General features: G+C 39.8%; 1 protein-coding gene across 1 annotated transcript; it reads right to left on the bottom strand.

Moving 5' to 3' along the window:
* Window positions 1-42,317: 42,317 nt before the first annotated feature.
* SLC44A1 (solute carrier family 44 member 1) lies at window positions 42,318-113,414 on the bottom strand. The gene is made up of 16 exons (XM_066569056.1): window positions 113,303-113,414; window positions 95,889-95,978; window positions 93,637-93,779; window positions 81,027-81,163; window positions 66,859-66,952; window positions 61,870-62,039; window positions 59,985-60,074; window positions 57,728-57,855; window positions 56,509-56,695; window positions 54,418-54,583; window positions 49,985-50,141; window positions 49,415-49,498; window positions 48,213-48,350; window positions 46,298-46,534; window positions 44,624-44,704; window positions 42,318-42,421 (listed from the first exon to the last, which is right to left on the bottom strand). The coding sequence occupies exons 1-16, from the start codon at window positions 113,327-113,329 to the stop codon at window positions 42,398-42,400; spliced, it is 1,953 nt and encodes a 650-aa protein (XP_066425153.1). The 5' UTR covers window positions 113,330-113,414; the 3' UTR covers window positions 42,318-42,397.
* Window positions 113,415-139,225: the final 25,811 nt, after the last annotated feature.

Below are 139,225 nucleotides of genomic sequence, written 5' to 3'. Positions count from 1 at the left end.
GGGGAGCGGGCACCTTAAGAGTTGAGTTGTGTTCCCAACTCTCTCTCCGTTTTTTTCTCTTTTACCACTAAGATCGAGGTCTGATTAGATTAAGAATGTACAGACACAGGTCTGTTATATGAACTCTGACTAGACATGCATTGAAAACAAATTCAAGCAAATTAAATAGTGCAAAACTAGATTATGAGTAGATTTCACGCCTCTTTAAAGGCGATACTGTCAGCAGCCTGAGAGGTTTTTACTGATACAGTAGTGCTCCTTACTTGCAAAGTGCAGTGGATGTGTATGTTCTGTCCCAGCTAGGTGTAAATTGACAGGAAGAAAGAAATATTTAGGTTTTCAGCTGATTTCAGAATCACTTCTTCCAGAAGGACATTCTGTGAGAGTACAGAGTTCCAGCTTACTTTTCTTAAGTGGAGATAACTTAAAGGGCCAGTATTTAAAATTCCTTCAAAGTAACTAATAGGCAGATTAAATGCTGCATTAACTTGTGCTTAACATTCAAAAACTTACAGTAGTTATTTGACTGACTGGAGTTGGGCTGTTGTTAACTGCTACAGAAATGTGCACAAATAATGAATAAAGGAAAAGGCCGTGACTCATAAGGAAGATGCCTAGTTACGTATTGATTTGAAGGAAGATGGAGGTTGATAGATAATCTTGTTTGCAAAGATTGCTTTGAAGAAGGCAGAAAGAAAGCAGGAGGCACAGCAGTTCAGGTCAATGAAAAGCTCTTGGCATATGGATGAGAATGAGAGGAAAAGCAATAGGTAATTGATCGAGCACAAAAGTAAAATAAATACAGAATGGGCTGTGGAAAGAGAGATGTGTTTTAAATATACTGTGCTGTGAGCTAAAAATCAGCCAGGCAACATTTACTAAAGCGACTAATGATTAGTATCTCACCACATGTCACATGAACAGAGAGGAAGAATTTTTTATCTTAGATGATATCAGTGCTGCTAATCCCCTAGAACTGAAACTATGAGCAAGACCTTAACATAAAGACTCTGGTATTCTGAAATACGCAGTTTCAAAGCAAAATTGTAGGTTTGTGTTCTCTGAATTGTCCCTTTTTCTGTTAATTCTACACAGAAATTATATCAATCCTCTTTACTCAGTATGCAAGTTTCTTGTAAATATGAGCAATAACTTCCTTCTTATACCCTCCTGAAGGGAGACAGGAAAATTCTCAAATGCATAAATTTTCCATTAATTTTCTGGTCTGTTATAAAAATGGGTAAGACATGCCAAGAAATATCAATTGGCAATGGAAAAGTCACATAACTCAGGTGAAGCCATGCTGGAATTGGACTCAAACCCTGCCTGTGCCCAGAATTCCTTTGGGATATTGGATTAATCTCTTACAATGTCCCCAAACCGGGTTATTTAGTCAAGCCATATGCCTAAACTTACACCTTAAGGCCCTCTTAGTCCCTCGATTTGATGGTTACACAAGCAACTACAGATTAAGACACAAGGATCTGCAGTTTCTATTCCATGCTAAGTGAAATGGTAGCTGGTCCAGCACCAGGTGGGTTAGGAATTAGTTATAATTCACCTTCAATACTTTTGTTCTCTATAGTTTTGGTTCTTAATCCAATGGAAATACATGCACATTTGTTTGGTGGTTTGGTGTTTTTTTTTTTTTAAGTAAACAGCATAGAATTTTAGTGGGTCAATTTTTTTTTTCTTGTTAACTACTTCAAATCAGCAGTGAAGTAGTTTTTTTTATCTGCATGCAATTATCTGCGTGCATGGGTTGTTGAATGTAACATATGAACAGTTAAGAGAACATGAGTTGCCATATGCATTGAATAAGTTATTGGAAAAAATAGTTGTCTGGGGAAAAAAGCATCTTATTATGAGAATAAAATTACTAACATAGCATGTACTTGCAAGTGGTACATCCATATTGTGAAGAAATATTAAAACTATTCCAAAGGTTAACTCAAAAAAACCCTAGAAAATTCTCATATTTTAAGTGTAGTTATTTTTTTTTCTTAAGTAAATAAAACCCCAAAAGATACAGCAATAAATTACCTGTTCATCAGGTTCTTGTTAAATGTCATGAGCTGGACTCTAATTTACTTTTGACATTATGTAGGACACATAAACTTGTACCTGAGACAAACCACTGAGCCCTGAATTATTTAGTACACTGTAATTATTCTGCTCAATTTCGCTTCAACAGACAACATTTTGATGCCTGAGACTATGCTATGACCCAATAGTGAAATATAAAGGAGTTGAATTTTCTACTGGTGGAATTCATATGTGGAAGTACTTTTTTAATGTGGTTAGATAAAGCATTTCCCTGTACCAAAATCTCAGTGCTGCAAGAAAATACAGATTACAGGTTTTTTATGCTTCTGTAGCATAAAAAACCTGTAGTTTTGATGTTACCATTTTGACACATTGTGCCTTTTAATATCCAGATAACACAATATGGTGCTGTACATACATTTTATTAACTCTGAACGCAGCTAATACCCCATGGGAATTTTAGTGACATAAGTATCAATTTAGAGGGCAGGGGAGAAGCTATTTTAAATAGGATTTTTTTTTTTTTTTAATGTATGAAGTTCTTGGGTCCCCTCGGGGGAAATAATAGCATAAATTCTGAAGTGTCAGCTATTTTCTAGTTTCTTACTAAATTTTAAAGTAGTGAATTTTTTTCATCTGAAATAGAAGATTTGAAATCTACAATAGAAAGAGATTAAATAGAAATTCCTTCAAGATAAAAAGTCTATGACCTAAAGACAGATTCCTGGCTTTTCAGATTGTCAGAATGCTGTAATATGGAAGAGGAAGAAAATAGCATAATATTCTGAATATTGTCTTGCAGATTGTCCACCGCTATTGAATACTTCCTTTTTTATATTTCAAAATATATATTGTATTTTAAATATATATTCAATTTTAAAACATAATCCAGAATATTAAATAAAAAAATAAAAATACCTTGAAAATGCAATTTTCAGATTTTCATATCTCACTCTTCAATTGCACCACCATTAAAGTATCCAAGTAATTGTGTCTATTAATTTCCACAGGTTAGCTGTGAAACATATGTCTAGTAAAGTCTAAAATCTTAAATCTAAAATTAAACAAGTAATAAGCAAACCAGAATTTGATGTCTGAGTGGCCAATAAGCAAGTCATAATGCTGAAACAGCCACACAAAAATAGCTCTTGATTAATAGTGTCCCATGGAATCTGGGGAATGAATGGTGTAATCATACTACAGTTATTACAGAGACCTGAGGAGGTAAAGTCTAAAGTTGTTGTCATGGCACACACCAGACATTATGGATGTTTTTCATTATAGGAAAGCATTTAGGATTCAAATCCATAGGAAATTAAAATTAATTTTTATAATATTTTGGAATGCTTGTTTATTCTGTAGTTGTGTGAGGACATTCATGTGAAATACTTACTTACATAACATAAAGTGCCTTGTCTCAAGTCATTCACTACAGCATGTCAACACCACAGACTTGTGGCAACCTTTCAAAGATGTAGAGAAATATCTTCTCTGGTAGATGAAATTTTATTAACAGATAGCTTTACTATTAATTTAATAGATAATTTTAAAACCACATTTAATTTTTAATTTTATTTAGCTTTGAATAGGTTCTGCAGGTAAATTTGTAGTTTTGCCTGAATTAATGAAAATGTGTTTTTACTAGGAGCTATATACACTAGCACCCCAGTAAAACTTAGCCGCAAGCTTCCAAAGAAGCATACTGAAATATTCACATTTTCTTGCTCCTAGAACAACCTCATGGACTGCTGATGGAATGAGTTCACAACAGTGAGTCTTTTGGTCCTGAAAAGACAGAGTTAGGGTTCAGTCCCACTGTCATCCAGAAGTGATGTCAATTGAGCAAGCTATGAGCTTACACACTTTATACGAAATAATTACATAGAAGGATTTCACATTCTAGTCTGGTAGTCTCAAACCTGTGGTTTTGATTTTACTCATTCCACAGCTCCTTCCCATCAAGTATAAAACATGGCACTGACCTGTCAAAGGGATGCATACTTTACATGGCTCTAAAGAACAGGTCACACAGGTTCATGCAGAAAGATGAAATAAGAGCCAGATGAAAAGTAGAATCTGAGTATAAATCCTTTATAAAGGATATTCTGGTGTCATCTCAGGTGTAAGGTAAACAAGATTTGAAAACATGGGGAAACACCAAACAGGACATGAAATGAAATAGAGAAGGAAACAGGCTTCTCCTCAGTATGAAGTGCTATCATTTTCACATTCTTTAAATAGATATTTTTTGACCACTAGTTTAACTTGATTCATGTTATGGGTGATTTGAAAATACCTTAACATTTTTTGAAAGTTCTACACCTTAATTTTTTTGTTATTCTTAAAATTTTTCTGGACTACCACTGCAGAGCATAGTATCCCAATTCCTTTTTCTTTTCGTGTCAAATGACAAAAGCATTCTTTTATACAATCTTAGCTGGCTTGGAATAGGATGACATAAGAGTCTAGAAGAAATCTTTCAGTGATTTTCAGGGAAATTTTCTGGCATGTTGGCCTGTGCCAAAACAGAATGGAGCAGATGAGGCATGCAAATCATGAGCAAAACTTCAAAAATATGAAACTGTCTCTAAGAAATCATGTATGAGCTAGATGCTTACCATATCCATTGTTTGCTTCTGGTTTGTGGGTATGTCTAGGGAGACAAATTTTAATTTAAAAGAATTTCTTTTTTAAAAAAGCATCTTTCAGATCAGGGTGTTTTCATAAAGTACCAGTTGGAAGTATTCAGTGTTTTCATTATCATGCTGAATTTCTAGGTGAAAGGGTTGCTGTACTCATCTTTCAAAGGATTAGAACAGGGTGTCTGCTTTCTGTGCCTCCAGGCACACATAAGATAGTTTTCAACTTGCCTCTGCTTTCTGAGCTTTCATGTTTTCAACACAGTTAAACAGTATGCCAGAGAACATCTGCCCCTTATTTGTGCTTTCATTGTTTTGTGCTCTGATTGCATTTGAAATTTTATCTGATTACCACGACCATAATATTATCAATGTTAGCTGGTATAATAGTTCATTCCTGTGACCTCTTCTTGCTAGAAGCACTTACCTGTACTTGTACTACCATGTCTGATATTGTCTCTATGTTCTAAGAGCTTAGGTCTTCTATATGGAACAACATTTTCAGAAATACTTTGCCATCTGGTATAACTAGGCTATATGCTAAAATACTGACTTTTTTAAATTCAGTAGCAAAAATTTCCACTCATTTTCTTTCTTCTCACATGTTCGTTTTCTGTGGTGTGGAAATGAAGAGGGAAAATAACTCTCTTGAAAGCTCAAGAAGCAATTTACAACAGAAGAGGGAGAAAAGAATTTAAAGTACTTAAGAGTTGCAGGTACTTGTACTTCTCTGCACGTTTCACCATTACTGAATGCTGAAACCACAGTCATTTTGTGGTGCAGGAGACTCATTCCTCAAGCATCTTCTACGAAGATCCTGTTCAATGTGATTTTAAATCAAAATGATCTTGTATTAATTTTGCTGGATTGTGTTGGTGCATTGTTGTGCTAATAACACAGCTAATAACTCTTTCTGGCACATATGAATTTTCCTTGTTGGAAGGAATGTTTGACATGCTTTTATGCTTCACTTTTTTCCTTCACTAGGCGGTTTACTTTGAGAGATGATGGAGAGAAAACCCCCTTTTCCTATTCCTATGGCTCCATTATGCATAATCAGAGTCACCAAGCAGCAACAGCAGAGCTACTCAACAGCCTGAGGAGCAAAACAGGTGCTGAAGATGCCCCTAACACAGAGAAAAGCATTCTCCCTGACCAGAGGGCAGTCTGGCTGCACCAGGGGCTGGGATGCTTCCATATAGGAGCTGCCAGCAGTCCCAGACATGGTAATGGATCAGGTCCAGGATAGGAGATGAGGCCAGTGGTAGGACTAGAGACAAGAATGTGACAATGTCCATCCACAGGGCAGGACAGCTCAGTTCAGGTAAGTGTGGCTGCCAACCCTGAACTTAGACCCTTTGGAGCTTTTTGGGTGGAGGGGAGAGCAGTCCAAGTGATTGCTGCTCAGGGCCATTAGGGCAAATTTGTGTCACTACTTGTTACTTGATTCTTGCAGGTTCTAAGAAGCTGGTGGAGCCTCATTTCTTCAGCAGTTTCCTGAGAAGCGTTTCTGAAAAAAAAAAAAACAAAAAAAAAATCTTTTATATTCATTCATGTAACTTGTCATATGAACTGCAGATGAAATCTGTCATATTCAATCACCTTGACTGATAGACCTCACGAGGCTAATGGGGAACAAATGTAGGAAGAAAGTTAATGAGGAACAAATAAAGTGACTCAATCACATACTTTACTATCATTAACTTTACTTTTTATTTCTGTGATACAGTCTCTACTACATGCAAAAAAATATCTTTTTTATGCATAATTTTATGGCGTTTGTAATATTTAAGCCATGAACATTTCAGACAAATTGGCCATTTTCTTAGTGTCCAACTGCCTGGAGTGTGTCTGTGTTATTAAGTGGTTATCTTAAAAATGAGGAGGTAAGTATGTAGGTATCTTCAAATACTAGTCTGGTAATAAAAGAAAAAAGAACATGGTAACCACAAGGCAAGTATAGGCACTTTTAAAGTCAGCATTATCTGAGTAAATAGCTATGCTTTTATTTCTGGAAGGGACTTTCTTGCCAAAAACTTCGTTTGGATGGAGTTGAGTAACTTCTTACATCTATATGAATGATCTTGTTGCAAAATGATTTCATGCCAAGAAAAAGAAATTATGTTGAAAAAGACATTTTTAAGGATGTGTCTGTGTTCAGGGGCCATTTTTCATAAATGACTTGCTGAAATCTACATTAGTAGCCTGTGTTGTACACCAGTCCCTTAACCGCCTAATAACAATTGGCCTATTGGCTATATGCACCCTCATAGTCTTGTCTCAATGGTGTTATAACAGACCACTTGCTCCATGAGTGTTAGTGGTCAGTGAGATACTAGTAAATGTCAAGATAATCCCATTTTGTCTTGGCTCCACTAGAATACTGTTTGCCTAGGTACCACTGTGCTAACAGCTTTGAAAATGGCTTTAACATAAGGCAGTGAGCTCCACTTTCCACTGAAAGCAAAAGAAATTCTGCAAGATTTCTCAAGGTCAGCTGATTGTGGAATGATGTTCAAAAATGACCAGCCAAAATGGTCTCACTGCAATAATTTGTTGTTGATATGTTTTCCTACATTTCCATTGCCTGCAAACCATGATAACTGCAAACAGCCTGGGGAAATCACCTTACAAGTTGCTTTTGCAATTGCAACATTGTGCCAAGGCAGGAAAGTTTTTGCCTGACTAGCTTGTATGATAATCAAAGCAGACAATTGCCTGGCTGGAGCAAGAAAAAAACATAAACTGCAGAAGGGTTTCACTTTTGTGATGGCAGTGACTACAGCATTCTGCTAGATGGCACAGGCTCAGGAGTGGCAATAAGTCTTTTATGTCATGCTTTCTTTTCTGTAAGTAGCTCAGTGAAGACCTCTTACCTGATCAAAGAGCAAGAGCTGGAGGGGGAAGTTAACCTTTTTTCCTTTTTTCCTTTTTTCTTTTTTTTTTTCTTTTTCATCTTCCCTTTTTTTTCTTTTTTCTTTTTTCTTTTTTTTTTTCATCTTTTTTCTTTTTTCTTTTTTTCTTTTCTTCTTTTTTGTTCTTTTTCAGACATCTTCCAGCAATAGGGGCAAGAAAGAACAAAGATAAACGAGGGGAAAGGTGCAGTAGGAAGGCCAGAGAGGCCAGTGATGTGCTGCACATCCTGTCCCCTTTCCTGTGCCCTGTCCTTCAGCATTACATTGCTTTCCAGGCATTTGGTATAGGCTCTTTGCATTGTGAGAACTCAAGGAAGGGCAGTGGTGGTAAGGAAAGAAGCAAGATGCCATAGTTACACCATAAGGCTTGAGAATTATTCCAACTTTCATACTGACTATTTGTTTGCCTGAAATTAAAGTTCAGAAGTCTTTACTATACCAATATACTTCAGGAAAAAAATATTTCTTTGCATCAGTTTTTCTGAAAGGTTTCAGTGCCTTGTTATTACTTTTGGGCTCTTGCCTTGCAATGAGAAAAAGGAAGTTGCTAAAAATCATTTTCTAAAGGTGTTTTGAGTATGCTCACAATTTGGTTACTCCATCTTTGTTTGTGTTTATTTACTAACAAAATTATTTCATTTGTGTGCTTTGCAATACCATATTCATAAACTACTGGTTGGTGAAGTATTTTGAAGAAGCTTTCCATAGTAATTTTTAGTAAAAATTCCAGAATCATCTCCTTGAGGCTCCAAAACCAGAAAAATTATGTGTGAGTTATGTCTAAATATAATCTAGGTAAAGGATCAGCCATTTATTATGCTTCTTTTTTAAGGGTTCCACAATGAACTGTTCCGTTATTTTTAAACAATCTTTCTACAAGGAGCATATTTTTTAAGGCATTGTCAGTTGAAATTGCTAAATACTGCTGAAGGTGTAGAAGAGCCATTTGACAGGTCTGGTAGAAGATTATACAGACCTATTGCTAAATAAAATTATTTTCCTTTCCTCCTCCCAACAGGCAGATTCCTAATGTTAATTTACTGTCTCTAAATCTCAGAAGCAGAATAAGCCACTTATCATCATCCCTACCATGTTTCTCATCCCTTCCACAGAAAGGCTGCATAAGTATCTCTGTCTCTGAAAGCCTTTAGCCTCTTTGCCATACTGTTGTTCCTCTTCTTTCTGAAAAATACCTCAGGCTTCAAGTCAAACTATAAAGTGATTACGGGGTTTTGTAATAGAAGTGGTACTTTTCTTAAGATTATCTAACACTGTTCATTTTTATTGTATTCTTGTCAATACCACATATTTAAATTTTTTGGCTCAATGTGGCAAGACTCTTGGGTTATAAATATTGATATTTTTCTCATTATTATTTTCTTGTTTTCCTGATTTTCTTATTCAGGTAAGTAGATCCATGCTAGGGTTTTGGCTTTCTCTTTCTTTATGTCCAGAAGTACAAGCACTGAAGTTTTTTGATCAGGATTCCCTTTAGTGTAATCAACATAAAATGCATATGTATTGTTCATATCCATGTGGCAATGCAGCTGTCCAACTAACAGGAAGTAAAAGGTATATACCAAATAAGCTTCTGTACAGAGCAAGAATTTTATATAATCTGTTTTGTACAAGTAAATAATAGTAGTTTTCGTCAATGTGGGAAGCTTTGTACTGCTAATCCTTGCAATTCTGTTTATAAGTTAGTCAGGACTGTAGGATATTATGTGCCTTAAAGGAAGAAGCAGCCTATGCTGGAGACTGTTTTAGAACATCATCTACATTTCTTCATTTCTTCAGCACTTTTATTTCAAGAGCTACAACTGTCACCCTATGCAGAAATGTGTGAGCTCTAAGATGCAGACAATATTGAAGACAAATCAGTATCTGTTATGAAATGGGCCCAAAACTTCATATGGCAATTGTTATTTTTATAATGGCCAAGAAAAAAATGAAAAAAATCAGTTATTTTAGAAGATTTTCTAAACTTGATGACAGTGTTGCTATCAGAAAGTGTTTTGTGGAAATTTTCTAATTCCTACATGGAGGATAAATTAATCTGGCAATATACCTGTGTAGTAAAAACATAATAGACGCCATGTTGCTATCAGATTTTTGGTATTTAGAAGGCTATGAATGACTTTATAAACACTTTGCTTTACTCATTTCTCCACATTCCAGGGTGATGTAACTTAAAAATAGCTGTATCTGTTGTTATGTAGTTATTTACAATACAGAATGGCAATGTGGTTTAATTTAAATATATTTTTCAAGCCTTTTGAAAAAATTCTTTAGTGAATTATATATTAAATTTGATAAAATTCAAATAAATACTCCAAAAAGTAAAAATGAAACTCAAGGAAAACAACAAAAAAGTTGTTGAAACAAACACTGAAGTAAGCATTATCCATCATTAAACACATTTCGGTATTTAAAATATCCCCATATTTTTTAAATTTTTGAAGTGTTAAGTCTGCATACTAAGAAACATGAATCAGTTTAAAACTCACATTAACCTTTCTCTTTGACTTGAGGAGTTTCAAAACTTTTATGTATCTGTAGGGCTTGTAAGGATAGTATAAATATGATCCTTGAATAGAGGCTTCAGTAAAGTAAAGAAATATCAAACACCTTAAAAATTTTTTCTTTATGTCTGTTTGGGATTAGACTATCCCAAACTAAGGGAAAATCCCTCATCTTAAAACTTTTAAATCTTTTACTTGTACTATTTCAGTATATTTAAGTGCCAACAGGTCAGAATACTTGGACTGAAATCTGTGCACTCCTATTCCTCTCTGCTGTGTGAAGGACATGAATATATTCCCAGTAGCTTCCTTTGACTGACAAAGTTTAATCATCATGATGCACATGGCAAAATGAGCCTTATTGGTACTCTTCAAAACAGCATTTTTTTTTTTTTAACAAGATACAAAGGAACCTTTTAGGTTTTTTCTTCTCAATACAAATATATTTTGCTGCTTCTAAGATACAATTTTTCTTTAAAGCTTTTAAAACTACCTGTATTTGTGTTTAATTTAAAATAGCACATTCTGTGAAATATGCCAACAGTAACAGAATTCTCATTTGATATCTATAACTGTTCTTTTAATTAAAACCTTACTTGCAGAAAGCTTTGGAAGAAGTCAAACTTTTTTAACATGTGTAAAAATTTTATAGTTAATCTAGTCTAAGCAAAGAAAACAGAATAACAATTCTTTTTAGGCCTGAGGGAACAATGGCAATGCCAGATAATCTTAGCAGTGCCACATAAAATCATTAGAATGTTTTGAAATCAGCTGGTAGAATGGGGATTAGAATGCCATATAACCCTCCAGTTGCCCTGGAACAAAAACAGCCTGAAACAGGCTTTTTTAACATTAGCCTGTTTGCTGGCAGCTTGTTTACCTGCTTGAGGCTTGGAGCTTCTGCAACGCCTAATATCTCCACAGGTTAAAACCATGTCAGGTTTCTGGATGTGCGAGGTTTTCAGGTGCCTGGGCTGCTTAGCTGTCAATATTCCAGATATTTGTGGCTGGATATTAAGAAACTTCTACTTCAGTATCTTCTAGAGGAATAAGTGGGAGGGCCAGTTTTCCTTTTAATGCCTTCCCTCCCTCATGTAATATTCTTTCTTTGAGTTTATCTCCCAGAGAACACTTTGAATATTTAACTTGCTTTTCAACTCAAAAAAGAACAGATTTATTCATAGCCAGTGATGGTTCATGTGCAAATTAAATCACGTACAGGGAAAGTAGAATAATTAATTTGTGGTGCTGCACATCAGCCCAAACACTGAGGATAGGAAATGTATTCAGCTGCTGAGCAGCTCAGACCACAGAACCTGACCTGCACTGAAGTGTCACAGAGGTAGGTAAAAGTGGCAAGAACAAGCTCTAAACCTTAGAAGTTTAAATCTTAGAAGTTTCTTGAGAAAAATGGCAAAATGTGTCTTTGCCAAATAGTTTGCTTACATTCAAATTGTGGCTATCTCTTTGTGTCCTTCTGGTGCATAAGCTTAACACAAGGCAGCATCAAGCTGATAGACTGAATCACTTGTGGTATGTATAGACATTTTTGTAAGTACTGCCTGTAGTTCATATATTCAGATATTAACAAAATTCCTTCCAAACTTCTTTCCAGAGGTGATTTTTTTTGTGCTTCTGGCATGGTGAAAGCATGTAAGTATGACCCTCCTTCTTCAGATCTCAAAAAAAGACTCAGCATTATTAGCAGAATAAAGTCCGTGTATCTAAAAGGTGTCCAGGCTTTGAATAGAGAAATTAGTGCCCTCCCTATTTATTGTTGAAATTGATAATGTGCAAAGGATTTTTTTGCCTTTTATAGGATTATTTTTTTCCTATTGCTAGAAATATTGTGGTCTGCATATGAAATATTCAGTCCCTCAATTTCTTCAAGGTCTTCTCGTTTGATAGGTTACTGTTGTTTCACATCCATCTATGAGAAAGGGTACTAAATTATATATTTAAAAGCTTTTCAGTACTAAAAATTCTTACTATAGTATTTGGCAGAAATTTCTATAATGGTGATTTGACTCCAGTTTAAACACTAAGTTTCAACTATTGTAATTTGTTTAAGGCTTTTGTACAGTCCATGACAGAATTCCTTTATGAAAATAAGTTTAAGTAATATGATTTTCAAAATTGAATGCATGTCTTGCTCCAAAACAAAAGCAAAGTCATCAAATTTGAAATAACAAATGAAGAGATGTTACTGATACTCTTTTGAGCTGGTACAAGAAAGAAATAATGCAAAAAAACCAGACAAGATGCCGAAGTCAGATACCATTATGGAAAGTACTGAAGGAGAAAAAAAACATGAAAGAAAGATCAACACTGCGAGGTGACTGAAGGCTTTGAACTGTGAAGCAAATGAAAGTGTAGGGAAAAATACCCAACTCTGCAATCTGTTTCTATTCTTATCACAATAACCTTACATATCTTGTGTTTTGGCAGGTCATCTAGACCTTATTGATGCATACAGAGGAGATTACTTTTAGTCCTGAGACAAAATTCCTCCTGTTTTTGAACAAAAATACAAAACAGGCCAAAAGAAGTCATGTGGAATGTCTTCACTTTAAAAGAAATTCAACAGTAAATAAAGTATATACCTGATACTTATTTCACCAGCACATACAGCTTGTGAGAACAACATAGGCAACTGATCCCTGTGCTGTGTGAAATGTCGTTTCCTGTGAATTCTGACCATGGCTGGATGACTGCTTCCTTTGAAGCACAGTAAAATGTTCTCAAGTAACTGCATACAAACTATACAGCTTAGGGCACATCTGAGATAAATTGTTTTGAAACAACTTTGAACAACATTTATTTCACAGTCTCCTCAGCAGTCTAAGAGTTCCTATTAGTGTGTGAAAATGTTTCACAATGCCCAGCTCTCCTGACCTTGAAAGTATAGTTTGTTTCACTGTTTGGGCATTGGGAGCTCTTTACCTAGAGATATTTCTATGCTGAAGCAGGCTCTGTTTCTCACAAAAGTTCATTCTCTGCCTTTGCAAGCCCAGGGGACAGTGAAGTGAGACCCACATGCAAATGAAGTCCTTTTTGGGGACTCTTACTTCACTGTTGTCTGTACATCTGGTAAAGATGCAACTCAAAGCATTCAGGTTTGAATGCTTTATCATTAGTAGGAAGAGATTGGCACTTCCAGAGCCAGCTGCCATACTTAATTATGTGGGTGGTATGCACTATTGCTGCTAGAGGTAATTAAAATTACCTGTCAGCATTTTTGGTTGTACCTTCATGGAGAGATGCAAATATAGCTGAATTCCTCTCTGTGCTCTACACTATTCTAGAAGCTCTTAGACTTGCAAAGGGACCAGGTTTTGTACAAGGTCAAATCATCTTGGCCATTGTGCTTCGGATCCAGGGTAACCTCAGTGGGAGCTTGCTTTATGCAGCCTGCTGGAGAATAAACAGCCTTGGTTTGTATGTGCTGACTTTGGAAGTCATTATCACTCTACCCAGTGCAGCTTTCTAGTCACAAAGTTGCTGATTAATTATTTTCCTTTTGTGTAGATACAATTCCTTCCTTATTGCATTTAGTTCCTTACATGTTTTGCATCTTACTGCTTCCCTAGTTTATCAAGACATTCGTACTAGTAGCAAAAAAAGTACTGGTGTCTTAAAAAACATAGTGGGTAGCTCCATCACTGATAGAGAGGAATTTATTAGCATATCTTTTGTTCCTTAAACCAGAAATTAGAATACAATTTTGAACTGAACTGCAAACAAAAGAGATGTAATTTCTTTTCTAAGGCATTTTGAAAACATTAAGGATAAACACTTCCAGGTAGAGAGAAGTGGGAGGTAATTTTTTCTTTGCATATGCAGATGAATAAACCACTGGCTTTTAATTGTGAAGCCAGGAGCAGAATTGTTGTCTTGTGCTCTTCTTTAACGTTTTCTGAAGATTAAATGTTGATAAAGATTTGAATATGGAGGAAAAGGGTGAGAAAGAATGGCTGCAAGTAATGGGCAGACAGGGTACTGTAATATATGTTCATAGTGAGAATAAAGCCAGATCAGTGACCAGACTCTTCTCTGGGCTTCCTGGAGGTCTCTAATATTATCCTTTTTATTAGAAAATAATTGTGTCCTGGGCTGCATTAGGGGAAGTCTTGCCAGCAGGCCAAGGGAGGTTCTCCTTCCCCTTTCCTCTCAGCATTGTTAATGCCACACCTGTAATGCTGTGTTGTGAGCACATGGGGAGTATTTTGGTTACCGAGGAGAATTCAGGCCAGCATGAAGATCTTTATGGATCTTTATGTCCTAAGCAGAAAAGCTGAACAAGCTGGGGCTGTTTAGTCTGGAGAAGCAAAAGCCCAAGGGGAATCACCTCACTGTGTACAAATACCTGAATGCAGTGTGTACAGAAGGTGGAGCTGTGATATTATTAGCAGTGCCCAGTGACAGAACAAGAGGCAATGAGCACATACTGAATCCCAGGAGGTTCCTCTGAACACTAAGATGTTAATATTAACAATAACAACAGCAGGAAAATGTTTGAGTTTTTTATCTGATGGTGACCAAACACTTGTGCAAATTTCTCAGACTGGTGTTGAATCTTCCTCTTTGGAGAGGAGATTCAAAACACATCTGGGTAGGTGGCTCTAGGTATTTCTGCTGGACTTGAGGGACTGGACCAGAAGACATCCAGAGCCTTTCAACCTCAACCCTTCTGTGATTAGAAATCAGGCTACCGGTGTTTTATAGAAATCTGTGTGTGGAAGTACTAGAGAAGGCAGCCAGTATGAGTAATGTTCAGAAATGCTACCACCTTGTGGTGCTGGAATGGCTGAACATACTGACAGAGCTCTGATGCTCATCTCCTTACCTGCAGGGTCCCTGAGTACATGTTGTGTCCACACACCTTCTGAAACAAGATTTCAAAGTGCTTTTGTTGTTCCTGCACACTATCAAAGTAATTTCTTTCAGTAGCTTGGGTTGTTTTAGTTTAACATTATCCTCTTATTCATATGGTTTAGATAGACCTGCAAGGAACAGGGAGTTGGACTCAATTATTCTGAAAATTAGTAAATTGATATGGATTATGTAACAAGCATTGCTCTTTTATAACCTCACTCCAAATTCAGAAACCTCATATCCCGTGGGAGATGTCAATCTACCCTAGGTAAAGGTAGTATTAGTTGTTGTTGTTGTTATTTTGTTATTATTATTATGTAAGACTCATCCTTGGGAAATAGCTAACCAAACACCTCTGCAAAATGGCTCCAAATGGGGCAAGAACTAGGTTATTCAATACCTATTTTATCCATCTGGACAAAAGATCATGCAAATTCAGGGAAATACACAGTAGAATATGCAGCAGACTGTTTTTTCCTCGTGTAAGTGTGGGGTTTTTAATTTTTAAATGCAGATACGTGCAATGAAGGAAAGCACACCCAGCAGGTGTGCTAATGTTATATTCTCTGGTTGGCTTCTTCCTGCAAGATGTCATAGCACCTTTAACAAGGCGTAGGTGTCCAATTCCAGAAAAAGCTGAAACCTACAGTCATTTCAGGCCAGTTTTCATGAAGACTCTATTTCAGCAATATTGCAACCGATAAGTAAAGGAAGAAATTTTGTGCCAGAATTGATGAGTTTTTGCAAACAGTTTTATCTGTGTTAATTCTGGTGTAAGTTGTGGAAAGAATGACTACTAAATGTATTCAGCTGTATTTTGACATTGAATGTTTATTTTCCACAAAAAATCTGATACTGAGCATTACATAAAAGATTGTAATTAAATATTACATCATATACTTAACAAACATTGAACTGTAGTCTATATGCAGTGCTTGTGCAGTATTTTGTTTATGTTTCCGACTGCATGTTTTGTATTTTATTAATGCTTAGGACATTATTAATCTAATAATTTATGCACTTTAAAAGCAGAATCAGTCTTATGAGCTAAAGGAGTAAACTATTCAACTAATTTAAGATACTGGTGGCCTAGACAAAAGTAATTCCTATCAGTGATAAATGTAAAATAATGCTGTGCAAGCAATTGCTGCAAAGCAGTTTTTCAAGTGCCAGTTCATGAGCAAGTTGGTCTGCACTCAATAGTCAGTGTCCCGGAGCAGAAGTGGATATAAAATAATCTCATTTAAAATGTGGCTTACCTTAAGGGAAAAGTTCAAAACAGAATGTTCTCAGGCATTGTTACCACTTTTACAATGTTTTCAACATAGCAAACACTGTATTTTATTCTCAAACTGAAACTAGCCATGGTTTAGCTTCACACTGCTACTCCCATTTCCCCAACTCCCAGATCATTTAGGTTTTGGCTCCCGCGCTCAGTCAGTCTGCTATTAAGTTTGCCAGTTCATACTCTCATTTGGCAACACTTGTGATACAAAGCACACTTGGACGGCCCAGTCATTTCACACAGACACTGAGCAGCTGCCAGGTGGCAATAGCGTTCCACCGCTACCAAGCAAGACTGCTTCCAATTGAACAGCTAGCACCAATTTTTCTTGGTAACTACCTAAAAACGTGCAATAATAATATTAAAAATTTAGTAAAAACCTATCAGTTATTTTAAATGTATTATGAATACAGGCCCCCAAGATTTTCCATTTAAATGATTCCTTGATGTTACTTTAATAAAGTCAGGCTTTTCTATGCAGAAATGCAAGTCTGGGGGAAAACCAAACCAAACCAAAATATCTAAACCAAATACAAGAACACCTCAACATAACAAAATGCAAGTAATGCAAAACTTAAATAGCTCCCTGCATACACTTAGAAAGCTCTTCCTAATATCTTTCTGCAAACAAGAAATTAAGTTAGGCAAAATCAAGTGAAAAATACTGTCTTTGAGCCACAGGGAAGGCCAGTTCTTTGTGTCATTGTTGCTGAGCCTCTGCATTTCTTCTTGAGTCAAGTCAGAGGTTAAGAAAAATGACTTTCAGTGTATCTGTTTTTCACAAACCAAATTAACCACGGCTGGAAGTCATATTAGAGAGAGCCTACATAAGATCTGCTGGAAACCTTAAAGACCAATTTTATCTTATATCCGCTTTTGCATGGGAATTTTTTATGTTTGTTTGTCTCTTTTGATTAGGCTGAATTTTTTCTCAAGACATCTTTCCACCAACCACCCCCCACCCCAAAAAGGAACGGGGTTTTTTTTAAGTTTTAGGGTTTTTTATTTTGAAGTTTTGTTTTGATTTTTAAAATTGATTTTACCTCCTTTAAGAGGAATTTACACACGTGCAAATATTCATTGATTAGTACTAACAGAATGTATGGTAGTAAGCTCCCTTCAGCTATGTCCGGGCGCTGTCTTTGGGGCGCATCGATAAACCCTGGGAGACGGGAATCGCCCGCACTCAGTGCCGCAGGAAGGGGAATCGGTGTGACCGGCGGTTCCCGTGGTGGCATCGCTCCGCCAAGCCCCAGGGAGAGCAGCCGATCCTCCCGCACCGCGGGAATGCGGCCCCTGCGGCATAACGCGGAGGCACCGCACAGAAAACACTGCCCGCTTCCACCTGCGCCTTCCGAGGGGCTTCAACCACATACACAGACACACAGACACAGACTAGTACATACACACACACACACACACACAGAGACACGGACACAGACAGAGCCACAGACACACTAACACATACACACACAGACACACACAGACAGAGCCACACACACACTAACACAGACACACACAGACACACACACACACAGACACACACACAGAGACTGCCCCGCAGCAACGCCACTAAATCTGAACAAATGCTGCCCCAGCGGAGGGGCTTGGATCCACCCTTAGGCCTGATACTGGATCTATTCGGGAAATTTCAACACGCGCGCTTTGGCTCCTCCCTGCTTCGAAGATCCCAGGTGGAGCCGGGGCCTGCGGCAGCTCCGGTGACCCGGAGGGCGTCCCGCTCGGCTCCCTGCACACCTCACACTCCCCCGGTCAGACCAGTTGCTCTCCCCGGCTCGGCCGCGAGTTTTCCACAGCACATTCCCAGACCTCTCGTCTTTTGGAGCGTTTTGAATCATGCTGCAGCGACACGAGGACGGCTCCAGCTGTTGCACAAATTCCAATGCCGGTGTTTAGTCTGGGGCCTCTTTGTGTGGGCACTGGCTCCTGCAGAGTCTCGGGATGATTTCCCCTTCATCCCCACCTCTTCCTTAGACGTAGAGTCCTCCCGCATTCCCAGCTGGATTCCTACTTTCCAGGGCACAGCCTGCGGCTAGCACCTTGCACACCGAGCTACCTGCACGGAGGGTGTTAGTCGAAACCCCCAGCGGGGAAGTTCTGCTTTCATACCAGCACGCACCGAGCAGAAAGGGCATTTGTTAAGCATCATAATGTAACCAGCTGTTTATTACAAACAATAGTAAACAAAGACTTGTAAGGTAACCACAGCCTGTCTAATTCCTGTCCGTGTGGGCAGGCGCCAGGGCTACACTTCTGAAAATATATGAGAAATAAATCACAACAAGCCCCATTTAAATGAAGCAAAGCAGTGTAAATATGAATTAATCAAGTATGAAGGGCCAACAAAGGCTGCCCTGAAATCTCCACTTGTCCTCCTGCAAAGAGCTACCTTCTTCCACCATTACTCTTAAAACTATGTGAATTGCCTTTGCTTGGAGATATATGAGGGATTTTTTTACTGAAAGCAGCTGAAATCAGTCAGAAGGGGAAGAAAACAGCCCTGCGGTCTGCTCAAACAACTGTGGGCACAACCGGCCTCAGCTTGCTGTGTGTCTTTAAAGGATTTCGGTGGTGAGGGGCTCTGTGCCTCCCGGGCGCGGGGATGGGTCAGTCAGCACGGTCGGGCACCGCTTCCCCCAGCGCCGTTTTAGGGAGCCGGGGGTGCCCCGGTCCCAGTGACGGAGCCGGGTGATGCTCGTCAGCCCTCCCGAGGAGCGAGGGCTGTGCGCTCCGCTGTGGGCATCCCTGTCTGGCAGCCCCGCGGCAGCCCAGACATCCTGCAGGGAAAGAGCAGAGGGCAGCCCCGCCGGAGCGCTTCGGGGACAGCAGCCCCGGGCGGGCGGCGACGGCCGGGCCCCAACGCCGGCACTGCGGTGGTGTGCTCAGGTCGGGCACGGGAAGAGGAAGGTAGTGTAGGACTCAACAATCCTGTGTTTTGTTTAGGGACTGCAGTCCTTTGGTAGGTGGGTGGTTAATTTTATTTTTTTTTTTTAATTGGTCCTTACTTTTTCAAGGTTTAGCCTTGTCTTCCTTGGCAGGGTATGCAGAGATGACATGGAGTTTATAGATTCAACTTCTTATGAGTTGTACAGATCAATTGTGCGCATATATTTCTTGGGTTTTTATTGCAAAGATTGACGTTGTTTGCTATGTCTGCTTACACACTTTATCTACTATGTGTATTTATATATAAATATAAACTACATTTATTTATGTAATTCTTTATTATGTGAGCAGTGGATGGTGTTTGTGATGAGCCAGTCATAAGATGACATGTCATTTTACTCTTCCCACGGAATAGATTTTTTTTTATGTTGTGATTTTTTTTTACTGTCTGTTTTGAAGAGATTCAGATTTCAGTCAAAAAGTGAGTTGGGCAAGATACTCCCAAAAGAAAGGTTTAGCATCATGACCACAAACCTAGGCTAAAGCTAAGAAATAACTATGTGAGGCTGCTGGACCAGTTTGTATGTTAACCAGAATCTACACTTACAGATCCACTGCAACAGCTACAGGCCTTGTGCCATCACCACTGCAACAGCTACAGTCCTTGTGCCATCACTGCCAGTCTAACTTGCCTACACAATGCAATGGGAAGTCGGATGTAAAACTCTAAAACCAAAAATAACAAAAATTTTAAAAGGAAAAATCTTGGTGAATCCTTTTGTATGAAAAAAGTATGCACATATTTATATACATCCATTAAAAACACTTAACCTACAGAAGTCTTTGATTTATCTTTTGCATTAATTGAGCATGCAGAGCTGTTGATTGATACCATTCTCTGTCTCCAAAATATACAGTCATACCCTGACTGAGGCTTTTGTTATATTACTCCATCAGAAGGCATGTCTGGCCAGCTGCACTGCCCAGGAGAGATGCCTCTGGACTGCTGGGAAACAAGTAATTGGAAGTGAGAAATAAAGAGCAGCGATGTCATCAATTCTTGGAACATGTGCTGCCCTTGGGTCTTGGAAGGAGACAGGCTTGTTCAGATTTTTTTAAAGGCAGTGAAAAGTCTTGTCACTGATAACCTCCACTGCCAAGTACATCACTTCTGAAGATGCTTTGCAACTACTTTGAATGAGACACATTTCTGATTTTGAAAGTTTCTTTCCCACCTAAAGTCAAAATTTCATATTGTAGAACAGTCCCTCCCTGGTCCCTCAGCTGACCTCTCAGAGAACCAGGGATCTGAATCCATCCTCAATAGAAGTCACATTGGCTAACCAGGCTATTTCTGCAGTTACCAGGTACCTCTCCATCATCTGAACAAAAACCCCACAAACTCAGCGCCAGCAGTAAGCATCACACACATTGACACACACTTCTTCCACAACAAGTCCAGAGGAGTGCCACAAAACTGGTGAGAGGAATGAAATAGCTCTCCTATGAAGAAATAATTAAATAACTGAGATTCTTCAGCATGGAGAAGAGAAGGCTCCAGGGAGACCTTAGAGCAGCTTTTCAGTACCTAAAGGGTACCTTTTCCTACAAGAAAGGTGGAGAGGAATTTTTTACATGGGCCTGTAGGGACAGAACACAGGGAATGGCTTCACACTGACAGAAGGCAAGGTTAGATTAGACATATGGGACTTTTATGATTCTTAAAGTTCTAAAAGAATCCTAGGGTATCCTGAGTTGGAAGGGGACCACAGTGATCCAGTCCAGCTCCTGGCCCTGCACAAGACACCCCAAGAATCACACCCTGTGCCTTGAGAGCATTGCCCAAATGCTTCTTGAGTTCTGTCAGGCTGGTGCTGTGATCACTTCCCTGGGGAGCCTGCTCCAGTGCCCAGCCACCCTCTGGGTGAAGAACCTTTTCCTGGTATGCAACCTAAACCTCCCCTGACTCAACTTCAGGCCATTCCCTTGGGTCCTGTCCCTGGTCATCACAGAGAAGAGCTCAGTCCCTGCTTCCCCTCTTCTCATGAGGAAGTTGCATTCTGCTGTGTCCTCTTCTCTTGGCTCATGCAAGCAAGTAACCTCAGCTGCTCCGAAGTTCTTCCCCTCTAGACCCTTCATCTTCATAGGTCTCCTTTGGACACTCTTCAACAGCTTTATATCTTTTTTCACATTGCGTAACCCAAAACTGCCCGCAGCACTTGAGGCGAGGCTGCCCCAGTGCAGAGCAGAGCAGGACAATCCCCTCTCTTGCCTGGCTGCTGATGCTGTGCCTGATACACCCCAGGACAGAGCTGGCCCTCCTGGCTGCCAGGCACTGCTCACTCATATTCAACTTGCCTTCAACAAGGACTCTCTGGTCCCTTTCCACAGCACTGCTCTCTAGCAGCTCATTTCCCAGTCTATAAACATACCCAGGGTTGCCCCATCCCAGGTGCAAAATCCAGCACTTTCCCTTGTTAAACTTCACACAGTTGGTGATTGCCTAGACCTCTGATTTGTCAAGGTCTCCCTGCAGGACCTCTCTGCCTTCCAGAGGAGCAGGAGCAGTCAATGGCTCCTTCCATTTTAGTATCTCTTCAAAAGTCCAGGTCATTTATGAAGATGTTGAAGAGCACAGGGCTGAGGATGAAGCCCTGTGGAACCCCACTAGTGACAGGTCACACCAGTCTGATGTCACCCCATTCACTGCAGCCCTTTGTGCCTGACCCATGAGCCAGCTGCTCACCCACCACATAATGTGTTTATCCAGCTGTGGGCTGGATATTTTCTCCAGAAGGGTCCTGAGAGAGACAGTATTGAAAGCTTTGCTGTAATCCAAAAAGATCACATCAACTTGCTTCCCTTCATCAACTAGGTGGTTAATGACAACCTTTTCATTACCCTGGGAATCCCAGGATCCATGTCTGTGTAGGATGGGCTGTCCCATCACTGTTCTTGCCTCTGGATTTCAGAACCATTTAGAGACATTATTTCAAATATTTATCTTTTATTTTTGAACTGTATCATTTGTTAGTTTAAAGTCTGACTGCAATATAGTGGCAGGTGCCCTGTAAGCCAGCCACAATGGTCTGCCCTTAAAAATTTTGTGAGGTGAGCCCACATTTACCATTCATAATGCTTCTTGTTTACCTCACTAGTAAAATCCAAATGCATCCAGTCATTTCAGGCCAGTCTCTGCACCAACGTTTTGCCTGTTTGTTTTTAAAACCAGGGGTTTTCCTCTCTACAGCCACACTAGACTGGGGAGATGGACACAAGGACATTTTGCATTTGCAGGGCCCAGTAAAGTGTCCCCTTGGTCCTGTCTAGCAGTAGGAGAACATTAAACTCAGAGGGAGTTCTCTTTGCAGTTTTGCTTTGTCAATGGTTGCTCCATCTGCATGTTTACAAGGATACAGGCCTGCATACCAAGAACACAAAATAACAAGGCATGGTGGTTCAACCATAGTCAGCAGCTGAGCACCACACAGCTGCTCATTCACTCCACCCTCCCACCACCCTGGTGGGAGAGCAAGGAAAATCAGAGAGAAAAAACCCAGTAAATCTCATGGGTTAAGATAAGATACTGATCATGTGCCTGGGGTCCCAAGCACACTGTACCCAGTGGTGGCATTGACAGGGCTAGCATAACATCTCCTTTCTAAGCAGAAGGTTATGGTGTGATACTGGGATCAGGGGCATTTTGGAGGAGATGATTACAAGCACCCCAGACTTTTTCTTTGTGGGGAAATTTTCAGCAATAAATTTGGGGGGGAAAGCCTTGCACTGGTTAGGACATCCAACATGGGTTGTCCTCTCATCACTTGTCCCCTATGGCTGGGTTTTCCATAATTTGCCTACAAAGCCAAGAACCAGACTAACTTTGTGGATGGCATTGATAAGTTCCTGGTTTAAGTCATGGTTGCAAGAGAGTGCAATCCACCAATCTGAATCGAGCCCTGGAAAAAACATCCTTCTTAGATGCCTGCTGTGCTGGAGGGAGGCATGAAGGGGACAGGCAGAGTGGCCGGCAAAATTCACAAGGTCACAGTTTAACACAGTCACCTGCTCAGAGCAGAAGCAAAACAAGCCAGTTGTTATGAATACATTTCTCTATCTTCCTACCATTTTAACAGGAAAAAAAGTAAATGCCAGGAGCCTTCAATAACTATGCTTTTCATGGCAACCTGGGGAAACAAAACAATCCTGGAGCGGATGGGAACGTGTGTGTTTATGGTTTTCCCTACGCTTGCTTCTAAAATCTGAGAACGCTCTTCCCCTTCTCACTCCCCAGCCGCGAGAGCGATTTCCACAGAACCGGGTTCCTCTCCACAGGCCAATAACACACTCCAGAGAGGTATTGGATGTTTATTCCAGAGCTGCGCAAGCCTGGTGGTATTCCAGAGACGGAGCGCGCCCTGCCGGACTTCCCCCTACCTTATTTACACGCACAAGTCAGGGACTTCCCAAGTACAGCCCCGCTACCACGGTTTGCTCGGAAATTTCCATACGCTACATACCACAGATAACTTCTACGCATGCTCAAGAGGAGGGGCCTCACCTGGTCCGGGCTTTTTTGCTCTACACAAAGGCGTGAATTTAAGTACTATAATGCACATAGTTAAGCTATAGGACACATAAACCTTGACCTATATCAATGTATACAGCAAACACATCAACATCCTGATTCACTACATCCTCAAATCTCGTCACGTTCAGTTCCCGGATGTCCTGAACTAGGCGATGCTAGCCGCTCCCAGTTCCACTGATCAGGTCTCCTTCCTTGCTGATTAGCCTTGAAAGTGTCCGAAGATCTTACACCAAAACACATCCTGACTTAAGGCAGTCTGGATAGATTCCACGTTGTGCATGGAGAGGAGGCAGGTCCGCCCCCGGCGCGGCGCGGCGCGGGGATGCAGGCGGGCTCCAGCCCTCCCTCGCCCGCTGGGATGCCCGCTGGGAGCGCGCAGCCGGAGCGGGGCCGGGATGCTGCTCTTGGGCCGCTGGTTGGAGTTCGGGGTGTCCCGCAGCGCGGAGCCTGTGCCCAGGCCCCGGGTGCCACGTGGGATCGCAGCAGCAGCAGCCACATGTGAGGCTCGACTGCCCTGCCGTGGCTTCTTTGAGGTCCCTTCCAACCCCAGGCATTCTGTCTCTAAGTGTTGTGTATACGTGTTTACTTTGCTTAATCACAGAGTTCACTAATCCAAGTTCTAAAAAGAAAGTATGAAAACTTTAAAAAAAAAATTCCAGCACTGCAGTGTTGAAAGGAAACTGTAATTTCACAATGATGGCGTTTGACACAGCCACAGAACAGCCACTGGGCTGGAGTGCAGCTCTATGGTGTTACAGCAGCTTTGAGCACAGTGCTGTTATTAAAATGCATCACCATCTTTGGGACGCTGCCCTGCTGTGAATTTTGTTCCCCTGATACTGTTTCTGTTGGGTAAGTTTCAAATGGACCCAGCTGATCAGAATTTGACCTTTAATTTCACTTAACTATTGTGAATTTAATTCTCTGCCTCACTAATGCAACTCCTGCTCCTTCCCTCTCTCTGACAGAGGGAATTCTTCAGTGCCCAGGATGTATCAGTATAGGTAGGATAAACCCCTATAAACCACTCAAATAAAACAGTCAATGGAGTTCATGAGAGCTGCCGGAAAGAAATTGAAGATCTATTATGTGGGGAAAAAAGTATATTGCTCAGGAATCATCCGCCTATGAAGATGAAGGCTCAGTTCTTCGAACCACATAATTTTGTCATTTTCTGAAGTTGCTCCTTTCATGCCAAAGTGTCTACTGGAATAACCTTTGACCATGTCAAAAAGCAGAGAATAAATACATTTTCTCGGCCACTGCCTATGAAAACTATGTGGCCCAGAGCCACACAGTCCAAAAGTCACTTTGTATTTTAAAACCAGATTTTGAGAAACCCTTCAGCCAGCCAGGACCAGAAAGAAGACAGGCAGAGTGAGGAGATAAACTGAGAGGCAGGAGCAACAGAAAGAGCAGAAAAGGGGAGGTTTTTCACATGGCATAAAAGCAAACACAGCTGTGAAAAGGCTCTGCTGCTGCCTGTATTTTTTTAGTGGGCAGTCGGGGGCAGGAGTTAAGTGGGAAGGAGGAAATATGAGCTCTCACCTCTAGGGAGAGATGTGCTGGCATACTCCACTGGAAAGACCAGTTACAGTGTGGAAGAGAAGGAGCATAATTAATGAGGTTTCCAGGGCTGTATGCACTTTACTGGGTTGTACAGTCAGTTGCAGGCCCCCAGCTGTTAAAGCGTAAGGAATATTGTTCATCCAGCTTGCTGCCTGTGCCTCCCCTTTCATTATAAAAGGTTCCCAAATCAAATTTCAGGCAAAATCTATTGTCCCCATGGCACACTGCTGGTGCCAGGGGCACTGCTACTGCCATGCCTCTGCCTTCACGTAGCAAGTAAGTGCTGGTGGATGGCAAGGTGCAGAATGGAGGACAAAAGGCTCCCTAGAGCTGCTTCTGAGAAGGAATTAGCTGCTGCCCTCTTAATGGACTCAACACCTTCTAATCCTGCTTTTGCACTGCAGACTGGCTTGCTCTCCTCACCTATGACAAGCATACACCCTGCATGCACTGCTGTCTGCCACAAAAAGCTCGTAGTCACCAGAAGGTGTGGTTTTGTGAAACCCCTGTCTTGTGGCAGGGAGGCGACCCGGACTCTGGGCAGGAGGCTGCAAATGCCCAGCTGATGGCACTGTGTCTTCATCAGTCTGCCTGTCTGGGGGGAGAGGTGGGTTACCTGCCTGTGGTCAGTGACTAAAAGGACTGCTGTAGCGCCAAACACAGTCCATGACCTGCCGTTTTACCCTCTAGTTAACAGTGAACAGGGGTTCTGGCATCTGAAAACTTGGCAGAGAAGGATGCTCTTGTGCATGCAGAGAGCCCGGGCACAGCCGAGCTGGAGGCTGTGGCATAGACAGTGTACGGAAAAATTCAAGTCACCAGAGGTTTATGTCCAGAAAGGAAACAGAGGAGTCCTGTAACTTTATTCATGGGGCATTTCCCCATGGGGTCTCTCAAATTGTTGGAGGATGCAGCCTCCTTTTTTTCCTAATTTCTTGGCTGCATCACCCTCTTGCTTTTCCCATTGGCTGAGGTACATGCAAGGTACAGACTTCCAGACTTGCCTACTATATGTCTCCCTTAATGTGCAGGCAACCCCTTTTTGTACATTAAATTATATTCATATTATATTAAGTCTTCTTCTTCTCTGAGTTTAGGAATTTAGCATGACATTGGCTGAAGAGCAGTCCATGTCTATTTGTCAATTTTCTGAAACTGGTAGTTTCTCCCATTAGTTCCTTATCTAAAAATCCCTGGCCCTGTCTACAAGTAGATTCACACAGAATGTGTGTAAAGACACATTCATCTTATTCCTTTCAACAGCAATCCTGGCTCTCCTTTTGGGAGATGTGGGTGGTATGAAAGCCTGAGGAGCAGTCCCATGCTCTCTTCTCTACGACTACAGCAGAACACCATCAGCACATTCTCGGAAAGGAGATGCAGCCATTCCTGATCCACTTCTCCATGGCATTTGCCTGCTTTCTTGGGGGAGAATGAACCGTGTTGCACCTAGCTGGAGATTTCCCATAGCCATGGTGGCCACCCTGATCAGAGAAGAAGCTTCACAGCATGCTCCTCTAAAAAGTGTAGCTGTTGCCAGAGACCTACCATGCAAATCAGACTGTCACAGTGCTCAAGAAAGCATCTAAGCACTGTGTACACCTTCCTTCACAGGAACAGGTGACTGCAGCTACTGTGATTTGGACATGCCTGGCTTGAAAAGCCTGCCCTTTGCTGGCCAGCTGGTCAAATGGGTGGCTTTCTGATCACTGACAAGAATTTATAACAAATAGCATTTTTTACTGAACCCTCCTGTGGGCATGTCTTCTTTTGAAGTAGTTGCAGTTTTGCTCAGGCGAGTAGAGTTTTACTTAAGTCATTGGGGACATTAGAAGTAATTTGTAAAAGATTCAAGGCAGAGTGATGAAGGAGGCAAATTTGCAAGCATTTTTGCTGGCTTTGCTGTGACCTGTGTTGTCTCAGGGCTTCTCCCATATGCCCACAAACACCTTCAGACCTGGGTACCAATGCATTTGCTGCACTTCCTGTCCCCACCATGCCCCAGTGTCCCTCAGTACCTGCCCCTGCAGGCGCCTCTCTGGCCCTGAGCTCCACAGCCCTCACCTACCTGCGGATGCTGAGGGTCCGTGCAGAAGAGGGGACCATGAGATGGTGGCAGGGGCACACCTGCCATTAGAAGAGCCTGCATGTATGCTGGTCTGTGTGACCAGGCTCGTGAGGCTGTACCAGCTGCCTCTTGGAGGACAAATGAGTAACAACACATGGCACTATGCTCTGCTAATGTCACTAACTGAAGGAAATTTTAATTTAAAAATGTCATGTACTGAAAACAGTAGTCATCTTAGGGTGATCTTGGTTTTCCCTTGAACAGTGTAATGAAATCCTGCAGAAACCAGTGTCAGTCTCTCCGTGTTACTGGAGCCAGTGTGGAATGCCTAACTCCTCATGTCTTCTCAAAGTAAGAACGTCAAATAAATCACAGTGTTTCAATTATAAGTGGACCCAAGATAAAGCATATTCTAAAGCAAAGCTTTATTTTTTTTTACATCTGAATCTATCTATTCTATCTCTGTTTGCAATGTAGACAGATTGCATTTATGGGTTTGTTGCTTGTGCTGATGAGGGACCCTGCAACTAGCAATTCCATTTAAATACTTCTTGAAGAATCAACTAAAACACATCATGCATTAAGTCCTTTGGGTCCCTATTCAACTCATTTTAGGGTGACATGATCAAAAATACTTGATTATGCATATCTCCTCTCCACTCTGCTTGTAGTGCAAATAAGAGGGGGTGCAGTTGCACAGTTGAAATTCCACCATAACATTTTGTATTGGAGTCAACCCCCAGCTTTACCAAGCACTACACATACACAGACAGAGGAATGGTAGGATGCAGATGCAAGCAGGTAGCAACACATCTGTGTCTTGTTGTCAGCATTAAGGACAAAGCAAGGGGAACATAGTTTAAAATAGCAGCAGAGCTACGTTGCCATTGATTGATCCTATAAAAGGCAGGACAGAGATTGGAAGCTGCTGTCCACTTGCCTACCTTCACTGAAGTTACTTGGGCAAGCCAGAGCTGCAGAATGCACACAGCTTCTATTTTCCATCCTTGAGGATGTTTAAACTGTGAGACACTCAAATTTGATGTCTACCTTGAAAAAAACACAGAAAGGGGGAAAGATGGGTAACTTTTTCCCAGGCAGAAGCAAGAGTCAGAGCACAAGCCTGACTGTGGCACACCTCAAGTCCCAGGAGAGCTGGAAGAGAAGTATCATGGAGGCAAGGTCTGGGTGGGGGAGAGGTGTAGATTATGCATGGAACTTGAGGCTGGGGACAAGGGCTTGGTTTTGGAAAATCACAGAGAACAGCAGAGAACTGAATGGAAGCATGACTGGGAAATGTTTGGGTGAGTGAAGAGAAGGGGTTTGAGGTAAACAGATAGAAGGAAAGTGGCTGAACATGTGGACAGCAGAAGCACAGGGTGAGTTTTTTGTGTGGCATGAAGATCAACTGTCTTTTCAAAGAATAGAAAAAACTAGGACTGCAGTGATTGAGGTGAGGTAAAAAAGGTGGTTCAAGGATGTAATCCTCAAGGAAAAAAAGAGATTTATAAAAGTTTTGAAAGCCACATTTCTGCACTTCTCTGAAGGTAATGTTGCATATATTTGTGTGACTATTTTAGGGAGCAGTGAGGGATGAAGATCTGACCCTTTAACTTCTCAGATCTTGCGGTGAATTCTGGCTGCACAGCAAAAGAAGGTTCACAGCAGGGAAAAAAAAAAAAAAACCACAAAAAACCCCCCACAGCACTTTTTGGGCTTGATGAGCCATAACCCTCCTTAAGCACAAGAAGCGGAGGAGCATAAAAGGGTGTTCTAATCCTGTCCTACTCTTTTGGTAAGTGAAACTCAGAGGCAGCAGATCACCTTTGCCCCAGACACCTGTTTTCTGCTACCTCCTGGAGAGCAATAACCTCTGGTGCATCACCTAGGGTTGCAGTCTGATAAGCCAGCAGGAGGAGGCAAGGACAAGAGCTGGGGAAAGTCAGGTACTTTCAATGCCAATGCTTTGTGCACCATCTCCTGACTCCAGGCTGGGCCAGTCAGGAGGTGAGCTTCTCATCTGTTCATGCTTCTGGCAGCACTCATAGGCTGGCTGTGTCCAGTACAGAAATCATGTGAGGCATGTGCACCACGGGCTGTGGGGAGGACAAATGCTGACACAAGTCAGCCCTGCCCTGGAAGAGGAGGGAGGAGGGGCACAAAGGGTTGACATCTGTCAGAAGGTTATCAAGCTGGCAATAGTCCTTTAAGGCAGGAGGCTGGCAAAGCTCACAGCAATGCTGGCTCATTGTAAGCCCACCCTCGGGACAGGCTCAGAGGGGCTGAGGGGCCACTGAGAGAACAGGTCACTGGAAACCACACCACCCAGCTGCAGCACTACATCCCATCTCAGAACAAGGCTTTCCAGAACTGGAGCTCGCCCAAGAAGTGCCTTTGAAGACTGGAGACTTCATTGCAATGGGATTATTTTCGTGGTGAAAGATTTCATGTTGTGGGCTCTAAGGAAATGAACTGCCCTTTACTGGTTTGTTAAAACCTTAGACTAGATAGAAAAGAGAACAGTTTGTTCTTATAAGAAAAACTAGAGGAGAAAATTATGCTGCCTTTTCCTTTCAGAGAGCTGCACTCAGTCTCCAGTTGGGACCATGAGAGAGAGCACCATTGCTGGGAAGCTTCCAAACCCAGAGAGTGCTGTGCATCCATCCATGCATGCTGTGGGAAGCAGTTGTACATTGTCAGGGCATTAAAGGGCATTAAATTACATTCCCTAATGAGCTATGAGCTTCTGGTGAGATCCAGCAGCTCAAGCTACCTTAATTTTCTAGGAGCTCACTCAGTCTAGCATGGCTCATTTGGTCTCCTGATCTTCATGGATAGGGGTAAGAACAGGCCCAGTGCCTCACAAGAATAAATATGACTCAATACACACTGAGTTGAGCTGAGCTGAGCTGGGTTATATATGGAGGATATGGCAGAGCCAGTGTTCTGCTGAACAGCCATGGTGTTTCTTCCAGCTGAAGTCTGTGAGGGAAGCTGTGGGCAGCCTAAAACCTTCACAGCTGGCATGTGTAACCATGCCCTTCTGGCTTTGCTTAGGGGAAGGGGACGTGGAAAATTTTCTCATCGGCACGGGCCTGAGCAGAGAAATTGCTCCTGCTGACAGCCTCCAGTGAAAATCTGGCTTTTTTGTAGTGTTATACTGTTACTTAATAAAAGGCACGATGAATTGCAGTAAAGATGTATTTCCTGTGATGCTATTTTGGTGTCAAAATTACTCTATCAGCAGCCTGTTTAAAATGGGGTATGATGGAGCACTGATCTTATTAGCTAATTGTGCTTGCTAGTCTGTGGCTCTGTATTTCACAACCACATTACAATGGCTGGCTGATGGGCTCTGCAGCCAGGATACTTTTAATTCCCCCTGGATTTCATTATTGTGACTGCAAAGGAAGGAATAGAATAGCAGATGAAGCTGTTGCTGTTTAGGCTTTTAATGCTGCCTATGCCTTGTACTGAGCTGTGCCCTTAGGCTGAACAAGTTGGCAGGATTTATCTGGAAGAGTGAAAACAAAGATTTTGTATTTGTCTAGGTTTTGTGATACAAAAAAAATTTAACCCTTTGACTCAGGAGTAGCTGCTCTTTCTCTTCCAAAGAGTAGACTACTTCAGTATGAAGTGCTAATCATCTTTAATAGCTTTCACCTGCACGAGCACATCACAGGCATATCTGGACATATGTGGCATACTCAGTACCCCATGCCTGATGTGTTACTACTATCACACCAAGGTGCTCTGTGTCCTGGCCTGCAGCACTGCATCATTTCTTACCAGACCTTCTTAACGTTTTAAATACCAGAACAGACAGCAAGGACAGTTTCTCCCCCTTGCAAAAAAGTAAGACACTCAAGACATGGTCTCTCCAAAAGCTTCTTCTGCTGCAAATTCAATGGTGCTCAGATGGTAAGGCTCATTTGTCTTCCTAGGACTTTTCAAAACACCCCCATGTAAATGCTTAATTCTAGCCAAAGCAACTTTATTTTTTTAATTTCCAGCCATTGTAATTGGTAAAGGCAAGCACAAATACCCTGCAAAGAAACACTCTACTGTCCCCCACTCCAGTAAACATGGCACAGATAATGCTCTTGGATCCCCTCTAAGCTTTCCAGCGGCCCACCTCTGAGAAGGGTCTCTGAGATCTGGCACCTCATTTACTACTAATTGCTCCTTTCATATTTGCTTTTTCCATTGCCTTTTCCCTACTTATGGCTTTTCTAGTCTCATCCCTTCAGAAAGGTTAGCTGGAAAACATCTGCAGGGCCACAGCGGGGGTGCGTAGAACTACAAAGTGCAAATACAAAGCTGCTCCACAGCAGCCCGGACAACAAGCAAGGTTTTGCCATTGCTGGGACTTACCCCAATTGATGTCATGCCTCTGGCTTGGCAGGTCATAAGTTCATTCCCTCCTTCTTCCCACTTCCTTCACTGTGTCATGGCTGCAACCCTTCTGGAGCCCAACCCCAGCTTGTGGCCACATATATAAATGTTTAGCTTAATACAAACAAGAGTTTTTTCCCCTCATGGCTCAAAATCTTAATGTGTGCTTTTTACTTGCCTTGTTATGTGCTATTCTTAAAGTAAATTCAGAGGGTGATTATGGAAAGGTAGGGGGCCCTGGCCCATGAACACAATGAAGTGAACAGAAATTCAGGCTTGTGTATAATTTTCCTACACTCTTCATTCAAGCTTTGATTCCTTATTATTTTTTTAAGAAGCTTAATAGCTTTTCAAGCTGTTCATCTTCTGGGAAATTCAGACCTGCAAGTGCTTATGCTGGCGTTTTTGGGGAGCAAATTACATTTTTATAAAGCTGTCAAGCTTCACCTTCATCATAAACAGCATAAACCTCACATGCTCTTCTGACAGGCTGGTCTCCTGCTGCAATGAAATACAGACCATTTTAAGGTTTTCTTGTCCTTGTGTTGTCCCATAATGTACAGATACAACACCACAGCTTTCAAAAGCAAGTTGTCCATGCTCCTTGCCTGGAGGCAGTAGGGCTTCTGTGCCCATAAGAAGGAAGCACTCTGAAGACCTCCTACCAAACCTTTCAGAACAGGCAGCAAACTCATGCTTTGAAATCCTTTTACTTCATTCAGCAATGTTCAACATTAGGTACTAAAGTTAGGTTTGTTGTTGTTACTAGGGGCAGTGCAATTTTAAGAGATTTGAAAGACACTCAGCACGCCTTCCAACAAGTGGATTTTTCTTCTGGCAAAAAGCAGGCACAGTGAAGTACCAAGACCCACTAAAAGACTGGAGGGGATTTTCTAATGCAGAATTAAGTTTTCAGATATTTTAACTATCAGAAGAGCAATGAGTCTGAGTCTGAGCAATGAGTCTGTTCATGTCTGCATCATTTCCCTTGCATAGGATGCAAATTCCACCCAATTAATTGCCTCTTTCAGCTGCAGAGGCACTTTTAGATCCCAGTTTCACACACAGCCTTACCTGTTCCTATTTCATTCATCTGTCCTCCTGCAGTATGTGAGTACTGACTGATCTTTAATGTACTCAGCCTGCATTGCATCGTCATCTTTGAGGAAAGGGAGGCACAGAGACAGAAAGTGAGATGTCCCAGGTGACAGAGGAGGAGGTCTTTGGTGGACAAGAAGTGTGTTGGCCACAGGCAGGTGTCCAAATCTTTAAGCCAAACCTCTCCTACCTGAGCAAAGATGGGGGGACATGGAGAAGTGGCCAGACCACCGTGCCTCATCTGGCATTGCCAATGCCTAGCAAATATTTTTTGTCCTAGGTTTGTATTCAGGACTTAATATTTAAAACTAGAATACAAGTAAAAGCTATCAGAAAAGCAATTAAAAACAGGAGACATCATTATTTCTGGGATTGTGGCAGACTTTTTTTTTCCTAGGGCACAGGGTTCAGGTCTGTAATTTCTTCTTCAGAGGACTCCAGTGTGAAATACCTGCTCACCCATTGGTCTCCCACTTGATTACTGTCAGGTGAGGTAGTGAGATACAGCAATTCAATAGCTTCTCTCATAGGCTTTATTTCTAGCTTTGACTGCCTTGGTAAGGGTCTCAGAAAATCTGGTCTGGTGTTGGATTTTCTTTCACTTTATTTTTAGCATATTTAAGGTAAACAAGAATAAGCACTAGATGAAGATGATGGCAGTAGCTATCAGAAAACCAGCCTTTTTAGGTTTTCTCTGTGTGGGAGTGCAAGCTCCATCCATTTCACACATTCATAATTTAATAGTAATTAGAAATTCTAAATAATCGCTCCCTGGGCACTAGCTAATCTTCATTAAACTAACATCTAAATACCAGTGACTAAAACTGGGTCAATGGCCCAGAGTGGAGGGAAGGAGCAATTCCAGACCCCAGCAGCACAGGATCTGAGCTCCCTGGCTTGGAGAATGAGCCCATTTGCTGCACATCCTCTACACATGGCAGGAGAGCTCCTTCAGCAGCCAAGGACATGTGCTGTGTTGCTAGCAAGGAGACTAGTCCTTCATCTCCAGTGGGACAGCAGGGCTTTTCAGGGAGCAGGGATCTGAGAAGGCAGCTGCCTGTGCTGTTCTGCAATTGCCAATGCCAGGGGCTGAGTCCCAGAGGTAAGTGGTCAGAGATACATGCCCACTGCATGAAGAATGTCTTGCCAGTGTGAACTGCTGTGTGGTTGAAGGAAAAATCCTACTTCTGCAGCTCCAGTCCTCTGTCTCCAGGTCCCTGCTAACAGCAGGAGAGCGGGGTTTTCTTCCACAATCCACCACAGTACCCTGAAATTTTCCTTGGAAGTCCCATGTCCCATTCTGTTCTCCCTGCATATGCTTCTCTCACTAGCCTTCTGCAGCCCACCTTTAGGTGCCGGTTTTGTTTTTTTTTTATCCTAGAAGTCATGAAACTCTTGTTTCAGAGCACTGATCTCTGCAAACAGTGCTTCAATCCCTCACTGCTAGAGAGGGTAAATAAAGCTAAAGAGCTCCTGTTCTGCAGCTCTGACATAGGATAAATACAGTGGAAACCAGACAGGGTTTATAAAACCTTTATGTTTCATGCCTCCTGCCCCTAACACCTCTGCTGATGAAGTATATCTCTGGAGCCTCTTTTTCTCCATGCAGCTAAACCCATCTAGCCATGCAGCTTCACTGTTAATAAACCGTGAAATAGACACTCTGAGCCAAGGGCACATACCTTCAGTGGAACTGCAGAACACTGACATGCAGCAGAACACTCTGGGTCCACAGCATGGACCCTGCCTGTGTGCAGAGGTCCTGCTTGATGGACTGTCTGGTCCTTTTCCTCCTGATGGACTGATGATGATGACTGATGAGCACAACAGCATCAATCTCCATTTCAGAAGCAGCAGGAGTTTCCAGATTAAGTAAACTATCTCAGGCAAATACAGTGCTGAAGTGGTTTGCAGTAAAGAACAATAGAAGCAGAAGACATGGTTCAGCTTGGCTACCAGTGCATCAGTGTATTAGTATTAAAAAAAAACCTGTCAGCAAGAAGCAGAAATATGCTGTGCTATGGGACAGAGAGGAGAGGGGAAGAAATCTTTGTGACTGTATGTGCCTCTGTTATTGAGTCTACTCACCATCTATCTTTAGACATCCAAGCTGTTAGAACAGCTGTGCAGAGTGGGGAGTGTGTACAGGTCCTTGAGGAACAAGGTGATGGTGCCACAACAGGTGCTGTGCTGGGTTATGCAGCTTGCAAGGCTCATAATGCATAGCAAGATCTCCTTCATGCTTCCCTACTGTTCACTGCCCCACAGTGGTCCTGGTGAGGCCAGCATGCTCCAGATAGCCTTATGAGCCCTGAGAGTCCTGCTTCCTGGGTATGAGCAAGGACTCTTCTGCATGTGTGACCACAACCTCCCCTTTCACAGTGAAGAACTTTCCAACTGCTTCTGTATGTGACGACTTCAGCACACCCTGTAGCCTATCAGAGAGGCTGACGAATGTGGTGATGGGTGTAACCATTAGCCTAAAGGGGCAGTTTCCAAGACTCTGGAGAGAAGCCGAGGAGCAGAGATGTGAGAGGATTAATGAGAAGAAAGACAGCAATAATATCCTGCCTTTCCTCTACCAAACCCCATTAACACGCTCATCTCAGAAAACATTACCATCAGAATGCTTTTCTTGGCACCAGGACAGTATGTCCAGTATTACTGCAGCTACTCAGCTAAAGAGCAGGCACAGAACAAAGTAAAACTTCAGCAAAAATTTGACTTGCTTCTCAGGAACATGAGATTGTATTGTATTGAGTAAGAGCATGGCTTATACACACCACATGGATGATACAGAAATTTCTTTCTTACTTAAAAGGAAAACTTTATTTTGATACATTAAAAAATCTATACATTTCTTTGACTAAAATACAGTTTTGCATCAGTATCCTGGCACAATGTCAGTTTACACAGAAAATCTAAGATTAGATCAGCACTGTTAATTTATTTTCTCTTCCTGCATTCACAGCTTGCAGTATAAAATAGTTTAAGTTCTCAAGACAACAATGAACAGTGTCACATTTACTTTTCCCATTCTCAAAGGAGGTGGCATTCCACTGGAAAAAGGAGCACTTGTTAGTTGATCTTGATTCAATGTAAATCACTAAGCCAGTCCAGGGGTTTGATTGCCCTGTTAGAACTATGAGTAAAGGAGGATGAAAAATTCGTTTCCAGATGAAGCTTTGATGGACTATAACAATGCAAGTACTGTCAAGCCTTTAAAATCTGTTCAGAAGATTTTCCTTTTTCCTTAGAGTAGTTTCTGTAATCAGCAACACAATTCATTACATTCATACAATTATTTTCTATAGGTATAGTATTCCACTTTCATTTTGCTCTGAAGAGCTCCAGAGTAAAATTAAAGTGGGACACAGGAGATGTTGCTGTGAAATATCTGAATTGGAATGTGAATTTTCTTAACTACTGTGAAGATCCTGTGGAATATTTTTTATCTGCTCTCTATGGCTCCACCTAACTTCTAGCAGCTTTTCTGTCCTACATTAGAAATAAAACCACCTTTCTGTTTTTTCTTCCCTGACTCCCCTGGGAGACATTACAAGATTGTTGGTGGCGCTGTTTTTCAAATGAGAGATACCCTCCTGTTTCAGTCTGAGCAGCAGGGAAGGACCCAACTAATACTAACATGGAGGACACATGGTATTTGAGTTAAAAAACATGTTTATAGCAGGAACTCCAGTCAGTGCACAACTTCTGCTGGGTTTCATAACTAGTCAGTTTCCTAGTTTCACCCTAGTTTTTTGAAACAAACCGCCCCTAATTCCCACTAACCCGGAGAGGAGAGGTGGTACACCTATGGTATCCACCTATGCTGCCAGAATAAAACAGGAATGCTGTTAGGTATCTCCTTATAAATCACATACTTAGAGAGGCCATAGTTGTCTTTAACATAACTGAAATTAGGCTAGTTCTGTTAAAGTCAGCTGGTACTTTTACTCTGAATTCTTGGAACTTTGGTTCTAAGGGGAGTTTCTGTAGAGAAGTACCAAATGCTTATAACACCAATTCTGGTCATCATATTCAAATATGATGACTTGACCTCAGTAAGACAGGGGAGTAGAATCTGATGGGCATTTGCTGGTTTTCTGCTAGTTTCATTTTAACAGATGTCTCTCCAATGAATGCCAGATAGTTTAACCCCCAAATGGGTATTATCAGATCAATTCATGCTACCAGTTCTCCTTAGAAATGTTTTCATAATCCTGGTCTCTGAGGAGCTTCAGCTTGATTGTATCAGATTGCAAGACTCATCACAGCTCCATCCCAGACCAGAAATTTTGCCTTTTTTACATAACCCACATCACAGGAGATGAGTTTCATCTTTTCTCTCATCTCTTTAAATATAAAAGAAAAAAATACCTTGAAAACAGTATTTGCTACAGAACACCAAGAAGTACAGATTTACTAGCCTCCATAATCTTGTTACATGGTGGAAATAACAGCAGAGACTAAATAGTTGGAAGAGCATTTGAAAATGAAATATTTCAAGTAAACTTTCATCATCCCAACAAAGAAGCTGAGGGCAAGAAATGCTTCAAATAAGCCTGTTGGGTTTTGTGTTGGGAAACACAAGGGTTGTTTTGTTGTCTTTTTGGTTTTTTTTTTAAATAGAATTTCTGTGTTGATAATGTGACACAGGCTGTTCAAGAAACAATGGGCTAGTGATAGTTAGATTTAGTAAACGGTATCTGCACAGGCCAAGCCATGATTTAAAAAACAGGAATGCTGTAAGGTATCTACTTAATAAATCTTAAAACTGTTTCTTAAAACGACTGTGCCATATTCAATATAGCATGTAATATGCACTCTGAACTAAATGCTCACTAGATGGTGATGAGTCTGCTATATGTCTGCTACATGCATTTTATTCTGACTCCATAACATACATTCATAGAATACATCATAACCACTCAGAGCAAACCACTAAAGTGCATGCCCTGAGGGCACATTAAGTATATTGTTTCCAACACTGGCTGCTCAATTGCCAGAACACTGATACAGAAAGGGCTCATTTTTGCTTTATATCCCCATTATGTGCTGAAAGAGTAAGAGCTAACATCCCCTGCTCCCTCCATGAAAGGGAGCACTGTGGAGCAGGCTAATTGCCTGCTGCAAAAAAAGCCCTTTCAGAAAGAAGTAACCACCCTGAGAAGATGCTGTACAGAAATGCAGGGAGCAAGTCTTGGATTAATTACTGGGTAGGTGGGCCTGTGTACTGGGTTAGACTGGACGGTCAGCAACCTGCAAGATGCTGTGTTTTAGATCTGCAACAGTGCTGCTAACACAAAACTTTACCTGCTACTGAGCACTGCTTACACAGGGTCAAGGCCTGCTCTATTTTCCACTCTATGACCCTCGCAGTCGTTTGGGGTTAGGCAAAAGGATGAGAGGGCACACAGCCAGGACAGCTGACCTGAACAGACTGAAGAAATATTCCACACCATGTAATGTAACACTCAGCCATCAGACTGGGGTGGGTGTAGTTCACAAGCAGTTGCTGCGTGGAGATTGGCTGGGCATTGGTCTGCTGGTAAATGATTTCCTTTGTTTTTGTTTTGTTTTGTTTTTTTCCTTATTTGCTTATAACTGCACTTAGATCAGTAATTTTGTCCTTTCACTGCTCTCTCCCATCCTGAGCAAGCAACAGAGTAGCAGTGTATGTGACAGCCATGGTGAACCCGCCACAACATTTAACTGCATTTTCCACTGTTAGGTCTCCCTTATAGAAAACACTTTCCAAATGCAAAAAGTCCTTCACTTACTATGCCAATGTAAGGCCACATTTAGAAGCCCATCCTGGTTCTGGCATTGGGAGCTCATGGAAAGCTGAAGATGTAAAACTAAGCTGGCCATTCTATGTGTTAAATCTAGCTCTGGAGCAGCACTGAAACTCTAGAAGTGATTGGTTGCACTTCTAACCACAGTGATGGAGTAATACCAGATGAAAAAAGAAAAGAATTCTACCTCAGAACTTTAGCTTAGCACATACTCTCCCTCTCATTCACTACAGGTAATATCCTGAATCATTGCTTCGGGAAGGTAAAAGGGAATGTCGTAAGATCAAGGGACAAAGGGGAGCTGACACTCTGCCACTTGCCACTCTTTTACTCAGAGAGCAATATAGAAATAAGACCCAAAAGAACAACAATGAAAAACATTCTCTAAGGCTGGAAGAAGCAGTAAAGATGATATGTACTGTTCAACTTCCAAACAGAAAAAATAATGTGGGAAAAAAATTAACAATTTAAGGATTGGTATGTTTTTTCTGTTTGAAACTTAGCTGGTCAGAGGCTATGATGGAGAAACCAAATGCTGGGAAGCAGTAATCCCAATGATTGTTTCTAAACCCAAATTGTCCAGCCTAAATCTCGTCTTTTAGCAATACTCAATTCAATGGACTTTTTGAGGAGATGATTTCTCTGTTTTAGCTGTCTCATCTGCTCCTCCTGCATTGTTATTCTCAGTGCAGCATCACTCTCTACTCAGTCTAGACTGCTTCCCACAAAGCAGACCATACACTGGCTTTAATAACCCACAGTCAAAAGAAGTATTTAATCCCTCACAGCTGGCAGACCCCAGCACCCCTACTGCCAAAATTTATGTATGGGATTTACATGCCAAAATGTCCTCCCACTCCACTATCCCCACTAGGAAAGGAAAGCAGCCTAAATTTGTCATGAAATGTTATCTTTTCAGAATTCTGTCTTCTGCTTATCTCTGTGCACAAGACAGAGCTGGAAGAGGGCAGCTTGTAGTTTGGTTGCAAATGAACTTCAATGGGCATTCAAAAGCTTTAAGGGGCCACTGGAAAGCATGTGTGTGGATGGAATGCCTTTTTGTCAAGACTGAAAAGCTCTGCATGCTGGATATACACTCAAGAATGGTGCACACGTTTTTATTAAGAACTTTGTAATGATATAGGTTTCTCACTTAAACATTACAACTACCGATAGAAAAGTGTTGCCTGTATCTTTTAAACACCATGTAAATAAACAAATTTATTTTTAAGACAGGATAAACTGCTATAAAAATGGTGCACAGTCAAGTCATACAAAAATACAAAATTTGTTACCAATTGCAGTCCTAGTTGCAATTACAGAGTACAGTTCCCACTCAGGACATCCAGTGACTGGAGAACACAAACTTGTGGAACCAGTCATGGCAGAATTTTCTTATCAAAATGAGCAGAATACAGGGCTTCTTTGATTAAGTACTTCCAATAACCTCCAAACAAGATGAAAACTAGATTCTCTGGAAGCAACTGGGTACTTGATAAGTCTTTTAGTCTTGAAAACCAGTTTCTAGAATTCATCTAAGCTAGTTTTTAAATTTGTGTTGCTAAATCCCTCTGATCTACACAAATACTGGTGTTGAGTACCACTGCTATCTTAGACACTGGTACTGCAGGAATGTCTCCTCTCCACAAAAGTAAGGCTGCTCCAGTGCTTCTTCTGGGCAAATCTGACCTCTAATTTGCACAGAGAGGCCTCACCTGTGCTCCAGTTTGGATCCCTAGGCTGAAGCTCTAGTCCAGTCAGCACTTACACAGATGTGTATGTTACTATTTCTATACTTAGAGAGCCCTCCTGATGCTAGTAGTTATAGATATGGTTCACTTAAATGAGTAAGTGCTTCCAGGACTGGATAAGTCTCTTTGCCTCCCCAACAGCTATCCTTTCTGAATGTATCTTTATTTTTGTACCATTCAAATAGTTTGGGTTCTGTGATATGAAAAGTGTAAATTGTTTTAACTGGCTTACAGGAAAAAAAAGTAACAAATTCAAGTTATCAAACAACTTCTGGAAGCAAAAGTGAAACGTTTTACTATTGCCAAAAAGATAAGAGCACTAGTTAGCTAAATGACACTACATAATTATTTAAACCTTCAGCAGCAATTTAGAAGTCTGGTATAGTCTGAAAGGAAGCACAGTTAACTGCTTACTTACTAAACCTTGATTACACGAGTTGTGCATGTCTTTACCTAGGCATACCTCTCCACTTTATCATAAAGCTTCTGTAGAAAGGCTCTTACTCTTTCAAAAGATTTTCTGGAATGGAGTGATCGAACCATTGAGGCATCATTATTTGAAGACAGCTTGTATTTAGTGCAATAAGTTTAAAAATTCTGCTCTGAAATATTAATTTTACATTAACAAAAATAGTTTTCTTAAAAAATGTTAACAAAAGGAATATATAGCATAGACAGATCATAAATTCTTAGCAAATACTATTACGCATTTACCAATTCACTATGCTGAATAATTGAATATTAGCATTCATATCTGGTGAACTTCCAGACTAAAGAGATATTTATGTATATAATAATAATAATAAAAAAGCATGTTCTCTTGTCATTATTTAATAATTTCAGATAACTATCCTGGGAGCTACACTTCCAAAGGAATGTTTCTCTGCCCTTTCTGGCTTTAGCCACCCACTACAGTATGTACAAATATGGATCAAGCAACAGGCAAGGAATGATCCTTTCTACCTCCCAGACTCTCTCATTAGATGAAATGAAGCATACAGTACTTTTTTATGTACAGCAGTATAATTCATTTCTCTTCCCAACCTCAGCATCTTTGTATCTAGTCATGAATTAATCATGAGTATGGCTAAGACTGAGCTTTAACAATCTGTTATTTCACTTGCCTGTATGGAGAATCCATACCCTTCAAAGGAACACTGCTGAAGTGTGAAGGAGGATACTGAACTCAGGGGGAGGATAGAGGGCAATGGGTATGAGGGATAAAAGTAGGGTAAGCAGGAAGTTAATTGCATATAAAAATTATCTGTCCCCATTTTGTAGGTTCTGTTCAATAGGAGATGCAAGGGCTCCCACACACCTGAATACCTGAGGAGTTGGTTATTCTGATATCTGATACTGGTAAACAGAACTGTGCCCTGCCAGGGCTATAAAGTAAAATAACTGCTTACAAACACATTTCAACTGAACAAATTTTTGCTGAAACAACCTCTTGAAAAAATAAATTCGAAATTTTTCTTGATTTTAAGGTTTTCTGTACATGTCACTGTCCTGAATTTAATGAAAATTTTAAAGAAATTAAACAAGTAAAACTCTCAGCAGATTAGCAGTGTCATGGGAAATCTGTCTCTAAACCCAGTCATGATTTCAGATTATCTTTACAACGATACTTCCTCCAGATTTTAAAATATCAAGCAGATAAGAATCAACATTTCCATGACCACAACAAATAACTTAAGAAATGGAACAATGATAAAGCTGCTTGTAAAAGCCACCCGTATGAAAAGAGTACATGTTTCACAAAAATAATTGTTAAAAAAAGTTTTAAATCCCTGTTCCTTTTCTCTGATTTTGGCTGTTTATTTTTATATATATATATATATATATATATATATATATATATATATATATGTATGTATGTATATATGTATATATATACTGTTTTGGAATGTCAATGGGTTCCAATATGGCTGGCTAGTTTCAAGATGAACTTGCTCCAGAGGCCTAGAAAACAAAGTCATACAGTACAGTCTTAGACAGATGCCAAAGGACAAGGAGAAATTAAGTCAAAGGGGTCACTGGAAGCCATAAAGAAAAAAGCGTGAAAAGGTGGGGTTTTTTGTTGTGCCCTGATACAAGAACAGAACTTCCTAAAGAGTTTTCTCATCTCTGCTACTAATATCTATTTTAAATACAACTGCACTTAGGGCATTTCACTTGAAGAAATAATTGTCATATCTAAGAAATATCTGCATTTCAAGGAAACTGAAGCAAAGCAGTAAAGACTCTGTAAAAAAAAAGAAAAAAGTAGTGTTGATCTATTTTTCAGACATGCAATTTTGGGACTATGGGCAGTACTGTTACAGAATAGACTTATGAATGATCCTACTCTAGCTATAACTGAGGCCCTCTACTTTGGGGAAAGGTCTCAGAAATTTAACTGCTGTGTCCCATTGTGATCAGGAAGCGAGATCCTAGTATTTCATAATCAAATCAACTGGAGCTGAATGCCCAAAAATGGAAAACCACAAAGCCCAAACAGTTCCAAACAAGACATTCACATGAGCAGCAGAATTGGGAGTAATTCAGCAGGAGACTTCCACTCTGAGCCTCAAGTGCTCAGCATCTTCTCCAGCTATCCTAAGAGGACTTTCAGCCAGTACCAGGCTAAGAGTCCATTAAAAATTTCCTCTAAGAATAAAACCATCCTTGGTTTGCAAGTACTTGGTTTGCAATTCTACAAGGGGTGTGGCTGAATAAAGTTTTTTAACCTCCAAGTTTCAGGCAGTCAAGTACAAAACTGTAAGTAGCAGTGGGTGTCAGCTCTGACAACAGTGTAAGTGGAAAATCACTTAAGGTAAACCAATTCTCTGAAACAGAGTTTAACATAAAATTTTGAACTGAATTTTTTGTGCATATTACTAGAGAGTTTACACACCCAAATCTCAATAATTTTCATGGCACATTTGCATTTACAGCAATTAGCTCACTCTGAAAATCCCAACATTAGTGTCTGCTTGACCAGCTAGAATTACTCCCAGAAGAAAACAGTAAATGAGCATAGAATTAGTTTTTTATATGTATAAACAGAGCAGCATTTAGGCATAAGCAAATCTAGAAACTGGTATGCCATAATGAAATAGCAAAACACGCAAAGCTACACATCTATCCAGTCTATAGCAGGAACTCATTCCAGCTTAGTCAAAAAATGCTCATGCAACATGGCTTCACATACATTGTTGGAAAAAGAAATTCTTCTGTTAGCATACACTTATTTAGATTCCATTTGGTTAAAAAATGATCCCCATGGAACGGAAATGAAAAAGACCCCAAACACTCTGAGAAAGTGATAATGGAAAAATATTTTGTTTCACAAAGTCATAATGTACGATGACAAATCATACCTTGCCCAGCCTGGCTCTCTGTTATACGCCCTCTGTTCTCCACCTTCCAAACTTATCCTCCTATCTGTTATCTGTACCATGTATAGTGTTCTTATTCCAGGCTACTCAGACATGCAATGCCTTCCTAACAGGCACACCATAAGTAAAACAGGCTGCAGAAGCATAAATGATGCATTGTTCACTGTCTGTGCATCTGACAGTGTGAGATGGAAAGAGCACACAAGAGACAAGCAACATAAGTAGTTGGCAATAAAACAAACAACTGGGAGAAATGTCATTTGAGCAGGTTGAAAGGAATCACTGTATCCAATTCCTTAGCACTGCGTAAGATAATTTGGTGAGGGCTTTGAATACCTGGTCTTACTTTGCAACAATGGATGCACGCAGTAAGTGTTCTTCATTTCAGGCTTTTGCAGTGAAAGTAAGATGAGCAAAAATTGTTCATCTCAGGGCTGAGAAGAGCCCATAGAATCTCAGAACCATCTTATTTTTAGACTGTTCAGCATCTGGGGCTGTCTGCATATACCACATGGCATGCACCACTAATCCTAATGAAATGACACTGCATTTGTTTCATATGAGACAGTTCCTTTCATCTTACTTTTACAGGAGATGGTCTCAGCTGTGACAAAAACTCTGCCATCCAGGTGATAGGCAAGCTCACAAACAGAAAAAGCAGAACATCTTGAGTGATACAGAGAACAAAAACTTCTCCTGAAGAAGTGCAGTCAGTAAAGACAAAGAGGGAGAAGAAGTAAAAGTGAAACTCTTGGAGGATCGCCACCTCCTCATCTGCACCTACCATTGGTTTTAGCTCTCTGCCCTCAGCTCCACCTCCCCGGCCAGCTTCTTTCATAGATTTCTTACTATTCTCCACAAACTCCTGAAAAACAATAATGAAATGACAAGTGCTTTCACAGAGCAGACTACAAACATTAAATCTCAAGACAGAAACTTCAAGATGTAACTACTCAAAATATCTAGCTAATTTGCATCTCCCACTTCTCTTGCTTACACCGGACCACAAGGTACCAAAAAAGCCTTCCAAATAACCACAAAGGTCTCCCTTATTTAATTCTGGAAGCCAGACAGATGTCTGCCTTGTGTGCTCTTACATCTTTCATATTTACCATGCAATGCTCTCCTTTATGGGGAAAGAAGGTAAAAGGCTGATTTTCAAAAAAAAAAAAAGTCAAAACCAAACAAAAAAAAAAAAAAAAAATCCACAACAAATACCCCAAACAAACCAGAATCTCATTTATTGCCTTGTATCCTGTGCCTAATGTTAGAACTACATTAAACAAAAGGACTTAGAGATAATTACTTGCAAGATTTGGCTGATTTCCCTAACTGTCCTCAATTCAACCTCTTACATTTTTCACAAAATCACAATCTCCTTTTCATGCAGATTAGAAAATGTGCTATAAAATGTTAAGTAATATTTTTCTCTTAAAGGCAAGAATTCTGCAGAAAATGTCAGTAAACTAGCTGCTGGGGTTTTGTGATATTGACTGTTGACTAAAGAAACCCACAATGCTTTTACAATCTATCAATGCTTTCTTCTGAGGGAACTTGCTGCATTTTACTCTTACTCTGTTAAAAAGCAAATAAAATATATTTATTTATATAATAAATAAATCAGCAGCTGATTTATTTATTATATACTCTAGATTCCATAGAGGTTTACAAAAAATTTAGCACTAAATTCTTGGCATGATTTTCCCACCAAAAAAAAAAAAAGGTAAGAAGTCATGAGAATCCTCCTCTAGCCTACACAAGGGTACATTTTACAGAGACATATTCTACACCTGCCACTGAAAAACACTGACAAGAAATTTCCTATGCAACAAAAAAAGTGAGAGTCTTGACAAGCAGATTTTTTTATCTTGGTTTCTAGTTATAGTGAACAGAGAATAACATGGACAAAAATGGACAAAATGAATCGGCCTTGCAAAAGGCCTTGACAAAGCACGTAGGCTCCAGGATAGGCCATAAAGCCTGGTATTTCTGTGTGTGACAGAGCCAATTCTGGTCGATGCCTATATCAAAACTCCACTGTGATCACTATCTATGCATGAGGTAGAATACTCTGATATTTTTCCTCTCTCATATCCAAAGAGAAGTCCTTCTTGGGAAAGTAAAAAAAAAAAAACAACAAGCTTTCTTCCTTTGTTTTATTTCCTTCTATTCTGCACTGTGTAATTTACAAGACATGATCCAAAAGTATGAATCTGTAAGATCACTCCTCATCCAATGGCTAGCAAATAGAAGCCAATACCATGGGAAGGAAGCATCATTACTTACTTGATGCTTATCAGATGACACTGATTCTTGATCAAGCCACGAACAAGATGGCAAGGTAAAAAAAACAACCAAAAACCCGCATATTGAACTCAGCTAGTGCATTCATTCCATTGTCAAAATACCTATTTTATGGAACCAGATCCTTAAACTTTGAGAGTAAGGGAAAACTTACCATGAGAACTTTATCCATGTAGAATTCCCTGCCAGGGCTCCCATCATTGTATTTTGTATCGATGGCAAAACATAAGAAAAGGACATCAACAACCATTTCATAAATGGAAAGGAAGCAGTGAGCAACCAGGAATGCAAATAGGCAGACAATGATGAGTGGCAGCACCCAGATGGTGTAATCTCGTTGGTAATTCAGCAACATAATGCCAGCCAAACCTGTGCTGCAGACAATCAGGACCTGAAGAAGAAAATGGTAGACAACTCTAATGGCAGAAGCCCTTTGAAATTTTTTGTTTGGTTTGTTTGTGCCAAGGCAGTATGCTTCTTGGTCTGCCAGGGTTAGAACTAGAGGTAACAGATGGTAACAAGAGCTTTACCTCCTGGATTCCCCATTTCCCTGAGGGTAAAAGACATTTAATTCATTTTTCAGCAGGTTCAAGTCAATTGTTACACATTCTTCATCACAAAGAGTATTTTTCGGAGAAAATTACGTTTATATTCTGCTCTCATCATTCTAGTGTTATACAATACTTCTGTAAAAAAGAACTTTGTCCTGTCAATTATATAAACCCCACAACCAGATGCCATGCATCAACTAACATGCAGTTGGTTTTTTTACTTGGGATAGAGGCAGAAGTTAGGTATTAGGAGAATGGTATAATTTTCATTTTGCTAGTGGAAACAATTTCCAAGCTTGTTTAATATCTATTTCTTCTCCATACAGGAGAAAGTAGATCAGAGTTCACATGAGGCACTTCATGTAACAGTCTCTACAGAACTACACTATGTGTGAGCCCGTAACAGATATTCCACTGGGTATCAGTCTGGTTTTGACAAAACCAAAAAGACTAAATTGGTGGTGCCAATTAACTTTTTGAATATTTCTGAGTGTATTTTTATGAATAGCAACTAAACATAATCATAAAATAGGTCAGCTTTTACAAAAACATCACATTGAACTTCTAGAGGAGATGCTGATAGTGTAGTATTATTTAAGCTGATACTGATTTTTATGTGCACTGTTCATTTGAACATGTCTGTCACCTGAACATTTTTCTAATAATCTGAGATGTCTTTTCAGGGGGTGTTTCCTAACACTTTTCAGATTCCTCAGTAAAAATTTGTGATGTAATTTCAGGTTCTCCAAAGCACCTGGATCTCCCCTATGCATTTATTTCTTCTCACAGCTTACTCATTTAATTACTGGATACAAGGTCCAGCCTGCTGAACTTCTGATTTAACAGAAGTAGAGGAATGCAATAAAGAATACAGATCCGTCCAACTAGTGTCCAGATAAGTAATCTGGTATTAATTGTTTCAGTAAATTATGGCACTTCAAAGGATAGAAATAATTCACTGGATTAAAGTATATCTCCCTTAGCTGGAAATCCAAAAGGCTGACTGATCACAGAAATTATTCTGGTCTCCTTTTAATTCTCAGAGTAGAACTAACTTAGTTGCTTAAACTGGCAGTTCCTCATTGCAGGCTTCTGTACTCTTCCAGTCTAATTTTGTCATAAAAGGTGATCACTACTGTGACAAATTTTCAACATAAACCTAGAGACTCCATACTACACAGAATTTAAAAGAACAACTTCCTTTCCTAAAAATTCTTTGTCTTAACTACAAAATCAAAACCTTAGACTTTCTAATAACTTTTCTCTTGATTCCCTAAAAAATGCAAAAAGTGTCATAAACTTCAGCTATTCCTCTCTAGTCACTTTTACTAAATTTAAGTGAATCATCTGTTTATGCTCCCTATAGTGGATGGTACCCTCCTAACATGATGCAGCTAGATGTGATAAAATGCACACCAAGAAACAGGTTTTTAAAGTATTTTGAATTAGGGTTCAAGCCATTGCTAAAGAGAGATTGCTCTTACATAGATCTGTAACAGCTGTATGCAGCAGACATACCTTTCCTAGAAACAGCATAAAATCCCCAACTGTATTTATGGCAGCCACTCGCAAAGCATTTTCCACTAGGATAACAAAGGCATCCTTTGCTGAGGTGCAGAAATTGGTGCTGTTGATAGCTGTGGCTGTATATGCATTCTGAAAAAAGGAGATTGAAGATTTATGCATAGAATGATCAGGCATTTCAGATGGAGAATGGGGAAGGTGAGGGGGAAGATACAGCTTTGAGTAAGACACATTCATCACATGATTTTAATGAACAAAAATTCCCTTGAGAGTTGTTGAATCAAGCAATATGAACCAGCTGACAGAAGATTATATGAGGTAAGGAATTACTATTCTTCTCCTCTCTTGCTCATAATTTATGCATTAACAAGTTTGTTCGAAAAAACTCATTAAACAGAATTTGCAATTCCTCTGCAGGAGGAGGTGAACAGTAGCATAGCTACAGAAATTAAATAGTTCCAAAAAAAACAATCTGGAAATATAAAAGAGTCTGAGTGTCATACAAGTCAACCAAGATTATTTCTAAACACTTAACTAGACTGCATTCAAGGTTAGCGAGGGACAGTTTTCAAGGATTACATTGGGATGTTTAAAATGCTTTCTTACAATTTTATTCTCTACATTTCCACCAGTTAAAAAAATTAACAACAGTGAAAGAGATATTAGGCACAAGATATTTATGGCCCATAAACCCACTTTTACAATGGGTCTTTTACAAGGACCAGCCAGTGTGTTACAATTTGCTACTCTTTTTGTCCTTTGTAGATGATGATGACAATTTGATGTTTTGTACCATTTTTACACTGTGAGAATCTTAAATATTATGCATAGAAAAGCTTAATTCTCTTTTCATAGCAAAAATATTTTGAAACTCAGATGTAGTTTGACTGAGTAGACCTAAGGGGGAATGCCTCCACTAAACCACTAAACAAATTGTTATAAAGTTGAGAAACCATGTTCACAAAGATTAATATGGGCTATTTTTTAGTTCTTATTTATATTCCAAAGATCAGTGGAATATATTCCAAACATCAGTGATTTGCAGTGTAATTTCAGTAATGGAGACAAGACTGAAGTTCTGTCATTCAAATTCAGTTCCAAAGTACAATACACTACGTGTTGGCATCAGATTGCACTCTGGGAATATATATACTAATATCGGCCCTTACATAAAATGTAAATATGGAAAATCTTACCTGATTTAAATATGTCAGGCACTTTTCTAGACACCAAAGGCAGCAAATGCAGGCTTTAAGCATACAGCGAGCACAAGCATTTTCCTAGAAAAGCACAGAATGTGGGAAAACATAGATAAAGAGTTTTTTATGGAAACTAATATTCCCTTGTGCTTCAGTAACTCATATTCAGCCTGCTAACTTAAGCAATCAGTATCAGTCCCATGGTCCTGTAAAGTCTAAATATTCAGAGAACAATAGGATGGCTTGGGTTGGAAGATACTCCCAACACCACAGGCAAGGACACCTTCCACTAGACCAAGCTGCTCAAAACCTCATCCAGCATTATCCAGAACACTTCCAGGGATGGGATATCCACAACTTCTCTGGGTAACCTGTTCTAGGTTATTGTACCCTTTCCCACAGGGCTGACCTACGCTGTCTTCCTATTCCATTTCCTCACAGTGAAGAATTTCTTGTTACCCTGATCTCTTCCAAAACAAGACTTCCACCCTCCCACACTGACTAAATAAACAGGTAAACATATCAGGCCTTGAGTTTTTATAAGAAAATGGAACCTATTTCTCTTACCTTTCCTTTGAGTTGTGTATGAATATACATAAGAATCATTCGTGGTATCTTCACTAGTGTGATAATGAAAGACCCCTTTGCTACTGTTCCTAGGTGGTAACAAACAAGGCGATTAACAGATGCCAGAATAGGAGTAAATGGTAGATTTCTTTTCTCCCTGTTGAAAAGAGAAAAAAAAAAAAAAAAAGTAGAATGACCAGTATTTAAGAAGTGCTACAAATTCTCAATAAAATAATGTACAAAAGGAATATATTATCCTCATACTAGCTTTCAGGATATATTGCTCACTCCACCCTGACAATCTGTGTAACTTTACAAATTTGTCTCTAATGCAGGACAAGGATTAGGAATTGGTATGTCATACTGTTGGGGACTGCAATGTTATTGTTTATGGCTTAAGCATTTTTATGAAGAACTTCTGCCTATTATAGCAAAATTTTATAACAAAAGCTGCATGGAAGACCATCACACGCTGAATGAGTCTCCTGACAGAAGCTCTGGACTGCAAGTTGATGGAGATGAGAGAAAGTGACTCAATTCTGGGCTGGGAAAAAAAAAGAAAAACACTCACAGGACAGTTAAGCCTCACACCTTTGGGGTGGAGACCACAGCCCCAGGGCTATCAGCTGCCAGACTTGCACAGGCCCTCACACTAAAGGGTGGGGGTGGGAAGGACAGGTTTTGGGTGTGTGGTGAAAAAGCCACTGGTAAGAGGCAGTGAATGCCAATACTCTGTAGGGCAGACCTGCCCAGGTGCAGTCACCTCTTCACCTGGGAAAGCCACATCTACAGGACATCCACGCGAACGACAGCAGACGGATTGTCATGGCCCATCAAAAGTTGTGGGGACAAGGGGCCCCCAGATGTTGCACTGGAGCACTGCAACATGATGTAAGAGATCCACAGTGTTGCAAGGGACAGTGTCAAACTTGCCCTCTAAGCATTCCTACCTGGCCCAAATATATATGAATCCATTGGATTCTGTACTTTTTGGGGTGCGGGAGACCCTTGGAAGGATGGTATTGTTTTACCTAACCCCTGTCCCTCTCCCTGTTCCCCTCCCTGCTCTTTTTCTACATATTCCTTTCTTTTCTCTTTCTTTCCCTTTGTCTCTTTTACTATTAAATAAAATATATAAACTTTTTTTGGTTTTTTTGGCACCAACATCTAACCTCCTTTGGTTTTAATCAAGTTTTGGAGTATATTTTGAACCTTTCTGTGTTCAATCCATTTTATTCACAAAGACTTAGTTTTCTTTGTTGTTCTCTGTTTAAATTGATTTGTAACACATATGAGTAGTGTGGTGATGAATCCCCTTTTTCCCTTCCCATCTTGGGCTGCATTACAATCTCAGAAATGCTTGTTAGGCCCCTGTCTTGACAAACAGCACCTGGGCTCAGCTCCACAAACTTATCAGAAACACAGTCTGCTCCCAGGAACTTGTCCTGTCTATCAAGCTCCTGTTTTTAAATGAACAGCCTTGTAAACTTATTTTTTGTGCCCAAATATCAACCTAGGTAGAACAACCATTTCTGTTACTGACCTTTCAAAGAAAGTTACAGACCTGAATTGTGGACAGGATGGAAAATTACTATGACTAAAGCCAATTCTCTTGCAACCCCGTCAACTCCTGGACCACAGTGGGCTATGACCAGCACCTCCTTCTGAGTGGGACCTCTCTGAGCCACTGAACACTTAAATTTGTGATATTCAGAGGACCAATATCAAATGTTGCTGACAAGAGCCTGGGCTGACATCCCACTTCTCAAGCCTCAACCCTTCACCTTTTGAGAAGGTGTAGAGGCATCTGACCTGAGTGCTTCACTGAACTTGAGAGGAATTTTTACGGGTCTATACCTTGTACCTACACATGTGAGTGTGAATGTGCTACAGCAAATGTACTGTGAATGTTACACGGGTAAGTAAATCAGGTCTAAGTAACTGAGTCACTGTTGTGCTCATAGTAAATTCTATACACTCTTTCACTAAATTCATTAAATTACACTACTGATTAAGTGATACTAAGTTTAGGTGCTGTTTAACTGTTTAGGCCTAAACTGTTGGTGAAGTCTGGGGCTAAGAGTGGCAAGATGGCCTACTCTTAACTTTGTGATTCAATAAGAGGGTCTCCCTCATTTCTTTTTATCCTTATCCTTTCTCATCCTTAGCTTTTATCATCCCCAGCTTCCATATAATTTCAGGTTTAGTCTTAGATTAACTGATTTTAGTCCTACTTTTCCCTTTTAAAGTGTGCTTTAATCATCTACTAAGTAGTAGAGTGAATCTTGTCAATGAACTCTGTCACACTTTAACTTCTATATTAACCAGATTTTGCCAATACCTTGGCCAGTGATTCTCCAAGCAACTGGAAACACTCATTGTTTTCAGGCAGTCTTACTAGCAGTTGGCTGCATTACCACTATTAAGAACTGGGAATTCCCTTAAAGTTGCATCAGATGGTGTGCAATTCAAAACCTTCCAAAACAGTAGGAAACTGTGCTAGTACTTCTTTAGTCAGACTACTGATAAACTTGCCTTCTCCTCTCTTGTTCTTTTGGAGATCTTTGTATAGACTTTGGAGTGGATATTACTAATTGATCAGGTAAATTCTTTGCTCAGATTTATTTTAATTTCTGATTTAGCTGTTATATCCTCAAGGTACCAAGGGTTGAGCCTTAAAACAAGTTATTTTATGCACTGTAGTTATAATATTTTTAATTTATCAGAAAAATACTCACGTTCACAGTTTCAAGCCATTATTCTTTTCTACCAAGAAACTCATTTATACATCTCTCTCAAAGGATAGCACTAATTAAACATTTAAAGACCGTCTCTTTTTCTTTATTTGAAATAAAAGCATGATAATAAGCAGATTAAGAAACATGTGATAACATTCAAAAAATAAAGGATCTCCCCAGCTTGGAAGAGATCAGAATTTCACTCAGAAAAGAAAACAAAAGTAGATTCTTCATTCCACAAAACTAATATCTGCATAATGTAATCCTCAGATGTTAATGATTAAAGTAGGTTTACCCTGTATTTTATTCCAATCAGCTTTTAGGGGAAGACAAATTTTACTCCCTGTTAGGCACAATCACATGAATTGCTTGAGTCTTATGCCCAGGCAAACCAAACACTTCCTCATTTTCAGGGCAAAGTCTGTAATGCAAAACACTTTGAGGCCTGTTATTGCCTGAGTTGAAAGGAATCCATCCGGGTAAAGTGAATGAGCAGTGAACACATATAAAACATTTCTCCATGGATAACCTCATCTCATTTGATTTGGAAAGCTGTTCATATGCAAAATAATGGGTAAGTGCAAATTAATGCCTTTTCTGTTTTTACAAGTCACTTTTCAAATTACAGTTGTACCTTAAAATGCAAAAAGAAGATAACAGAGAGAAATGAGTATTTACTAACTTAAAATAAAATTGCTGTTATGGAATTATAGGGTATGAATGAAATAAAAATCATTCACCCTCAGGTCACAGGAAATACATAAACTTACAGATGAAGCATACACATTGCTAAGCAATCTATTTCAGTGCAGAGTTATTTTCCTTCCTCTGTATTTTCCTCATTCCGTACTCAATCTAGTTTAATTATTCACAAGATTACAGCCCTGTAACATCTTGTAATAACCTCATAGATGTATTTGATTGGTATAGTGGAGAACTAAATCATTAATAAAATAACAAAACTTTTGACAGCACAATAAATTGATTCCTTGCTTTTGATATTATTTTAGAGAGTAGGGCAGAAAAGGAGTCAAATGTAGTTCAGATAACAGCCTCAATGAAAAAGACAGAGCAATTAAACATTTGTGATCTGAATCATGCACTTGAAAAATACCTGCATACATTATTCAAAAAACTGATACACAATTTAGCTCACAAGTACAGCAATAAAATATGGAGCTTTAAAATTTTACAGTAATTTCTATATGATCTTATCAGAATCTATATATAAATGATTTTAATCTAATAAGATCTTAAGTAATCCTGTGAAGGAAAGATTAATGAAGATTTGTGAAGCACTGTAAATAATTTTAAGGGCACTGTTTTGCAATTAAAATAATAATCAATTGCTTTCATTATTTTTTAACCTCTACTATAGATCTTACCCAGCATTAATTATTTAGCAAAACAGATGACCTTCCAGACTCATCCTACTTTGTAAACAACCACCCATACCTGTAGAATGTGCACAGGTTATAAGGCAAATAATACTTCAAGTCTTATATGTCAAGAATACCATCTATAAATGGCAAAACAGATAGTTCGGGACTTTATTTAAAAAGGGTCAAGGCAATTTAACTGTTCCCCCGCTTTCTCAAAGGACACAAATATTCTCCCCAGAAACCCTGCTGCTCATTATTTCTGCTAAGTCAATGTGTAGGCTACTCATGATAGAGCTATCTAGGTTAACCTTACCTTGTAAAATAGTATGTTACAACAGCCCCTGCTACTGTCATCTGTTGACAGGCCAGGATAAACTCACTGATCCAGATGAGTCCCACTACGTGGTACCACCACATGTATTTCAAAGGACCTGCCATCCGAAATTCAACAAATCCTTCCTCATTTGGGACAGGACTACCTAGAAATGAATGAGGGTAAAAAGCAAAATGATGCTTACATAAACTCATAATGAAGGAAGCATATGGTATTAGCAGCTCATAACCAGTTTCAGCAGAAACCTCTCTAGTTTCTACTCATAGTTTTAAATTTACAATTACCACATTTACAATAAGTATAATGGTATTTGAAAAAAATACACTAAAAAAATTCCACAACTAACCACCATCTCATAGCAAAAAATCACACAGTTAAACATAATGGAAGTCTACTTCAGTCATTTCTATTTGAGTTTGCTGCCTTATCAATATTTTTCATACAGCAGGAATCAGTATCAGCTCCTTACATCTAGATGTCAACATTAACAATCACTTTTGTTTTCCCTATGGTAAGCTCTTGTAGCTTTAAAGCTAGTAGCAGACATATGGAGCAGCCTTGGAAATTCTAAATAAGTCATTTCATACATTCAAAAATGCATCAACTCTTTGTCTAATATAAATATCAATATAATGTACAGAGACTGACAGCATGTCAGAGCTAAGATAAGCTTTATTTCAATGTGTTAATGCACAGTGAGATGTTTCACCTTACACAACATCTACATGAACAGCTGATGAGATTCAGAAAAACGCTGCAAGGAAGTGTGTATAAAGTGCTTACCTTGAAAAGCATTGTTATGACTTAGCACTGACAGCACCTTACCCACATTCTTAGTTATGTTTTTATACTTACATATAAAATGAATGTTTTCTTGTCAATAAGTTAACTATGGAAATAATTCTGATTTTGGTGAACAAGGATTTGGCCTTATTTGCAGAAACAGTTTATTTAACTGATAATAGTGATAATACTGAGTACATATAAGCAAAAAAGATAAAATAGTTTTTGCAAAATCAAGGCAGTTTGAAGGGTTCTGTCAGTTAACTATAATATCAGACTACATTCTCCTACAAATTAAGTGCCTGTGCAGTGGTCTGCCTCAGAAAAGGAAGCACAGGGCTGAGACTTTCAGTGGTGACCATTTTCTGCACATAGCACAACATGCAATGAAAACTAAAAATTCCATCAGTAATGAGAACAGGAACATATGAATTCTATTGCCTCACACCTTTGTTAAGAACTCATGATATGAAAAATATTTATCTTGTATTACTATGAAATAGCCTTGTGACTTGAAACACTGCTACTTTTGGGTCAGTAGCAAAGAACATGTTTCAAAATTTTAAGACATTTAATAATGAATGACAGTCTCTGTTGCCTACAATGTACTGCAAAATAACAGACTGTTTAAAAAGCATCTGCTGTGGTGTTTTTTTTGCTGAAGTAACTAAGATTTGGACCTATGGGGTTGATTAATTCTAGAAGCTCTTGTCAGACCCTGAATACAAACAAAGATTTCACCTTCTACGTACTGAAGAGCAGGCAGGAATTAGCAGTACATTGGCTGCTCTCAGAATACAATGCACAAGCAGCAGAAAAATCTCCCTATTGATTCTGGAATAATACTGGACACCTAAGTTACAAACAACTGAAAACTAAAATCACAATATTTACATTGTGGGAGACAGTATTGTGTGCAATGGCCCTTCCCTTACTGTGTACTCATCTGTGTGAGTACAATACTTAGTCACTCCAAGTTTATGCTGTCTTTAACTTAGAAAATTAGAGGGAATTATTTGAAAAATTGCTACAGCAGTTTTATTATTAGTGTCTCATGGTTTGCAGCAAGCCAACTTGCATCAAATCAAAAAGCCAGCCTAACACACAAAGTACCATGCTGGGAATTAAGACTCAAATGCACAATAACCTGAAGGCAGTGAAGCAGACAGGAATAGAAGCACAACAAGTGGGCTTTTTTCTTTGAGATTCCCACAGGCTTTTTCGCCAACTCTGCTACAAATCATACAACAATGAAATGAAAATTATTTAAAGTAAGTGACTGCTTACCTGTAGTACCAAGAAAAAGCAAGACAGTGATCCAGTATGTCCAGAAGAGGATAAGCACAAAGAATGTCCAAAATGGCTGGAAGACTAACAGTGGCAGGTGAATGAAGACCTTGCCAGCCACGTGGAACAAGGCAATGGTGAGAGCTACTCTTTTGCGCATAATTAACATGATCAAGAACAAGATAACCTGGAAGGGGAAGTTTCCAAATCACATTTTAGAGTACTGAAACAGAATCAAGATACTCTTTCACACAGCTAGGATATTCAAACACACTAAATTAACACATACTCTATCTATAAAATCACAAGATCAAAATGTAAAACCTCTATCAGCTTCTTCTGGTAATAAATTATTTTCCAAATTATACTTTTGGTGAATTCCATTCTCATAAGTATGTATTTGGAATCATCATAGCTTTAAGCTGATGAGACAAGACCAGGTTCTATCCTCAATTATGTGTTACAAAGCAGTGAAATCAGCCAGTTTTAACCTTTAATTACCTTTAAGAAAGGTAATTCAAAATTTATATCTGACCATGGCGTGGTGGTCTTATAGGATTAACGTATATATGTGTATAATATAGGAGTGAGAATCTAGGAGAGGGAACAGAGAGGAACTTTTGGATTAGGATGTGAAGAAACAAGAACAGAAGAGGGAGTCTACAATTCCTGTGAAGTTAGTCAAACATTGTCAGTTTCTGATAGTAAATTCAGCGACTGAAATTAACAGCAAGGCCCAAAGAAGATAAATTGGTTAAAATGGTGTTAGTATTTCAATTCAAAATTATATAAGAACAACTTCTTTCAGAAGTAGGCTAAGGACTTTTAAATACACTGAAATGACTAAGTACCTCTGAACTGAGAACCTAAGAAAAATCTCTTTGGATTGGCAGTCCAGTATCATACCTATTCTTGGAAGTCCCTGTGGATATTTTACAGTAGATGAAAGTAGCTGCAGGCTTAGAAAGTCTCTCCTGACTTAAAATCAGATAATAGAGAACAGCTCCTAGAAAGTCTCCCCTGACTCATAATCAGGTGTTAGAGAACAATTCCTAAAAGTTAAAAAAATAACACAATGAAAGAAAATCACTTCAACAGAAATTGTGGCAGAAATAAACTGTTCCAAAATGTGTGCAATACAATGCTTTCACCTGAATAAAAAATAGAGATTAACAGGAAGACAAGAGCAGAAAATAATACCATCATTAGCAAAGCATACCGTGAAGACTGTAGCTGCAATGGCATAGATCAAGAGAGCCTGAAGATTGTCTTTGGCTATTTGGGTCTCAAGAGCACCAGCAGACATTCGTTGTTTAGCATAGAGCCACCACAAGACTCCAGTACCACCTATGTTTTAGTGAGAAAACAAGAAGGATAAATAAATTAATCCTCTGTGTGATACATACCACCTAGTTCCAGAGAAATAAAGCAGTTCTTTCCTTTTAAGTCTAGTCTGGTACTGAATACTCAAAAGCACTGATGCTCAACCCAACAGGAACTTGAGAGGAGGGTGAAGTACCTAGTTCTCCTCTGTTGCCTTCTTCTCAAGTGAATATATTCTTTTCACAGTCTCACCATACTATGACCACCTAAGAGACTTGCAGAACCTTGACGCTGTGTTTTAGGGTAAACTGCATTGAAGAACTACTTCATGGAAAGCCCTAACAGTGAACAGCACAGCTCCCACTAGACAGGTAATAAAAGAACAAAAGGAAGAATAAATAGTTCTGTGGTAGGCTGTATGTATGAATGTATGGGTGTGTGCAATAATGCAGGGAGTAAGAATTTAGGAGGAAAAACAGAGACAGACCTTTCGATAAGGATGTGAAATAACAACAAAACAAGGAGTCTACTGTTCCTGGGAAGACTATAAACAACAAGCATCAGCCTGATGCTGGAAACAGCACCTGAATGATATGTAGCTAAACATGCCTCAGACAATGTCTTGGACACTAGAAAAAACATTAGTAAAAGGCACAGGAGGCAAATACAATGTGAGGTATTATCTTCTCACCCCTGTTATGTTAATCCTCGCCTTATGGCCAGAAAAAAATTCTCCTGTTCTAGCTGCTTTTCCAAGGTAGAACTTCGCTTGAACACAGATCTCCAGGCCCTCAGGGAGATAACCTCTCCTCTCTGGTACATTTCTTTTCTCTTATAATTGTCCTTCTCTGTTCTGCTGGTATTTCTGAATCAAATGCATAAAGCTGAGTAGGGAGGTTGGACCAGATGAGCCTCTGTGGTCCCTTCCAACTTCACCCATTCTGTGATTCTGTGATTGCCATGCTTTTGCTGAACATACTTTGTTTAGGTCTAAAATGAAGAATGCTATTTTGACACCTCCTAAACAAAAAGTCAAGACAGAAGAAGCAGTATGTGTCATAAAAGATGGGGTTTTATTCAATCCATTATTATAATGGATGAAACTTTTTAGAACCTAGTAAGAGATGGCAGTAAGATAAGTTATTCAACTGTTTCACTCAACATGGTTGCTCAGCTACTAAAGAAAATATAAATGAAAAAAACCTCCATATTTTTCCTTTTCCCTGGTCATAGATTGTGAGGCCATTAATCAGAAAACCAAAGTGATCCTGAAAAATATAGATGGTCTGCTGATTTTTTCCATCCATTGCAGTCTTGAATTACGAGAATTAAATCATTAGTGCTTCCTAATGTGATTATTCTATTTTTTTCTTTCTGTGCAGTCATCTGCCCAGACATTTTGGCTTAGCTACTCAGTAATAAGTGTAGAAAACTTTTGTTTTATGAGTTTAAAAGCTAGTGTGACAAAATAAGGCTATTTTCACACAAGCTACATCATTTTGGAAGAGACAACCTTTGGTCATTTCCAAGATAGCTTGCCTGGTGGCATTTCACATATGATCTGGGTCATGCAGGTGTTCCTGAGTCATACAGAAATACAATAATTTAATTAGAATTGCTGGAGAAGCACCTTTACTTCCTCTCTTCAAGAACAGGTCTTAAAGAGCTACTCAAAGAACTGAAGGGCTGATGAGCATGTCAGACTTGTAAATATATTCAGCTGCATGAGCAAGAGTTGCCCTTTGATTTCTTCATGCACCAGCTGAGGCATGGGAGTACCACCAGACACACCCAGGCTTAGCTGCCTTGCTGACCTGTTTGGAAGGCAGGTAAAGAAGTAGGCAACATTTAGGGTTGCGTTACAAGTGCTGTGAGGAATCTCCTGCACTGTCACCTGTGGGCTCTAGTGAGCTAGGCTGACATGAAGACTGACTGCCAAGCAGGGTGTGCAAATATCCAAGGAGCAATGTACTCTCTTAGAGAGATCTGCAATTACTAAGGTGGCATTTTGGATGTGCATCTGGAAAGGGACTCAAAAAAAAGGCTGAAGGGAAATGCACGATCCAAGATGTGTGTGGATTGTAGCTGGGCTGAGGAAATGGAGCACAAGGATTAGAATTGGGCCGTCAAAGTGGGAAACAAACAAGACTTACCAAGCGATCCCAGAATGACAAGAATTGTTAAAATCCAGACAAGTACTCTTGAAATGTACCTTATTATAACCATCAAAATCATGGACAACACTGCAAAAGAAGACAAATAAAATAAGCAGACTAATTACTTCGAGTATATATAGCCTTCCTAATTTTCCCACTGTACTAAGAAAACTGTCTTCCAATAGAATTTTTACAGCAGATTTCTTTTTTGAGGCTTACAAACTCACCGAATAGATAGTTAAGAAAATTAGGCACCTCTACAACTTCTGCTTTGATAATGTTGATTAAAACAAAGAGAGCATAAATACATTTACACGGTACATCAAACACAAGACATAATGCATGCATACAGACAGAGATGTACTTGGACAATGACCAAACAGATAGCAAGGCATGACAGTACTTTGAGTCTGGTAACATGAGCACACCTCCTGAGGACCAGGGCAGAGTCTGTACTCAAATACACATGTCAAACCAGTGCAGTTAATATGATATCTGTGTATTCTGAAATGTCATGCCAGTCATAAGTAAAAAACTATACAGCAGCTAAGGCTAAGTGAGTGGTGTGTACAAGTACATATTTGTATTTTAACATACACATGTTTGTGTTCAGCAGTTACATGCAAGCCACTGGAATCTGGCTTTTTGAATCACAGTCTAACCCACTGTTTTAAAACAAAAAATTTCTGTTTAACTACGAAATTAAAAAAAATATTTTTAAATTAACTATATGTAAATTCTGTACTAACTTCTGACTCTAACTGAACAGTAGGACTGTGAATCAGCCACTAGCTTTTAGATTTCGAACAGTTTTCTACCATCATTACCAAATACTGAAGTTGTCAAGATGTAAAAATAAACAGCTTTCAAGCTACAGTTGAAAAAAATACACAGTGGTCTTTTGTGTGTATGTAGAGGGAGTTAATCGTATCTAGCATCCTCTTCTTTTTCCTTTCCTTTTCCCTTCCTTCTCCCCCACCCTTTTTTTAACCACAAAAGGAAACAGAAAACAAAGGATCCCTATACCTGATACAGCTTTGCAGTGTTTCTTTCTAAGTAATACACCCTCATATGCATAGCTAATATCATGATACTCCCATTTTAGGATTTCAGATTTTATACTTTGTATGAGTAAAATAGACTCACTAGGAAAGCAATTTATTTGGTGGGCAACATTCCACCTCAAACAAGATGACTTTGTTAAAGCAGCTCTTCAGTGCAGCGCAAAGTGTCACTTGATAGGCTAGAGGCATCTCGCAGCTATAGAAAAAATTCAGCACCTCTGTACTGTTGGGAATTTCCAGCTCTTCAGAAAAGGCTGAGATTTTCAAAGACCTGAAGCTTTTAATTTTGAAGGAAGGGGAAGAAGGAGGTAACATACAGTGCAACAAATGGGCACCTGATTTTCTTGTTTTCACTCTTAAAGTTCTCATATCTTTGTGCAAGTATGTTAAATGAAACAAATTAAATCCCCTACATCCAACCAGAGTGTACTACTTTGCATTTCTCAACCTGTCCTTTTGATTTGGAAAGGGTTTATTTGGACTTGAGTTGGTAGAAGATGACTACTACAAATGGGAAACGGGAATACTATAAAAAAATTAAGAAAAGACAGATGTTCTCTTAACTATATCGAAATTAATGTTGGCTAATTAACGGCCACGCATCCTCTATCTCATAGAAACAAGAGAAACAAAACCAGTATATTACTTATGAATAAGTTACCCAGCTCCCAAATAAAATTTTTAAAAAGCATTCTGAATAATTTTCTAAGTGATTGTTGCTATTATACAGGGTTTTTGCTCATAATGTGGTTAGAGTGTGTTAGCAACCTCCTAATGGAGTACACTAAGAAATAGCTAGTAATGAGAAAAACAATTACCTAGTGATAACAAGCAAAGTCCCATTATAATCTCTTTGCTGGTCATAACTCCACTAATCAGCCTGTGTAAGACACTACTGTCACTGACAAAGGTGATCAGGGCCTCTGCAAACTTGGCATAGCAGGAAATGTTCACAGGAGCACAGCGATGGAAGAATGGAATAGGTGCACTGGTGACACAAGAAAAAAAAATCAGAAAAAAAAATTACTCCTACTTAATATAAATGCCACATCAACACACAAATGAAAGGTGAATAGATGCAATCATTCTACCCTTATAACATCATAACCAGAAACCATGTGTTGAATGCACAAGTGCTGCTGAAATGAGGATGATCATAATGAAAAGTGATGCAGTTCTTACAAACAACCCTATGAGGCTGGAATGTACATTCCAATAGGATATTATTACCCTCCCACCCTTAAATGACAAGGCGCAGAAAGTATATGTTCCTATTTCCACTTAAATGTCTTTCTTTCAAGTGTCAGGTGGTGAACCAGCAGCTGAAACAATGCCTTTCACTCATTTTAAAATGGAATACTGGTCCATACTTGCAGCAAAAGAAATTGCAGAATAACAATACTCTTCTTGAGAGTATATATTTTGTAGTAAAGGACATCAGCATTCACAACTGCTGCCAAGCAAAATGAATGCATTTATTCCTAGTCTTTCCCCATACCAAGCTAGTTCTTGTATTGAATATTACAATCACAGTGTTTATATTCATTAACTTTGTTAGAACTATGCAAAACATGCCAGGATGCCTCTATTGTTTTGAACTGTTTTGGAAGGCCCTCACAAAAAACTATTGAGACTATGCACTAAACTTTGCAGAATGCTATGAAAAACCTGCTATCAAGAGAAAGACACAAGAGAGCAAAAACTTTCCTTTAAAAGTGGGTAATTTTGTTTTCTAAATGTCTCCCATTTAGTAGCCATCTGCCTTGGTCATAAACTATATCAGATCTCAAAGTAGCCTATTACATCATTTGATCAATTCCCAATTACATTTCAGACATGAATTACATGTTCCTTCCTGTAATTAGATCCAATGAAAAAAAAAAATCTTTTCTATTGTTTTACCTGCCCAATCTTCCTTACTTGAAAAATTTTGGGACTATACCAGCAATGAATATAATCTTTTGCAGTTTCCCCATTTCTGCAATGACCTTTAAATCAACCATTTTCTGTCCTCAAGAACTATTTTTAAAGCTATGTCTTTCCAAAATTCTAGCCGCCATTTTAAACACGTAGGGAATAAATCAGCTGCCTTAGGCACATATTTCCCATCTATTGTTTTTCTGGGGAAAAAGGATGACACACTGAAAATCATTAAAGTGTAAGTATTCTGTAAGGAAATTGGGAGAAATTATGATCACCTGCCATTTCTAGGTAATTAATTAGTTAATCCTAGGTTTTTGTTTAAAGTCACTGATGATTGCAAATTTTATAGGATTACTGTGCTGAGTAGGTAAACGCATTTGGAGATGCTCATATTGATGGTCTTCTTTTGGGTAGGAATGAACACAGCAGTTAAGCACAGCAAAGTAATTGTGCATTAGTCACAGTTATTAAAAAACAAACCCATAATGATGGCTGCCCTACTTAAAAGGCAGCCCATGTATCCTCTTAGCTTCTTAAAACATAACCTATTTTGGAATATGGCTGTTTATTATATGCCATAGCAGTGAAAAAGACTGACACTTGAGAGGTTTATTTAATTGTTAACTGCTACAACTTTCCAGAAAACTTAGAGCATTTGTAAGTTGTCGCTACCAGCAACAAAGCCCAAATTTTGAGGTGGGAGTAGGCAAAATAATGTTATTTGTGCATCCAAATACAAAAATATTCACTTTGAAAAGGGAACTAATGGGATTAAAGTATTCTTCCAAAATATATCCCAATGAAAGAAAACATGCTTTTTGCATCAGAGTTTATATTAGTCATCTAATATCTCTTAACCTAAAGCAATTTCACTATTTTAAGTTAACTATTTTCATGTGCAGTAATTAATTGCTAAGTTTGTTTTAATTAATAAAAAAAGATAGGTTAGTAGTTCCTACAAGCTTTCTTGAGTAAATGGGACTCCTGAGAATCCACTTTTGAGTTCTGCTTCTGCTCCAGTGGTTCTGACTGAATGAGTAGGTGAGGTAAAATGTCCCAATAAAAAACACAATAATAGATCTATTCTCTATGACCTGTGCTATTTTATATGAACTCTTGATTATATCTTGCTATATTACCTACTGAAAAGGAAATATTTCTAAGAATAACAACATGATGCTTAATCATAAACAAGAACGAATAGAGTTGAAGCCAGTAGATGATGGTCTCAGCAGCTGTACTTTTAAAGCATTATTCAAATGAAGTCAGGAGATTAGATTGCAAGTATTAGATTGCAAAGAATTTTTTCCTCTTGCTATTACCCCTGTGTATGTACAGGGGTAGTACAGCAACCTGTGCGAGAGGAGGGGGATTACAATTGGAATAACACTGCTAGCTGCTCTTTATAACCTCTACAGGGCAGTCTCTTGGCACAGCTCAGCACAGCTGATTTATAGATAAATGCTGCAGGGAACTGGACAGGTTTTCCTCCAGGGTCCTCATTCTGCAGTCATGCCTACAGAAGCTGATCTAGGCTGGGTGTGGAAGAAATACATATTGCTGACTGCACTGCTAGACTGTACTATTCTGTCGAAGTTGGACATAATACCTTGAAGATGGATGGTAAGAGTCCATTGACAGCCTCAGCTGAAGGCTGTGAAGAAGCCTGGTCATCAAACAGAAAACATCAAGGGACAATCTTCACACCATATGCTATCTCCATCCCATGGAACTAATGGGAATCAGAGGGTTCATAAGCCTTGACAGATTGCACTGGTTTCACCTGGGGTAGGGTTAATTTCCTTCACAGTGGCTGGTATGGAGCTTGTTTTGGATTTGTGTTGAACACAGGGTTGATAATGGAGAGATATTTTTGTTATTGCTGAGCAGGGCTTACACACAGCCAAGGCCTTTTGTGCTTTTTCACTGCGATGCTAGCAGGGACATCGTGAGTGTATGGGAGGCTGGGAGGAGACACAGCCAGGACAGGTGACCCAAACTGACCAAAGGGATATTCCAAACATCCAAACATGGCATCATCTGCAGGATATAAACAGGGGGAAAGAAGAGGAATTTTTGAAGTGATGGTTTGTCTTCCCAACTAACCGTTGCATGTGATGGGGCCCTGCTCTCCTGGAATGGCTGAACACCTGCCTGCCCATGGGAAGTGATTAATTAATTCCTTGTTTTGCTTTGCTTGTGTGTGCAGCTTTCCTTCCCTTATTAAACCATCTTTATATCAACCCACAAGCTTTTTACCTTTTACCCTTCCAGTTCTCTCCCCAGTCCTGCTCATGGGGAAATGAGCAAGTGTCTATGGGGGTCTGGGTTGCTGGATGGCATTAAACCATGACAAAGATCAAATGTGACTGTTAGGTAAGTTCTTCCTGAATGCCTCAGTCTATAAGATGTTGGGTTTTCATTTGATTGTCTCAACAGGATTAGATTTCTCCTTCAAATTACACTTACTCAAATAATTTAACTATAAAAACCTGAAAACCAGTTGTTTACAGATACAATGTTGGCCTTTTTTGCCTTAGGGCATTAAGTTCATACTTTTCAATCTCAAAAATGCTCAAACGTATCCATATCAAAAAGGGAAAATACTACACCTACACAATAGTTTATTTAAAATAACATGAGGTCATTTTTATGAGGAATTTACATAACATCATTAGAGCTCTGATACATTATTCTATCCTATTTTCTTACTAAGCTATATTTATTGAGACTGAATGATGTTAGAACACACTATGAGAAGTCAATATAATTCTAGCAAAAAATTAAAACTAACAAGCCTTTTCAGTATGCAAGCTGGCACTGAAGTTTTCATTTGTTTTTGTATTATAGGAGTAACAGCTGGCTAGCTGGAATATAAATCTATATTGGGAAATTTTTTAAAAAAGCTAATATTCCAGCTGCCACTATTTGTCACTATAATATTAAAAAAAAAGATTCAGTGGAGAGGCTACCACGTATACAAGAAAGACTTGAAATCAGAGTTTGTAGAACTTGTTTGTAGAACAAGTTTGTTAGAACAAATATAGAACAAGTTTGTTAGTACAAAAATGTAACAGAAAACTATGCATAAGAAAAGACTCTGCAGTTATCACTCACTACTGAGTATATTTGAGAAGCTAAATTTTGAGAAAACATAACATGGTTCTTCTTGAGTTAGTGCAATTACTGACATAAGGCTGCGAACAACACTAACACATCACTTCTTTTCTCAGCAATGCTCATCTCCGCAGGTCTAGGCAGCACAGCTACAAGAGTTCATGAAGCTATGAACTTTCCAATCCTATTTCACAAACAGCAGTCTAATGTAACACTTAAAAAAATAAACCTCAAAATGATCTGTTAATAAAATACAGCCCTCTTTTTGGTATTGAACTATCCTTATATTGGTTATTTGCAGACTGAAAGAGTAAAAACTGAAGCAATTTGCATCTATCTGACTGGCTGAGGTAAGGTATAAGAAGTGAATGCTGCAGAGAGCTGTGCATCCCTACATATTTTTTTCTCCCAAAGATTAAAAATGTTCCATGATTGTCTCAGATCTGCATTGCTGATAGGCAGTTGGCTATAGATAGGGTGAAAGGCAGTACAACAGCTGATACTTAGAAGAGTGTCAGTCACATGAGACAAGAGAATTCGAAGATAATTAAATAGTTTCAGTAACACATACATAGATAATTTTGGTTTTTCTTTGACTATTATTTTCACTACCTTTTAAAAATTGAATTTTAGAAATATATACAATAATACACTAAAACATCTATCTGGTAAGAGTGAACATGTGTTGGTATTTTCTAAAGAACTTTTCATGATCAAAACAAATCTCTGCTCCCTCCACCCCAAATCAGACAACTTGATCATATTACCTCTCTGGAACAGGATATTTAGGACATAACTTGGCAGCCCTTGGGTCTGTTGTGTATTCTGATGGCTGTAGTTCATAGCTACACAGAGTGGATCCTGTTGAAAAGTAAAAAAAATATTGGTACAGAAAACAAATTTAAAAAACCACTAATATTCTTTGCAAACAGCATTAAAACTGATACAGGTGCTAATTCTGCACCTCCTCATGTCATTACCACAAAGCTTTGCCTATAGTTCCTCCTGTAATGCGGTAATGCGGTAAATCAAGCCCAACACAGCTGTCAGTAAAATACAATGACGCTCTCCATCTAGCTTTGGGTTTTCCAAAGTTTGAGTATTTGAACGGAGAACACTAATTCACAATGTAGTGTAAAAGAGGACACAAAATACTGTGAAGCCCCCCTCCCCCTACTATTCCACCATGTTTTTCTTGATCATTTTTAATGCATGAACATTGCATAACATAACATTTATGATAGAAAGAAAATATTCCTGTGTTTGCAGGAGTTTTTTGTGCGTGTGTATTCAAAATACAACTTGTCTATAGATTTAATGGACAGAAACAAAAATAACCTGAACTGAAAAAGTTGGGAAGTTGGCTGAGAAATAACAGCTCTGCATTACATATCCAAAGCTTCTTAAAAGCTGAACTCTCTCCATAAACAAATTGGTATGGCATAGTAAAGATCAAGTTGCCCATAACAAAATTCAAACATAAATTAAGTTCTCCTTTGTACCTGACACTTGCTTAATGGAAGTGCCTTACCTAGGTGAGATTTCTTTCAATTTATCTATAATGAAGACACTGAACATCTGACCCAATGCTTCTAGGAAATCAGAAACTTCCAAATCAGATTGGAGCCCTGGTATATCAGCAATTCAGAGGTAAGGAAGCCTCCAATGATATAAGCTGCCTGTCAAAAGATTAATTTCCTTCCAAGCTTCTTTCCTAATAGATTGCTTACTTCCAAGTGCAAGGGCTTTTAATACATAGTTTTTAGTGTCCTTTTCCCCTATGCAGTACACTAAGGACTTATCTTAATAAGGACTTATCTGAATCTTAATCATCAATATAAATATTCAATTCCTTCCATTATTAAAGTCCCCTCTTCAGGAATACTTTGTATAATAGAGTCCTGCAAGCTGGATCTGGATAATACATATACACTATTACCCAAAATAAACCAAGAATTTTGACAAACAGCTTTATCTTGGCCTGCATTACACTGAACAGAACTATTATTTGTAGAATTTGTAGAATATTATTTTTAAATTGCAGAAATTTTATCTATCATTGCTACATTTCTACCTCCATGAAGCGACCTCTTCTATTCACAGACTGAAAGAGCAGAGAGCAGCTTCAGCTGCTCTCTATCTAATGCAGTCTCTGGAACACTATTTAAGTACCACTTCTACAAAGTAGTTTTTTGGAAGCCAGTCCAAACCACCAAATGCACTATTGAAGAAAGGTATATCTCCTACAAAGAGAAGATAGGAGATGAAACATCTGAAATGCATTTTCAATTATACTGTCAATATGAATCCTTATGCCTCTGCTTGCTAATGTGGAAAACACGGCATGATATAAACATAAACAGATATCACAAAAAATATTCCTTGGATCTTAGTTGTAAATGAAGTATCTAAAATGCATCTAAATCTACAGGTTTTTCTTAAAAACAGAAAGAAAATTTACTTTTATTTTGCCTTGAATATAGGTCAAAAGATAAGTTATAAATGTGGTTGACAGCCAGCTGAGCCAGCTGTGCCCAGGCAGCCAAGAAGGCCAATGGCATCCTGGCCTGTATCAGCAATAGTGTGGCCAGCAGGAGGAGGGCAGTGATCACCCCTCTGTACTTGGAACTGGTGCGGCCACCCCTCATATCCTCTGTCCAGGTCTGGATGCCTCCCTGCAAGAAAGACACTGAGGTGCTGGAGTGTGTCCAGAGAAGGGCAATGGAGTAGGTGAAGGGTCTGGAGCACAAGTTCTATGAGGAGTGACTGAGGAAGCTGGGGGTGTTTAGCCTGGAGAAAAAAGAGGCTCAGGGGTGACCTCATCATTCTCTACAACTCTCTGAAAGGAGGCTGTAGCCAGGTGGGGATTGGCCTCTTTTCCCAAGTAACAAAACACAGGGCAAGAGGAAATGGCATCAAGCTGTGCCAGGGAAAGTTTAGACTGGGTATTAAGAGTAATTTTTTCACCAAAAGGTTGGTCAAGCATTGGAACAGGCTGCCCAGGGAAGCAGTTGATCCCCCATCATGGAGGTACTTAAAAGATGTGGAGACATGGAGCTTAGGTAAATAGTTTAGTGGTGGACTTGATGATCTTAAGGGTGTTTTCCAGCCTTACGACTCTCTGGTTATGATTGTAAGGCGAGAATAAAGAGCTCTATAGGAAGAAGAGGGATATGTGTTATGTGGACAAGTGTATATAGATTCATGACACAGTGTCTGGGGCCAGCTTGGCCATTCTGCCAAGTGACCAGTGGAACTACAGTTTTAATTATCTTATGAAAAGGTCCACATATCTAAATAAGCCTAAGGGACAGGGCTGGTCTGTGGATGCCCATGCTCCTTTTGACTTCTAGCAGTTCAGGCATGAGAGAAAAAGGGCAGGATTTACTATGGGGAGGAGAGGAAACTTTTTGTACAAATGTGCATCTGAAGACCTGTTTGGATCACAGGTGTAAATGAAGCAAAATCAAATGCCAGACCCTGATGTGCACACAGGTCACAAGCCATTCAAGTAAGACCTGTAAGGTAACCCAGTACACTCCTGGCTGTAGAGCAAAATGGAAACACCTTGATAAGTCCCTCTGGAAGCAAACAGTATGGAAACACCTTGATAAGTCCCTCTGGAAGCAAACAGGCATGGCAGGACCTGCCATGCCTGACAACTTAGGCTGCCATTACCATGTCTTGCCTGGGAACTGCTTTTGGGCTACTCTGGATCTTTTCCCTTTAGATGCCTAACTCACAGCACGTATCTTTAGTCACAGTCAAGCAGAAAAATATTTTCATGTAGCTTGTCAAACAAAGGATCTTAACTATCCTGCCTTTAAAGAAACTACCAGTCCCACAGCTGAAATAACGCCCATGAGATTATTTGTCCTTTTGTCCCAAACTATTAGAAACTCTAACTATTCCAGTAAATATTTATTTATTTATACTCTAAAAACCTTCTCTAATACTGTGTAAGAGAGCTTTAGAACTCAAATGTGTGCTTGAATTATGTCACTTTACACTTAGAAAACTGATTTCTTCACAAAAGAGTCTGTGTGCATCACTGAATAAAAATTTACATTCTCTAGGGCAAGAGAGAAGAATGAACAGCCTTGTCAAACCTTCCACTCTATATTAGTTACTCTGGGTTAGCAGAGACTAACATAGCCAATCTTTGTGTTGCTGTTCAAGTTGGTAAGGCCAGAAAAAGTTGAAGGAAACATTTGAGTCACCTTGCTGAGATAATTATTTTACCAAAGATACTACTTTTATTCCTAAATTATTATCATTCAAATGTTTCAAAACCAGTATGAGCAGGATACAGAGAACAAACTAAAAGATCACTGATATAATACACCCTTTGCTTCCTACAGCAATGCACATATTTCTTCTAGAGAAACCCTTAGGCAAATGACATCAAACTGTCCTACAAGGATTGGATTTCAGATCCCAACATGTTGTAACATTAAGAAAAATACTTATAAACTACGCAGGGCATCAGTGTTTGGGCTATTGGTGAGCACACAGTAGTGTGCCCGACCTGTGTGCACACTTTGGCCCCACAATCCTGTATTTAGTGGTTTCACACACAAAGTGATATCAGGGAGACATACAAACATTTCTGTTCCATGGTTTCTTTTCAATGAATAGAATTGCTCCAGCCACTACAATATAACTTCAGCCATAACTGGAGCAAAGTACCTCAAAAGACAAACTTCCAACCTAGCTGTAGAACAGAAACTAACTTTCGAAGTCTTTCGAAGTCTCCTTTCTGTTTTGCTGAGGCTTGGATTAGTAAGGAGCTAAACAGCCATTATCTCTGGCACTCAAAGAAAACAGCTATATTTACCCCAAGTTTATATATAAAGATGCTGTAGAAAGCCAGGACTTTTACTTCAAAGATTCTTTCTAAATGAAGAGGCAAATTTTTGAAGGTCTTGTGTGCTCAGAAGACACAGTGCACAGAAGATATAACACTCTGCTTTCCACAGCAATACAGTAAACAGGAAGGTCCAAACTAACCAAAGGTGGTTAGGTAAAAATACTTTTAGAGACCAGAGGTCCAGTACAGCTTTCCTTCCTGCATTTGCTTTCCTGTGAACCAACATCAAACCCCTGCTAGAGCAGCATTACTATTCAAGAGTTTACAGCTTGAGAAATGGCAAGATTGCTAAGTCATCCAATAAGAGGAGCATTCCACAGAGGACACCAATGACATTTATATTCTCTGACTTATAGTAGTGGAAAGCATACAAGGGGTTTTGGATTCCATTCTGGGAGTTCAGCAGTGTCTACCCATCTATCAACACTTATTAACAGCAACTAAAACAAGGACTTCAATATCTCGAAACATGGACTCATATTCAGAGTCAAGGACTTAAGCAGAAAAATACAAAACTATGCAGAGACAACAGGGATAGCTTCAGTACCAGAAGCAGCACAGTCACCTTAGGAGTTTAGGAGTATGTTCTTTTAAATTACAAAGAGCTCCAAGCAGCTCCACATATCCCTTCTCACATACATGTGGCAAAGCACAGCCCGAGAGACTACAAACCACTGTTTTGATAAAGTAATTTATATGAGCTTCCATTCTGAGCCTGATATTGTGTATGTATTGCGCACTTACATGGCATGACACATGTGATATGTTTAATGATTTCTTTGCATGTGTCTTTCACACTGGTGATGAGCCCAGAAGGCCCCAGTGCCCAGAGCTGGAGGACCATGGCAGGGAGAATGATAAACTTCCAGTTGACCCCAAATTTGTGTGGGATCTGCTGCTCCAGCTGGATCTTCATGTATCTATCTGGCTTTATGATGGCATTCATCAAAGAATACTCAAAGAGCTGTTTGATGTCATTGCAAGGCCTCTCTCAATTATTTTTGAACAGTCTTGCATACCTGGGGAGCTCCCAGCTGACTGGAAGCTGGTTAAGATTGTCTCAATGTTCAAAAAGGGCAAGAAGGATGACCCTGGAAACTACAGGCCTATCAGTCTCACTTCAGTGCCTGGTAAAATGATGGAGATTATTCTGGGAGTTCTGAAAAACACCTGAATGACATCACAACCATCATCACAGCCAGCACAGCTTCACGAGAGCAAAGTCCTGCATGTCCAACATGACTACCTTCAAGGACAGACTGGTTGATCATGGGAAGCCAGTTGATGTAATCTTTTTGGATTACAGTAAAGTTTTTGATACTGTCTCTCAGAGGACCCTTCTGCAGAAAATATCAAGCCCACAGCTGGATAAACACATCATGTGATGGGTAAGCAGCTGGCTCATGGGTCAGGCACAAAGGGTTACATACCCCATTAGTGAATGAGGTGACATCAGACTGGTGTGACCTGTCGTTAGTGGGGTTCCACAGGGCTCCATCCTCAGGTGTTATCCTCATCTCATCCTCTGCTCTTGAACATCTTAATAAACAACTTGGACACAAGACTCAAAGGCTCAAAGTAAGTTTGCTGATGATACAAAACTGGGAGGAGACATTCACTCCCTTAAAAGCAGAGGCCTTGTAGAGAGGAGTCAAAAAATGACAGGGCTGGGAAATTACCAACTGTATGAAGTTTAAGAAAGACAAATACTGGATTCTGCACCTAGGACAGGAAAAACCTGGATGTATGGACAGACTGAGGAATAAGACCCTGGAGAACAGTGCTGCAGACAGTGACCCGGAGGTCTCTGTCAAGGGCAAGTTGGACATAAGTCAGCAGTGCCCTGGCAGCCAGGAAGGCCAGCTCTGTCCTGGGGTGCATCAGGCACACCATCACAGCTGGGCAAGAGAGAAGATTGTCCTGTTCTACTCTGCACTGAGGGCAGCCTCATCTCGAGGGCTGGGGGCAGGTTTGGATGCCACAATATAAAAAAGATACTAAGTGCTGGAAGAGTGGCCAAAGGAGGGCAACTGAGATGATGAAGGGACTTGAGGAGAAGCTTGTGAGAAGTGGCTGAGGTCACTTGGTTGGTTCAGCCTGGAGGAGACTGAGAGGAGACTTTATCGCAGTTTGTAACTTCCTTGTGAAGGGAAAAGGAGGAGCAGGGACTCTTCTCTGCAATGACCAGTGACAAGACCTGAGGGAATGGCCTGAAATTGTGTCAGGGAAGGTTTAGGTCAGGTTCACCCAGAGGGTGGTTGGGCACTGGAACAGGCTCCCCAGGAAAGTGGTCACAGCACCAGGTTGACAGAGTTCAAGTAGTGTTCAGACAATAATGTCATGTACATGGGAATGACTCTTGGGGTATCCTGTGCAGGGCCAGAAGGTGGACTTCAGGGTCCCTCATGGATCTCCCCAACTCAGCATATTCTATAGTGAATGATAACTGACTTCTAAAAAGCCGTATGATAAGCAGAGCTTATAGTTCAAAAACTTAGTATTTTATTTCATTGCCACCCTTTACAAGTAAGATCCTATTCATTCATTAAGTTCTCTGACACAGGAATAAAACTCATAGACACAGAAATGTGCAGAAATGTTAGCCGCAATGAGACTGTTAAAATCACAACTCCTCAACTCTGGACTTTCAGCCCAGCTCTACTCTTGACTTCTGGGTGTTTTATGACTAAGTTCACCAATTAAAACTTAGTTAACATTGTGAATACATGACTCACAGATGATTATGCTTGACCAACCAACCCATGCAATAAAGGCTAAAGTATGATATTGATACTGATAGAGGTGGAGTTCAGGAAGGACAAAGCTCCCAGACTCTCACAAGGATAAAATTCTTAACACTTTTCTACATTTCTCACCCCAGAACTTGCCTGAAATCTATCTGTCAAACTCTATCAGCTCTAAACTGTTAATCTGAAACATACTAACCATTCAAAGCTTCATGCAATGAGACAAGTTGGTACGGTACCAATAATTGGATATTACCATAGCTTATTATGGACTAGAAATGCAGCATAGAAAAGTGGCAGCTTAAAATACTGTCTCATGTATATGGCTGCTGCAAATTCCAGAGCCAAAAACCACAGAACTGGTAAGATGCCAAATACTACTTCCACAGAAGGCGGTATTTACTATTCTTTGTTGAGTTCTGTCAGTAAGAAAACAATGCTGCACGACCCCAGAAAAAGTATGCTTATGGCAAGTAATTATATGATACTCTCTTCATGGACTCCTGTCAAATGGAAAAGGGTTCAGATCACCATGAAACAAACCACATCATGTTGACCAGACTTTCTTTATTCTTTGACTGCTAGGCCTGACAATAGCAATTTTAACCAATCTACAACTATAGGAAGTAATTCTACCCAGAACACAAGCACTAAGCACAGAAGTTTAGGATTGTATTAATTTCCTATTTACCTATTTTAGAACAAAAATATTCCAAGAGCAGACACATAATGACTGAGAAAACACAAACTCCACTTCTTAGCCAGAGATTTTAATAGGGTCTAAAGTATCAGATGAAGTAGAAACACCAGAGGATTGCACAAACATACCTAAACATTGCTGCTATGGCTTTTGCAAATTGAGCAGAATAGAGACAGAAGACCAAATAAGGGCAGAACTGAACCTTGACAACTAAATCTGATTTCTGGGCCCTAGCAAAATAGTGATGCCTTGAGATAAGTAAAAAGGCAAGGACAGACTACTTTGCAGTCAGGACTTCTCAGATTAATATGACAGAATTGTTCTTAAAAAAGAAAAGCTTCATTCTCTTCTACCCACTGCTGCCTTCCAGAAGCACAGTAGGTGTTTTAAAGAAAGAAAAGTAAGGTTTATATGTATCTTTAGCTCTAGTTCTTGCAGAGAGACATATCACCGCTTCTTTAAAACAATGAGCACCAAAGGGCAGGAGAAATTACAGATGCTTTTATAAATAAATATGGGATTGAAGTGAAGGTAAGCATTCTCCAATGCCTGCAAGAATATTCCAAGAAAAATCCATCACAAAACCTCATTAGTTAGGTCTTCAAAAGCATCTAGAATTGAAGACCACAAAGAGAGCTACTGTGAAAGATCTTAAAACATGCTGTTACAAATAAGAGTGTGGAAAAAAGAAAATCCTAGATTCAGAATTCATGTATCTATACATATATTTGAGTTGTAATTAAAAAAATAAGACAATACTCTTCACTTTTTCCTATTCTTAACAGTACAGAGAATTGAAAAATATTCATTTACCTATTCCTCAACTCGTATTTCTTCCAGTGCTAAATAAAACCAGTTACTCTAGAATCAAATTAAGAATCCATCTAGTCAAGTAGCAGATGTTTCTCCTACCACACCTTTAGCTCTGCACAACTTAAAACTTAAGGATATTCTTTAGTGCTAACTAAATACCCAAATAGAATATTTTCTATTCTAAGAGAATTATTTTAAGAGTTCATCTTTTTTGTTTTTAAAATATCCTCATGGCAATTAACCCTAACTTGTGTGCAAAAAATCTGTCTCTTTGATGCTTAGTGATTTCATTTTGTCTCTAGTTTCACATTACTAAGGTTATGAGATGAAGGAACAATAATTTTTCACCCTTCTCAAAGATATTCCTGCTTTTAATGACTTTACTCTTCCTGATAGTTTTCTCTTCTACAGACAGAGGAAATCACTGGTCCTTTTATAATGATAATCCTTGTTTCCCTTGTCAGTATGTATGTATACATATATATATTTAAAAAAATTATATATATTATATATATAAATATATATGTATATACAGTAGGTGAATATATGCTGAGAATATACATATTTATGTTTGTGTACAAGTTTAAAAAAAATTGTAAAAAAAGGACTAGAACACAGCCTTTATGATGCCAACATAGCAGGAGTTTACAAAAAATGCAGTCCCTCTTCACAATTCATAAACATTACACTTTCAGACAATGCTGCGCCTCCAACTTAATCCTCTTGTGATCCTCAGTAGTTTCACAATCTTTTCCCCAAGTATCAATAACCACTTTAAATTAAAACACTACATGCATAACAATAGGTTCCCACCCCTTCATTCTGGGGACATTCCTTTTGATTTGACATTTTATTCCATGCAATTGATAGCATGGAATAAAATGGTTTTATTAGGTTTTTCCATATAATTGTAAATTTCAGTGGTACAACAGACATGACTACATTCAGTAGTCACAACAAGATTTATAACCTCATTGTTTCTTCCCCTTTCCAAATGGTTTATTAATGTGATCAATAACACAGCATTATTGGAGGACTCCACATGCTGTCACACTCTGTTGAGGAAACAATTTAATTCTAACTAAAGGATACATTTCCAGTACAACACAAACCTGAAGGAAGAACAGTTCAGATAACAAGATAGAGTACCAGTAGATGACTCTGTATCTCAAAACTGCTCATAATGTACTTTTACTCTAGTCAATAAAAAAATGACACTCAAAATTAACATACCCAGGTTTCCAAAGACCTGTGGGTGCAGAATTGCTTTAAGCATAAGGTATCTGTAACTAACACAGTACATCATACTTCGGGAAAATCACAAGGAAAGGATTAAGTTTTAAACAGCACACTTTCACTGAAAACAAAGGCAGGGAGAACAAGAGCAGACAAAAAATGTCAGAAGCTCACAATGACCCACGTAACAGCTATTTCTAAACCAAGTGCCAACAGGAACACATGAATATGTCATTATCTTCAGACAAAAGAAAAATCGTTTTTGTTTCCTCTGTGGTTCCTTCTAATAGCTCAGAGATATCACCTGTTCTGATTTAGCAGACTGATTTCCTTTATTGATCTATTTCAGGTCAGTCTCTATAGCAAATTTAATGAAGCATTCCTCTGGCTCTGTGTGCACACAGACCACTAGACTGGTCTAGCTACAGAATTCTGACAACAGAGATGCCTGCCACAATGCCACAAAATAAGAATTTAATTTTAGGTTCTTAAATATGCATCCAGTTATTAAAACAACAAATAGGAATAGTAGTTCCCACACTGAGTAGACACTATAGTTATCACTGAATTAAACACAATGGAAATTATAGCCACCTGTCTAGTGTTTCTTTTTAATAATGACACTTCATTATTCATTTGGCACAGTCACACATTAATTATATCTTCAAGGACATTTCAAAATGCTTTAGCAAGTCCTTGAAAACATCAATGCAGTATTTCATGGACATCAAGTTTTGAAGCATCAATTTGGTTTCTGGGAAAGACAGCTTTCAGTCACACTACTCAAAATATGTAATTTTTTAAGGGCAAAGACCAACAAGAACATTGAACCACAAGTACTCTGTGCCTGAGGTGTTCTACTGGGTGAGAAAATCCTGGGGAGAGCAACAGCAGTCAGTTCACAACATATAACATTCTCAGTTGTGTCCAACTGTTAGCTCTACAAACTCAAGTACTAGCATGGCTGTTTAAGAACAGCATTGCAACATTTCTCAGGTAACACTGCATCTTCCTGTGCCACTTTCAGGAGTTGCTCCAGAATATTTCTGTATTTTACAGCTTGCATCTCTGTACAAGTCAAGATCTGAGTGGGCAAGTGCCCAGCTTTCTCTTTCCCTTTTTCCTCCTCTTGTAAAAGGTTCCAGTTTTCTGGGTGTGAATAATTGCGAAGAGATTAAAGGTACATGCTTTCTTGTTTTCTTAAAATCAGCTTGGCTTTGCAAGGGATGGGCTTTTTCTCTTTCTTGATGGGAAGTTACTGCAAATTCAGAAACTGACTGTGAGAGGCCAAGTGAGGTAGGGGTGGGAGTGAAGTTATTGCCCTGAAATAGTGCTGTGTTATTCACCAAATCAGCTCCTTTTCCCAAATTACAGCAGAAGAACAAGTGCATCATTACGGATTCAGAAAGCTAAAAAGCTGCTTTATCATGAAATGGTCTTCTTGCTTCAAGCAAGCATTTTCCCTGCCCTAAATGCTTATTTATAATCTCACTTGCAGAACTGCACAACAAACGTATGAGCTCTGCCATACGTGTTCTGAATCTTTGGGATTGGTAGTCCTGTTCTTTTGTGTTGAGGCAATCAAGTGCATGCCTCACTTTAGTAAAAATACTATAAATGCTAAGCTAGCTGCAAATTCATATGTGGTATTGATAAAATCACTAGTCAATACAAAGATGTTTTAGTATGCTTTACATGTTACAGCTCTTGATAAAGATGTTTAGATTAAAAACCACATTTAGTTGAACTTACCACACCACTGCTTGACGGGCAGCTGAGGCACAATAAGTGATTTCTTTGGGTTGAGGAAGGTTTGGTTCTTAAGCCGTAATTCCTTTAAGAATTTCAAGGCGCATGGACAAGTAAGGTGATTTCAGGGATGGCATTCGAGCCAGGTGAAAATGGCCAACTCTACAAAAGCACATGCCACAACCTACACGATCTGTCACCAGATAATTGCTATTTCAGGATGGAGGAAGGGTTAAAGCTTTCAGAAAGGCTCAACAGAGCAAAATTAAGAGCTGACTGCATTCTTTACCTATACATTTAAAACATTACGAGGTGGTTTGTTTTTTTTTTTGAATGTTAGAAGTTGTGAGCCTGAGAAAATTCAGTACCAATTATCACAAAACCAAACAAATTTGCCCTCCTTCTTCAGAAATTGACAGTGGAACTCTATTTTCTAACTATACATCATCACAAACACAGAAATTGAAATTAAGCTCTTTGCAGTCATGTTCAAGGTCCTCAGATTTCATTATTACTATTACTGTTTTTACAGTGGAGTTAATGGTCACTTAAAATGGACTGCCAAACCTAATCCTAGCATTAATTAATTGAAATCTACCATCATAGCTACAAAGTAGATCTCAGAAAAATTATTCTGCTTACTGAGCAGTTTTGGTATTAATTCACTGTTCTCGCTCTGCTAAAAGGCTGAATCACACTTGAACTTTATTACTATATAAATGCAACTGATAAAATAATCAACAATTAAGCTATTCATTTAATGCAAATCATAATTTTTTGTAATTTCCATAGGTTGGTGAAAATTTAAGCAGAAATATAACCATGAGGATAACAGTATTTCTCTGAATGGTGCAATTTTAGTCATGCACAGACTTCCTCTATAAAAGGAAAGCTCATTTTGGTCAAATACCTGTCTTTGACAAGCCAAATATAAAATGAAAATTGGGAATTGAACTCATTAGTGATTTTGTTCTGCTCCAGCACCAGTTTTCATACTTTTGACCAAACTCCTGGAAACTGAAAAATTGCCTGTCATATTAATTTTGTTTAAATTATCTTTAGGTTTTAAAATCTAAGGCCCTAAGGAAAATAGAATTAGAACAAAGACTCATGAGGACAAGACACAGCATAGCATGATTTGGGAGGAGTGTTTTTTGTTGTACTTTAAAAGATAGTTATACTGAACATATGTCAGGCACAATTAATAAGATATTTGAATTATAGAAACAATGTTGGTCATAAAGAAAGACATGTCTGAATTCCATTGCTTCAATTGAGTTTAAGAGATACTTAAACTCCACCACAAATGACCTTCACTTCATACTAACAAAGAACTGGCCTGTATTAGTTAAGAAAAACACAGCATGCTCGGAGAAGGAGTAAAGAACACAAATGTAGATATATTACTATTTTCACTTGTAATTGACAACGGTGCACAGATCACAGGAGGAAGCTGTTTGTGCAGCTCTGCAAAAACTGTGATGCCTTACAGTAGTTCAGCTTTCGGATTCAGCTGTCAGAACCCAGGCATGCAGTACAGTGCAGTGGGAGACCAAGGGCACTAACAGTGGCCCCAGGGCCATTTCAACTCACTCTGCTTTCAAACAAGAGTACTCACATATGTAGGGGGATACAGTATGGGTAAATGAAGATGGTATAGAATGTAATCTTATCCCCTAAAGAGTTGCAGCTGTGCCAATTATTAAGGAAGAGGAGCAGGCCTGATTTTAATAGGCCACACCTGTAGCCAATCAGAAGAGTGTTATAAAAGAGTGGATTGGTTGGTTAAGGGGAACTGGAGTCAGTTGGTTACTGTGAGGATAAGGAAGAGTGAGTGCCTAGAGGAGCTGCCTACAAGAAACATCAAGGACGTATGAAACTCTACCAATATGGAACTTTGTAATGTACTGATAATGGAACTCTTGCAATATATGGACAACACACATAACCTGTGCTATTACACAAATAAACATTTCTATTTCTTTTATGAAAAGTAATCAGTTCCACTGCTTTGAACTAGGTCATCCAGGCTGTCTCATTTTTAGTCGAGTGCCTTGCAAAGAACTATTACTGCATCATTTTAAAAGATAACTTTAGGACTGATCCCACACATTAGGAAAACGTTCCCACTTGAGTAGCTAAAAACTGCTAAAATTTCCTCAAATTAATTTTATATCTTTATTTTGTATGTCTAAAGGTTGATTATTTCTCATGCATTTTATTCCACTGACTCCTAAATAGGAACTGAGCTAGTAATGTTAGTATTACTACCAGAGAAAAAAAGTACAGCTCTTAAGGAAGACAAGGTATAATATTTCCTTTGTTAATGCAATTCGTTTCCTTTACACTTCCTTTTTTAAAGAAAAGCATAAGAAAATGAAACAAAAAAAAAAACAAGAACAGCACTGTAGCACTGAATAAAAGTAGGAATATTTTCACACACACAGCCATACTCTGTGCCACAAGCGCCACTAAACAACAGCACGGCTCTCACTAACCCCCTGTACATGAGAACATTTAAACAGCACTACTGTTAAGCAGTAATGTCAGAATATTTCCTTAGAAGCTGAAAACTTATATAATCAGATATTGCCTCAAATGTTTGTTACATTTTGTACTCCTATTTTAAAAACAAGCTTTCCAAACTGCCCAAGACACTATCATACTAAAAGATACAGTAATGTTTTAGCTTAATGAAAAGAGCAAATTATTTCCATTTGTATTTCTCAATACATAATTCATTTTTAGCTCAGCTAACACATAAGTCTTTTTTCAGATCCTGCAAAAACATGAACAAAAACAACAGCTTTTGTTTCATACCATTAGTTTCTGCAAACTTCTGTATATCAGCCAGAGTTTTCAATTCTTTCCTTGGGCAAGCTGATACACACAAGGCAATAGATTTAATCTTCTGATGTACTAGATCAATGTTGCATGGATCCAAGAAGAATACGTACCTATGGAAGGAAAAAAGGTAAATTACTTCTATTTCAATTAACAATTACACTGAACAAAATTTCAAACTATGGGATTCAGTCAAGATGGAGTGATTCAGTAGCCTACCCAGAAATATAGGAAATTTGATATTATTGTAATTGTGTGGATCAAAAGAATTTATGTACTCAACATATGCACAACAAATGTATTGGTATTTATGTACCTCTGGATCATAGAAAAAGGATATTTAACTCTACCTGATTCAAGTCCATTCAAATGGTGCTACTCACAAAAACAGTAGTACTCCTACCATGCCTCTTCACAGATATGAGTCCAAACATTCATAACCCTTTACTCCAACCTTAAACTTGACTTAGAGAATTCCAAATTTTTTCCAAAAAGAATCAACAAACTAAATACAGTCACTCTTATTCTGCAAAAAGAAAAGGTCCATGGCTGTATTAATGAATACACATAATACCAGTAATTAAGAACAACTTTTTAGTATAGATTGATTTTTCCATGTCATGACTGAATTAATTACTTTGATATTTACTTAGTAATAAACTGTCTTCAGATATTTTAAGTAGAATTATCTAATGCTCAAGTGCAGTATTTTAAAGATATTCTACTTGCTAACTTTTCACAATGAATGTAATTTAAAAATCTAATGCATGAAGTACATATTATAGATTCTTAACTAACATCTCCTGGCTATGTATCTTTTATGACAAACATTAACCCTATAGAATTTCCAGTGATGGTATAGTAGAGATGCTTTGAAAGTTGAACAAATCTTAAATCCCTAAAATTCTGGTGATGGACTATGCATTGAAATATTCTCTTCATATTACCTAATATCATATGAAAACACCTGAAATCTGCCATATAAAATGCCATTTCTACTTTTGTAGTCCTCCTGATGGGAATTCATTCTGCAGCCAGTAAAAATCCCTTTTGCTCCTAGAAAGCATTTAGGTCCTCCCTGAACACCTTCAGTCTATATGCTAATTGCTGTCTACTGTTCTATTACCCACTGTCAGTGTACAAGAATGATTACTACGTAGTACAATCTTCCTTAGAAGTCCATCAAAACTCATGTTGTCTAAATCAACTGTAACATAGTAATAGATTATTTGCATTCTTAAAACACGAAAGTATTTTTTGTCAATATCTTGGTGAAATCCTCCATCCCTATTTCTTTTCTACTTATTACACAGTACACATCTTGGGACTTCAAATACAGACCACTGAAGTCTGAGAAACAAGTGTAAACATGAAAATTCTGTCATGCAAACACAGTAAAAATAACTGCATGCCAGCAAGAAGCCACAGTTTTCTCTTAACTTCAAGGAAAATACTCTTAAGTTGATACCAGGACATAAAATAGCTGTTTTAACTGACGTTCCTCCTGTTGTTATCCCATACAATAAGGGTATGTGGCAGGAGAGTGTCTACTTCTTTGGGGGTATTTGGTCAAAGGAGCTACGAAGCTGAACCTACAGAGTTAAACTTGACTGATATGGCAAGGGAGGCTAGGATGGGAACAAATCTGGTCAGTCTCACTAAGTGGTAAGGACATGTGGATTATGAAAATGGTGATTTTTCAGTTGACTTTCTGGCTAAGGACTTTGCCAAATTGAGAAAAGGAAAAGGAGGGAGACAATCAGACAGAAAACTTATCCACTTAATGTTAGTAAAAACAATAATCAGAAAGAAACCCTGACAATGACAGTGATTGATGGGCTATCAAGAAACTGCAGACAGGGACTTTGCGATTGATAGGGATGCAAACTCATAAGTACAAAATGTAGGAAGGGTCAGTGGGACCCTGCTAGCAGCAAAGGGAACATGCACAGGACAGGGTAGCAGACACAGGGGTGTAAAAGGGAACAGCTACATGCAAGTTGATGTTGGTCAGTACATTATCTAACCTCAGCACCTGATTACTGCAGTCTATCTTGCCCTATTACTAAAGCTTTCAACCTTCTCTCTGCATAATTCCAGTCTCTATACAATGTGCATGAATGCTGCAAGTCCTGCAGGGATTAAGCGACAGCTACTGGGGGGACTGACATGGGTATGAGGGCTTTGGTCCCAGCAGCAGGAATCAGACCAGGTGTTTGGGTGCCACAGCAATGTGGTTTTAGCTACCGAAGTGAGTGGGGTCTCAGTGCCAGTGGCAGGGAGGGGTCTTGGCAATGAGCTGCTGGGGTGGGAACAATGTGTGCCTACAAAAAAAGCAGCTACGGAGGTGACAGACTCAGCATAGGTGGTCACTGCCCTTGTGATGGGGCTGAGCATCTGTACCTTCTCCAGAATGATTTATTCAAATTATAGAAGCATAGAAAATCCTGAGTTGGAAGGGACCCACAAGGATCACTGAGTCCAGCTTCTGGTATAAGTCACTAGCAAACTCCAAGCCATATGAGATGGCGAGTAGGGAGCTCTAGGTGAGAAGTGTTGGGTGGGCAGAGGGTCTGTGGTGTTATTTGGGGGAAACTGTGGGTCTGGGGTGCTTGTGGAATGAGTGTGTGAGTGTTAGGTACTTAGCACCAAACTGGATCAGCTGCTGAGAAGGGGGAACCCATAAGGTGGATAAGGAACTCTGCTAGTACTTGGAGAATCTGCAAGGTATCTGAGCTTGTGAACCTGGAAAGTGCCATGTGGGTGCCTAGTGACCCTCTGCACTAGTGACATTCTGCTGCTGTCAGTCTTCCTTCTTTCATCACTAGGAGGAGGAGGGGACATGATTGGCTCTGCTTATGAGTACCACTGTTGAAGGCAGCACCTTGTCACTGCCAGTCTGTGTAACCAGCTATGTCAACGTCCCATATGTTACTTTCCATCCACATCCCTCAGCCTCTGATCCCAGCCAGAGACTCTGGGCTCTGGGAGCTGTAGAACTGGACTCCAATTCCTGGACAAGAGGGTCCTCTGAATTTCCCCAAGGAAACCAAATCAGGAATGTCACTATTAGCAAGATAGAACTCATCCCACCTTGTGGTGGTTTGACAGGAAATGTGTTTTTTGGGATGCTGTGTTTTTGGCCAATGGATATTCAGACTTTAATATTGGCATTTAACCTGGCCATTGGGACATGGATCCGCCTCTGAGAACACGGGGTTAAAAGCAGAGCTCTCCCCTGGGAGGGTCCTCTTGGGTTTCCGGCGGGAAAGAGTTCGGGTCTCTGCCCCGGCCCAGCTGCTGGCTGGGCAGGGGGAGGGGAAAAGCCATGTGGCCGGGAGAGGTAGGCCTGAGCCCGGGGGTGGAAGGGTGGAACAGAGAGAGAGAGAGAGAGAGACACCGGGAGCTATCGGGCAGCCCCCCCTGAGAGACACAGAGAGAGAGAAAGAAAGAGAGCCGCTGCCTGGGACTGTAACCTTGAAACTTGATAAACATGGGCCTGTGCCGGCAGCAGGGCTGGGAAGGAGAATCATAAGAAGCTCAGAGAGGAGATTAAAGAAGACCTTCTCCAAATCTCGGCAGTACAGATCAGAGGTTCTGGTATCCAAGGCAGATGTTCCCCAGATGGCCAGAGAAGGTACACCCCACGAACAGAGCTGTGGTTCTACCTGCGTGACTGTGGAGAAAATATGAGGAGGTGGGATGGAAAACCTACTGCTGTTCTGGCACGACGGGTGTGTGAATTGAAGGAAGCCACCAGGAAGAAAGCAGCTCCAGTTGCCCGTAGCCGAACTGCCAGGTATGATGCTGATGATGCCATGTCTGATCCCCTTGAAGGAACATCCAAGACATATGCCCAGGGAAAGAAGGATAACCAGGCTTAGAGGGGCCCTGCCTCTAGCCAGGTAGAGGCCAGGGAAAATCGTGTTTTCTGGTCTGTGTGGATTCGTTGGCCTGGCACATCGGAACCACAAGAGTATAAAGCTTTGGTTGATACTGGCGCGCAATGTACATTAATTCCGTCGAGACATGTGGGGACAGAGTCTGTTTCTATTGCTGGTGTGACAGGGGGATCCCAGGATTTCACTTTGGTGGAAGCTGATGTGAGCCTCACTGGGAATGAGTGGAAGAAACATCCTATTGTGACTGGCCCAGAGGCCCCATGTATTTTGGGCATAGACTACCTTTGAAGTGGGTATTTCAAAGACCCAAAAGGACTCAAGTGGGCATTTGGGATAGCTGCTGTAGAGACAGAGGGCATCCAGCAATTGAACACCTTGCCTGGGCTGTCTTAGAATCCATCTGCAGTAGGACGCCTGACGGGAGAAGAGCAATGGGTGCCAATTGCCACTTCCATAGTGCATCGACGACAGTATAGAACCACTCGAGATGCTGTGATCCCCATCCATAAGATGATCCGTGAGCTGGAGAGCCAAGGGGTGGTCAGCAAGACCCCCTCACCCTTCAACAGCCCCATTTGGCCTGTGTGAAAATCTGAAGGAGAATGGAGATTGACTGTGGACTACCGTGCATTGAATGAGGTGACTCCACCACTGAGTGCTGCTGTGCCAGACATATTAGAGCTCCAGTACGAGCTTGAGTCCAAGGCAGCGAGGTGGTATGCCACTATAGACATTGCCAATGCATTTTTCTCCATTCCTCTGGCAGCAGAATGCAGGCCTCAGTTTGCTTTCACGTGGAGGGGAGTGCAGTATACCTGCAACCGACTGCCCCAGGGGTGGAAGCACAGTCCTACCATCTGCCATGGACTGATCCAGACTGCACTAGAAAGGGGTGAGGCTCCAGAACATCTGCAATATATTGATGACATCATTGTGTGGGGGAACACAGCTGTGGAAGTGTTTGAGAAAGGAAAGGAAATCATCCAAATCCTCCTGGGAGCTGGTTTCGCCATTAAAAAGAGCAAAGTAAAGGGACCAGCTCGTGAGATTCAGTTCCTGGGAGTGAAGTGGCAAGATGGACGGTGTCAGATTCCTACAGACGTCATCAACAAGATCACAGCAATGTCTCCACCCACCAATAAGAAAGAGACACAAGCTTTCCTAGGTGCCATAGGCTTTTGGAGGATGCACATTCCTGAGTACAGTCAGATCATGAGCCCTCTTTACCTGGTCACCCGCAAGAAGAACACTTTCCACTGGGGCCCTGAGCAGCAACAGGCCTTTGTCCAGATCAAGCAGGAGATCGCTCATGCAGTAGCTCTTGGCCCAGTTAGGACGGGACCAGATGTGAAGAACATGCTCTACTCTGCAGCTGGGAACAATGGCTTGTCCTGGAGCCTTTGGCAGAAGGTGCCTGGGGAGACTCGGGGTCGACCACTGAGATTTTGGAGTCGAGGCTACAGAGGCTCTGAGGCCAACTACACTCCCACAGAGAAGGAAATCTTGGCTGCCTATGAAGGAGTCCAAGCCGCCTCAGAGGTGATTGGTACAGAAGCGCAACTCCTTCTGGCACCCCGACTACCGGTGCTGGGGTGGATGTTCAAAGGCAAGGTTCCTTCCACTCACCATGCCACCAGTGCCACACAGAGCAAGTGGATTGCTCTTATCACTCAGCGCGCCCATATAGGTAAATTGAATCGCCCTGGGATTTTGAAGGTAATTACAAATTGGCCCGAAGGTGAGAATTTTGGTGTCACAGATGAAGAACAAGAACCAGTGACACGGGCTGAAGAGGCTCCTCCATATAACCAACTGCCCCCAGAGGAAACACGCTATGCTCTTTTCACTGATGGTTCCTGTTGCATCTTAGGGATGAACCGGAAGTGGAAAGCAGCCATATGGAGCCCCACACGACAGGTTGCACAAGCTACTGAAGGAGAAGGTGGATCAAGTCAACTTGCGGAACTCAAAGCCGTTCAACTGGCCCTGGACATTGCAGAAAGAGAGAAATGGCCAAAGCTCTACCTCTACACTGATTCATGGATGGTAGCCAATGCTCTGTGGGGATGACTGGAGAGGTGGAAGAAGGCTAACTGGCAGCGTAGAGGAAAACCAATTTGGGCTGCTGATGAGTGGAAAGATATTGCTACCAGGGTAGGGAGGCTACCTGTGAAAGTCTGCCATGTAGATGCCCATGTCCCCAAGAGTAGAGCCAATGAGGAGCACCAAAACAATGAGCAGGTAGACCAGGCAGCAAAGATAGGGGTGTCAAAGATAGACCTAGATTGGGAACACAAGGGAGAGTTATTCCTAGCTCGATGGGCCCATGATGCCTCAGGCCATCAGGGCAGAGATGCCACCTATAAGTGGGCAAGAGACCGAGGGGTGGATTTAACCATGGACAGTATTTCACAGGTTATCCATGACTGTGAGACGTGTGCTGCCATCAAGCAAGCTAAGGGAGTGAAGCCCCTATGGTACGGTGGGCGATGGTCCAAGTACAAGTATGGGGAGGCCTGGCAGATTGACTACATCCCACTGGCCCAGACACGCCAGGGCAAGCGCTACGTGCTGACCATGGTGGAAGCCACCACTGGATGGTTGGAAACCTACCCTGTGTCTCATATTACTGCCCAGAACACCATCCTGGGCCTGGAAAAGCAAATCCTGTGGAGACATGGTACCCCTGAGAGGATTGAGTCAGACAATGGGACTCATTTCAAGAACAGCCTAATCAGCACCTGGGCTAGCGAACATGGCATTGAGTGGGTGTACCATATCCCCTACCATGCACCAGCTGCAGGCAAAGTGGAGAGGTACAATGGACTACTAAAAACCCAGCTAAAAGCTTTGGGTGGGGGATCTTTCAAAAATTAGGAGCAGCATTTAGCAAAGGCCACCTGGTTAGTTAACACCCGAGGTTCCACCAATTGAGCAGGTCCTGCCCAGTCTGAGTCCCTGAATGTAATAGATGGAAATAAAGTCCCAGTGGTACATGTCAGAGGTTTGTTAGGGAAGACTGTGTGGGTCAATTCTGCCTTGAGTAGAGACAAACCCATTCATGGGGTTGTCTTTGCTCAGGGACCAGGTTGCACATGGTGGATAATGCAAAGAGATGGAACAACACGATGTGTACCACAGGGAGATCTAATTGTGGGGTGAGAATGATATGCAATATCACTGTTTGTTGGATGTTACTGCCATTGACTGTACATTAAACCATACAGACATGAGATAGAAGGAAATGTGTAAGTGTTGAAGGTCTGGGCAAGTGGGAGATGGAGAAGGAGATGTTCAAGTGTCGAAGGTCTGAGCAAGTGATAGATGGAGCTTTGAGTGAGTAAAGTGAAAGGGGTGAAATCCTGCCACTCTGTAGTATAGGGCCTGGATTCAGTGGTCCAGTGTGGGGATGTGATAAGGGCATGATGGGTATTGCTTGTAAATTTTGGGGGAGCAGATGGAAATTTTGTGTGAATAAATGCATGATGTGTGGTAGTATGTTGATGATATGGGGATAAGGGGTGGAATGTCCTAGGGTGACGTTATGATGCTTGTATCCCCATTCATGTGTTCTGTTAATGTTGGATATTATGTTCTGTACCTTTAAGACCGGCTCTGAAGAGGGAAAGTTTTGTTTTGGTTTTCTTATCAGCCTGGCGGGACACAGAGACTGCAGCTTTTGCTTTTGCTGCTTTTGCTTTTTGTTTTTGCTCTCTCGCTCTTGCTTGCTTCGCTTCTGCTTGCTTTTGCTCTTTAGCTAGTTCAGCTAAACTGTCCAATTTCTTCCTGGATGGTTTCTCCTTTCCTTTTTCTGATCATTTCGAACCTGCTCCGGACTGGGACCTGAGAAACACCAAGATCCTGCACCTTGTGGCCTGCAGCAGCAGCCCCAGCGCCGGAGGGACTGAGAACAGAGTGACCACCCCCAGAGAGACTTTCCGAATTTGTCATCTCTTTTCAGAGTGTTGCCATCCAGTATTGTTCATTTTGTGTGCTGGGGGGTGCTGTGCCTGTTAAATAAACAGGTTCTTTCCACTCCTCTCCGAGAAATCCTTCCCGAACCGGTTGGGGGGAGGGGCTGTGTGGGTTTGCTTACTGGAGGAGCCCTAATTTGGAAATTCTCCTCCAAATTTGCCCTAAACCTCGACACGCCTCTACTGTGATTTCAATTCAAGGGTCAAGCTATCATTTTAATCCCCAGAATATTTGGTAAAATAAATGCTACAATTCTAACTCAAACTTGGAAGTTTAGAAATACAATGCAATTACAGCATCCTATACATCCTATGTGGGCATAGCCTTAAACAGCACATGAAATTCAAACACTGCATTGTATGGTACACAGAAAAGAGCTGCACAGAAAACTCCAGGCTATCAAATCTGCGGTCTTGGAAAACACAAGTAAGATAAGAAAGATTAGTTTTACTAAAACAAGAACCAAAATTTGAGGAACCAACATTACAGAAGAAAAGTTAATTTTTTTTGTTTATAAAGCTTACACGTAGAAGATAAGTGATTTTACTGCAGAAAATTTCATACTGTGTAACCACAGGACAGGTTTTGTTTCCCTCTAGAAGAATGTCATTACATGCTTTGTGTTGCAATTTCAGTTATTTACAATCAGCAATACACTGGTTTTCTAATAAGGAAATAACACATCAGCAATACAAAGGCAGACGTAAACAAAGTAATCATATTGTTAGAGATGCTTCAACACTGCAAATGAAAATATGTTTGCTGTTTGAAAATCAATATAGTAGACTTACAACAAAGGTATGTTTATGCATCTTTATGAAGTATCAGCCCTGTAGAGAAGGACTTGGAAGTAGCGGTGCATGAAAAATTGGACAAGACCTGGCAATGTACACCTGCAACCCAGAAAGCTAACTGTATCCAGGGCTTCATAAAAAGAAGCATGACTGGCAAGGCAAGTTTTACTCTGCCCTCAGGGGGGCCCCCAGCTGCACCCAGCTCTGGGATGCCCAGAAGAAAGTACAGGAAAGACATGAACAGTGCAGAGGAGACCCATGAAAATGATGAGAGGGCTGGAGCATATGAAGATGTGCTAAGAGAGTTGGAGCTGTTCATGTGGGAACAGAGATGACTGTGGAGACAACTTTTGGCAGCTTTCCAGTACTTATAGGGGGCTTCTGTAAAATACAAATTGACTTTTCACACAAGCAAATAGTGAAAGGACAAGGGGGAGTGGCTTTAGAGTAAAACAAGGCAGAATTAGAATGATAGAATAATTTTTGCTGAGAAAGACCCTTCACATCCTCTACTCTAACAGTAAATGCACTGCCAAGTCCACCACTAAATGACGCCCCTAAGCGCCAAATCTACACATCTTCTAAATACCTCCAGGAATGGTGACTTAACCATGTACCCAGGCTTGATAACCTTTCTGGCAAAAAAAATTTGTCATAATGTCCAATCTAAACCTCCCTTTGCACAGTGTGAGACCATTTCCTCTCATCCTGTCACTTGTTACCTGGGAGGGGAGATGATTGATTCCTCCATCCTTTCAGGTAGCTGTAGAGCAATATGGTGAAATTGAGAGCTAGTAATCTGAGCATTAGTAACACTTAGACAAAGCTAGCATCTTAAATATTACCTAAAAATTAACAACTAGAGTGTACAGCCTGGAGCATGTTATAGGAACTGTAATGAACATAGTGCAACATGGAGTACAGAACCAAGCAAAACCCCCCAGAAAAACAGCCAAAGAGGATATGAAGATGACTACATGGAAACCACTTGGTAACATAACAGCAAACCAATGAAAAGCAAGACCACTCCAGGCCCTGTGGAGTGCACATATTAATAATTCCCCAGGTATTTCTTTGTTCAGGCCCTCTTTTTTCAAGGCACATAGACTGAGCTACCAGATATCATAATTGATCTGTGTCATCTAATGGAGATAAGAGTCCAGTGTCAAAAATTTCTTCATCAGTAGGGCATATACAGTTTCAGTCAATCAAATTCTCTGTGTACATGCTGCAAACCATCCTGAAAACCTGGGTTTTCCCATTACTTAAAGTTCAAGCATTTCCTGGGGTCAAATGCATGTTCTCAGGCAGAATGCCACCCTAACTATTCTTCACAGCATCATAGGCACATCTCCTAGTACTTGAGTAGACAGCATAAACTGAATTCTGTCCAAATAACAACATACTGGTGATCAAAAACCAGACTGAACTAGCATTTCAGAGACTTGCATTTGGCTGCTGTGATTATCATTTATTTGCAAATAAAAGGTCATTTTTTTAACCCTTTGTAACTACCAGAACTTGTAAAGCAAGGAGCTTACTTGAAGCAAATAGGTTTCATTAGAATTCACTGCCAGTTCTGGAATATTGTCTTATGTCTGACTGTAGAAGACAGACTATTAAAGTGTGTTGTGGTTACTTTATAAAAATAAAAGGATGCCTGATCCACTCTTTGTTCACAAGACCAGGCTGTAAAATCCTCCTTCCCAATACTTCATCTCACTGGTTTCAGCATATCTGATGTACACAGACCAAATCACATCCCTGTGAGAACTCTGCTTTTTACCCTTACCACCCTGATTTCCATATCCACACAGACCACTTCAATTTCACTTCCATGACAGTGCCTATGGGTTGCTGTCATATATAAGGAAGAAAATGTTACTTTTACAGATGATTTAGCTTTTCAGCCCTTGGACTAGGAAATGAAAATGGAATTACCCTGCAAGCAAAATGAAATGAGAGTAACTTCATGTTTCCAGAGCCCCATTTGTGGAGCTTTAAAGTCTTTTCTTTCTCTACACAAACTGAAATGTACAGGCAGGAAGAAGAGTTTATTTTTACCGTCTGTCTGCAAAGTGTTCCTATAAAAATAACATTAAATACTCCCATGAACTCCACCTCAGACACTGTAGGAACTCCATCTGCTAGAGACAGATGCAAAGCAGATAGCTTTTCTAATTTGCTTGGCAATTTTTCAGTAGAAACCATGAGGTGTGAGGGAAGGAAGGATCACTCACTTATATAAGAACCAATCGCTTCCAAAACTGGATACCTTGGACTATACCAGGCACTTCATGTGAACAGTTAAAGAGTAATCTGCCTTAGAGGGTTTTCTCTTAACCATATAGAGAGGACTATAACTCATATGTGTGTATCTATTAATTTGTTTAGTTCATGCCTCAAGCCATAACATCCTTGTTAGAAAAGCATAATTCTTTTGAACCTCATTAAGATGTCTTGACAAACAAGAGGCTCTGTCAATTAGCTGTGTTTAAAACTGTCTCTCTTTTTATCTACTGCCTTTTGAGCTTGCATTTACAAGAGGAATTTACTTTGTGGTAGATGTTTTCCCACATGATGGTCTGACCTATGTCACATGTAGAAGACTATCACAATATTAACTATTACATTTCAATAAGGTGTCTGAAATTCTCTACCTTCACATGAACTCAGATACCATTTCCTTCTAAGGGTAAACTTAAAATTATTCTCTTAAAATTTGCATTTTTTCTCAGAACACCAGAATCACAATTTTATACTGTATACGCATGGGTTTAGAAAAGGCTAAAATGTTTCTGCAAAAAATAGGAAAATTTTGCTGCACAAGCTTTAAGCCTTTCAATCTTCTTGAAAGATCAGATTAGCGTAAGAAATTATTTTTCTGACAAAATATATCAGTAAAAAGTTCCAGACATTTTATTTATCTCAAATCTTTCTGAAAACCACCAATTATCTATCTACATTAAATCTTAAATGAGATACTTAGAAATCTTTAGAATAGTAACTCAAAATAAGAAGATCTCAGGAAAGCATGCTTCCAAAACAACTTAGGAAAATTATCAAAATTCTGTTAGTCTGAAAGTGTGTAGCAAGAGGCTATCATACTCAAAAATCAGTAACTTTTTAGCTCCTTGAAGTAATTGGTGGTGAAAAAACCACTTTTTTTAATGTAAGTGAATATCACTGTACTAAGCTAAACAGTTTGCTTCCTTAAGTTTCCCAAGTTGCACAGAAGGACCCTGAGCTTATCTGACTAACAAGACAGACCTCAACAGACATTCACAGGTATTCAACCTGTCAGTGAAGAATTCTCACCACTGCTCCAGTACTACTACTGCAGTGTGATGTCTTCCTGGACAACAGATAGGAAGTACCTGAACTTTGAGTGACACTGCTTAATCAAAGCTGTGCACACCTCTCAAGTTTTGTGCATTTTCTCCACAAGTCACATATATACATTATGCCTACAGTTCAAATTTCTAAGTCTTATTCTAATGTGCCAGATGTATCTCATCTCCCCTTACATGTCATGGCAGAAATCAAACATACAACATCAAAAGTAAACATTGATATCAAAGCCTGCTCCCAAATCTGAGACTACTTGTCATATTTAAAACCCTAACAAACAAGGCTTTTCATCAGCCTAGTACAACACCCTACATGAAATGGATACTGAGAAAAAGTAATTTCTCAATGTCTTAGCTGTATTCATACTGCATATCTGCCAACATACAGTCTAATGTTGCTTGTTGTTACAAAAGATTGCTGTCCTCTAAGTGAGAAAAGTGTCAAAGGACAAGTAGAAATGAGTTAACATATCACTTTTCCCACCTTATTTAAAATCACTTTCAAAGAAAGAAACAGTTTTTGCATTCTCTAAACCAGGAAAGGCAAAACCTATCACATACTTACTTCTTGTGTGTGAGGTCCAGACCACTGTTGACTATTCCCTCCACCTTGACATTTTTCTGTCCACAAATATTTCCATAACTGTCATATCCTGAAAGCAGTCTTGCAGCTGCTCCTGTAGCTATTGAAAAGCCACAGATAAAACCCTGGAAGAATACAAAAACCCCACAGTTTAGCAATACTCTGTTTGAAAGATGGGAAAAGTCAGTTTTATTCATTTATTTCCAAGCAGAGGAATTTCTAAAAATTTCTTAGAATTTCTAAAAATTCTTTCAGACTGGAAAGGGAAAGACAAGGACTATCAGAGAGAACTTTTGTGCAATAATAAAACTGAATGCAAGTTAAAAGGGGATTCAGACATCTAATACTGGATATTATACCAGCAGAGTTAAGACTCCTGTATGTTGTTTATTTGAAAGTCATACTGTCAGCAAGGGCATGAAGCAGAAGGGAGAAGTCAGCAAGTGTGCAAAGGCTGGCAGTGAAGGAGAGCTACAAGCAGAGATGGAGTTGTGACAGATTGCTAAGCATCTTGGACAATTCCACACAATCCAGATTTTCTTGCTTTCCAGATTTTTTTTCTTTCCTTCAAATTAAGTACTTTCAAAGATGAGCTAAAATGATGAGGCCTATCTAACACAAGTTTCTTTTAGGGAAATCCTCTTAAAGCAAGTGACCAGGTCAAGGCCATGATGGTTCCAGACACTGGTTTTAAATGCAGGAAAGAAACAGATGCAAAGCAAGATGGTTCAGACCACCCAAGTAGTGTGGAAAATATCCTATGTAGGCAGGTCTTGCTGTGAACTTTCAGAGATATTTCACAAGCAAAACCAAGGCAATGATTGTGCAAACAAGAGACTAGCCCAAAAGCTTCATTAGCAAACCACTGATAGGGAGAAATGAACCATCAGCTCATTCCACTACCACCAATGAGCTGATTTTACGTGTGAGACAGGCTAAGATTTGAGAAGTGGATAAACAGCTGAGATAAGAGCATAGAGCAACAGATGGCAGTGGCAGGATCAGATGAAATGATGACAACGGGTAATGACGTTGGCATGGAACAGTGAAAATGTGGGTGGTTCACCCTGCAAGTGAAGTCTTCTAGAATGGTAACTATGTGAACCAGTCGGATGATTGCTCTGTATACTACATTACTTAGAAAGGAAAATTTGGGACAGTCGTGCACAGAAAACTAATTTATAGTTGGAGGAACAGTTCACATTCAGTTCCCCGAATAATCGGGGAACGTGAAAAAAACCAGAAAAAAAAAAACCAATTGCAAAAGAGAGCTACATGTTTCAGGAAGCGCTGTGCTTTTTGCAATTTTAAGATATTCACATTACAGTGACAACATAATTGATATGATTTTAAATAATCATTGTAATTTTTACATTTGAAGCCCAACCATTAAAAAACACCCTGGGGAAACTAGAAGAAATTTTTCAGTGTAATTATTCCTAACACCAGAGACCAAGGGAGAGGAGAGAAGAAAGCTGAGAGTACATTAAGTCCCAAACCCCCCTAAGGACACCTGCTTGCAACACAGTAGTACAAGATAGCAATGGATATTCTCTATTTAAGAAGAGTAGCAAACATGGGTCCATGAAACAAAACAAGATGGAAAGAAGTGTATTTCTACATTAATCTGCAGGTTTTGGAGGTTTAGTCTTTTAATAAAAAGTGTAGAGTTTTGTGAAACTGACTTGAAAAAGTAGATGGCTTCATCACAGAGTACAGAACTGTTAAAACTTTGAAAGAAAGATCTTATCGCTAGTAATATGGTTTTTAACAATAGCTGCTTCTACTAAGTATACAATAAAAATAAATAAATTAACAAATAAACAAAATCTCAGCTCACTCTTTGACAGTCAGAATTTTTGTTTCTCACAAAAAAGTTCACCGTGATTCACAGAATTGCTTACAGACACCTAGCTATCATTTCTGGGACATGCATAAGGAACATGAGTCAAGTGATAATTCATCTTGCTGAAAAATTACTTACCACTGAGACTGCAGTTTCAGGGGAAAAGAAGCTGGAGTAAGAATTGGCACCAACAATAAATTATGGATCCCTACCAAAGGCCTTTGATAGGTACATGCTACCCATTTCTGTTCTACAGTTGATGGTTCCCATGCAAACATATCCTGATCTTTGCCAGTCATTAAGTTATGACAGGTTTTAAAATTCCTTTCTTATGAACGCAAACTCTTTAGCCATATAACATTTACAAAATCCTCTGAGTTTTACTCACCATTCCTATGCAGAAGAGGATGAATAAGAGCAGCCATGGTACATCTGTGCAGCTGTGGTCTTCCAAAGGCTTCCACTCTCGCTTGGAACTCTTGTGTGAGAAGAGAGAGATGAAGTTAACAACATTTTGTCTGCTCATAATAGAAAAAGGCAGAAAATTATTCTACAGGTAATTTTCCTACAGTAGGAGCCATCTTTAAATGCCAAGATAGTTGAAGAAGCTTGAAAGAAGAAATTAAAAGACTTGAAGAGTAAAGCTCATGTAAGATTCCAAAAGAAGTGCCTCCACAGGAGCTAGATCACCAAATAATTATTTACCCAGAAAATAGTTAATTTATCCAGAAATTTACAAATATTTATCCACAAAACAGGTTATTTTCATCTATCTTTTTATTAACAGAAAACAGAAATCAATGGCATGAAATGGAAAATATCTCCTATTGCAGTCTTCCACAGCTACCTTTCAGTAATCTGATTTCCAGGAAGGATTAAACTTTTTCAAATACTATTGGCAGGCTGAACAAGAACTATGCATGTAGAAAGGAGGCAATAAATTGCTGTTTAAGGAACAGTTTTCTACCTGCCATAAGGCAGCTGAGCTTAACACTTCAGAGAAGAAATCCTTCATCTGTATTGCTATGGTGCCAGAAAGAAAATTTGTATAATTAAAGGTTGGAATAGTCAATGATGGAAGTAATTGTAAGCAATTGAGATAGTTTGCTGCTCATGAGGTAAAAATTCTCAAGTATATATACATTGCAAAGATAATTAAGAGTCTTATAAACAGTCATTTAGGCAAAAAGGTTTCAGGAAAAGAATAAGCACTAGCTGGAATACAAAACTAACCAGCAAATCAGAATTTGTTATAACAAAAATACAGATTACAGCTACTTTTAAAAATAGTAACACAGTTACACAGACAAGCTTTCTCAAGAGATTCCCAAACACTGAATCTTCAGATATATTGACTGAGACCCAAGAACTGCAGACACTGTTTTAATCCCTGAGAAAGAAAAGGAGATTGATATAAAGAAACTACATACACAACTGTCCTCTGAAGAGACAGAGCAAATGTCATTAACTGTTGAAACTATGAATTTACTTTTTTCTCTTAAGACTCTGAAGCATGGAGGCCTGTGAGCTGACTGGGGAGAATGCAACAGCAATTTCCTGGAGAGATGCACCTTAGGCTCTGGGCACTCTTCACAGCTCAGGGTGAGGAAAGAAGTTTCCCCATGGTGCTCTGCAGCACGATGTTAATTTGTCCCAGTTCTGTCCTCCCCATTGGCCCATTGGCCTTCCCTACCCCTCTTACCCTTTTATGTTCATGTTCTCGTTAGTTCTCCCTTCCCTGACTTCCTTTTGGTTTATGCCTCTGCCTATCCACCCTGGCATTTCCTATTGGTCCCTTCCCTGGTGTACCACTCCTGAGCCCTCAGTTCATTGGATCCCACCTTGGGATCCCTGATGCTTTCCTCTGCCCCTTCTTTCCCTGTGTTTATATCCTAGACCCTCCTTTGTTCCCTGTCTTTGGCCCCTGGCTGCCTTCAGCATGGCCTGAAATAAAGCACATTGGAAGTCCATGCCTGGACCCTCCCGTGTCCTCACTGTTGAGTTGCTCTGTGTTTGTGTCTATGTGTCTGTCTGTGCTGGGGCTCCTGTGGCTCCTATCCGCTGGCACAAGACACTCTCAGGGAAGGTTGCGTCCACCACCACCACAGACCACAACACTGAATAATCTTCAAGATTTTGCCAACAAGGTAGCAAATGTCAGTACTGAATTAAAACAAAATGGCTGAATGAAATGTCAACAACTTTTACCTCCAGTGTGTATTCTGCATATTTTTAATTTAAAAAAAGAAAAGTAATAGCATGTAACTTACATGATATTAGCAAGGTGATTTTTTTGCTGTTCATGACTTTGGCTTTTTTGAATTCACAAGCACAAAGCAGCCTTTTCATGTACTACCACTAGAAACCCAAAAACTGGGTAAACAAATTAAATCCTGCATGCATCACACTTCAAAAAAATGGAGTTTTCTAAGTAGTCCAACTTTACATTAGGGAATTCCAAGCTAATTTTGCAATCTTTTATTAAGGAAGTTACAGTTACAGATGTGATGAATATAGTTTTACAGATGTGATAAATACTATTTTAATTCAAACTGCAAATTCACTGTAGGTCCTGAACAGTAAAACTTCTTTAGATTCTAGTTAATAACCAGACACTAGAGGTGCTAAAAGGTCATACTGGGTACTCTACAAACCACATTCAGCAAAACTAAATCTTCTGATCCTGGGAGTTCACACTTCTAACTAACACAGTCTTGGAACTTAACATTTACAACAAGATTGTGACATTTATATGTTGTTATAATTAGCATAATCATAATTGCATAAATATGCAAAGCTTCGTGCTTCCTGTTCGCAATTTCACTCCAAGAACTCTAGATTCTTTAGAAATTTATTTACAAACAGCAGAAGTAAATTTCAGCTACAGCTGCTGTCTTAAGAGCAAATTCCCCTTGGCAAAAAAGGGAGCAGCAAAATGCACTGCAGAGTGTGCTTTGATTTGTTTTGTTGGTTTGGGTTTTTTTTATCCTCTCTCTACCATCTGCATACAAAATCTTTTAATAGGATTTTTAAAAGCCTCTAGAATAGCTCTGGCAAGGATTTCGGTTGTCTGACTAGTCACAGTTACCATAAGTAATCCATTTTACTTACTAAGTGGACTGCAATTTATATGTCAAAAAGAAACTTGAAATGTCATAACGTACAACATAGTCAGAAAGTTATACAGATAAATGAATTCTCTGCTTATGGTTCTTACTCTGCTGAAAAAAACCAAAAACAACTTAAAAAAGAAAGCATTAACAAAACAAAATTTTAAAAAACCCAAAAAAACCAAACAAAAAAAATCACCAAAAAAAAAAAACCACCAAAAAAAAATTTAAAAAAGGAAGGTATTCTAAACAAAAAGTATCCTAGGAGGAAACTCAACAGGTACTAGATACTCACTAGCTAAAAATTTAACTACCTAGCGTGGTAACAAGGTATGAAATTTTCTATGTTTAAAGCAACACCTCTTTTCTGTAGCCCATGTAATCTTTCTTGTCCTCAGATCTCACTAAAACCCAAGCTAGCTACCATTATCTGTGTACTATTTTCCTCCCAGTTGCTTTCTTGTATTCTGGATTCCCAATGAATCCTGTTTCATAGCTTCACAGTCCTTTATCCTTATCTTTGATGTTGGTGTCTGCGTCTCTCCAGTGACTGCTCCCTGTCTACTCTACAACCTTAGGCATTTACTCAGACAGATTTTCACGCTTTGGCAACATAAATTGTTAATCTATGGTCAATATAACGTCTAACAAATGTTGTTTGTTATGCAACACGTAAACTATGCTTTGTATCCATTGTGACTGAAACGCCATAACATTTTAGTAGACATGCTCTGCCTGAAATCCTAAATCGGCACTTATACTCTTAGCTTTTCTTCCAGATTAGGAGCCTGCAATATTTGCTTATGCAAGGAAGCTAGAGAAAGAAAAATTGGAAATTCTTTGATTCATTTCAAGATTTCCCTTAAAACAGAGCTTTCATAATTTACAGTATGCTCTCTAAGGATATTCTCGCCATTAACAAAGCATGTAGTGTCATGAAAGCACAGAGAATCTGGAGCGCTATCAGTCAGAAGTGGAAGGCTGGCATATCAGTCTTTCTGTCCAAGACAAGCTTCCAGGTTGGGAACATTTCCTGCTCATAACAGCTTTTCTGTGCTGATTTTATCAATTCTTTACTCAAGAACACAAATAATTGTGTTCAGCAGTTTACATCTGTCCATTTTGCACAAGACTTAGCAAACTCAAAACGAAATCAAAACCCTCAGGTGCCACAATCTTACAATCATGTTTTAGTACTACACAGCTATAAAATTGGATGTCTACAATTAAGACTTCTCTTGCAGAAGAGGAAGTGGGAAGAATGTCAGGACATTAACTACTGGTTTTTCCTAGCTGAATTCAGAGCTACACATTCTCAGGACTAAAAGTACTTGCATGCAAATACAAAATAAAAAGAGGCTATTTTCTTGGTATTCATTGCATCCAATCACTCCAAAACAAAATCAGAAACCTCTCTTCCAGATTTCTTTCTTGCCTCCACTTACAAAATATACCTTTCCAGCACCAAAGAGTAGGTCTCCTCTGCACAATGGAATATATTTCTGTACAGGAATTGCCAGAACCAGCATAGTCAAAACCACTTTCACTGTTAACTGCAATAGCAGTACTGGATGCTGTCATACAAGCACACATATTCCATAACCAGAGTGAAACCCACATAAGAGCATAAAAAGATGAAAAAACACTGCATTTTAACAGGAGACTACAGATGCAGGGAGCTACAGAGAATTTATTTTGAACACAACATATCTTATGCAATGTAAAATTTGGGAGTGATGAGACTAAAGCAAGAGGCCTATTAGAGAACATCTGCAGCACTACGTATAGAGATAATCAAGCTGTGGGTAAGTAGCAAAGATGTGAATAAGATAAGGATAAAGATGGAATCTGCTAACAACTGATGATGCTGCAACATCATGATGGTACAGGAAGCAGAAAGAAGAAGTCTTGTGGTGGTCAGATGACACACTTCAAGAAGAAGAAAATTCAGGTGCTAGTAAGGCAGGTGGGCTGAATTAAGGACAACCTAGTGAATAACTGACATGAGTTACAAGCAGTGGATGAAAAGGTGTTGCAGGTCAGACCCTAGGCTCCACTTTAGCTAGTGAGTATAAGTTAGCAGCTTGAGAGTACAGGGCTATTCCAACTTGTATATGAACACAAAGGTTGTAAGAATAAAGTCACAACTTCATTTAGATAGTTATACTGATGTTAAGATAATTTCTTACAAAACCCTATCCCAGGAACCATATTAATCTAACTACATCTCCTTTAAATTCTCTGTTGTTTCATCACCTTGATGTAACATCCTGACTCAGAATACATACAATGATAATTCAATACAGAACTGTAAATAGACATAACTGCTCCTTGTTTATTTAAATTAGAGTTCAGAAATTATTGTGTAGCTAACTGTCTTCATAGAAGACAAACTGCCACAGTGTGCACGCAGCATTAATAAATGGCGTTTAGAGGCAGAAAAGGATTCTCATCCCAATTGGCATCTTTTGTGGAAACTGCCAAAGTCCTGCAACATGCACCTTTCCTAGAAGGCAGACTGGTTCTGATAAAGTACCAGTGATTCAACTGATCATATAATTAGCACTTGGTTTGTTCCAGCAGCATTGTGAGTATAGAATACATACATTTTTACACCTATGATGCAAGTTCAACTCTTCAAAACTGGAGGGTCCATTTGCAATACTGGTGCATACCACCAAATGGCATTTAAGGACATGGCTCCTTGGGAAATGGACAAACCAGATTAAAAAGGTGATGACCAAGAAGTCATGCAGTTCAGAAGCTGTTCTGCAAGCCAAGTTTAACCCTGCACCTTCAAATGCTTTTGAAACACACCCACAAAGAAGAAAAAGAGAGTTCTTGAAACATTTATCATTGTTTCCTCACAGCCATTTAAGGAGATGGTATTTTACCCATTTTACATCTTTACAAGCTAAAGAACAGTACTAATCTAATCACATGTTGACCTTTACTGTGAAGCATTCCGCCTTAAAATAAGATGAGCCATAATTTACTAGTTTACCAAACTGTTTCCAATGCAAAAGGTCTAATAGATATGGCATTTTTCTGTCCAAAACATGGTAGACTTTTCTACACTATGCAACTGTTTAAAAGAAGAATTAGCAGCAGCTGCATATTATGCTAATAAAACTTCTTCCACTTCTGAACAGACCTCAATCCTAGAGCCTAAAGAGAAAGAAACTACGAGTCCTGACCCCAGGCATACACTCAAATCCACAAAAAGTACACTTCCAAGAACAAAAATAAAAATTAAACTACTTCTGTCTATAAAACTTTCATGTGGCAAGTCTACTATTTAAGTGTGCAGAACAAAGTCTTGAAGAATGAAGCCTATTTTCAGTTCATGACATTACCAATCATGTTATATTCTTATAGAAGACCCTTAGCTTACTCCACCAGGAAGTCTAACAACACTCTACACAGCTGACTTAGTTAAAATGTCCACCATTCCCTACAGGCTTCCTGTAGCTGACCTATAAGGTGTTCAGACACAGCACTAAACAGCAGCTTAGAGCACTCTATCATGAGTTCAGACAATCTCTCAGGTTCACAATAAAACTTGTTTGTTGTACAGCATATTATTGGTAGACCTCCACTACTACTAGAACAGGAATACACACCAGCAAGTGCAAACTGTTACTCTACTAAACTATACCAGCTCCCTGGAAAATTGAACTACATTGTATCAATTAGAATACCTGCATAAACACACATAAATAATTATTAGCATAGACTGGGCCTGGATCTACCTCTGGGGAAGAGGACTACTACTCCAACCTCAAAGAGCTTGCTAATGGTTGCATTCTCATGGGAGGCAGAATCTTGAGTTGCCAGAGACTTCGACAACTGAAGCAATGTCTCCTATTTAAAGGACAAAAGAGCTTGTCACTGTAACACTACTGCAGCATGTCCCAGTCATCTCTAGAAAGAAGCCAAAACACCCTGGGGTAATTCCAAAAGGGACTCCATAATAGCACATGCAACTCTCAGTGAAGTCCAACGTTCCATTTTTGGGGAATTTCTGCTTCAATCTCACTACAAACTGTTGCAGTGTGTGTTTCTGACTGTAATGCAGTTCTAGCAGTCGGTTTTATAATCCTTCCTATTTTGTACTGTTATAGCATATTTTATTACTAATGGATTGTTCCTTTCCCCCTTGTGTTTTGGTTTTTGCCCTAGTTGTCCATCTCCCCAAAGACCTGCCCTTTTGTACCCTGATCCTCCTCCCACTGAATGTCAATCCCTCCCCAAGCTTGCCCCTTTCTCTAGAAACTTCACTATCAATTTTACTTCATTCAAAACCCCACTGCTTTTTTTAAGTTCTCCTCCCCTGTAGTCCCCTATTGGTTTAAACATTGTGTTCCCCGCCTTATGTTCCACCCCTAGTTTCTCCCGGTTGGTTAAAGATTGTATCCTCCCCTGGGACCTCCCCTCACTTATAAATTGATGTATGCCTTTGAGTCAGTGTCTTTCTGTCCCAGACCCTGCAGGGAATAATCTCCTTTGGAAAACACACAGAGGACCTCTCCCCGTTCCTTGTCCCTGCCCTTGGTGCAGTCCTATCCCCAACGCAGTCCACCTGTGCGCTAGAGCAGCTGTGACCTACAGCTGCACCTCAGATTCGACAGCTTTCTGGGGGCAGCCCCCTTTCGCTGTTGGTGTCGGGAGCTGTTCAGGCTGAAGAAATGCAGCACCACAGCAACAAACCAGTGTATTTTTCAATTTACTGCAAAGCAGACACTAGTCACACTTTGGACCTAGAGCCATATTTTATTTTATTGTATTTTACATCTAAGCACCCACATTCTTATTTTCCTAACAACTTCGCAATTCACCATCTGTTCTCCAATGCCCTGTCCACTGAAAAGATGCACCTGCCCATTTTAAGTATGAACACAAAAATAATACTAGGATAAGCTTTCTGATGGTGTAGTACTGCTTTATCCACCAAAAGGTAATGAATTTATCCTTTGTTTCTTATGAGATACTAAGAATACCCTTAATTCAGTATGTCTTCTATATCTTCTATTTTGCTAATAGCACCAATAGTATTTATAAGTTTTTAACATAAGGTAAACAAAATTGAGAGCACATAAAGTGTCACTTACAGTATCACTAATGGTGTAATATAAGGATGTTTACCCTGAAAACTCATACATGGGGACTTCAATCTTGAATGTAAGCATATGTTGTGTTGTAGATCATCTTCCATTCATCTTTAGTCAATTCATACTAAACATTGCTTCAAAATTCCTTGATTACATACCTCCACCCCAATCAACAACTTAAATATTTATCTTGAAACATAACACAGCTGATTAAACAAAGCTGACATGATCAGCACACCTGCTGCAGTTTTGAAGTTTAGAGATCAGGCCATCTGCAGACAAAAGCCTTGCTTTTAAGCCTCAGAAGTATTTAGCTGTGGCTTCTTCATTATACATTAAGTATACATTTCAAATAAGCAATAAATAAGGATATTTTACAAATATCACAGTAATATTTTTCAGGGGCTTAAAATATCCATTTCAATGCAATTTTAGTACTTCCACAGTTCTTAATCATTAATAAAAAAATCATTCATGCAAACAAAACCAAATCAATAACAATAATAAAAACCTAAAGCAGCAAAACCAAAACAAACCACAAAACCACCCCTAAAAACCCTACAACCCCACCCTCCCAAAACCACAAAACCAAAAAATCAAAACATTTCTTCACTTCTGAAGACATTTTGCACATACCAAGTTACTGCACTACATTTGAATTTTCTACTTGGTTATCAACCTGTTTCACAGAATTTCAAATTTTTTGACTTCTACAGACTGCAAATCCTAAATTACAAAATATTTTCTAACTTATGGCTAGTAAAACATGCAATTAAAAACATACTTTACTTTCAAATGTTAGCTTTATTGCAGGACATCGAGATGCATCCAAAAAACCCACCAGGAATCCCAGGGCAGAACTCTCCAGTTACTGGTCTCCACATGAGATGTGGAGGACATTCCATGGAAAACACTGCCCCTGTTCTTTGCACTGTCTTCATGTAAATCACAGCTCATTAGGAGCTCATGGCCTGCAAGGCACTGCTGTGAGAGCTAACAGTGTTGGCACTTACAGGGACATTCATAGCAGTTTGATACACATTCCTTCAAAATGCATCCTATATTCAAATGTATTTGCCAAGTGAAATTTAAAGCAGCTTAAACACAAACTCCTGAATTACAGGTTCAAAATTCTGGCATAACAAGAAAGAAAAACACTCAGGATTATATAATAAGAGGGCAGCGCTTGAGGACATTGAAAGTATATTAGATTAACAGGAACTAAGAAAGCTCTATCTGATTTATGTAAGAAAAAGTGGGAGGAGAATGGAAAAGGAAATAATATGTCAAGCCCTTAGCATATTGCATAAGCATACTTCCTTATAACTAGGCAATAATTTTGCAGTTCTTCACTGCAAACTATGGGAAGTCTGACAAAGCATTCGCAGGACATAGTTACCATGACCTTGAACAAAGTACTTAAATGGTTTTCCTGTTTTGTTTCAGTAGATCTGCATGCAACATTCAGAGGTCGCTTCCTCAGTCAAATAATATATCTGGAGAGCAGCAAGAGTGGTTTCAATTTAAAACAAAATCAAACCAAAACAGGCCAGTGATCATTTCTGCTGTAGACAGCTGCTTTAACTACATTAATTAAGAGCAGGCACAATATATATTATCAGATACAAGTCACCATGTTCTGCTCATCATGCTCTCCACCATAGTCTAGCAACACTACTGATAAAAATAGCAGCTGCTAGAAACTAGCATATAAAAATGCAGTATGGCATCAGCTTTCCAATATACCAGCAATCATCTCCTATTCTTATAATGCATTGTATACTGGGTGTTGAAATATTAAAGCAGAGAAAACTAAATTTTTGGACTGTAAAGCTGAACTTCAAAATGAAGTTGACACTTCTCTCTTCTTAAATATACATACAGATGCTCTTGAGGCTGTTGTCATACAATTATAGACTTCTATTGCGCATTAGAAAATTGCTTACCTTCAAGATTTAAAAGAGCAGAACAAAAAATAAACCAAAACAAACAAACAAAAAAAAAAACCACACACAAAAAAAACATAGGAAAAAAAAAAAAAGAAGGGACCTAGCAAAGCAGGCCAATGAATACAATGACATTTATTTACTGCATAAGCCTGGGAAATGTCAAAGTGGTAGAATGACCTAAAAGAACCTTATTAGAACCTTAACCATCAACACAAACTCTTTCTCTAAAAATTATAACCAAGCTCTCAGTACAGTTTCATAAAACAAAGGTAAAAATTAGTGATCAGTTTAGTCAACAGGTAGAAGTAGCCTGACAACACTGCATAACCATTTTTAGAAGATAAGCATAGAATTTACACAATTTTCTAAAGGCTGCTTCAGAGGGGGAAAGATACAAAATATCAAAGACACAGTTTCTGTTAAACTGGTTTGTAAGTTCTACTTTTCACAAAAGAAATCACAGTGCGAAGTTCATAAGAACTAAAATTCTAGTCAGCCCAAATATGGAAAAGACATGCAGTTACTGCCAAAGCTTGCCTTCTAAGTAAGCAGCATAAAGAAGTTGACAACTTCACTACTTAACAAACACTCTTATTTCTTAATAATGACAAATAAAAGCCATCACTTGGGTGATACTTAACCTACCCTCACAATTACTAACCTAAAATTCTGGTGGCTGACAGCAGTCTTGATACCAAATAGATTACAATAACAAGTTTTGAATTTAGCACTCACTATTAACAATGCAAGATAATCAGTCTTCTCCAAAACTGTTCTCACTTCATCAAAAAAAACTTTTGCAAAAATTTTGTAAATTTTGTAATTTTTGCTATGTCCCATGCTTGTTCCCAGTACAAACTATTGTTATAAATAAAAAAAAATCTGGCAAATTTTTTTTGGGAAGAAAAAGAGCTGCAAAACCAGTTGGACCAGTTGTTGCCAAGGTGGTGTTCTACCTGTTTGTTATTGTAATCACCAGTCCTTGCAGCTAATTGCTCCTTTTGTGCCTGGGGCTAAGTTAATGGCCCTTCTTTCCCAGACCCTGAGGGGAAGGGACATGGTGGGGGGGCATCAGAGAGAATGCAAAATTAACGTCAGGACCAGCATGCCATGGGAGGCTACGCCACCAAACTTACCAAAAAGACCCCCAAAACAACGAGCAAATACAAAATTAAGAGATCAGAGTGATGTCTGGACGTGAGGAACAGAGCACCGAGCCTGCAGAGATGCTGAAAACCTTTGTTGCCCCTCGCCCTAACCAAAGACTTCAGCTGAGGCCAAGACCCTGGCTGGAGCTACCCAAAAGCTGAAAAAGATGGAGTTACGCCCCCTGCTATCGTGAGGACGGGGCCCGCAGCTCTGCTCCTACTGGGCAAAGCTGCACATTCCTCCTCCTCTGAGTCACCGTGGGAGAAACAACGAGCTTCCCAACCTTGAGCTGATCACTTTTAATAAAGGCATTAAAAGGAGAAAAAGTCTCCTACTCTCTTTATTTCACTATCACTTCCTGAAGCTCTTAAAATGTCTATTTTGTAATTACCTGACAAAGTAAAGGAAACAACTCACTACCTACAAACTTAAAGAAGTGATACAACTGAAGGGTAGTCCTCAGTAGGAAAAACTCAATGAATTTTATAGAGTACTCACAAGTATCTATGTAGGTGAAATATTTCTATGTTAAGATCAAAAGGAATTACTTGCACAGGTTGTGCAGTTGCTTGTGACAGCATATATAAAAGACATCTCATGCTTCACAGGAAAGTAACAGAGCTTACAGACGAGAAATAAAGAAGCAATTCCATGAGATGCCTTATCATTAGCATGTTCTTGGATCCTGCTTGTACACTTCATCCTTCTTACCATATCTGCTTACCAGATACTAGAACATAAGCCTCATCTACTGTCAATATATTGAAAGGGAAATCAAGCTTTCTATCTCCTGGAAGGAAAATTCATAATTCATTCTGCTTCCCTTCATAACACAATTATTTGTCTGGTCTTCTTCCATGACAATACCCATGCCCAGAATGAAACAGGTATGTTTTGATGCCCCTTAAACTCATTTGACTGCAAGAACCTCTGACAACCATATATAAAGATATATGGCTGATGTACAATTAGTAATCTGTATTGCCCATAATGGTCGAAAGAGGTATTCCATCAGAACGGCTCCATTTTGCAAAAAATTAGGAACTCCAGATTTATTAAATGTTGTTTTGATAGCAAATGCTCAAGGGAAAGTTAAGGGATAATCTGTCTTCATCTCCTCTTATAACGGGAAGTTCTTACAGTCTTTCAAAAACCAAGGTCACCACAAAAACCACCTAGAATAACATGTGCTTTGTTTTTCCCAGTCATGCCTCCAGTTTCCAGCAATATTTCAAGCTTCTCTCACACATATAGTAGATTAAGTCACTAATGTAAAAAGCTGTAAGTTTATTTTAAACACACACAGTATTTTCTAATTGCAACACAAATACTAAGACTTCAATAAATTGCCCTGTTTCCTATAACATGTTGCCAAGGCAAACACCTTATAACTACTATCAGCTACTACCATTGTAGAGCAGCATGAAGGGAAGAAGAGATTTTGTCTTACAACTTTTCCATGAGATGGCAGTTTAAGGTCTGTCTCTCCCCACACCTCATTCCCTTTCACCATCTATGAATTTCTGTCCCCTTAGATAAAACAAGGCAAACTTTACAGAACTGTGCTATCAATTACATCAGTGGAGCAATTTGAGTTATACTGTAAAATAAGTTTTCTTGCTTAAAAAGAAACAAAAAAACCCTGTATGGATTAGTTCAAACAGATTTACAGCACAGCCTAACAGTTGTGGCAACAGAAGAGTGATGAACTCCAACAGTTGCTTCCTTAAAATCCAGTTTTAAAATGGATTGATGCTGTGACAAAAAAGAAAATATCATTGGAAAAGGAGAAGAATGAAAAGCCAGGGAAGAGAATACCAGCACTCAACTCCATTTTTCTTCCTCAGTAAAACTAAAGATTTGAAAGAAATGCAATTATTTCAACAACTCAGAACTTCTGCACTATTTGCTAAAAAGATCCCTACATTTAGGTAGAGAAGATCATTTCCAAAATAGCACAAACATACAAAAAAACCCCCACAAACTCAAACTAGAGTTACCTCCATCAAAAGTTAAGAGGAAACTAAAGCTTTGTTGCACAGCAGATCCATGAAAAAGGGGTGCATCCGGACAGAAACACCCTTCTTGTGAAAACACCCACATCACGATGGCCATAAAGATTTGGCCAAAAGAGGACAGTGGGCTGAAACAAGATGAAGGTACTGACAAGTAACAGCAATACCAGACAGGAGACAGAAATCCCACCTCAGTATTCATCCCTTCCTTTACAGGTTTTAATCTCATATAGGATAGTACACTTTGGCTAAACAACAATTCAAAGAAATCTTAGGAAGATCTGGTCATGATAACTGACAATAGGTAAACAAGACTGCTTTAAGAAAACTAAGACACAGCCGACATTGCACAAGCTTTCCTCTATAAGCTCAAGGTTCAAGATGGTGGTAGTAAAGAGACAGCAAGCTCAAATAAATGACAGCTTAGTGATCCTAAATAAGTACAGGATTGCACAAGCCCCTAAAGAAAAAAAGGTGATAAAATCCTGCTAACACCAAGGAGAATCAACCGGTAACACTGAAAAGGAACAAGAAGTAAGCAAGAATTCTAGTTGGGAAGATAAAGAAATAGCGGAGATCATAGAAGATGCTACACCCGGGGAAGTGAAAGAACTTTGTGCAACAACGGAATACCAAAATGAAAATTAGAAAGAAACTGACAAAGAAGTACTCCAGTTCTAATTGCCTCAGCAGGCAAAACAGCAGTGGGGCAACAGAAAGAATTAGCCCAACTGGAATAAAGTCTGGTATGGTTGCACTAAGTTTAATTTAACATGAGTCAATAGATAAAGCTGATAAATTTGGTAAAATAAGAAGAAAAAGGGGAAAAAGGCTGGAGGGATAACCACAGACAGAAGTAGTGGCAAATAAACAATAATCAGAGAGTAGAAGGCAGTGCTATCCCTGTAGGGAACGCTCACTTAGGAGTTGGATTCCATGTGTTGTGGGTTCCTTCCAACTCAGAAAATTCTGTGGCACTACAGACATCCAGGGAGAATAACACATCATGTGGTAGAGGATTACATATGCTATTGAAAGCAACAGAGACCAAGGAAGTTGAGAAAGATGTGGAATCCTTGCACCTTGGGCACAAGAAGCCTGTAGAGATATAAACTGAAGACAATTCCAGCATAACACAGAATCTGGACTGGAATTGATTTAATATGAAGAAGAAAGAGTGTGTGACAACAAACATACATTGCTCTGTTCAGGAATTTGGAAAAGAAGGGAAATAGACTAGAGTGGTGTTATTTTTAAGAATGGAGAATAGCAACTCAGAATAAAATTAGGAAGGGAATAAGATGGCAGCAGGATGTAAAAACCTGAAATTTGAAATTAAAACAGAAAAACTGAATGAATGGGGCTTTGGGTAGTTAAAAAGGCAGAAAAAGCAGAAAACAAACATGAGACTACATCTCTGTAAGTAGCAATCAATAGTGCTGAATAAAGGTAAACATGTCAATTCTAATCAGTTTTTCTCTGGAAACCTTTAGATTCTGCTGGGGAAGAGACATAGAAAAAGGCCTAAAATAGAGGCCTTTGGAGAGCCGGCAAAGCAAAGGAACTGGGAAACATATATAGGGGGGAAAATGGCTAATTGAGTATGAAATAAAAGCTATGAAAAAAACAACAAAGAAATCTATCCAGTTCAACAGTCAGTCACAGGTAGATGAATTATCAGAAATGAGAGGAGAAGGTGGTAGTCTTGAGAAAGGGACTTGGAGATGCAGTAATCAGATAAGATGGTTGTGATAAAATTATCACAGAAGTGATAATTTCTGTCAGAAACAGAAACGGGGATTAGCAGATGAAAATCCAAAAGGCTAGAGCACTGAAAAAGAAACTTAATGAGAAATCTACTTGAAAAACAAAGTCATAAGGAATGAGGGTGTTCATGATAAGAGGAGAGATTTTGTCAAAGACCAATATGAAACTACAAAGGGAGAAGCAAAAAGTAGGTGAGGAAATGTGAAGGAATGTCTGATGGACCCCTGCCCAGGAAAAATGTAAGAGGAGGAAATGCAAAGACCATGGTAGATGAGGAACACAGCATTTTTTTCATGATAAAAGGGATGATAGGACAGACATTAGGACCTAATGTAGTGCTGTATGATATACAGCAAGGTTTCTGTAATCCATATACCAGACAAAACTGCTGATAAAATATTCAGCAACTAGCCTTTGATTTGGATTTCCTGAGGAGACACACTTACAGTTAGGAAATTAAATAAACTGTCATTCTTTATACTTCAGTCATATGTATATGGGGTACAAAGCTCAATTGTTGTACTGTATCTTGCCATACATAAGGAAGGCAAATGAAAAGTTTACTCTGAACATCATACAGCCTAGCAGCAGATCACAAATTTAACTAAAACCTAAAATCAGTCAGCTGAAACCCATGAACAGGCTAGACATGCAAACCAATTCACCTCTAACATTACCCACAAATGAGGCTGCATTTTCCTTTAAGATAAGAACAGTGAACTGCAATTCAAATTCATACAGAAGAGCTAGAAAGGGCCTAGAAAACACTCCAAAAAAAGCAATTTGGATAGAAATCACAGAAAATAAGGTTGGAAAAGACTTGAAAACATTACTTCAAAACATCAACTTCACTCTCAGTGCTCCAAGTCTGTATCAGCTTTCCTTATGCCACTCCTGACAGATGTTTATCTAACATGCTTTGGTTTTTTTTTAGCAAACCTCAAGCAACACAGACTTCACAATATCCTCTGGCAGTCTACTGCAGTGACTGAACAATTTCAAAATCTGCCCTAAACATTTAGAATATATCTTACTCTCTTAATTCAAACCATTTGTTCATGCACCATAAGGCTGATTGCCTTCCTCTTTGCAGCATATTTGCTATACAGAAAGGATGTTTCCTATTGCAACTGGACAGCTCTCCGCAGTGTTCTGCATTGGAAGGACAGAGCTCTTATATAAAAATAAAAGTATGCCTGAACGGATGAGCTACAAAAACTCATCTCTGTGATGAGTCATCTGGGACAGCAGAAAAGGACTTTCCCACATAAGCAGTCTGCTGGAAGCACAATTCAGCCACTGCAAGTGATAAAGCCAAAGGAAACTAACATTTACAAGCAAGCAAAGCACAGCCAAGGCATCAGTCGTGATCGTTTGTACTACAGCCTTCAGAAAAGAGCCACGCAAAAAACCAGCATAGCTTTGGCTGTGTTGTTCAAAGGCAAAGTTAAAATGGGAAGCAGAGCCGCAAACTGGAGCATTGGGTGGAGCTCTCGATTGTGCCTTGCCTGGCAGCACCACTCTGGGGGAAAAAAAGGAGTCAGTACGGGCAAAACAGAGCGAAGGGGGAGGGGGAAGAAAGAAAAACCGACCTCGGAAACAAGAGATGTGCACGGGACCAATCAAACACAGGGAAATGGATGTAGGGAGGCACCTGAAGCCTTGGCCATAGAGTGAGGAAGGAGGCTGGGATTAGGACTGTCTCCCTTTTCAGAGGCAGTGGACTTGACGGCTGCCCTGGGCCTGATGACTTTTTTCCCACGGAATAGCTTCTCTCTGTCGGGTGAGGTAGTAGGGACCTCAAAGAACCTGCTGCAGGAAGGGCAGGGCATGCAGGGCTATCTAGGGAGAGGTACTGAGGTCGGGGGGAGCTGGGGTGGGGATCACAGGAAAGTGGTGCAAGGCACTACAAGGATGGCAGGTGAGAACTGGGAGGTCTGCAGCTGCAGCCATGGCAGGGAAGTGGAGCAGGGAATACCACAGATTGCAAGGCCGAAGAAGGGCTGCGGAAGAAGGGGCAAGGTGAAAATGATCCACAGGAGAAGCAGCACACAGAACAGTACGCAGAGGGTGGAAGTGCATAGCATGGTAAGGAGCAAGGCTATGGTGGAGGGTGAACAGCCATGAGCGGGAAAAGCACAGCTACAGAGGGAGCAAAAAGGTGCACAGTTCATGTGCATGAAGGCTTTGGGTGAGTGGATGTATGGGGGTGGTACCCAGCCACGAAACAGCAAGGCTACGGGAGGGGAAAGCAAGGTGGTCGCAGTCACGGGAGGGCAGAGCTGCTGGTGGAGGAGCGTGAAGTGAGGAGGGAAAGCAGTGGGTACCCAGCCACGAAAGAGTGTGGTTACAGACTGGGACGCAGGAGAGTGCGCAGCCACGGGAGAACAGCGCTACAGGTGTAGCGAGGGGGATGCACTGCCACAGGAAAGCGGGGCTCCGTGGTGGGAGGCAGCTAAGGGGTGCTTAGCATGAGGCAAGCGGTGTTGAGAGGGGCACAAGGGGATGCACGGCCGCCAGAGAGCGCGGCTGCGGAGGGGACAAGCGTCTGCGCAGCCACAGGACAGCGACGTGGGCAGACCCGGGGCCAGGGGGAGGCACAGCCGCGGGGCGGGCAGCGCGGCCAGGGCCAGTTGTGGCACGGCCCTGCAGCGGAGGGCGGCGGGGTCAGAGAAGGGAGGGGGGGACACAGGCCACTTACCTGCGCGGCAGAGCTACAGCAGCCCATGGCGTCCGCTGGTCTCTGCCCCGTGGGTGCCTGCTAGGCATCCACTCTCCGCGACTCCCCCGCCCCGGGCGGCGGCGCGGCGCGGGGCGTACGGAGGGCGGCACGGAGGAAGCGGCGGGGACCGCGGGGCCCGGTCAGACGAGCGCGGCTGCACCACAAACGCCGCCGCGGCGCCCCCTCATCCTCCTCCCCCCAGCAGACGCGCGGGGGAGGGCGGAGCCTGGAGGGGGCGGGGCTTGGTGGGGGCGGGGCCAGAGCACTGCGGCGCGGGGGGTACCTGCCCGGCCGGCGGCCCCGCCCCCGCGCCGCGGCTGTTTCCGGTGTGGTGATGGCGGCAGGAACTAGCCGAGCTCAGGGCTCGTCCTTCGCTCACCACTCGCCCCGCTGCAAGGTGCGCGCCGCGGTGGGGACAGCCGCGTGTGGAAACCAAGCTCTGATCAGCGGGGCTGCCCAAGAGTCTGAGAGCTCGCCCGCTGAGAGGAAGAAAATACCTGATCGTATGGCCTGGTAGTACATAAGCATTTGCAGGCGAGAATCTGTAGTAGAATAAAGCACCATTTCTACACTTCTTTTAATGCTTCGAGGGATAGTGATTCAACCACTTTTCTGGGCAGCCTGTTCCAATGCCTCACCGGCCTTATGGTGGAAGAATGTTTTGTAGTATCCGATATAAACCTCCCTGCGTGCAGCCTGAGGCCAGCTTTTCCTACCTGAGAGGAGGGGCCAACCCCCACCGCGGTGCAACCTCCTGTCAGGGAGTAGTAGAGAGTGATAAGGTCACTCCTGAGCTTCATTTTCTCCAGGCTAAACTATCCCAGCTTCCTCAGTCACTCCTCATAGGACTTGTGCTCCAGACCTTTCACCTGCTCCATTGCCCTTCTCTGGACACACTCCAGCACCTTGGTGTCCTGCAGGGCCTGGAGTTGGACACAGAACTTGAGGTGTAGCCTCACCAGTGCCAAGTATGAGGATTCTGCTGGCCACACCATTGCTGGTACAGGCCAGGACGCCGTTGGCCTTCATGCCCACCTGGGTATGCTGCTGTATCATGTTCAGGCTCTGTTCATGTTCAACATCCCTCGGCCCTCTTCCACCATGCAGCTTTCAGCCACTTTTACCCCAGCCAGTGGCACTGCCTGGGATTATTGTGATCAAGGGCAGGACCTGGCACCTTGTTGAGGCTCTTACCACTGGCCTTGGACCACCAATGCAGCATGTCCAGATCCTTCTGCAGAACCAGCCTACCCTCAGTGTGTCAGTATTCCCACACAATTTGGTATCATCTGCAGAGTGACTAAAGGGGCACTTGATCCCCTCGTCCATGTATATTGATATATAATATATTACACAGGCCCCAGTACTGAGCCCAGGGGGGCCAGTGACCTGTTGCCAACTGAATGTGGCATCATTCACCACCACTCTTTGGGCTCAGCCTTCCAGACAATTTTTTATCCAGCAAACAACACACACATCCAAGCCATGAGCAGTCAGGTTCCCTAGGAGAATACTATGAGAGAGAGAGAGTCAAAGGCTTTGCTCTGGTCCAGATAGACAACACCCACAGTCTTTCCCTTGTGCACTAAGGAGATCACTTTGTCGTAGAAGGAGATCATACTGCTCAATGAGTATCTGACTTTCCTAACCCCATGCTGGCTGGGCCTGATCGCCTGATTGTCCTGCACATTCTGTGACCAAGAATGTCCAGAACTCGTGGTCTGTTCCACAATCTTCCTGGGCACTGAGGTCAGGCTGACATGACCTATAGTTTCCCAGATCCTCCATCCTGTCCTTCTTGTAGTTGAGTGTCACATTGGCTAACCTCAGTCCCTTTTAAGGTATGTTTATTGGTCCAGCAGTTGTGTTTGAGCACAACCTAAACATATGAAGCAATACTCTCTATAAAGTTTGGGGTTTTTTTCTGAATCTTAACTCAGTAGCAGAGTTATCTACTATTCTATCAATATAGTAGAATATCCATGATTGGAAATAGTGTTGCAGTGACTTAAATATAAAATGATCCTTTTACAGGCAGAATGAGGCAAAAGAGACCTTGTGACTAGAAAAGGAGTTTTGTTAGGCTTGCAAGAAAACTGAGAAACTGACATGTGGGTGAGTTGTGAATCACACTGGGGTTTTTTTAGCTCTTGTCAGTTTAATGGCAAGTAGAATCATATTGGTTGGAAAAGACCTCTAAGATCATTGAGTCCAACCACAACCTGGCACTACCAAGTCCACTGCTAAACCATGTCCCTTAATGCCACATCTTCATATCCTTTAAATACCTCCAAGTTTGGTGACTCATCAGTAGCATCACAATTTTCTGATTTTGTAGTATCTAGTTAAAATAGTGCTTTACCTTTTTGCATGTATATTGCTATTATTTTCATTGTTCCACTTCATTCTATCCAGATACTTATCTGGTGTTCAAAGATGTGGCCATGAAAGAAATGTTTTGCAGGAACACTCTCTAGCAGGAATGATTATTTTGTGACTGACACCATAATTGATAACAAGAATTTCGTAGCCAATTCTTGTGTAACTTTGGAGCCATCAGAATCTCTATTCCTCCATTTTGTCTTTTATGAAATTGACTTTTGTCTCAGTGTTTCTCTTTTCTGTTTGTTTGGGTATCAGAAGAATTATGTCTGTGCCATAGATGTTATTTAGTCAGTCTCTTAAACAGCCCAAATTAAATTTTTTTAAATAGTCTACTCATTTAGGACTTTTGCTTCAATAGTTTCATTTAGGACCTCAAAAGGTTGTCATGGAAATTAAATTCTGCCTCCTACTTTTTTGCATGTAGACTAAACATATTCAGCATGATTATCAGAAGAGAGTAATGCATTAAAAACACATGACATTAAAAATGTCTGCCCCCCAAATTTGTGGACTCTTAAAACCCTACATTCTAGCCAATAATGAAGAGCTTTGTGCAGCTGCAGAGAGGCAATAATAACTTTATAGTGATTAAAAAATGCCAGTCCTTCATTGGCAAGGGGAGCCTTTATGAAAAAGCTTGTAAAGACATACCAGCTGTAGTGTAGGTAACTGGGGTTTAGTGCAGATAACTGTAGATGACAACTATATGACAACTGTAGAAATTATTTGAACAGATATAAGTGTTAGAAATAATCTCAGAATCTCTGCCTCTGGACTAAGGAGATTAATTATGTTTTTGGTAGGGATGCAGTAATAGCAGCAGCAGTAGTTGCCTGACTGTCACTAGTTTTACTGTACTTTGTCTGGTCAGTCACACAAAGGGGAGGAAAAGTTAAAAGATTCTGGTTTATTCATAATTATATGAGGTTTTATATTTATTTGGATTAGCATTTCATGAAGGAACTGAACTGAGGCTTGCTGAATCTTAGTTCAGTAATACAGAAGTTGAACTTCGAGCATATGTCTAAGTGCATTTTTTTAATTGGGCTTTTTGATACCTTTCTGAATCTGAATGTAATAGGCTCTAAGGCATGGTTACATCACAAGCTGCTAAAGAGCAAATCTGACTGCCCCAATATACTGTTAATAAGAATCTACCTATTTTTCCATAACAGATTTGAGTCTGCCCTTCTGCTCTCGCCAAGAGCTTTACCTGTATTTTCATTTCATTGCTAGATTGTAAGTTATGTCCCAATTGCTTCTATTCTGAGAAGGAAGCGTTAATTATATGGTAATATTTACCTTTTCATTTCTCACCAGGTGCAGAATCCTGACCTTGCTCAGCCGTATTTAAAAACCTAAGGATTTTACAAAGTACAATATAATCTATATCTTTTGTTCCATATTAATTAGAGAAATACCTTTAAAATTGTATTAGATAAAATTCTATCCACATTGATATGTTCTTAAGTGTGAATTTTGGGAAGGAATTTTTGAACAGGCTCAGTTTTGAACAAAATGCTCAATCAAGACATAGGCAAAACTTGGCCTTGCCATTAATGAAATGGGGAGCAATGCATTGTGCAGACTAAAAACTGAATATTGCACCAGCAAGGTGTTGTTGCAGTCTGTGTGTTTGCATCCTTCTTCTAATTGACAAACTCTGCTTATTATCATTCTGCTGACTTCTTCCACCTACCAATAAACCTGCATCTATATGTGCTTGGCAACCACTCTGAATTTTTAAAAATCCCATCCAGTGTGCTTAGCTTTCATATTCCTGAGGTTGTTCTTATTTGATTTTGGCCTTTTTGGTTGTTTTGGGTTTATGGTTTTCAAAATGTATTTAAATACAGAACCACATGTATTCTCTCCATAATGTGCCTAGTGAATGGACTTAGCTGTCATCCACATACACGATGCAGGATTAGGGGTGATTCTGCTGATTTCAGCAGAATAGTAATGGAAGTGCATCATGAGAAGGAATTGCAACAAACACATGGCAAGTAGGCTGTCAGCCTGTCTCTATGAGCAGTGGATAAAGCCCACTGACTTATTCAGACCCCTGTGGTCCTACATATCTCAGAACTCACGTGAAACTGATCATCTTTCTGAAAAGTTAAACCATGCCATTGCACATTTTTAAGTGTTGTGGAACTACAGCATTGAGGCTTCTGTCAAATCACTCAGGACACCAGTAACAAAACAGAGAACTGACGCTGTATGTTATAAACTCCAGCTTCTATCCTGAAAATCCTGTCAGTTGCAAATTTTTGTCAGTCAAAATAAAAACATTCAAGGCATTCTTCTTTGAATTAGAATAGTAGGATTCTTGCAGTCTTTTTGATTGCTGACTAAGAAAATATGAACAATGCTCAGTTAAGGCTAAGATTTTCTTCTTGCTGTATGTCTGACCACAGAAGAAGAGGTCAATTCAGTAAACTCTCTGAAAAAATCAGAAAACCTATTGTGATTCTACTTCTAATTGGAGCCCCATAAATGAGTCATATCAAGTTTGTTTCAATTTAAAACTGGAAACTCCAAGGAGAGAGAAAGAGCATAGGGCTTTTTGAATGAATCAGGAGGGTGAAATTTTCTTTCTCCAGTCCTGAAACATTTGGTCCATTATACTCTTAGAGATGTAACTTTCTGGTGAGAGGATAGAGGTCTACAGTGGAGATCCTGTCTGTAGGAGGCCATCAAAAATATTCAGGACTCATTAGAAGATTATCATTTTAGTGTGTTAGGAAAATGTCTTTTTAAACATTTAGTTAAAGTACTGCTTTGTATCTGTGGTAGTACATTCATGCTGTAATGAAAGTAAAATGGATATTCTTTTTATATTAAAGCATGGAGGTTTTGCCCTATTTAATACCTGTTGGACTTCATTCTGATGTCAGATCACCTGTGCATGAAGAACAGTATGAATAGACCATTTCATGCAAGCAAGACACCTGTGACACATTTACATCATTACCAGCCTGAGCCAGAATCATTCTAGCAATTTGCAGCTGAAATGTTCCAAAAATATCCAAAAATTCTCAAAAATGTTCTTTAAAATACCTGTGATGGTGGTGTTGTGTGGATCAGGTGTGCAATGATGGCATGGTAGCAATCAAAATTGTAGAATTTATTTCAGCCTATTGAGAAAGTTTTGTGTTACCCAAGGGAGACATACAAAGCCAAGTACAATCCTTCCTGTAGAGACTGTACCATCATAATACATGATGAGCTATTACAATCTCCTGTCATTTCACTCCAGAAGAGTTACGGCTCCCATAGTGAGGATGTAAGACTACAGATGGAGGACTGCCTGCAACAAATCTCTTACAAGGCTGCTGCTGTAAATCTCTTGGAGAAGAGTCATTGCCTAGAAAAAACTATGCTAAAGGGACTTGCCATTTGTTTTCTTAGGGAAGATGGGAAGAGGGTCTACAGAAGAGGTACTGTTCCATTCTACACTCTTTAATGTTGTGCTAGGAATCACTCATCAAGGAAGGTTCAGTTGTTTCTGGGAGAAAGAGAATATATTCAAAGTGTAATACTTTGGCTTTCTGCATTTTATATGAGAGGGGGAGTAGAAATCCCTCTCCAGAGGCTGAATTTTTTATCTTAGTTATAGTAATTTCCAGGCTAATGATTGTGAGATTGGCACAGGTCTGGACTGTTGGTTGTGCTGAATATTTGCAGTGGGCTCAGAAGTTGTATTCAACTCGGGTGCAGGCTGAAGACCAAGGAGTGCTTTACTGTGGACACAAACACTCATTCATATACTCAGTGTAGGTGAGTAGACACTGATAGAGCTCAAAATACTCTTGTGTGTCCTGTGTGTGAGTCCTTGAAAGTAGTCTTTTGAGACTTTCAGGCTCAGTTAAACCAGAAAGGTGGATAGAGATATGGGACTCTCAGGGGACTGCATAATTCAGCTCCGTACTGCAGCTTACAGTATATATACAGCCAATACAGCTGGCAGTGACAGCTAACAAAAGAAGATAATGGGGCCTTCATGTTGAATTTCACTATATTTTTTTCCTTCTGAGGTGGCTTGTAAAGGTCCCAGCCTCAATGCTTGGTTGTTCTTCAGTCACTCATATTTACCTTTAAAATTAGGGTAATAAAAATTTGAAAAGCAGTTTCTTTTAATACAATGGCCCCACCACTTCAGTTACAAAAAGAAGTAATTATATATGTATAAACAGGAATTGAGATTTATTTGAAATTGACAATGTTAGCTTGCATGTTTCCTCCCTATATAGACATGCTTATCTTTAACTTCATAACAAATACTTTGCTTAGTGAAAACCTGTAAGTGATGAAAAGAATGTTTGGAAAATGGTGTTATGTTAATTTTTCTGGCTTACAGAAAATATGGGGACTTTCAGAAGTTCTACATATTCATTAGGTCCTGTTAATATTGAGTTTCTTCTGGAAAAAAAAAAAGGTGCATTTTTTGTTTAAGAAAATAACTGCAGGTGGTAGAGCTTGTGTGACCTTGTGGGCCTAGTTGGAGGGTTTCCATCCTTGTTTGTCCTGGAGACCAGTATGGTACTGTGAATGATGTATTTTCTCCAGTGAATAAAGGTTCCGTCTGCTGAGCAGTATCAGCTGTCAGGCTGCCCATGTCCTTTGAACCAGGCATGCGTTAGTTGGTACAGTCTCATACCACTAGCTCTGGGGTCTTAGGCCACAAAAAAATTGGATGGGAGAAAAAATCCTTCCCCATCTGCAATAACCACTGTAGTATAAACACCAAAGAAAAAACATTGGCTGACAATATTCTTGAGAAGAGCAAGTTCTAATAACTTTGAGCGTTTTTTCCGGTCAGCACTTTATCTTTGATTAGCAGGTCTTTGATTATCTAGAGGTTATAGCTCACCTGGACAGGTACAGTTGCTTCTGATTGTTCATTCAAACTCAGAAAGTATTTTATAGGAACACAATCAGCCAATGTTATCTTTAGGTTTATTTAGTTTCATTTTGGCTATATCTCTTTCCTTTGACAAAATATCCCTCTAAATACTGTAACAAGTTGTTTTGTGATGTGTAGGATTTGTCTGCAGGAATTCTATTTCCCTGCCTTTCCCAAAAATATTTATTCAACAGTATTCCAGAATGTTCTTGTTGCTCTTTGCTTCTATGTGACACAATTCTAACTCCAGCCTCTTGTCACCTGCACCTGTTTTTCCTGTTATTAATGCTTTTGTTGACGGTGTAAGTTCCTGAGTGGGACAATACTTCCAAAATAAAAGCAGCAACAGTCTGCTTGTAGGTATTAGTCTGGCAAGCCAAACATGTTGTTGTTTCACTTGAAGATATATCACTCTTGAGCAGGTGACACTGAGAAATAGCTCTTTTGCTGTGGCTTCTTCTCAGTCGTGGCAGGCAAGCAGAAGTGTAACTTCTGCTGCGGTACTAATGAGCGTGTGATTAATGACACAGAACTGAGACATTGCGGTGAAGGGACACAGGCAACAGGCTCAGGAGGTGGAGGAATGTGGAAAGAGTGCTAATAACTGAGTGAATAGGATTTTGTTATTTTTCCTGTCACTGTCCCTGTTATCTCACTGACCAGGTTCCAGAAACCTGACCAAGTCAGCTAGCTAGGCATAGACCATAGAATCCCTGACAGATCCTGGGTACAAAAGAGCAGTTTTATCAATTTTCATGGCACTGGAAAAATTCTGGGGCAGGATGCAGTGTCTGGTACCAACACTTTTGTAGCTATTTCTGGTAGGAGGGATTGCGGAAGAGAGAGAAGCGTGTCACTTTGAAATTCAGAAGATTTCATGAGACAGTTTTCAAGCTGAAAGACAAAAAAAAATTAAATGTGGAAAACTGTTTTTTGGCAGTGCTGTGGGAACACTGTACATTTTAGAGTCCAACCAAGTCTGTTGACATGGGTGCTTGCAATAGCTCATTACCAGAAACCCTCTTATTTTAGAGGTAGATGGGGAAACCTCTCCCTTCTTGAGTCAGATTCTTGGTAGGTAGGGTCCATCACACATCCCCATTCTGGAAGTTTAGTTGTGTGAGTTAAGCTTAGCTGTCTGAGCCTAAGGTCAGCTACTTCCCTAGTAAACACTGTTGTAGAGAAGGCCAGAGGTGAGGGCCCTGCCCCTTGTCTCCCTTGGGAGATGCTCTGTCCAGCCTGATCACTGTTTCTGTCCCTGATCCTGACTAAGACTTGCCTTTCTGCATCTCAGCTCCTTTTAGTGAAGTCCTCACTCACAGGAGCCATAATAAGGCTGCTGGCTACAAGCCCACCTCCCTTACTGCTTCCTAATGTGCTGTGCATTTGAGACAGCTGGAGGGTATGGCCAGTCTGTGCTTGCAAAACAGAAACGCTGTTTCCTTCAGCAAATGAAGGAAACAGTGAAAGGCAGAAAGATTTATGAGTAGATAGAGAAAACACAGGTTCTCAGAAAATTTACATTAGAAATTGTACTTTGCATAACAAAATCTCAACAGTAATAAACATGGCCATGCCATAAAGACAGATTTCAGTAGCTGTTTGTTCTGCAGTAGGAAAAGAATGTATTTCATTTTTTTTCTTCTAAAAAAATAAACCCCCATGCTTTTTTTGGTTAATCATCTAATTACTGAGATAATGCAAATTCTGTTGGAAGTAGTGCACAGCTGTTCACTTGCTTTTCAAATTAATGCCTCACTCTTGGAACAGTTAGTTTTGTTTGGACAGTCTCTTGGGCAGAGACTCTGGTATAGATCAGATATTGTCCGTCAGATATCAAAATTAATTTCAGACAGATTTAGGGAAAGATTTCTGCATTGCTAAGAAGTTTCAGTTTCAAAGAACTTGCATTTTTCAGTGAGGAACTGCTTAATCAAAATATTTCTTAAGACAACAAGAGAACTGAACTGCAGTAAAAGTGATGGTAAACTAATAGCTTCAGGTAAGATTGAGAGACCTGTCTTGTTTTCATGGGTTATCCCATCACATTTACCAAACAACTCAACCTCAGAGATTTTCCTAAAATAAACATCTTCCTACTGTAAAGTTTTATTTCATCAGAGACATCAGAGACAATTCCACAAAGTCTCCAAAGTACATATCCTGCTGCTTAGAAGTGGTGGCAGGGTACAGAGAAGAGGGGAATTCTTGACCTCTCTAATGAGTGTGTCTACCTTTATCAGGGGCATAGGCTAACTTATGAAAGAATTAGGAGAGCTGACTGCATTTCATCCTTCTTTAGAGCTAGTCTTCTGTGGTACTGGATTTTCCTGTGAAATTTCTTGGAGAAATAGATAATCTCCATCTCAGCTAGTGAGCTGAGCTTGCAGAAGGAACCATGCTTTGTTTATAGTGCAGATCCATTCTGTTGTGAGGAGGATTTGATCTATAAGTCATCCTGGAAGTCATTAAGCAAATTGCAAAAAGTGTGTAACACATCAGTAAAGATGAGGCAGATGACCTACTCTCTCTGTAAGCAGAGAAGGTAGTGGCTTCTGCTGTTTTTGTGTTTTCCTTTCTTTTATCTCACCAAATATCTCTTGCAGCATTTATTCCTCCCTGTCAGTTTCTAGATGGGCATGAACTAGCAATCATTATCACTATTTCATTAGGGTTATGGTTGTTTTTTATTGTTACCATGTCTGTATCTGTCTGTTCTAGTGTGCCTCCTCTGGAGTAGAAAAGTTGTACCCAGTCCTGAGTTGTGGCCGAGTGACTCAGACCATTTGAGGGACAACAAATGTTTTAACTGTGGTACTGATGTGTTAAGCCATCAAATGGTCAAGTTAATTGTCTCTGTCAGGGACAAAGGGTTTTCAAGTCATTAGAACAAGGAGGATGAAGATGGCAAGCCTGGATTCTGTTGCAGTCTGTCCTTGCTAAGATTTTAATGATTAATTGCAGACTTTATTACTTATTAACACATCTTTTAAAGCACGTAGATTTTTCTTGTTTGTTAGTTCAGCTGTGGTTTTCTATGCATTTGCCACCCCTTTACAAAAGCTTGAAGAGCAATTTCACTGTAGGTAAGCACCAAGAAATGTGGTAGCTAACAATGTTGCAGGAATTTATACCTATGTAGCTTAGGAATGCTTCCAGGGCATGTAGAAGCTAATGTTTTAACCCATATGATTTTGCTTTGAAATCATGTTTCTAAACGCCACACAATTTGCTGTTTCCCTTTGTAACAGCAGGCAACCTTTACCCTAAATGCTTTGTCTCTTCCTAGAACCTGTGCACAAGACACAGGACAATGAAAATAAGATGAGAAGATTTTGGGCAGAGAAGCATACATACATTTTCCCTGGATGATGATTTTCACTGATTCAGATGATGTCCTTTTTGTGTATGGCTCAGTTCAGAGCCATCTGACATTTTAGGAAATTGCAAAATCTCATTAAATCACTATGTGGCTGACACACTTTAAAGATGGAGAGTGCTGATTGTTCTCCAGTCAGCCAAAGGACTGTGAAAGAACATCAGTGTCTGCTGCCTTTCCCTCTTCCCATAACATGTTTCTGTGCAGCCAATAGCTAAATATGCTCATTGAGCTCTCTGAAGATGAAATCCAGAGGCAGCAGCAGTTCCAGCGTGATGAATGAACTGGGTTTGTACATACTGGCTTGGTCATCCTTCTCATGCACTGCTGCACTGCACACACTCATCCTCTTTGATGCTCTGGGCATGCAGAGTGCCTGGGTAAACCACGAGTGCCAGTGGAGTTGAGGCAGTGCCCACCCACCAGCAGCAGTGTGAGCCAGGACTTTCTCAGCCTGTTCGTAAACTGCAGGTTTCATCGTCAGTAGGTGGCAGAATTTGCGTTGTCAAACCATGCGGGTTTGTTGTTTTTCGGTTTGGTTGGGGTTTTTTGGTTTTGTTTTTGGGGGTTTTTTTTAATGCTTGCAAACTTTTTAAGTTTTGTTCCTGTAAATCAGTATATAAGTCCTGACAGAGGGAGCTGTGTGAAAGAACAAGCAGGACACCCTCTCAGGGATATGATGCCCTGCAGCTGATGGATCACTTGCACTTATGCTGGATTCAAGACATGAGCAAATTTGACACATTCTCCTGTTAATGCAGTCTTTCAGGGCTTTGATTTGCCAGTCTCAAAGGAGGTTCAAGCTTGATTCCAGGGGGGTTTTGTATTTGCTGGGTAATATTTACTCTTTTTACCAATAGGAATCTGCCTCTGAGACATGTCGTTTAGGGTTTTTGGTTAACATTAGCAGAAATTAAAGCTCAGACTACATCACAAGGGATCAAATTTTTTGAGCTAAGCCAAAACATTTGGAAAATTCAAGTTTGGTGAACTTTTAAAACTGTAACCTCTTTCTGTCAATGTGCTTTAGGTTGGTTTGAATCTTTAGGTTACAAAGAGAAAGAATATTTGAATAATGTTTCTTATTCCAAGCACCCTTCTGATAAATGAAGAATGTCCAGGGAATATGTTAACAAGACTGTGATTTTACAGAGAAAATTTAAACTTAGAAAACTGCAGAATTTGAAGCAGCTCCAGATCAAATCAGTTTCTAGTCTGATAAATTAATGTTCAAGTTGCTGTATCTTCTGTGCTTGATCATAGCACAGGTTGGTCAGAAGAAGGAGAAATTAGTGAGAACAAGATCTCTGGAATAAGACTGCTGTTTCTTGTCTTGGTAGATCTGAAAATACTGAAATGTCTGAAGGACAGGGTAAATAACTTCTTTGTGCTTTCGTGCAGCATAGAGGCAAACACACTCCTGCCTCTTTCTTTAATCCTGTAATTGGCATATTTTGTTGTCCTACATACTTTGGAGACAGAGTCTTGCATAATTCTCCAATTGGAATGAAACACCTGTTCACTGAAGTTTCTGCTTTTCCACAAGGAAGTGTAACATTCCAATACTTGGATCTATATAATATTCCAGTATATGGATCTATGAAGGACTGTTTCCCCTTGCAATTTTTTTTCCAAATATGCAGACGTCACATTAGTAGCAGCATTTGAGCAGAGCTTGCTGGTATAAAAACTCTTTTCAAGTGTTCACAAACATGAGTGAGATTTCCAGACTTTGAAACAAATTCTTTGAATTCTGGATGGGAAATCAACTGCAACAAAAAGTTACGGTATTACCTAGCACCATTTTTAATTTTTATTACACAGTCTTCATAATTTTCTGCTCCATGTTCCCAGATCTCAGTGTCTTCAGACTTGACACTTGATTCTAACTCACTGTCTTGAGCACACAGAAAATAATTCTGCATGCACAACTCAATGCTCTTAGCCTTCATCAGCTGTATTCCTCCTAGCTAAGAGTATTGAAGGCCCCAAAGAAAAATGATTGGCTGTAGTGATTCAAGTGATTTTGTACTTCCTTCCTGCTTCCTTTGGGTCTTTGTATTCAAATGTATTGTTACCATTCTTCTCTGAGTTTTTCTAATTTGTCATAGCAAGAAGAAAGGGCATTTCTTGTATGTGAAAGTATATTACTGAAGTATTTAATGCCTTCATTGCTGCAGTCTTTAATAGTAAGATCACTTGTTCTTGGGAGAGTGCTCACCGAGTCACTTACAATCATTTAACAGCAGTTCTGGCTAACCTGGGAGGTCCCAAGGTGACTGGAGGCTACCCAGTGTCATGCTCATCCACAAGAAGGACAGGAAGGACTATCCAGGGAACTTCTGGCCTGTAAGTCTGACCTCAGTGCCAGCATTGATTATTGAGCAGTGACAGCACTCATCTTAAGGTGGCAATCAACTTCTGTGCTATCATGTGACATGTACAAAACAAGTAGGTGATGAGGCCCAGCCAGCAGAGGTTTAAGAAAGTCAGGTCCTGCTCGACCCACCTGATCATCTTCTGCAACAGAGTGACTCATTTTGTGGAGAAGGGAGTGTGGATGTTTTTTACTTGGTGTTAGCAAAGCCTTTGACACTGTCTAAATTCTCCTGGAGAAGCTGTCTGCTCATGGCTTGGACAGGTGCGCTGTTTTCTGGCCTGGATGGCCAAGCCATGGTGGTGAATGGAGGTAAATCCAGTTGGGAGCCAGTCACAGGTGACAAGGAATATGATGAGAGGAGATCACATCAAGTTGCATCAACTGATGTTTAGATCTGGTATTAGGAAAATTTTGTTTACAGAAATTGTTGTGAAGCATTTGAACAGACTGCCCAGGAAGTAGTTGTGTCTTCATCCCTGGAGATATTAAAAAATACATTTCAAATGGGGTTCTTAGAGATATGGTTTAGTGGTGGACTTAGCAGTGCTAAGTGTTAGGTTTATGGTTAGACTTCATAATCTTAAGCACTTCATGATCATGCACTTAATTTTTCAAGTTAAATGCTTCTAACATTCATGGAAGTGTCATCTTTGATATATATCAAGGAAATTCACATGAATACTTGGCATTTTCCATCCCCCAAATTCAAAACATGCATAGCAAAAGATGAAATCCAAACTCAAGTCACATCAGACACCAGCTTTTCTTGGCTTCAATGGACTGATGCTTGCATTGTGTCCCTACAGTCAAACTTCCACTTGTTCTAATCAAGGAGCCCAAGGCAAAGGTTCTGTGTTATGTTCCTAGCCATCACTTAGGTTATTGAAGAGAGGGGAGGGATGAAGGGAAGGAAGGGAAGGGAAGGATGGGAGAGAGGGAGAGGGAGAGGAGAGGGGAGGGGAGGGGAGGGGAGGGGAGGGGAGGGGAGGGGAAGGGAGGGGAGGGGAGGGGAGGGGAGGCAGGAAGGAGAAGGTGGGAAGGAAGGAAGGAAGGAAGGAAGGAAGGAAGGAAGGAAGGAAGGAAGGAAGGAAGGAAGGAAGGAAGGAAGGAAGGAAGGAAGGAAGGAAGGAAGGAAGGAAGGAAGGAAGGAAGGAAGGAAGGAAGGAAGGAAGTCACACTGTGATTGTTCCTGACATTAGGAATCAGGAACATCATCTTCCTCTACATCTGAGATGGGAAAAAGGTTTATTTTAGGCTGTGACATGTTATGGAAGCTGCTGGAGAGAATTTGACTGAAATACTGGAGGAGGTCAGTTGTTCAGTTTCTGCTAGCTAGGGGAATAAGTGCATTTTATAAACATTGTTGCTTAATATGAGAAAATACTTTGAGTCTCATTTCAGTATTCAAATTTTATGATTTTTTTCTCATTAAGATGGAAAGGTACCTTACAGCATTGTGATCAATGTATATACATAGGTTGTAAAAATATTATTTACTCTCATTGGGAATTTGCAGTAGCATGGCCGTCTTGCCGTTTTGTATATTCAAAGACCTGATTTGCCACACGACTGCAGTAACAATGTATCTAATTTAGTATAAAAGAGTTAGCTCACAGCCCTGGGACTTTGCTTTTTTTCACTGTTTAGCCTTAGAAGTCAGACCTGTTCTGTGTTTGAAGAAGACAGCAGCTATTTCTTTATGCATACAAAATTCTGCTCTGAAATAGACAGAAAGTATTTTTAGTATCCAGCATTTGGATGTCAGCAGAAATGTTGCTAACTACTTTATTAAAAATAGCTTTCATGGCGAAGTTTTAATATCCCAATATTATGTCTGTTCTTGCAGAACAGGAGGTTTTTCAGCTTAGAGTGACACACAACTTTGTTTGATTGATGGGTTTTGAAGACCATGTTTCAGAACTTTTGATGACTTCTCAGAGGTGGTTGTTGTCAAAAATCACAGCCCACAAGTTTTTGGGTTTCTTGCTCTCCACAAGTTGTGATTTTATCTTTACATTCAGTAAGCAATTAGATAACTATAGGAGAAGGTCTTCCCACTATACATTGCTGCTGACCTGTCTTAGTACGATAACTCAGTCTCAGACCTTGATGGATGGAAGGCTGTGATCTAGCAAAGCACTTTACACAGGTAGTTAATTTTAGCCATGTGCTTGAATGCAGGGCTGAATGATGATAAACCTCAAGCACATGTGAAATGTTAACTCTCTGCTTGGTGCACTGTAAACCTGGTGTTTCAAGGAACAGCCAAAAGGCCTGAGGTCTCGCTTCAGGCTTCTGAGCCCAGTGGTTTTTTTTTGGAACATCCTACCAAATAGATAATCTCAGAATACATAAGTAGTGTTGATGTCTTTTGGGACATTTTGAGTATCAATGAAAAAGATGATTCAAGCCTCTCTTCTCTGAGGAGGGAATTTGTCTTTGAAAGTTCCCTATTGCAGGACCACTGAACTCTTTGTCAGAACTGCTGCTTCCTGCTAGTTGCCATTATTTTATCTGAAAATAATGACAGGACTTGCAGAGCAGTTTGGTACGTGTGGTTTTACTGCTCTGCAAATATTCAGTAGCAATGCATATTGGTGTAGCTCTCAGACATGGGACTGATGGCTCTGTCTTCTGTCCAGTCAGCAAAATGGCATTGCCTTTCCTTTCTTTCCTGTGTTTTGCAATGCTTTTGCAAGTCAGCACATAGAAAGCCTTTGCATGTGTTAAGTGAGCCATGCTTGATGGGCAAGCTTGCATGAGGTTTGTAATGAAGAGAATCTTCTCCTGTCCAAGCACTCTTCTTATCTGCAGTGGTGGCATTGCTGAGCTACAGGACAAAGCGTGTAAACTGCTTTGCACAGAGTGCTAAAGAAAGGAGACATGCATGCAAGGCATTATAGCAGGAGAAAGCAGCACTCCATACCGCTGTATGAATACACTAAAGTGTGCAAGTGGGTGAAGAAGTGGGTATTTTAAACCCATGATGGATCTGTCCTTTTCCAAAGATGGACCACAGCATTTCTCTCCTCCCTGCCCTATTCTGTAAGAGCAGAAGAAGGGACATATTTGGTCAGACCCTAGGTTTATGCTTTCAACATAAGCCAAAACACAGTGTTTAGGGAGAAGTTTAGAAACAAACAAGGATATAATAGCATCTTTAAATACTCCCCCAGATTCTAGTATGAGAACTTGATGTGGCCATTGGGATTTTTCTCCTACAGATCTTTAACCATTCTGTGTTTTCTCCATGGCCTGAGTTATTTCTGTTGCTAGACAGAGTCAGCTTACAGTTTTTGTTTCATCCTCCCAGAGAGGAGAAAAAGATGAAGTTATGACTATCAGATAGTCATAGGAAAGACAGGAGACTACTGCTCTTGGGATTGAACACACACACAGACACACACACACACACCCCACATATATTCCTTCACACTGGTATGTGGTCCCTGTAGGTGCTGAGAAAGGACCTTCTGGAGCAAATACCTTTGTTTTGAAAGTAAAAGTACTGACCCCGATTGGAGAAAAATAAAACACCTGAAAACTTAAAACTACAAGGCAGACAAGTAGAACCAACATTTTTTAAATGTCATAATATTTTAAGCAAAATAATTTTCACTATTTGAAATTGGAAATACTGAGTATTTGTGAAGGCTTCCCATTATATGATAAATGATGTAAATAAGTTTCTTTGAATATAATAGAGAAAGAGTAACCTCTTTACTTTGAAACTTGCAACCCATTTCCTTTAGTAAGCTCTGTCTTTCTATCTCAAAGCATAATTTGGTGTGGAAGTTGTTCCATTTGAAAGCAAATGTTTACACATTGAAAAAGCCTGAATAATATTCAAGCAATAAGAGCTGGTGAAATGTAAAAGAAAGGTCATATTTCAAAGGCAAATCAACCTTTCAAGGATAAGTTTGCTAAATTCTTCCATTTATACACACATACTCTTAAATTATTTTACGATAACAGATGAGATCCTACCCATAAAAAATTGGCTAAATTATTGCCAACAGACAACAGAGTGATAAAGAAATACATTCTTAATTCACAACAAACTCTCCTTGGTTTTGCTTTTGAACTGGGGACAAAGCCTCTCTGGAAATAAGCTATCTCCACTGATGTCAGGGCATATTTGTGTAGAGAACTTGCAGATATTTTTTAGACCAAATTCTACTGTTTCACAATACATGTAATATTTACCTCTTCCAGAAATGGTCAGAGGTATTGAGGACAGACTGTGTGAAAAAGGGGAACCCCAAGATACCTTGACTTTTTGTTATTTCCTTCTGCAGGAAATGCTGTGGGCGGGATGCTCCTCTCAGAGTGTCACTGCTTCTATGCAGAGTAGCAATGCCCACTTTTAGTATTCCTGTTAAGACTATGGCCACAGGTCACTGAGGTCACTGAGACAGAGGCTTGGGGGAATTCCTCTCCTGCCTCTTTTCACTGATCCACCAATAGTGCAGGCCTTTCCTGGTGTATTCAGCTGATACAGCTCCTATGCCAGAGAGCACTTGGTGATAGCTCCCAGCTCTGAAGTAGTGTTGGAAGGATTCCAAAAGAGGGAAAGGATTCCTCATCTTCTTGATTAAATACTGGCTGCAAAGTGAAGAGTCTTGCAGCTTCTCAGAGGCCTACCTACAACCTGTCAGCATGTGATAGGTCTTTCTCATCGCTAAGGAATTTATCCAGCACAACACTGCATTTAGTTTCTTCTTATTTGGGGGATTTGTTTTGTGGATCAGAATGCAAGGATAATTTGCATAGAATGATAGAACTGAAATTGCCTAAGATGACCCAATTGTAATAAATTCAATTGTGCTTTCTCTCAGTTTATTAGATGCAGTTATTTCTGGCAAGCTGTGTCAGAGATTATATCATCAGTGGAAGCTGAGGACTGGGTATATGATTCTTCTTTCAGCCAACATCCTGGTTTTTCATGTACTGCTGTTCAGACTGAAGATGATCTGTTACCAGATTTTTTTATCTCCCAATAAATCTGATTCTAACCACAAACAATCCACAAAGAAGACAATACTGCATAGTGGCTGTGAAGAAGATTGGGATTTGAAAAATGTTTTTCTCTCTCTTCATTATTTATTCCTCCATTTTGACTGTTAACTCCACATCAAAGAAAATGTTTTTACATAATGCTTGGCACTGAAGGTGTCAGACAAGGTCTCCAGAGGCAGTTATAGCAGTAAGATACATATGTCAGTGGTTCTGACATTGAGATTTTTTTTGCATACATGAATCTCTTGTCTCCACTGATTAAAGTTGAGAGCTAAGATTAAACTCAAGGTCAAGTTTGACTTTGTTGTTATTACACTGATTTCAAAGAGTCATCAATCAGTTTGACTCATTCAAAAGGTGACTGTGTAGAGTTTGGAAAGATTTTAGCATTTAACTGTTTTCCTTCCAATTACATGTGTGTTATTTCAGTTAATGGTAAATGTTTTCTCTTTCTCTAAACAATCTTCATTGAGAGCTTTGCTCAATATTTTTGATGTTTGATTCAAATGTTTTGATGTTTGATTTTGTTTCATTTGCTCAAAATGTTTGATTCGGATGGAGAAGCACTGGTTTTGGCATTGTTATTAATGTTAACGTTGCTGTTATTATTATCATCATCATCATTGTCATCAAATAGTCCAGCTTTTTTTCCTCTGTTTTCACAGCTACATGTATCCAAACTCATCTCTACAGTGTGGACAAAGATCTTAACAGCTCTCCTGCCTGTCACTGAAATACTGTTTGCATAATATTCACCTAAAATTAAATCTGTGTCATTCCAGAAAGGTTTGCTCAGTACCAAACAATGTCTTTAGCTGGATAAATGCACTTCAGATCAAATCAAGTGCTTCTTTAACAGTGGCTTGATAAACTGTTTTCATTGTTCTCTGATAAACTAAGAAGCTAACAAAATACTGAGGAGAAGCCGTTTCACAATAGGCGAGGGAAAGCTCCATAGAGTGAGAACAAAATATCAATGTGTCTGCTAATTGTCATGATAGCTATTCTGTGACCAACTCTGTAATTTCTTGGAAGACGGTATTTTTAGAGCTAGTCTATGGTAGATAGCTGTCAGCATATAATAACAATGTAAAATGATCTAATACCCACAACAGTGAAACTGTTGAGAATTTTGTAAGATTATTGTTTACATTGAGTGCCTTTTTCTTTGGCAGAATGCTTTGCAAGCTCTGGATGAGCAAGATCCCGAAAGTGTCAACAGTGCTTTTATTTGTGTAACCATGAGGAAGAATGAAGCAGAATGTTGGGTGCCAGATGACAGTGCCACTCAGGACCTTAACAGACCAGTACATGAGCTGCAGCCTTGTTTGCAGGCCTTTGTAATCTCAATAGCACAAGTCACCACTCTTTCTGCTTTGAAGCAGCAGGAAACTTCAAATAACATCAAAGCTGTAGGGATCCAGTGCCAAGCATCATAATATTTACTTTCCCCTAGAATGAGTTCATTCATCAGTGCTATGAAAATAATGGTAGACTCAATCTAACCATGCCATAGATGCCCAAGTCAAAGGTCTTGATGAAGAGGAGAGTGCAACAAAGATTTGAATGTGACAGCCTACTTTTAACTTTATTGTCTCTGGGTGTTTTGGCTTATTGTTCTCTTCCCTTGTTCACTTTGCTGTCATTTAGACAAAGACTGAACATTCACTCAATAGTAAGTGAAGCATGTCCTGTTCACTCTACAGTTTCAAAAACAATGAGAGAGGAAGGCCAGTAAAGCATTCATAACCTTGGACTGGAAAATCTGACATGAAATTGGCAGTGGAGAGCTGAAGAAGGAATGAGCAAGAGAATATATAGTGAAAGAACTGCACTGCAGAAGAAGAGCTGTGAACTATTCACAAACAGGTAAAAGAGACATTTTCCTTGTCTTGAGATTGCAGTATAAAACTAAAGTCAGGCTTACTTTTGGGTGTATAATTCTGGCTTTTCATCTGCAATGAGGAGGTAGCGAATTAATTGCTTATGTCCCTTATTATACTTAAGTCAAGGGATGGAATATGGGGAACAAGCTAGATTTGACTGGCTAATTGCAGATGCACACAGTAGAGAAAATGTGAATTGCTTCAGAGCTCTTGATCAGCTTTGTAAATTCAGACAGCAGAAAGAAAAGAACCACGAAAATAAAAGTGATTTTTCTTTGGGTCATGACTGACGGCTTTACTCTTCTTGTTCATAAATCTCTTCATAGATTAATGTGGCATAACATAGCTGAAGACCTTCTGTGTTCTGCCTAGTGCCTTCATGAAAGTGAAGAAACCAGAGTAAGTTTTACATTAGATAATGGGTATCTAGAATGCAGCTACTAGTGCTTTAGTAGTTTAGAGTGGATTAGAGCATCCATCTAGGCATTTCATTTTTAAAATCATCCACCTCCAGTTGCTTTCCCAAAGTGACATATGCTTGTCTGACCAATTACTTGATGGAGATAGTTACTGGCTGAACGGCGCAAGAGGATGTTCATCCCTGGGATGGCTGTGTCCGTGTTTCTGTTTTCCATCTATTCATATTTGTTTCTACCTGTTTCATCTACAGTCTTTCACAGTACCAAGTATGTCATTATGAATTCAGTATGAATATCCATGAATATAATAATGGATATAGAAAAGGATATTAAAAACCTTAAACCTGAAAAAGAATGAATATCATTTTAACTTATGGTGCCCAAACACATACATTTTCATGTAATAGCACTACACTTTAACCTCTTCAAAAACCTGAAAATGACAATTACACTTTAATTTATGCCCAGTCCTGGCTGTAGACATAAAACTCTACTTCATAACTAACTGATGAACACTTGCAAGCTTCTGCCAGTGGCAGTTTTGTCCACCTGCCCACTGAGTCAACATGCTCCTGCGGGAAATAGCTTCTCTTTTGCAGTATTTTGAGGTGGGATTCATAGCTGAATTGTTGGCTGCTCTGAATCCCACTTATGGTAGCAGTATTTGGGGAAAAAAGGTTTGGCTTTCCTTTCTGCTTTTTAGAAAGCAGGCAAAGCAGAAGGTCATTCTCAGAAGGTTCCTATGCAAATTAACTAGGCAATGTATCTTTTTAGTGAGGGTTGCCAGTTTATTATGCAAAAATATATCTGCCACTGAATGCCTTACAGTTTGTCCGGTATTTTTTCCCAATCCCAGTCACAGCAGTGTGAGTGTTCACCTGAATTTTGCATCCTCCCTCCCAGGTTCATGTCTGTGGGTTTCTGCCAAGCTGACTTGTCAGTCAAATCAATCAAATGTTACTTTGTGCATGCTATGTATTAGTGTTTTTCTCTTTTCCCACCTTATTAGAAATGAATGGGAACTTTTCTTCCTATTCAAAGCCTTGGAATTTCATTAAAGATTCAGCTACAGCAAATAATGCAGTACATTAAGTACTCTGAAATTGTGGAAGAATTAGCCTTTGAGAAACACACTCACAGAGTAGAAATTAATTCTATGTTCAGGACTAGAGTACCCAATATAATTAATTCTATGTTCAGGACTAGAGTACCCAAAAATAAGACAGTAAGATCATAACAGATGGAACAACTGTCATCTCTTCCTCTAGCAAACATACAGGTTGGTCTAGCAGAGAATGAGCAGTGGGAACTGTCTCTTCTTTGAGGAATAGAAAGGCATTGGGTCATTACATCTCATTGCTTTTGTTTAGGTCATTAGTCTGAGATAGAACTGTTCAGTGTGATGCCATTTCCTGTTTCATCTATCCTAACCCCTCAGATGTGCCTTTCCTTTCCCCTTTTGCCCTCCTGCTAAGAACTGTCCATCAATCTTGACATTCCAGCAAGGGCGTCGTGTGGTTGGCAGAAGTTCAAAAGATGCCCCTCAGGTCCGGGCTCATTGGCCTGTCCAAGTGTCTGTATCCCTTGAGCCTTCCCCTCCTCACACCTGGTTGGTGCCTCACCTGTCCCTTCCCCTCCCCCTGTCCCCGGGGCTTAAAAGGAGACGAGAGCATGCAGTCAGTATTCTACTGGGAGCTGTTTCAGAGGTCTATCATCCTGAAATAAAACTCTGGATTAAGACTCTATGATATAATCCTCTCCTTTCTCTTCACCGTCGCCTGAACCTTTTCCACCAGAGGTAAACTGAGTTCCTACTATGCCTGGATTTGTTCCGAGTGCCCAGCTGCAGCACCCAGCCAGCCAAAGGTATCTCTGAGGTGAATCACCACAGCTGCTGCCTTTGGCCCAGCAGAAAGGGTCAGACGGGGCCAGGCACGTCCCACACGGAAATATTGGGATTAATATTCCATAGAACAAAACAAGTTTAGTCTCAAGTTGGAGATTCAGTTGACAGTCTCGTCTCATTCTTCTCTTTTTCTCATAGGACCATAATATTTCCTAATAGTACTATGTTAAGGGTCTCTACTAATTTTCCAAAGTCAAAACAATATATGTTAACTCAACATGACAGCAAAGGAAAATCTTTTCATACCATATTTGTAAAACAAAGCACCCTAAACCTACTTTCAATTTTATTTTTAAAAAAGAGCAATTCCTGATTATGGGAATTCTCCATAAAATAAATTCTTAGACTACAGTGAAGAATGCCATTGAAAGCCAGCAGTTTATCTGTTCGGGTATTTCTTATACTGTTCGGGTACAAGATTTACCTGAAAAGATTAATATATGTAATGCTGGCTGGTACAGTATGACATCATAGTTCTAGAAGTTCTTGCCTTAAAGGAGCAGTTAAAGGCCCAAAGCAAAGATCAAAGCAGCTGAAGATCTCATTTACTCTTCTCCATGTTTTCAACATACTGTTACAATTTCATTAGATCAGAGAATTTCACAGAAGAGTATTTTGTACTTCATCTATGTACAGAAAACAACTATATAGTGTTACTTGAAAGTTGGGTTACAATTCACAGGTATGATTTTTCTTTTCTTCTCATTTTGCTGGTGCTGATTCCTTTCCTAGTCATTCTCCTGTTTATCTGGACCCTGACCTTGATTATATGGGGCAAATCTAGTCAAGCTCCATGGCAAAAGAGTAAGCAGTTTTGGGCTTCAGTAGCACTGGTTTTTGATTTATAATTTTGATTTTGCTGTCTTTGCCTGTTTGACATTCCACTCATTTTTTTCATGAAAGAATAAAGCAACATCCATAAAGATGGCATGTGTGAGAAGTCCAGAATGTCTCTGATAATATGAAGATCAAACCCCTAATTTTATTTTGACCTGAAGCCAGGGAAAAGAGCAAAGCCCTGAGTTGCTCTGTTCTTAGCCATCTGTGTTGCATGAACAGACAGTCTGTTGTGTATAAAACCAGCTGTGACTGTTTTAAGGGGCATCTGTTCTGTACTGAGGCATAACAGTTGATGATATTTAGACTTGGCAGTCAGGGTGCCAGGTCAGTCTAGCTCAGTCTAGGTCTGACAGCATGGGTGTGGCTTCTTGCTAATCATCATCCTTTGAGTAAGAAAACAAGAAAACCTGTACAGCTTTCTGAAACAAGAAAAACTGGCAGCCTTTTAAAAGGGAAGAGCATCTTGTTGGAGCACCCCACTATAGTTAGGAAGAGGAAGGATTCAGTTAGTTTAGTATCAGCTATATTGTGTGATTGTCAAATCATTAGTTTCTGGATATTTGATAGATAAACTGAGCTCAGTTTTAGGCCACTGCTTCACTGGAAGAGGCAAACTGCATGGTGCCTGTATAATACAGACCTAGAAGGAAGATGGGGAATGGTGAATTATTCAAAGTGCTTCCTTATACAGTCTGCCTTAGACTTCCTCGAGATGAGTCATCTGCTCTTTCAAGTCCACTGGACTTTCAGAGATCTGGATGGTAGATTCAGTTGCATGGGATGCAGCATTGGTGGGAGGAGGCCGCTGTCAGTTTATGAATGCAACTAGCACTTTCATAATCTGCTACTGTAACTGCAATGAACTAAATATCTATTTTTGTCTTTTAGACTGCTTTCTTCGTGGCTTTTTTTAAATTTGTTTTTAAAGGACTCTATTTCTAGCAGCTACTGTTGGTAAAAATTTATTGAGTGGTTTAGTCACTTCTGAATGAAAGGCAGCTGCTAAAATATGTAAATAGCTGCTGGTTAATGAAGAGATGGCTTCTTCAAGAGATTAAATGAGGAATTTCCTCTCTCTCTCAACAGTTTGTACTACATAGCCAGTGTTCACACTACATGACTGTTTAAGTCTCACCTGCTTACTCAATAAGGATAGCAGAGTAGTATCTTAGGTTTTTTGCACAGCTGGCCTCATTAGAACTACTAGTCTGGCAACTCAAGAGTCCCAGTCTTGTCTGGTTTCATTTCCATTGTGTAGATATGTCTTCTGCATGCCAACACAGCAGAGCATAGGAAGAACCATAAACTCATTCTCTAGCGTATCCCAGGTCTCTTGTTTCTCCTTAAAGTTTTCAGAAAAGAAAAGCTTCACTGGGAATTTAGGTGAAGCTACTTTCTCTCTGTGCTTGCAGCTTTGGACATCTAACCCCAACCTGATTCTTCATTGTGACAAAAAACAGAAACTGCTTGAGATGAGCCATGACACAAAACAGTATTACTGGCTATTCAAAATTATTCACAGTGTTTGTAATACAGTAATTCTGGCAGATCTTTATAAGTGTTCTGTTCTGTTTGGCATTGTAGAGACTAGTAATAAAAACTGCCATCACAAAGATCCTGCAATGGACAGCAAGAATTGGTACATCCCATTACAATGTCATAGACAGATTTGGTGATTTCCCATAAAAACAGAGGAAACTAGTGTAAAAGTTTGGGACTGAAACCTTTAAGTATGTGGGAACACCCAAATCCTAGTCAGACACTGAATACCAAAGAGCGCTGCTCCCATTCTCTGAGACTCAGTTTCTGATACACAAGGACTGCAATGAGTAAAACAGCTGAGGTAGTGTTCATCTCTGTTGATCCTGTGCTGTGTCCTGACATGATTGTGGGGCTCTTGGATGCGTAGACATTAAAATTCATCACATCCAGAAAACAGAAAAGTAAAGTGAAAAAATGAGGTTGAAAAAAATGAGGTTGCTTGATTTGTATGTGTATTCATTACAGTCCCCTTAGAAACAGATATTGCAAGATAAGTTGGAAATATGTAGGTCATTCAAAATGGGTTCTTCCCTAGTATGGGGAAGGTTGTTGGCTTTTTTTCCTGCAGTTAGGAGATAGGGCAAAGACTGACAGAGTGGGAGTAGAAGTGACAGGTGATGAAAGAGAAAGAGAAAGAAAGTGACTATAGTAACAAAGCCTTTGAATTATCAACAGATGAGAAAACCTTGAACTAATTCAAGGCTAAAATATGTGAGGATGTTTGTGTATGATAAAGCAAAAGCTATAACACTATGCAATTAAAGCTGAACATTAGTTCTGCAGGCTGGACTGCTCATTTGTTTTGGAAAGCGGGATGCATAGAAGGTATCCCAGGTCAAGCCTGCTGCTTAAGCAGTTTGTCTTCTGTAATACTGCAAGCTTAATCTATGACAAAATGAACTCACTTCTTTTTATGGGTCCAGTCCACAATACTGACAATACGTCTAAGAGAACTAGGCCCAAATCTGCCCTTGGATACCAAAAGCTAACAAGTATTAATACTAGCTAAAAAATGAGCCAGAAAGAGTCAGAGCATCATAATTTCCTATACCTATCTTAACAACATATGGTCAACTTAACCAGATATAATAAAACCATTCAACATTTACTATCAGACTTACAATCAGACAGTCAAAACTCAATAACTGAGTAGGTTTCTAATTTGCATTTCCTAGCACTGTGCCATTTCAACTTTCAGCCGATTAGTAGCAGCTCTAGCAGCAGGACTGTGCTGCAT

Source organism: Molothrus aeneus, chromosome Z (genome assembly GCF_037042795.1).
Source record: "Molothrus aeneus isolate 106 chromosome Z, BPBGC_Maene_1.0, whole genome shotgun sequence".
NCBI classification, from domain to species: domain Eukaryota; kingdom Metazoa; phylum Chordata; class Aves; order Passeriformes; family Icteridae; genus Molothrus; species Molothrus aeneus.
The sequence above is the reverse complement of the archived record's forward strand: the minus strand, read 5'-3'. Positions and strand labels throughout refer to the sequence as shown.

What these genes read in the sequence shown, in the direction of transcription:
- SLC44A1 (XM_066569056.1), bottom strand. Translation starts at nt 113,329, where the DNA reads ATGGGCTGCTGTAGCTCTGCCGCGCAG. An exon ending in GTAACATACTATTTTACAAG is followed by an intron (nt 50,142 to 54,417) that starts GTAAGGTTAACC and finishes TCTTTTCAACAG; the next exon opens with GGAGAAAAGAAATCTACCAT. An exon ending in GCCTGACATATTTAAATCAG is followed by an intron (nt 48,351 to 49,414) that starts GTAAGATTTTCC and finishes TCCTTTTTTCAG; the next exon opens with AATGCATATACAGCCACAGC.